Below are 144,179 nucleotides of genomic sequence, written 5' to 3' on the forward strand. Positions count from 1 at the left end.
GAATGAAAACAAGCATGATGTCACTCGACAATTTATGGACGCAGAACATTGACGTCATGGACACGGTCGCTCCCCTTTAATAGCTTAGCCGCCACCTAGCATACAACTAGCTAGCGACATACAGTCGTGTTACAATTGAAAGGGGCATTTGTGCAACTGATTCACAAACATACTCGCACCAATCACGACAACCGTCTTATATTAAAACCCTGTGCGATCATCTAGCTACCGTGCATCTCACGTGAAGCCCACAGAGCATCCTCATCAGACCGTTTTAGCCTAGCCGCCAAAGCTAACGGTAGCTACATACCTTCCGCAACATCTTCATCTATGGCTCCTTTCACTTGAGAGAAACACCACTGAAAATCATTTCCTCCTGCAACTCCTGTAAAATAACAACATAGCGTTAGTGTGTATCTGATTCGTATCAAGTGTGGGGATAAAATGACCTGACAGTGTTTGACAACTAGCAACTTTAGCTCGCCAGCGCTAACTTGCAGATTCAGGCCATCACACACACCAGAGTGAGGTGGGTCCTTTTCCTTCCCTTTCAAAAGTAGCTTACCCGCCATTGCTTCATGTAGCAGCTCTTGCTGTACACGGCTTCCAAAGACCTAATCAACCAATGCGGCTTGCTCGGGGGAAATAAGATAGCATCCACAATCAGTGTGAAGACTCGGGTCCAGATCTGTCAAGACCACGGAAATTATCCGTGATTTTTTTTTTCTTCCAAAATGGCGCACAGTACATGGAGAGATGACGTCATGCACACATGCCACATCCTGGATCCATCAATCCATCCTCCCTGAGCATCATATTATTAAATGGGGCACACGGCCTTTATTTTTGTATGCATTCAATTCTATTTTGTAACTTAAAATACAAGACACAAAAGAAGTTCACTATGCAAAAATTAAAAAATAGAATTAGCAAAATAAAAAAATACTCTTAAACAAATACTGTCTGAAAGGGAGTAGGAAGAAGCAAAATGCTTTTCGTTCCTACCCCTTTTTGAAATGTCCATACGTCTCTCTCATCTCTCATTCTCTCTCATCTTCATCCGCTTATCCGGGGTCGGGTCGCGGGGGCAGCAGCTTTAGCAGGGGACCCCAAACTTCCCTTTCCCGGGCCACATTAACCAGCTCTAACTGGGGGATCCCGAGGCGTTCCCAGGCCAGTGTGGAGATATAATCTCTCCACCTAGTCCTGGGTCTTCCCCGAGGCCTCCTCCCAGCTGGACGTGCCTGGAACACCTCCCTAGGGAGGCGCCCAGGGGGCATCCTTACTAGATGCCCGAACCACCTCAACTGGCTCCTTTCAACGCTAAGGAGCAGCGGCTCTACTCCGAGTTCCTCACGGATGGCTGAACTTCTCACCCTATCTCTAAGGGAGACTCCAGCCACCCTCCTGAGAAAACCCATTTCGGCCGCTTGTACTCGCGACCTCGTTCTTTCGGTCATGACCCAACTTTCATGACCATAGGTGAGGGTAGGAACGAAGATTGACCGGTAGATCGAGAGCTTTGCCTTCCGGCTCAGCTCTCTTTTCGTCACAACGGTGCGGTAGAGCGACTGCAACACCGCCCCCGCTGCTCCGATTCTCCGGCCAAACTCACGCTCCATCGTCCCCTCACTCGTGAACATGATCCCGAGGTACTTGAACTCCTTCACTTGGGGTCTTTAAATACAAAGTAATCCCTATCAAAGTGTTTTCAATCTATCGTTTTTCAATAAACATTCATACAAACCATACAACATACAACATACAACACATACAACGTTGCACATTAATACATGCACAGCCAATTCAGCTGACTTCTGATGGAAAGGACACATTACATTTACACATCAGAATGTAAGTAGTTTGATTAAAGTTGAAGCAGACAAAGTAAAATGAGTAAAAAATAGTCAGCATAAACAGTATCAACGTTTTTCTAGTCTTATATTTATTGGTGAGTTATTATAACATGAATTTGAACAATATAGCCCAAGTAATTGCTTAAGTGCTTGCAGAGATACAAGCGAAACACAAACTTATATCAACAACTTTATACTATTCATGATCAAACTTTGTTATTACTCAGGTGTTGTTGGTGATGTTAGATATGAAGTGTGTCATAAGTCAAAATTGTATGCCACCTTACTCTGGCTCGTATTGTATGGTCAGTGGGTGACATCTAGTGGGGAGATGATAAAACTTCAGTTCATCTTTGTTGAGCATGGGTGATAAACTGAATGCATATACTTCCCAGTCCCCATGTTACAGACAGAGGGCTTTTGTATTTTTCTAGTCCATCATTACTTCATCTTTAAAACTAACAAAAGTCATCTCAGTGACAGAGTTTTAATTTTTGACCTGTAAAAATAAGGAGTCGTTTTCTGAAAAGGCCCTGACTTGTATAGGCTTGAACTCAACAGCATTTCCTATAAACCTATAGGTCGTATGTCTGCAACAGAGATGCCATGCATATATATAATATGCTATAACAGTGGTTACAGGAAAGTTTGTGATTTTGCAAAACTCAGAAAAACATTTTTGTTTCTCCTTGAGGGAGTCGGGGTGGACAGTGTGATTTTAATCCTGTAATATGTATATGTCTGTCTATCTGTCTGTTTGTCTGTCTATGATTCTTTCCACATAGTTGATTCAGACTGTCAACTAAGCTCTTTCATTGCATGCCATCACTTATTATGTATAATTTTTATTGAAATGGATATTACACTAGGGAACAAACTTTTCAAATTCTGCTCAGAATCCGATAAAAAGTATTACACATATCTTTTGTGAACATATGCCCAAAATCACAGTGCAAAATATGCATACAAAAATAGTGTTAGAGCTGTGGTAGTTGTTTTTAGTTTTGTTTTTCTGTAAACAGTGCTCTCTGAAGAATTGAGGGTGTCAAGAATTGGGAGGAGAACGATAGCCCATAGGGGCTGATTGTGCAATAAAAATAAACTTTCAAAAAATAAAAAATAGGCAAGTATGAGAATATGTAATATCTGGGCCACATTTCAGTGGATAGAATAAACACAGATATGTTCTTATTAGTACACCCGTTGATAGAAACGCACTATTGTGATATAAAATAATTTTAATAATTCCGCTTAAATAAGATAGGGAAAAGGGAGATCAATTCCTCTGTTTGCCCTGTTGCTAATATGTTCTTGTATTACTCTTAATCTTAATTTTAAAATAGCATACTGACCCGAAAGTGATCAAATCTGTTTTTGAATTGACTTTAAACAGCTGTGATTATGGGTTCTGTGTTGGTTTTGTTGCTTTTAAACTTTTTGGTTTGCAGAATCTGCAGATTGTCCTGGAGGTGGCAAGTGAACAAATAGGGATGCACCCAGAAAGACCTGGACCAAATCTCACCAAAACCTTCTCCCCGGCATCTCCCAAGCTCCACATCCCTCTCATCACTCACACAGCGTCCCTTGGGCAGGAGCAGAGCAGAGGCCTGGAGGTTAGGAATACTATATCTATATACCTTTCTCTCTATACAAAGGTGAACCAATTTTTACCTACAATACAAGTACAAGTTGGATGGTCTAAGAATATTCATGAGCATAGAAATAACACAATGTGACATTATACAAGCTTACAAAGCACACATTTTAATTTGTGTAATTAGTGTAAATTATATATTAAGTGATGTTCTCTAAAATGCTGCTGAATAGTGCCCTTTAAACATAATTAAGCCCAGTAAACATGTAATTCCTCCTTGCCAGTGTTTTGTAAAACCATCATTATAAGAACCACTTAAAGCTCTAAAACATGACTTCTACATGAGGAGCTCTGTAGTTCCACTAAGCACCAAATGGGTTTGTAGTTTTCTTTACTTTGATACCTTCTACCTCAGACTGAATGGAGCAAACAGTGTAGCTGTCTGCTGAGGCAGTACAGGCATTATTTGTTGGATACAGTAAGTATGAACACTTGATTTGAAGGCATAATTTCGTGTGCGTATACGTAGATATTTTATTGATGGTCAGAATAAGTGACACTTAAAATAATAAATCTCAGAAATTACTGAAATAAATGTTTCTGAATAAGTTGCAATCTAAAACATGTCTTTACTATTTATTATACTTGCAAACTAGAGTGAAAAAATAGCTGCCTTGACTAATACTACACTATTAAATATGCTTGTTTTCACCATCGGGGCGAAGGAGAAACATTTGATTTAAGCCTAATTTGTGATTTAATAAACCGTACAGCTTAATTGTTGTGTACATTCGATTTTTCACATTTTTACAAGTTGTGGCTGTAACTGTGTGTATGTGTGTGTGTGAGTGTGTGCTGCCGTGCTGTACTGTAGCTTCATCAGGTATAAGGAGAGGTGTTGACTTTATTCCGAGCCTCCAGTAACACCACTGACTCTGATAGTTCCCCATCCCTGTGGGAATTCATTATAAGACAGCTAGAGGCTGCTTGTGGATGGTTACTGTGCTGCCCGTATGTTAACTTGTCGCTATCGCGCAAGGCAAACATGTGGTGCAGCTGCTTTCTCTGGCTGTGGGCAACCTGGAGAGATTGATTGGTGAGCCTTCTGTTTTATCCAGGATCAGGGCCACATTCAGTAGACATGGTGCCTCCGGAGAAGCAGCCATTTTCCCCAGAAAATATGGCTCATTACCAGCACAGACAAAATGAAGGTATATTGACTTTTTAACATCTTACAACATACCTATTCCTGAGCCGTTTACCAACGACCATTCTCTTGGAAATCTCGACTTCATTTTATTAACATGTAACTGAATACATAAACAGTCCTGATTTTAACATGATCTCATCAAGTCTATAGACAATTAATTAAACACTGCTCCTCTCCTCGTCTGTTTCAGTTTGAATTTCCACTCAAAGGCATGCACGTAAATACCCATACACATGAGTTTGCACCCCGCACACACAAACATACCCTTCCCCCCACATTTGGTCCATCAGACAGATTTTAACACAAACCATTGGCCAGTGGATGTGTCTGCTCTGCTCAGGGGCATACGCTCTGTCCAGGCCCTCAGTCTTAACTCTCCCTCTCTCTCTTACACACACACACACAAACACACACACATACACACACACACACACACACACACACACACACACACACACACACACACACACACACACACACACACACACACACACACACACCCACACACACACACACACACACACACACACACACACACACACACACACACACACAGCAAAGACAAACACAATCAATTATTCAAGACTCTTGTTTTGGCTCATGTGTTTTTTCTTATTATTTCTGTTCTGTTGTTTCTATAGCATCCTCTGGCAACCTAACAGCCAGGAGGCCCGATGAGTGAGATACGAGGCCTGATGACTTGAGGTTTGTGTATGTCTTTGTAATTTAGATGGCAGAGTATAATTTGCATGCACAGCCTTCAACATTGTTTCATTGTCTGAAGGAGATTATCCTTGTGGCGTTCCGCAACTGAGGGTTGTCAAAGACTTGGCTTGGAAGACAAACCTTTGTCTCCTTGTTTATTTCCCCCATGAGTGGAAATTTTCAGTGTGGTCATTCAATATAGTTAACCCTCGCATTGAGGCACACAAGCCATCAGTGTAAATAGTACCTTTACTCTGTATTATTTCTCCATCAGTTGTACCTCTTTGGTAAGGCTGTGTATGTAAGATACGGTGTATATTTATTCTTCAGTGTGCAAATTTGTGCACTAGATGGCACTATGGCACTTATTATTCAATGCCAATAGATAATTTCCATTTTGGAGGATAAGTGTGCTGCTGACACAAGTGATGATCACAAAACTGCTTGTTTCCCCCGAGCTGATGTTGATTCTGTCATGATTTACTCCATAGCCACTCACATTTATTAATTAACAGTTTTGACCTTTAAGCACAAAGCAATTGCTTTGACTTTGACTTGCCTTAGGTTAACGTGAAATATATAATATTCAATTGGAGCAGCGTGGACGGCTAAAGTTTTCAGCTTGTCTCCAAGTCTACTCTAACTTAACAGATTTAGAGATTTATTTTGTTTTTCTTTTAAAGGATCAAGTGAACGTCAAACAAAATACTCTCCCGAATCAATGAAAACAGAAAAGAATCACATTGAGGGGATATATTAAATGTGAATCCTTGCAGCAATGATGTCCTTGTAACAGATCATATTGTAAATAAGATGGGTTAAATTGCACTTGTAGCTTTCCTTCAAACAGTCAGGCTATTCTCCTGGGGGGACAACAGAGTGCTGCAGACTCTTCCTCTAATAACGCAAGACAATGAGATCCCAGCTCATAACATAGGCCTCCACTATATAGAACAAGTATTGGGGGCTTAGCAGCTAATAAAGTGGCAAGTCTTCAAATCCATGTCAGAAGAGCAGAGTGCCACAGGGACCTTTCATAACACTTGTATGTGCAGGTTCAACTGCAGTGTAAAGGTTACACATCCACATTGCACTGATCTAACCTGATGAGTTGCCTTAAGCCACACAAATTTCAAGGCTATGTTTCTTATTTAAAGAAGCAGAACTGAATAATTGTCTGACTCTCTACAGGATGACAGGCGAAGACAGGCGTGCGGAATGAATGTTTGAGATGCGATACAAAATGTGCTGCGTATCCTCTTCATAATTACATGCGCATGAAGCAGTGACAACATTTGTTTTATATCTAATAAGCTTGTTTTACCATGTTCTGCAAGTAGGGTAATTTTATTTTTCCAAAAAGCGCCAAACAATTATATCTATCAATTCTGTTAATTGAATCATGCTGCCCTTTGAGTTCACAAAACACAGTCTCGGTAATTAGCCTTGATTGGTTGGTCTGTGTTTCATAAATGGACTCTCTCGCTTTCTCTCTAGTAAACCTGTCCTTCACTTGAGCACAGACACTCCTCCAGCATTTCCACCCACTTTGTTTGTGAGTCTTTGATCCACAGTATTCCAGTTAAAGTTACACCCATGTGCTGCAAGTTGAAACTTTCAGCATTGTTGCACAGGGGAACCTTATACCCGTGGCGCCTTCTGCTTTTGTCCTTCCCTTTAGCAATAGAACTCTCCTATGGTCCCGGACAAAAGACTACTCACGACACCATTTTATGATCTCTGTGATGATACCGTTTCCTTCTCCTGCTCGCATGTTACCTTGGTCTGCTCATCTAATCCGAAATGTTAATGTCAAAAAACATCATTAGGGGTTCTCCCTTGAGACAGTTGTTGATTTGGAGCAAAGGATGACAAAGTGAGAAGATTTTAACTGCAAACAAGAAAACCAATTTAAATCATTACTTTTTTTCTATATGGTGCACAATAACATATAAGTGTAAGAACAGATGCCACCAAGGCGCAGATTGAATCATAAAACCAAAACTCTAATTTGAGTTTTTTGTTTTTCAATTAAAATAATGTGCACTATCAGCCGGACCACACTCATAATGCTCATTGAGTTCAGCGGATGATTATGTTTGTGCACACAATATTCATAACGTGCTTGTATGCGTATTTGCATGTGTGTTAGTATGTGCTAGAATTACACACGCATGTTAAGCGTAATTGAAGCAACAATTATAACCATTTTCTCCGACAACAATATAATCTGGTGTATAAAACACTTAAAGACAAGGACAACAAATGCGGTATATTAAAGTAGAGTGTAATGTGCTGCAATGTCTTGCCTCTCCAGTCTGTCTAATCACTATGTGAGTGAAACATTCATGGTACACTAGATCAGTTCAATATTTAATTTCTCAACAAAGACTACATGATGGAACAGATGCTCAAACTTTGTATGTTTCTCAGGAGAGCAAAACTCACTTTCATGGAAGCTATTGAGTACAGACATTGTGATTGTGTACAAGCTTTGTGTTGACTTCTTTGGGCTCTTCACCTATGCACTAAACGTACAAGTCGTGGATAAAAAGATGTTCAAACATACTAAGTGTGCATAGTGAGTCAGTTCTCAAACCGCGGACTGAATACATCAATTGTTTACATCCAGGGGCACTAAAAACTCATGTGTGGAACCGCATTAGTGATGCGCCAAGGTTGGCCTTTGCCTCCATGTCACATTTCAAGTGAAAATTTGACTTGGCATGTTTACATAGGATTTCTTCATCTCCCTTTTAAACCCCTATGGGCAAACTGAAGGTGAGGGGAACTAAGATTATTATCCCCCTGTTTCTCTGAGGAGCTTTTCTTTATGCACACCCTCGCAGATGTCGACATTTGGTTAGGCGGTGTACATAGAAGCCCCAGATTATCTAGTGCTTCAGGAAGTCTGTTTTCGCTAAAGTTAGGAGTAGTTACTTTCCCTGCACCTTCGTAATTTACCCTTGCGGTTTCTAACCTGGAGTCCCCTCGTGCTCAGTCATACATCTGTGTTAAAGAGTGTGTCAAAGAAAAAATATTGAATATTCCTTTTTTCCATTAAAAACCATAGGTCTTAGTTTTAATGATGTGTCCATCAATAGGCTCGTCTTGTACAGACTAGACCTAGTCACAGGAAGTGTAACAGATGGTGTACTATATGTCATAATGCTATAAAATCCAACAGGAATTGACAATTGAAATCCCACCCTGGAGTTTGCCTCTTTTAGCTTTGGCATAATCTTCTCAGGATTTCAATTGCAAAGTCAAAGAGAATAGTCTAGCACATGGGGACTAGTTATCTGGGGCAAATGCGGTCTAAGGTTGACAATGCAAAGGCTATGTTTATGTGCATCACACTTGCTATACTGAATGTTTCCCAGAGTGCAAGAACATCCTCCCCTGAATTCTATTCCTCTTCCCACGTCCCAGTGCTGCCGTGGAAAGTAGGCCAAGTGAGCACCAGGGCGTTGCTTTTTTAAGATGATCAGTTTGTCAGTGTGTTTTTGTGTGTGCTCAGGACGGCTATTCATGTGGCTTGACTCTGTAGAACAAAGACCAGCATTATACAATTTGCAGCACTTCCAATAGCAAGGGAAAGGGAGAGGTTGGAAAATAGGGACAGGACAAGTGTGGATGAAACAAAGACAAAAACTGGCTTGTACTCTAATTCATTTACTTCCTCTTTTCCACCTCTTTGTTGCAGCAAAAAGGTCCCTTGCCAGTAACACTCCTCTGCAGGATCCTACTGTACTCTAGCTGGCATGGATTATTTTTAGCTATTGCTGTGCAGCTTTCACCTTGACTCTCTCCGTCTTGACATCATAATTAACATTTCTGTTAATAGTAACGCAGTTCAACATTAATAAGGATCTCTGACTAAAATCAAAATCCAGTTGTGTGGCGTGATAATGAATTGTACCGCAATGCTCATATATGAGACACCTTGCCAATCACCATTACATTTGTATCACTTTAAGGATGGTAATCCCCAGAGTAAATTAGAGGTGCTGATGCAACATGTAGAAAAATATGCATTTTGATGGGTGTGACTTGAGAATTATTGAACTCCTGCAGGAGGGGCAGTATCATTATAAGTTGGCCATAGCTCCATCACGGGTCAATGGGCAAATGGAAGTTCTCTTGAGCATTGAGGGAAAGTCTGCTTTTTGTGTGGCACATGTGCTCTTAAAAAACAAAACAAGGTTAAAGCTGATGCCTCTCGCTTTGGAGGCCACGTTGCCCGATGCAACATGTGCCATATCTTCCTTACTGATGAGATTTAAAATGACCTTTAAAGTCAGATTTTTGCACAGTGTCACAGTGCGTTTGGTATTAGGGCGCCTATATTATAAGTTAATATGGTCCGATTTAGAGCTGAATAATCACATTTACCTCGCTCCCATCAGTGCCACTGAGAAATGTGAGGCGGCGTGATAACTTTTTTTTGAAGAAAGGATTTTAGACAGCTGATGGACGCAATCAAGTCGGGGCTGCGTAACAGCGAAGGTATGCTGGGTATTTGGTCATGTGTATTTTGGTCTAAATTTCCAGGGGATATTTTAGATGTTAATAGCCCTGAAGTGGTCTCGGTTTCTTATTTAATTTCTCTCGCCTTCTTTAAATGTAATTCGCCCACAGACTGCGCCGCGAGGCTCTAAACCGCGCAGAAACGCTCTCATCATTTCCACAGCAGAATGGAAATGCAAATTGTGCGCACGGGCAATGCCCTTGACAGAACTCACCACTGCACACAATTAACATGAGCACTCTGACAGAAGTTAGTGACGAAATGTGAGGTCACAGCAGCCGTGTGTCAGATTATGTGCGTGTGTTTATTTGACACACCTATATTAAACGTATATATAAAAAAGATGCACACGTGGATTGTACCGCTACTAATAAGCCATTAAGGATAATAACAATAATACAAATAATATGGCTTATGTGACAGTTTAATTGTAAGACGACATCAAGACACACCAGTAACGCGTTCTGCTCTCCTTAACGGTTTGGCTCTATAATATATTTTAATCATATTTGTTTATGCTTGTGTCTGCTGGTCAGCACATTTTTAAAGGATGCTCTCGCGAACTTTCCCTATATTATTTGAGATATATTGTCCTGAACATAAGCAGCCATGCTTTGCCACTCGGGGGGGCCGGGGAGCGGGGTGTTAGATAAACCTATGTTGAGATTTAGCTATCTTGTCACTGAGGAACACAGCTGCCTCATATCGACACAATGATCTCAAGTGTAACCAACGAGGGGCGCTGTCCGTCTATCAGCTATAATACTTGACAAGAATAGCCTACATGATTGATCTCATCACTCTTGGCCATTTGTGTTTTACCCCTATAATTAAAAATAACGTTCAAACTGTATTTTAATATGATATTTGAATATGTCAAAGCGAATGTCGCGAGCACATTTATTAGGCCTGTAACATTAATAGCTTCTTTAAACAAAGTTTGCAAGGAGGCTGTCATTGTAATGGCGTATTAAGCGTTTTACTCATTTCATTTAGAAAAATCCAATAATTATAAGGTCAATAGTGTCGGATTCCCCACACTTGCGAGAAAACTGACAATACACAAGTGTAAAAGTTGAACTTTAAAATATTTACGTTATATTTAAAACAAAGGCTGTAGCCTACACTTCACAGTAAATGTGAAAATGTTTTTTTTTGTCCGGTAGCACATGTCACACACACATACATAAAATAAATAAATAGCCAAAGTAAATAAATAACCATTAAGTTCAACCATATACACAAAATGTCTAAACAATGGAATAATAAATAGGCTAGTTGAGTTGTAAACAATATGTGGGCTGGCTGCCTATTTGTTCCATATGGAGTTTAGAGTGATGCGTAACTGTAGGCGTATTTGATTAATATTTAATCGAAAAAAGATCACTTTAAAACAACCTCTGTGATAAAGCCGTGAGCGAACTTGCTTGGTGAGTGCTAATAAGATTTCTTTTCTCCCTCTTTTTTTTTTGCCAATCAATTCATTAGGAAACAATGCAGGTGAGCATAATGAAAGTGTTGTCCCAATAAAGTGCATCGATGGACAGCTGGGCAGCGGCCGGCTGATTGACTTTGCCTTGACATCTGGGAGGCCCGCTGGCCCCTGGCACGCGTATAGGCTGATGTCGCCATTTACATGCAAATTTAAGGAGATCATGAGGGCCTCGCCCCGTAAATTCACACAAAAAAGAAGACGTCACCCTCAATACGGAGGAGGCTCGTCCCGTCGAGACGGGAGGTCTTCGAAGTCACCGTGTACATTTTTATTGGGAGCCACGCGTCCCTTGCAGTTTTCTTTTATATCAGTGGTCAGGCCCAAATCTTTAGGGGTTCATTCATTGTGGCCACTGAATAGAAGAATGAGATAACAGCCCCCCGTGTCATCAGCCGGTCGTTTAGACGGGCATTCAGCCTGCTTCAATGCGGCCAAGATGCAGAGATGAGGCAAACAGTTTGCACTTGTTTCCCTGTTCGTCACCCACCACTTACCTCCAGCGTGCGGTTGAGAAACAAGTTTTTTTTTTTCTTCCAATTTTGTGAGAAATGAGAAAATGTGACTAAAATCCTCTAAATCCAGGCCCATGCAAAGTTGCTCATGCACGCAGCCGCTAAAACAAACGGGGATCAACGTTTCTTTTATTTTGATGCTAACATTTCACCTAATGATGGAGAGCGCATTTTCCACGGTGTAAGCCCACCACGCAGATGATCCCACAGAATGAGCTGAGACGGATTCAGGCTCCGCGCCTCAGTGTGTGGAGCAGCTGACTCCCTCTCTCCACGTCCAGATGGCTCCTGCACACAGATTTGCATTCATTTTCCTCTAATATCTTCTGAAATAGCGGGGCAGCTGCATTTGTTGTCAAATACGGTTTAAAACTCCCTTTCAGGACAGCATCGTTACCTACGTGACGGGTGTGGAGATCCATTTTCCTTCTCCAGTCAACAGTATCAGATCTAAGAGGATTTGTCTCAAAGTCTCCTAATTTGATAATCACATTTAAATCGCCTCGGCGCGTGTAATCAGGGGTTAACTTCTAATAAGCGACTTGAAACTGCGAAAAAAAGCAGAGTGAGTTCTGCAAATAATATATTTCCAATCTCGGTAGAAAAAGCAAAAACATTTATAACATGCGTCTCGGTTTGTTTCGTCTAAGAATAAAACGATAACTTTTTTATTTTTTATTTTTTTTTACAAAGGCCCCCTTTGGAGTTTTTCCTAAAATTTTTGTTCACAAATTGAAACTTGGATTTCTCTTCAATAATACAAAGAGTCAAAAATCCACACCCTCATTTTGTGACTGGGCAATTTGGCAATAGATTGTGTAGAGGTGAAAGCAACAGCTTATAATTCACTTATCTTTGGCAGCAGCTATTAACCCTCAGCACCAGCTAGATAGATTGCTCAGGATATAGCACACATCTCTCTTCCTCGCACCCTCCCCTCTCTCCCTCCATCCTCTCCTCCTTTTCACCACTAATGAACCGAATTGCCTGCTTGCCCCTCTCGGACAGAGTCGGACATGTAGGCAGTTAGCTCTTTAAAAATGATTAAGATGTTTCTGATTATTACCGATTTTACAGCACGTGCATGAAATAAAGAAGACACAGAACCATGGATTTCCTGAAGTTTGTTTAATGTCATGAGACACTGTGGCTCTGATTCTTAGCCCATAAAAAGAGGTCAGAAGATCTCCTGTAAATGGCACAGCGATGTGATTGACTTGCTTTCACTCTACTGAGAGGGATACTGAGAAACTGATTTTTTAACTCTGTTCATATCTCGTGCACTAAATAAAGAAATCCTCTGCTCTGAGACACACAGCACAACAATTGAAAGTCAATCATCTGTTGTTGAAAAAAAAACCTCAATGAAATGTTAATGTTAATTAATAGATGTATAAGCATGTCTAATTCTCTGAAATCAGCGTTACATTAATTACATTTTAATTACACTAAAATAACCTACAGCGTAGTTGAAAATGCACAATAGAAATGTGTCCGTTCTGTGAAGAAACGTGATCTGCCATTATTGAAATATGATTTATGGCCTGTATTCACACAACTATTGAGATGCTTTCGAAACATTAGTGAACAGACAATCTCATCAAGTCAATTTGTAATAATAATAACACATTTAATCGAATAAATATGTCAAATGCTATTCATTTGAATCCGCTATAATAAAACCAATCACGTCAATTGGAATCATTAGGGCATCTAAAAAAAAATAATAATAAGCAATGAATCCGGAAATTTCGGATTGTTATTATTTATTTATTTTTATTTTTATTTGTGATGGTTACACCCGTTTGTAATTTTCCATATCATTAAAAAAGTCAAACTCACCACATATAGGGCCTAAGCAAGAGGAAAAGTGGAGCGAATGAGTGTTCTCAGGCTGCTGCACTATAGGGCTGTACCCGTACAGAGGAGCGCCACTGCCTGACAGGAAGCGTCAGAGCTCCATATTTGGACAAAGCCCCGCCCCTTCAGCGTCATATTCTGACAGCGCCTCTCCCGTGGGTTTAGAGTTTTGGCTCCCGGGAAAGATTTCAGTCCTCGGGGAAAGAGGGCTTAGTTTTGCATGTTCCCATCCATCCTGCACGACGCGAAAGGGCCCCTTATCCACCTCTCCTGTGTACTAGGAACACCTCCACTGGTGATCAGCCTTTGCCTGTGTTTGTCTTGTGGAGAAGCAGCAGCACCTTTTTCAGGAGTGGGTTTTTTATTCAACAAGAAGTCCTGAAGGTTTTGGATGCGGTGCTTCAGGGATGTGGGCACTTTGAGAGCAGCATCACCCACAAACACAAACAACTGCCATCGATTTTTCTGTGAATAGCACAAAAAAAAAGAAAAGAAAAAAAAACAAAGAGGAACAATTGAAACACAAAAAAAATCGCGTCTATTGAACAATTCACTTTTCCAGTCTGTGGATACCGCTCTAACTAAGTACGGCACTTTGAGAATTGTTCACATCGGACGGACTGAAGAGGGAGGCAAGACCTGTGGACCGGGTTTTCCCTCGCAAGTCTGAATCGGCTCTATCGCTACTTATCCCGTGCAGCAACAAAAAACAAGCAACCCTAAAGGATAACACGCTTGGACGTTTATTTATCTAATTTCGCAGGAGGCTCTTTTCACGCAAATTGTCCTAAATGTTTGGAATTCAGGAAACTATACCGCGGGGTGGGACGACGATGAAGGAGGAACCGCTCGGTGGACTGAACTCGGTCCGCTCCTGGATGCACACAGCTGGGGTGGTGGATGCAAACACAGCCGCCCAAAGGTACGCATGCCAAAAGCATCTGATTTTTCTCACGCATTCCCTCCTCATCATATCGACCCCTCAATCCCCTGAATACTCTGTATCAATTACGGTCTCCCAATAAATGCCCCCCCTTCGGCTTTCCCTTCTTTCATTACATCAGATTACCCATTATTGTGACAAATCAAGAAATCTCCCCCGTACTCAAGCGTGCTACTGCATCTCCAATGTTTCCATCAGCTTCTCCATCATCTAGTATCCCCGGTGTCCGGTGCTTAACCGAGATGGTCTCTTGTTTTCTCCCCGCAGCGGTGTCGGCTTGGCACGGGCACATTATGAAAAGCAGCCCCCTTCCAACCTCAGAAAATCCAATTTTTTCCATTTCGTCCTGGCGCTGTATGACAGACAGGGTCAGCCCGTGGAGATCGAAAGGACAGCTTTTGTGGACTTTGTGGAGAAAGAAAAAGTAAGCGGGGTATTTAAGACAAAAATACATAACGTGCAACCCTGTACACAATCAGCACATGTATCGAAATTACGTTCTGTGAACTGGCATTGGGTTACTAAGGGGAAGTCACGTGTAATATTGATTGTTTTTAAAAAACTCAATTCGTTGTTGACAGAGAGTCGTTTTGAACTAAAGCTGTTTCTCTTCTTTACATATTTTTGTCAACACACAGACATGTGGTGGCGGTGATGGGCACTTGTGCGTGTTGATGTTGCATTTTTAACAAACTGTTGTCTTCTGCAGGAACCAACCAGTGAAAAAACTAACAATGGGATACATTACAAACTACAGTTATTGTACAGCAATGGTGAGTTAAACTGCCAGGAAAAATGTGTGCAAACACGTGTGGTCAAAAGTTTGTATAGCATAGGCTGTAATAATGGTAATAATAAAAAAAATGTTGTATTTTTTTAAATAAATGTAATCACTGAACTGTTTATATTTATATGTTTATTACACGTTACTAAACTTTATTTGCAAGCCTTTCTTTGTTTAAAAAAAAATGCGTTGCCCATAATTCCTGAAAACTCACAAGTGGTGTTCTTTTTCTCTCCCCAGGCGTCAGAACAGAACAGGATCTTTACATACGGTTAATCGATTCCATGACGAAGCAGGTACGCTGCTGTTACACTTGTTTCCACACACACAGTGCAAAACCCTGCTCACATCAATGGTTCACTCTTTCTTTTTTTGCAAAACCTTAACGCGCCGTGCAAATCGTCACCCCTGAGGTACATGCACCACATGATTTAGAAAAAAATAATAAATCGGCTTGCAAAATGGACGTTGTGGCACAGAATAAAATCAAATTACCTGTGTAACGAGAAGAGACAGCTTCCATTATGACTGTTTACGTTTGCTCATATCACATTGCAAGACTCTATAAAGACAATTTCACTCTGCCTGCTTCTTTGTAGGCTCCCATTCAAATTCAAACACTTCGCCTGCTTCACATGATTAGATTTGACTTCCCCTGCTAAGAGTCAGAGGTGACGCTCTAAACACGTTAAAAAAATGCATCAAGTATTATATTTATAAAATATAAATATTTTTCCTCATGTGCGTTTCGCTTATCTCCCCCACAAACATGTGAATGACTTTTAACCCAGAGCCCCACGCGCAAATCTCCTTATTAAGTCTTAATTCACATTGCAAGGCAACGCCACGATCTGTAAAGTTAATTATAATTTGGGGAATAAAATCAGACACCCTTAGTCCAGCTCTCCACCTCGTGTTTTGGTGTTAAATAGAGGGTTTAGGGTAGAACCTTCAGAATAGAGCCGCGAAGCCTGAGCTGAGCCACCGGTCACAGGCAACATTCCTGTGCGAATGATCCGAGTCAATGACGCAGAACAAGCAATTTATGGATTTCTGTTTCTACAGCTGCAAACAGCGACATAAATCAAACCAATATAGATAATCGCCCAGTTCCTAAGGAAAAAAAAAAAAAGAAAAAAGGAAAAAAAAAAATCCATCAGGTCAAGTAGGACAGCTTTTAAAAAAGCGAGAGAGTGATGCGACCTGGTTCAGATATGTCACTTTTTTCAAAGTCACTCTAATATTGGGCTCACGCGTGCTAAATAAAAAAAACACCCCAAAAAACATTACAAAAAAATATGAATCGCATCAAAACATAAAATAAATATCACTGTTTATTTTACTGGATATTTTTTTAATTTTTAAAAAATATATATATTGACAATAACGTGGTGCTTTGCCTGCGTTTGCACTTGGTGCCGGTTCAGTATACGAGGGAGTGAAGTGTCTATCCTTAGAAATGGAAGAAGGAGGGAGGGATCGAGGGAGGGAGAGAAGAGCGGCAGAACTGATAGCTCCACGCCATCTGTTTCAGCCAATGCTCAAAAATTACTCAACCGTACCGCCAGACACCGCTTTTTATCCACAGAAAGATCATTGTTAGCGGCTCAAAATAAACAACAGATTGCCCATTAACACTTTCCCCCAAATATCCCCAGATTATAAGCATATTGATGACACTTCCATTGGATCTCTCCTTATGAAAATCTCCCTCTCCCTCTCATTCTCTGTCTGTCTCCCTGAGCCACAGGATATTATCTAGATTAATTAAAAAAATACAATTTATTATTATTATCATCATAATCATAACCATTAATTTTATAACATGCTTTTTTTTATTATTACTGCCACTTGACATTGTTGTTAGTGTTAATGATATTAGTCTTAGTTTTTTTATTATTCTTTATTTAGGTTGATTTTATCGATGTTTATACATATTTATATTATTTATGACACTAGGATATTGATGTGATTATCTTAAGCATATTTCTCATCTTGCACTCTTCTAATATATTCTGCTGTCCTAAGACCGTGTGTATTCATGCCCTAATTTATTTTATGAAGTGCAAAATAGCAGATATGTGTGTCTAATTTTTGGCAATTTTATGTCAATGAATATGTGTTTAAGAGATGACTGCGTTTTCACTTTATTTCCATCTCATTTCCTTTCAAAAGGCCATCATTTATGAGGGCCAGGACAAGAATCCAGAAATGTGCAGAGTTCTCCTTACCCATGAAATTATGTGCAGGTAAGCATTATTATTTGCTCTGTGTATTTTTTGCAGATCCACGCAAAAAGTAATTCCCTCCCATTCAATAAGTTTTGACACTCATGATGTGATGCAGCAATTCAGACTGTCCTGTGGTCCTTCAGCAAACCACAGAGAGAGAGAGCTGCTGTCATTTCTAACTTTGATATGATGTGATTCAACTTTGGTACGATATAAAAGGACAGGGAAAATGAACTGAGGGGAGACTGTGCGTATAATAAACAATCAGTGACACAGTGCATACGTTTTTTTTTAAAATATCTGGTTTATTTATTTTTACATTCTACGAATTGTATGTCATCACTGAAGCCTGCCGGAGACAATGTGTTTTCTGTTAAGTTATGCATAGAGGTTGCATGCCATGTATCAGTTTTTTTTCTTCTTTTTAGCACAGAGTCAGTTCTCGGTTGATCCCACCTGTCAACAATGATCAGCGAGCCTTTTAGCGTCATTTAACCACATAAATCTCAACCTCTCATATTGCGCTGCTATTCAGCGGTGTCATTGATACTAAAAGGAAAAACGCCTTTTGTTGTTATTGTTGAGCTCAGCATGAGCTTTGTGAACATTGAATTCGGATACTGTCGGTTAACCTCCCCTTTGTTGCACCGATGCATTGTTCAAGTTACTGGTTACTGGAGAGCAAGTGCAGCATGAGAGCTGAGAATGATTTGTCTTTTTCCATGCATAAACTCATCACTCACGCTCAATTTATACATACATCCATCACTTATTTGTGACACATTGAATATGCTCGTGCTCTAGAGGTAATATTTTTTTTGTCAAGAGGAAGTGCGTTTTGCTGCTGAATAGAGAACTACTTTAACCGCTGCCTATTATCAGATCAGAAGATATACATAATAAGAACAGTTGTAATAAGAATAATCTTGTGGTATGTTATCTTATTATATCTTGTTTTTTAGGCATGTAATACATCTAGTTTTTGAATTATATTTTAGCTCTAATACACTGCGGCGGCTTAGCTATAAAACACATCTTTATTACTGCTGCTAGAAAGTCGTGTAAATCAGACATATTTAAATAACGTGTGGTTGACTGACAGTAGCTTTGCACAAAATCTTTGTTTTTCTTTCTGCGCCATATGGCATAAATCAATCTTCTTCACATATGTTTATATGTTTTCATTTCAAATGGAAGCTAGGATGATGTATTTGTTTATTTTTGCAGTTTTGATTCAAGTCCCAAATCAAAGATGTGAAAGGCAGCTAGCTATAGGCTTAGGGAGGAGATGGCTGAAACATGTGGTGGAAGATAGATTAGTGCTTTTGAGGCCATAATTGATAAATGCCCTGCAGAAATATTGGTTGAGGGTGGCACCTTGCATCTCCCTCAGAAATAGCAGCTTGGCAATTAGAGGTAAACAAAAGCTGAAGCTGTGAAAAGTGACTCCCCTGCCTCCTGGCCCAATCCCCACTCCCCTCCCCTCCAACACTAAGCCAAACAACACAACATGTTGTTTTCACCATTTTTATCAGCCATCAGCATCAATGGAATGGGTAGATTGAGTGAAGGAAATCTCATTGCAATTTTTTTCCCGATATCAAAAAGACTCCAAGGAACGTAATAAATGTATGTGGTTTTGTGTGCATTATTTACAAATTTTTTCATTTATTTAGCAAAGTATTGCTTGTTCTGTAACACGCTGTCTGTGTTCCTATAGCCGATGCTGTGACAAGAAAAGCTGTGGAAACAGGAACGAGACTCCATCAGACCCTGTGATCATTGACAGGTAGGCTGTGTGCACCTTCTTCTGTGTTTGTGGACAGAGAATGAGTAAGTGAATGAGTGAGTGTCTGAGTGACTAAATGGATGAGTGACTGAGTGGAAGAGCAGGCACATGGATGAGCTTGTGAACAAATGAGTTCCCTCCCAGTGTGCCAGACGGCCCAGTTGGGCTGACTTGCATCTTATAGCCCACAGTGTGGGAACTGTGGGTGATTCTGTGTGAGTGGCTGAGGGGCCTCTTTCCCAGGTACCTGTGCACCGAGGGGCGGTCACCACCTGGATAGGGTTTGTTCAATCACAGGTGGTTCAATCACTAGAGGATCATGCTGGGAATACACCTAATTAGCTTAGGCAACTTCACATTTATTTGGATGGCTTCCCTTCTTTGTTTACGGCAGTGATGCTGACACTGTCAATAGTTGTTTTTCATTGACTGTTTCCTTCTCTCAAGTTAGCTGTGAGCTCCATGCCATTAAAGTTTCGTTTTAGAAGGGATAAACATTTTATGTCTGCTGTATTGTTCTGCACCTTCAGGGAAGTTACATCTGCCACATTTATATTACCTTCATCACCTTCTAAAGAGGGAGAATAAATGGTCTTCTTTCAGGCATTGACATTTTTCTCACACTGTAAAACTATACGTTCTGGTCAGTGTGAATATGTTTAGGTAGTTAAGTGTGCGTGTGTGTGTGTGTGGTGGATATAGGGGTGAGGTAGGGGGTGTAGTTTGAGCGTCGATCTCAATGTGTAACTCTCACCACGTAGTAGGGAGAGACAGCAATGCTAATGTTTGACTAGCCGGAATCACTGTTTGCTTAGTGGAGAATGCCCGGTATCTGACAGAGGGGACAACTCTCTTATTAGTAATCAAATAGGGCTGAGCAGTTGTTGCTGCCACTCCACTCCAGCAGCTTCTCATGCATCAGGAAGTAGGAGCTGGCTGCCCTGGGAGCCTGGATGGATTACCAGAGCTACTGCTGTCTGAACTCAAACTCACACAGACGCACGTAAATGCACACACACAGACGAGGACACAAACATGACACCCACACACAAGCATGCGCATCCTCATACGCACACATGCTGCTTGTATGTTGTTTATGCTTTTATGCTTTACAGTCACTGTGCATACATACATAAAAAAAGTACTGAGGTGTTTAGGATAATGTCAGGCATATTTTTTGCTTTAACTGGTACCAAGCGGACCGCTTAATTTATTAGTCAAGTGTATTTGCTAGTGTAGGGACAATAGTGCGAACATTAACATATAACTTGAGACATCTACTTTGCTTAATTTCCGCTGCTTTCATGTTTGCTTTCTGTCGCTCTGTTTCCTTTTAGTGCTTAGAGTTTCGCACGCCATTGTTCTTCAATCTGCGGGACAAAACATGTAACATAAGTACAATAAGCAAAATGAATGCATGGAGAATTAAAGTCAAGAAAGAGGGGTGGGAAAAAAAAGAACAGGGAAAAAAGAAGCGGATGGATATTGTAAGCTCAACTGGCTCAGGGAGAGCTCGGATTTTCATTGTGACGAGTCTGAATAGGAGAAGAGTATCCCTTTCCTTGCACAATGAGCGGCTCTGTTGAAACACAAAAGCATATGTTCCTCATTAGACCCTCCCATTGTCTCCATGTCGTAACTATGAGCCCGTCAGCTCACCCTAACAGACCCACACAGGTTCCCAGTGACTGAAGCAGGCTTGCAGAGAGGGGTGCTTGTGAAAGGTTCCAGGGTTTAACAAGAGTTACGGACGTGGCCAGAGCACACTGTAGGCTTGCTACGCACCACTATTTACCGCAATTACTTGACTTTTCCCGCTGTTCATATGGGTAAGCTTTTAGTTAAAGCTTCCATGTTTTACAGCCATTTGTGTTACATCTGTCATTTTCTCATGCACATCATTACAGGCACCTGTGCTGCGGTCGCTGCTGGCAGAAACTGATTATTTCCAATTGAGTAGAACATAGTTGAGGGACATAAATGTAGAGGAGAGGTTTGATTGTTGAATCAGGCATGTCTCATCTGTCTACAATTACAGAATGAAAACCAGCGAGCACTGCCACAGTTCCTAGAGAAACAGTAGCATGGCCGAACCTTAAGAAACAGATTTGGAGTGAATCATTGATGGCGTTCATTCGCTGTAACATTTTCCCAGATGGTAAGAGGGGAAAGCGCACACAGCTAGCTGGCATCTAGCAAGACATTAACTGGCGTTCCCATGGATCTGGCATATCCAACGGAGTTTGGGAAACTTATCATTCCAAATGTGTCCTATTTTCCTGCGGTCAAGCCAGACATCTGTTTACCCTATTTTCTCTCAGAGTTTTGATACAGATTTTCACTCAGATTTTTGAAGAGGAAGGATTCTCTTAAAAAAAAGTTGGTTAGATATAGGCCCAACAGCTGTCACAAAGTTTCAGCACTGCTTGGTCTTTAAATATTTCAGCACTTACATTTGATGCCCTTGCATTATTCATGCTCCTTTTTGGATGAAGAAAGGCCCTATTTTTGTTGCATTATGGTGTTTTTTTAATGGGTTGTGACTCAAATTTCAACATCATTTGGGAAAGTCAGTACATATTTTGCTCTACATAAAAAAAAACTTTTGTCTTTCAATAGCGTGAGTATACTTTTTGAAGAAAAAAAAAATCAAAGTCAGTTGGTGCTTACGTTAAATAAAAGGAACAGTAAATTTATCTTGTGACTAATTGTAGCACTTTTGCTATGACCGCATCCCTTCGCAGTTCGGTATAATCATCTCTCCCCTTAATAAATCCAGCAATGCTACAGATGTCACATTTATAAGTTAATGGTGCCTTAAAGTAAGTGGGGGTGTAGGTTTATTCAGTCAGTAATTTGAGTCTTTAGAATTATAGTGATGAGGTACCCAATATCTGATTAGATGGTTTTCCCATTTACAGTGCATGTAGTGTATAGCCAAACATAACTCAATTTGCGATGACTCTCCTGGTCTGGTATCTGCCTTCACTCTCTTGCATATTGACTTTGTCTTCTCTTGTGTGAAAGATTAGATACATTGTTCAGGCTTACACATGGATTTTGTAATAAGACAGCACATGTTGTTGAAAGAGGAGAGAAAATGACTCATTCTTCGTGTCAGGGTTCAAAGGTTACATTTTACTCTGGAGCAAAATGGAGCAATTTATGCGAGTAGAATTGAGCCCAACAGAGACAGAATGTGTTATCAATGTGTATTCTACCCATATATGAATTTTGAATTTAATGTATGTTCATACAGTTTAACATCTTGTGTCAATTTACGCTGCCATTTACAAACGGATTCTGGACCAGATTTAAACATGTCAGCTCCATTTATTCCAGCAGCTACGGTACTCCCTTTCACTTCCTGTCACAAAGGTCAAAGAGCACTGACCTTTGGAGTGCAGCCCAGCCACTGAATAATTCATGACATTGACTTGTTTTTTGCCTTATTTTTCCCCTTGTCTCTTTTTTGGTCAGCACACATGGTTGTGCTGTGGGAGGCTTTTATTCATTTAGCTCATTTATAAAGGCCTCGCCGCACCTGTTCGTGTGTTAATGCGATTAAATTTTGGCCTAATGTAAATTTTGCTTAGCTTTCCGTTATGTCCCTCATTAGTGAGCCTGTTTTTTTCCAAATGACTTTGCGTTATCGTTCATTTGTGGAACACCTACGAGGTCATTTCCCAGAGTGCACTTGACTTGTTGTCAAGTTGTTTACCAGAAACAAAAGACTGCAGCCTTAGAACGTCTCACATGTGGTTCCCTCGGCCTTCTTAGAAACAAATCGGAAAATTTGTGTGCTCCCATCTGGTTTTTGCAAAACCGTGATTACCTCCAAAAGCTGAACAAATGCCAGTATTTATAAGGTCAGCCCTTTATGTGGAAATGTGATGTAAATGAGAATCAGCGAAAGGGGACATTAAACAAAATTAAATTCATTGTCTCCTTTAATGTCATTTACATTTTTGGCTAAGCCCCGGACTGTCAAAGAGGATTTCTAAAACCATTTTAATTGCACATCAGCATTGGAAAAGAGGGTGTGTTTTCACTCAGCGGCTGTCTTGATATCCTGCAAAGAGAAGTCTGTTTATGGAGTACCTAAATGACATGTTTTCACTGCATCTGTAGAGGGGCAATTAAGATGGCACTTGGTAGGTAGTGTTAATCTAGCATTGTGCTCCCACCATCCATAATGAAAATGATGCAGTGGATGGGGTCACTGTTGTTGTGATACAGAGCTGATTGCTGCAGGTGTTCAGTCGGGATTTTTTATATTATACCACTGAGCCATGGGACCTGTGCTGCAATGTTTTTTTAGGCTTCACAGTGAGTCATTTAAAGCTGTTAACTTGTATAGGAAATGCTCTCTTTCTATGTTTACACACGCATGCAAACACCTGCACACACCTCTTTATTTGTGGCTTTACAATATATCCTCAGCGTTTTATTCATGGCTGTGTTTGGTGTAATTCATGTGACAGATGTGAGTTTTTGATGCCCATTGAGAAATTGGAGAATAAACTGGCCACCCCTGCCTGAGTCTACGTGATGTTTGAGTGAAGCCTGTCTCCTCCCGAGCCAGAGTAGGAAGAGCAGGAAGTGTTGAGAGCGAAAGCTGTACTTGGCAGCTTTCCCTTGGCTTGCACTTGCCGAAAAATGAAACCCAGACCCTCTCTGCAGCCCCAGAGCCAGAACCTTCTTCCCAGTGCTCCAACATCCTGGATTGGGTAATACTGTTCACTAAGCAAAACATTACCTCAAATTATTCTCGCCCTGTTTTCTATTCCCACCTCCCTCATGTCGGTTTTATCGCAGTTTGTAAATGTCAAGACGCGTACAAAGACGCACAGTATAAATGATATTTTCCAAATTATGCTCACATGTTTGGGTTCACATGAGTGGCGGCTGAACGTAACGTGGTGCCTGATGTTCCCGAGGGAGACCCACCTCACTAGGGTAGGATTCCCCAGTGGCATCAGCTAATGGCAAGACTTGACAACAGCAGAGAAGCCGGGGGTGTTGTGTTTTACTAGCGCTGAGCAGGGGTGATGACTTTAACATGTGTGCAGAGAAAGACTGAGATGTTTGTATGGTGTGTGCGCGTGTTTTGCGCGCGTCCCCGTGTGCATGCATGTGTGTGTGTGTGCTGTGCTAAAGAGAGAGGTGTGCAGTGCGAAAGAGTGGCGCGGGCCAACAGAGCGACGGATTCGGCTCCAGCTTGACGGCAGTGAAAGACGAAACATGGTTCCACATGTGTTGAGAAAGAGCAGTCCATCTGTCCATGGAGACACCCCCTCCCCCCTTCACCACCCCCTTCCCTTTCCCTCTTTCCTTCTCCTCTTCTCCTTCTCTTGCTCTCTTCTCCCCCACTCTCTACTCCCCTGGTTCTTTGCTGACAGAAACAAGGCAAGAGCTGGGGTGATGGGATGAATGCTGGGCCAAGAGCAACAGTGGACGTTGTATATACACACAGTTGCACACACACACGCACACACACACACACACACACACACACACACACACCCACAGACACACACACACACACACGCCGAAGAGAAATAAGAAAAGGTTATCAAATATATTTTTTTGGCATGTATGTTGTTAAAGTTTTTCAGTTGCATTCACTGACTTCGCTGAGATAATGTGATTTAAATATGGATGTGGAGCAATGGAAGTGATTTATTTTGACATTATGAAAGAAAATGATCCATTAAGATTTACTCACTTTTCCCAGACACTCTGCTGCAATAAGCCACCATGGTGAAAATCTTACATTATTGAAATTAAATCTGAAGTAAATAAAACATGCCACTCTTTCTCAAATATTTAACAGCTCTCCTTTATAATTAAACTTTGTAGCTGTTTTGAAGACGTTTGGTTTCTGAAAGCATTAATGACACAAGAGCTTTGTCAAATGCTCCTGATTCTGTGATTCACATTTAGGTCACTCAGACCAGTATTTTTTTAAAGCTATTTTTTCTTCTGAAAAAGGGTCTCCTTTCTTTGTCTTGGCATGTTCTTACTCCCATTCAATCCTTATTAGGTTTCCCCTAATTGTCAAACAAACTGTTGGGTCAACCTCAGTCGTATCTGGCCGTAAAACAGCACATTAGGCCCTGGTGAGGGATATATGTGGTATTTCATCGGAGACGCAGTAATGCTGGGGTTTTATGGTTAAGTACCAGTTCACGCCCACGCCATTTGTTTCGCATTAGAGTGGAGGTTTTGTAAATCAGATCAATATGTTCGCTGAGATGTGATTCCTTGTCGGGATCTCCCGAGTCGTTCTTTCCTCAAGTATTTTTCTTAGGGGACTGGTTGTCGATGCACACTCCTCCGCTCCCCCTCCCCTCCCATCCATCCCTTTTTCCCTACCTCTGTCAGTCCCTCCCTCCATCTCCACCTCAATCTATTTCCATTTTCTGAATGTAGCAATTTGTAGTGTGACACAGGCAAGATTAGGATGGGAAGCAGTCTGAAGATTTCATCGGACATGGTCCTGCTCCCGCTGGTGTGAGGTCACAGGACAAAGATGGGGGAATTCAGGGATAGGGTCATCAGTTACCTCGGGGAAACGAGCTGGTCTGCTGGCTGCTCTGTTGGCCCCAGGGGTGCCTGGGATGTATCGGAGGAGAAGCCCCAGAGAAAGAGCCCTGAACCAGTGTCATTTATTAAAAGTGACAAGTTATTTCTAACTATAGCTCTGTTTTTATTGTTTTACAATGCTGTCATTTGGAACACTGCCCCTCCTTCAGGAATCACAAACAAGTGATGAATGAACGAGGTGACCTGCTTTTTAAACATATACACACATGCTCGATGCACTCTGGCCACACGTGTGCCGTGAAATTATTATGTTATGTATTTTGTTGCGGTGCTTAAATTAAACAAATGTGCAAGTTTAACAAAGATCAACCGTGCGATAAGTGTAATGAAAATATTTTCACCATTCACCAGTTTTCTCCAGGACATTTGTTCAGTAAATTAATAACAGCTTACAGTATGAATCTCAAGCTGACCTCTGCATAATCAGTACCAGAAGTTCCACAGAACATGACCACACTGTGGTGAGTGTGCAGAGAAAGTAGAGCTCCAGCGTCTATTTTAGTGTTGACTTAAGTTTCTTTATTAAAAAAAAAACACAACATTCATTCTAATAATGGAGTATTTTTTAAATGTTTGACCAGAGCTCTTCATTTAGGGTCACTGAGGTACTTGGCTCCCCCTCTTTTTTTTTTACGGCCTGCCCCAACTGCGTTAATGATATATGACAGAAATTTCCTTGAGCTGGTTCAGTGGCAAGAAAGGTCCTGGCTAGTCTATATCAATCCATCTGACTTATGTTCCCATGTCTTGAATTACCGCTTGATGGAAACCTGCTGTGGGCTTCTCTTGCCAATTGAAATCAGATCTCCTCCACAGCCTGGTGTGATATTGATCCATATTCAACACCCAGGCAGCCGATCGATCAGTATTGATTTACAATAAAAAACACTCCTCTGCTTGTTCAGCACTGCGATCGATACTTTAAAGCAAAGGGGGAAAAAATATTTAAAAAGAAGAAAAACAGGATTGTGTTTCTTACCATGTGGTGACCAGCTGTAATATAAAAAAAATGTGAGGAGATGTTTCATTTTTCATTAGAAGTGTTCGGGTTTAAGTGGCCAAACCTTGACCACACCGGCAACCACATCCGCAGTGAACAAAGATCCTCTCCCGCCATGTGAGACAAACCTATAAAAATGGTTTAACGGTATGACACTTCTATAAGGACTCATTTATTGAAGTAGGTGTGTCTGTTTCTGAATTAGTGGCACATCTGCACTGCAATGGGGAGTGCTAAAACTGTCATATCAAATCTATCTGAAAATTGAAACGGAATGCTAAAAGTGGTGGATCAAGCCCGAGCACTTTAGCTTGATTTCGGCGTGTTAACAGGATGACATGATTTCCTGTGGTTTTGACATTAATTTGTCTCATTCTCTACCCCGCCTGCAAATGCACACGCACGCACGCATGCACGCACGCACGCACACACACACACACACACACACACACACACACACACACACACACACACACACACACACACACACACACACACACACACACACACAAACACACACACACACACACACACACACACACACACACACACGCACGCACGCACGCACGCACACACACACACACACACACACACACGCACACACACACAGGCAGGGTTTCTACCTCCCACACGGCCATCATTAGGGCTCGGTACAATTCCGAACACATTGGAACAGACTTAGGCGACCCACTCAGCTCCAGTCCAGATCCACTTTTCTCCCTGTCACATCTTAGTCCTAATCTCTCGGACTTCCTCCCCTCTGCCAAATAACCGTTCCCATCCAGCAGGTCCCAGCATTGGCCCGGGCTGCCAACATCTGAAAGTTATTATCCCCAATCTCTGACATCCAGGAGTTTACAGTTATATAATGATGGGGAAAACCACATGTCCCCAGAGGCAGAGAACATTTTTGAGATGCCTCCCCATCTGTTTTGGGGGAGCTGCCCATTTTGGGCCGAACTCAGAATGGCAGATTTTTTTGTTATTTTTTTGTAAATTTTATTTTCTACCACTGGAACAGGCCAGTCTGGGAATCATTATATGGGGTGATAAAGCAAATCCAATTGGGTCAGGTTCCCCTCCACACAGTGCTGGTGGCACCAGCTCTCCCTGCCTCACTGCTCTTCCCTGACTGTGTAAGTGGTGGTTGTTTGTTTGTCCTAGAGAGGCTGGGCTGGGGGGACTAATGCAAGCCCGGGGGCCAGCCAGGTCGGAGGCGACGGTAAACCCGAGCTGCCTGGTGTAGCAGTGCTCCCTCGCTGCTGGCTTGGCCTTGTTTGGACTGCAGCTCCGGTTTGCTTTCTTAGAGGGAAGCTGAGCCTCCGTAATCATTGAGCCTTTCGCTCGGGTGGGGAGCACAGCCGAGACCAGAGGGAGTGATGACATAGGTCCGCAGAGGCCTGGCCCGGTCCACCCCTGCTGCTCTTAGCATATTTATTTTCTCTTCTCATTGTATGGTTTAAGTCACACCATATTATGTTCGGACCTTATGCACGTGCATAGGCACTCAGATGTGATGAGGTGCATGGCGTAAAGCTGTAGGCTTTGTTTTTACTAATAACGTCGGGGATTAGTGACTTGCTGACCTCAGTGTAATCTTTATTAGTCTATCAACCATATACTCAAGTTATGAAGCAACCCTAACTGATGTGAGAGCAGTGACAGAGACATGAAGTTCAGGACAAAACAAATGGGGAAACTAACCAAATTACATGCTATTATTAAATAAATATGTAACCGATTATGGTATGTGTAGATGGATATATGTTTCTGCCAAAGTGTTGCAAAATCCTACAGATTTAGATAATTTAAGAACCCCATATTGCCCCCTGGGCACTCCTCAAAAATGTTTTATTCAACATCAGCACTCTGTTCTGTTTTGTTACGTTATTGAAATGGGTTGTCGATTCGAATAGAGTCAACCTGGTGGGCCAATCTCATTGTAGCCAGTGGAGAGTGAAAGCCATCTCTGCAGCATAACCTCAACAGAACACACACAGAGATTGGACGAGGGGGGCAGTGAGAGCGAGAGTGCCTTCTCCAGATGGAGATCCCAGATATGGGGGAAAATGTCCGGGCCATTTTCCAGTGTTTCCATAATGGGAATCTACCCCTTGCTTGCTTATTAAGTTGTGCACACAAGGAGGAGTGAGGAGAGAGATGGAGAGGAGAGGAGATAAGGGCAGGCGAGGCGAGAGATGGACAACCTGCACGCCGTCACCTCTCTGTTGTAAGTGTCAAGCAGACCCTGTCGGAGAAATCACAGGTCATGTGGATAGATGATTGTCAAAGCACCACATTGATATAAGGGCTTTCTCTTTTTTCTTTGAGCCACGGAGGCGCATGATAAGATTTGTTTTTGTTTTCTGTTGGAGAGAGAGAAAGTATGACGTTCAGGTCAGGAAGGTCGACTCGGGGGGGTCAAAGGGTCACAGCCTTTTTGGTACCTGAATAACCTCACATGGCTAAGCCATTTCTCAGGCTCCCTGAAATGATGATGGGGTGTTGGGGGAGGGGGGAGGTTGAAGGGGTGGGCAGGAGAGTGATCTATCAGCGGCAGCAGCAGACATGCAGACAGAATGGCAGCTTCTGCAGCTAAACAGAGTGAGACAGATAGGCAGAAGTCTCTCATATGTAACACCAGGAGCTTTAAGACGACAGCGCTGAGTGTTATGGATGCTTGACATTGACCTCTTATACAGACATGGAGTATTTATCAAGGTTGTGGGACAATAGTGTATTTGTAAATTATTTAGTTCACTGGGTGAGATGCTACTCTCCTCATGTAACACTTTTGTAAGATAAGAACAATCTGTTTCCATTCTCCCTTTTGTGCACCTTGTTAGATGTTTTCGACAAGACTTAGAATTTAGGTGATCATATTTTGAAGAGTGTCAGTTCTATCAATTTAAATCTACTTTAAAAGAGAAGAGGAAAAAAGCTCTGAAGCTTACATTCCTCTGGAAGAGAAATATTTGTGTACAGATAGGCCTGTCATTCTGTGAAACAACATTCATGATTCTTTTATTGGTACTCAGCCATCACCCCCTCTCTTCCTCTGTGGAAAAAAGGGCTAGTCTACAAAGTGGCTTTTTGCCGTTTGAGAGAAGTAAACTTCATCAGGTCGACGGCGAGGTGTGCTTCACATGTCACTCAGTCGAGCTCCCTCCTAATGAAATGCTGCATACAGATTTCTGCCTGCGGGCTCAGGGGGATAAGACCGTGGTAACAGAATGAAACAAACCCCTTCCCATTCCCTTCACTCACACACACACACACTGACACAAACACGCACATGCAAAAACATACACAGACAAACAGACATTCATACAGCCGAATCCATACACATGCACCCACACACGCACGCACGCGCACACACACACTCTTGCTGGAGAGCATCCATGTGAGGAGATCCAAATCTGCAATTTATTCAAATATTGATATTTCTACTTGTCAGGAGAAAGGTGCCTTGAAATTTCCTCTGAGTACTCCTGTCAAAAAAATAGCAGGAAATATGTCAGATAATTCATAAATGGAGTTCAGCGCTGCAAAGTCAGTTGGGAACAGCAAAAAATATATATGCTTGTCAATGAAGAATAGGAGCAATATTACAGAGCCTGCTGCTCATTCTTCCATCATGTCAAGCAAACAGCTTTCACAGGCCCATAAGTGTATGTTTCAGTCTGTGTGTGTATTTGTGTATATGCATGTATATTTGTATATGTCCCTGTATGTACATGTGTATGTATATTTATGCATGTGAATGTATGTGTGCTTTGGCTATGTTGTGACTCCTACTTAGATGTGTTTGTTATCTTTTTCCATCAAGACACCCCATTTCCCATCTTGAAGCAGCCAATGGGAATGCGTCCTTTTTTTTTTTTGCAGAGGTCCGTAACCGGACGCTGGCCTCCATGTGGTTTGAATTAGGGCCCCTGAAACTGTGAAGGACGCCTCGAATGACGTGAGGCACTTGCAGACCAAATTCCATTCTGCTGAATGGTGGAGAAAAGAGCTCTTCGGAATCCTCCGAGATTTTTTGGCTCAGGCCCGCCAGCGATTAAAACAGGGCGGAAACCAATAACTCAATGAATCATGGGGCAACGTCCCATGAAATCTCTCACAGCTCTGTCACACCCTCATGCAGACCCAAATCAACTTGAACTCTGCTGATTAGTCTTTTTTCCAAAGTGAAGAAAAAAAGAAATCGGACAAAAGTCATTTCTCCTGTTTATTGAACAGAACTTTCAACGCTTGGAGCAGAAAAGGCACTTTCTCCCCTGCCTCCTCCCCCTGTTAGTTACCTCCATTTTGACAAAGTGCGGGCTTCCTGGTGATGCATCGCTTGACCATGTTGTGCCAAGGCAAGACAGAATAGGACTCCACATATCTCCTGCGGTCATGTGATGCCATAGTTCATAGCAGTTGATGAGATGCAGTTTGGCACAGCTTGGGACCCATCTGGGAGATGCAGATACGCAGACAGGAGAAGTATTTTACAGCAATGCATCTGCGCGCTTGAAGAGCTATTTAGCATATGCTGCTATACTAGAGAATTTGCCTTGCTGTTGCCAGCTGCAGATTAGTCTTCATTTCTCCAAAATCCGACAGAACAGCTGATCCATAGTCGTAGACTGCTAGCATTGACCAAAAAAATGTTTTATGTTAATGTAGCATGTTATTTCATATTTTACTAAATTACTTCTGCATTATGTTGAATTATTCTGTTAAAATGACACACGGAAAACCAAGTCTTTTTCCAATTTTTCTTGTATCAACAATAACAATGTCGAGCAGTGTGGTAATGCTGCTGCCAACACTGGCCGGTTTGTTTCTGTTAGCTCTAGCAGAAGTCAAAGCCCATGCTGCTGCTCTAACTCAAGTGGCTGATATGTTAGGCCATCTAGGGCATGGCAGGCGGTTGACAGTCCATGCAGCCTGTCTACCCACAGGACATCTCCACATAGTGTGTCCACAGTGGGCCAGTGCTGTCATCTGGGCCCACTATGGACCACTGCTCTGCTGACAGTGAGAGGGTAAACGTTTACCACCTCAATCCCCCATTAACTCGGTGAAGGCGCTTCGATCCTCTGTGAAAATAATGATATTGATTGGAGCTTGGCTCTACAAACGAAATGGTTGCAACTAAAAGAGGGATGGGCCCTTGCATTAGAATATGGGATTTTCGAGGATAAAAGAGTGTTTGGATCTTGTTATATTTTTCCTCTCCTCCATCTCCCTCTAGCTTTCCCCCACCTCCTTGTCTCCTCTCCTTCTGCATTTTTATGTGTGCGCATGTAGTGTGAGAGCCTGCATGTCTCCTAAGATTACCCTCCGCTATCCCCGCAATCAAACAACAAATGACAACATCATTGCTCAGGCCTTTCAAAATACAACACAAAAACAGTGTTGTAGCTACATTAACTTGCAACAACCCCCTAATAGACCCTTGTGGGTTTTGTATCACTCCCCCTTTCTCTCCTCTCTTCTCTCTGCTAGGCTGTCACATCCACCCCCCTCACAGTGCGAGCCTCCGAGCCTCGGTGGAGATCAGGAGCTCCCTGTCGGAGGTGCTTTGTCACGTAGCCCAGGGAGCGTGGAACTCACCCAGAGCTGTTGAACAAACACAAGCACAGGGGCTGTCAATAGCAGCTCCGCAAACTAATTGCCTGTCAAATGAACCACCCTCGTTAAGCTGCCCTCACACGCACACACACGAACACACACACACACACACACACACACACACACACACACACACACACACACACACACACACACACACACACACACACACACACACACACACACACACACACACAAGCACACACTCGTGCGTGCACTGTGACATTCATACGCTCACACACACACATGCACACCCACCCACACACAGAGCCGGTTTGATTCAAAGAGTAGTGATACCTTGTTAGAAGAAAAGACACACGAGTGGCACTTCTCTGTTTGCTGCCTTGTTTCTGCAATCGTTACTGGCGTGTGTAGTGCAGTCACCGTGAGATTGCCGTTTTGTTATTATTAAAGGGAGCATAGTATAGTATAGTTGATGTAATCCAAACACATCCCACACACTACAGTATATCAGCTACCGTAATATTTCAGTTTTTAAAAGCACTCATTAGATGGTAGCAGAGCTCCATACGCCAAATGTTATTGTTTTTGTGTTTGTTTTGCTTTTTTTACTGTAGTCATTAGGCGGTAGCAGTGGAGTGCCCAGCGCCTTGTCTGGGTGCCTGTAACAGTGCTGTCGGATTGACACAGCTGGGGAGAGCAGCTTGAGGCTGCACGCTCAGGAATACACAGGGGTGTTCAAAGCCCCTCTCTGAATCCTGATCAGAGCGCTGCCCCGGCCAACTGATGGCCTATTAAATATACATGCGCAGAGGTCAGAGCTGGAGGTCCCGGCTTCCTCCCAGCCATGTGCACTTAAGCGGAAGGGCTGGGCAACAATAAAACCTCCTCTCGCTCCAGCGAGCTCTCCCCTGACACCCTCACCTCCAGTGTGTACGTCAAGTACAGTGCTCACCTACCGCTATATTACAACTGCCTTTGTGAAAAGGCCAAATGATGCATTTTTTACATGGTTATTATATATTTATATTCAATAACACCAAGGACCACTCTTGCGTCTGTCTGTCTCTCGCTATTTTTCTATTGTCACTGATAAATAGCCTTGCTCGACACAAGGGTACACAGAGTTTGAAGTGAGTCCACATTCCTCGTCTTTGTAGTTCAGCAGGGATTGAGACAAGAAGGTAGAAGGGAAGAGCCCCATAATGGCCAGTCATGATTAACATATTCAGAGTGACACTCTCTCTGTGTTCGTTCGTTAAGCCCGGTCTGTCTGACTAATGAAGTGGAGCGGCAGTTTATCAATTAACCCAGCACTGAGCCATTTGTGTTGGGATAACACTCGCGCTGGGTGTCACGGTGATCCAGTTTGGTGCCCTTTAACCTCTGTGAGTGTCCAACAAGGGAGGACTGTGTGACAATGACAGCAAGACACACAAGTCCACAACTGGAGATCCACTAAACAGGATTTGTGCCTGCTGTTCACTGGCGAAATGCAGAGAAAAGGGTGTGGATAGATTGGGTAATAGGATCATGAAAAAAGATCTCTGCAAACTAACATTGGGGGTTTTCAGCATTCTCAGACTTCGCATAGATCATAGCAAACAACTTAGTGCTGTCTCTATTAAAACAAGCCCTCCCCTGCCATTATCTTTCCCCCCACTGCTCCTTCCTCCATTTCACATTGTTTGTGTTCATTAAGACATGGGCGACCTGCCTTATCCACACATCAGACCTGGCTCTCAAGAGTAATTGCGATGGTCTCGCAGAGGATAATGTGGTTTAAACTCAGTATAGCCTGTCTATTAGGAGAGACATGATGGCAACCACAAATAATAAAGAACTATTTATTCCTCTCTCTGTGACGCTAACTAGGTAACATATCAAGCCGGCACCGCTAAGGGTCTCTCTTACTGTCAGATATGGCACCCTTCATCCATTCCCAATGGCCCTTGCCTCGACATCTCTGCTCTTCATTTGCTACATGAGCTTGGTCATAAATGCACACACACCTCATATATATTTGATAGTTAATATTTATCCTCGCTAGGGAAGTGCACTTTACATGTGGTAACATACGATTACCTGCAATTCTTATAGCAAAGAAACAAAATCGATATGGATATATAATTCATGACGGAGGGGCTATCAGTTTTTATGGCTCTCTATCCAGGCTCATTAAAGTTTTATCGTAATTGACTGCAAGCAAGAGTTTTTAAGGCATGTTTCTCCCTCACTTTCTACCTTTAATAATTAAGTAAAGTTTAATTGGTTGTATTTTGAAGCACCTAGTGGATGATAGGAGTCTCCCAAATTCAGAACCATGAATTATAGAGCGATATGTTATGCATTAACCTGTCAGGTTGTTCATTTGTTAAGGCAGAAAAGTATGGTCCCAACCCCCCAAATCACATCCAGAAATCGAATAACTGGCGGGGGCTCTTCAAAAAATTCCTTTTTATGTCTTTCATTGCTGTGTTAATGTAGTGACATGACGCTGTCAATCAGAATGCTCCCATCAACCTGGAGCCCCGAATCGACTCCGCTGATTGGTGGTCAACTTGTTCTCTTGAAGGGAGATTGACAGACGGAAAATTGCACTCTCAGATTTCACCCTTCATTCGTTGCAGTTGTTCTTCCACTCGTCAACTCTCCGCCATGCCTGAGACAGACAGAGGCTTTATCCATTAGCTGTTGGCTTGGCGGGTGGGTGGGCAGATTGAGGCGGGATGGAGGAGGAAATGGGGGTAGGAAGACAATCCTACATTTGAGCACTCTGAGGGAAAATCAATCATGTCATCATAAGTGAGAAGTATGGATGAATTTCATCAGCTGGTTCCTGTCCTGTTCACGCCGCTGGCTTTCTGACTGGCCTGTCCCTCTGATTGGCATCCTCAATGACCCTTAAATCCGAAACGGGGGAAGATTTTGAAAACACTTTAATAAGAGAAATCGGACAGTATTTTCAGGGTCACAATTTTCCACTTTTCCTGCTGCTACACTGTGGGAAACCTCAAGTGGTTTCTCTTGACAAAGTGGTAATAGATTTACCATATGATTTTGAGCCAAACCCACATTAGGCAGTTTTGTAAGAAAATGTTTCTCAACAATTTTCCATCCACAGCAGATATGATGAAGTGTTATAAAGGGCAGCAGCACTCTGCCACTGAACATTTATTTTATAATTTTCCCCATCATCTCACAAGGTCACAGATGAGCACTAAAAGCATCATAGGTATAGGGTGTGAAGCAATCAAAAATGGATGAAAGTGAAGACATGGAAATCACAGATGAGAAATTGACAGCCGTTTACAGCCTTGTTGATGTGAGTGACAGAGCAAGGGAGAAAGTGAGAGGGAACGAGTGAGGAGAAGGAAAAAGGCAGAGTTAAAGTGGTGATAAATTTAATGGAAAAATCAAATACAAAACAAATTCATTCCTCTAAACTTGATGCTTCAGTCGTTCTTTTCTTGGCCTGTGCTAAGCCTTAGAATAAACTGTCACTCCTTATCGATCGCATCTGAATTGTTACCGAGATTTCTGAAAAGTAGTCTTGACACCACCCCGCGAATAGTAATCTTGGGAGATGAGAACATCCAGACTGAACAGCTAACACCCCTGACTTAAAATAAAAGAGGCTTTTCTTTTCTCCCTTTTTCAAATCCAAGCTAATACACTTTGGCGAATTACAAATTCAGTGATAAATATGCTACGGTGAAAGATGTGCCCTTGTTGGATTTTACTGTCTGTGCTGGTAACTGAATGAATGGGTGGTGGGGGTTGGGAGGGGGCTTAGTATTTTGTCTTGGGGAATGTTTATAAACAGCAACTGAGCATGAGATATTTGTACTCGATTTGTTTGCCATTTGTGATGTAGATGACATGATCAAAAAATCAATTCACTTCACATTTGATTTCCAGCATGCGGTTAAATGACTGCTGTCGACAGCATCCACTGAAATTCATGTATCATGGTATGGTTCATTATATTCCAATGGTGTATTAATTATGGCTATAGATAGAGAGCTCTGCTGTGAGCGGTAGCCTAGCTGCTGTGTGCCAGGGGGAGCTAGCCTGAGGAGGAAAGCTCTGCTTGTATCCACTCATCCCTCAGCTGACAGGCTTGCTCCAGGAGAAAAGGATTTCTCCGGATTGAGTGCCATTTTCTCTTCTTTAACAAGGAAATTAGTGTGTAAAGGAGATCTGTCAGGATAAAGTGCAGCTTGACTGCTGCTGCCCTCCCCTCCTCTCTGTCTTTCTTTCCCGCCCTTCCCTCTCTTCCTCATCCTGTAACTCGCTCTCCACCTCTCTCTTGCTTTTTCTCCCTCTATCTGCCTCCCTCTTTCCTCTCTCTTTCTTTCCCTTCTCCCCCACTCAATGGCTCCCTCAGGGGATCTTCCTTGAGCATTAGCAGAACACATCCAATGTCCCAGCTACATGATTTCATGATATGATTTGTACCGGGGATTTGCAATAATCCGCAAATAAAGTTGAAAGTGAATGACTCTCAATAAGAGACGCAGACAAGCACAACCAAACCTTTTAAGACTTTCTTTATCTTAAATGGCATGAAAAATGAATTTGTTTTGCATTAGATCACAACAATTTAGCAATGGCCTGAGCATGTTGTTTTGTCTTTGGCTTTTATGATCATGATTAATTCCTGCACAGGAACCTCAGTGATATACATAATGCATCATTCGCTCATTTAAATGTTCAGTTCCTCTGCAGTTGCAGAGAGCTTGGTAGCTCATTACACATTACCCATGTGTGCCTGGGAGTTGGAGTGTGCCTGCTACTCACTTGTAGTCAAAGATACAGTATCTGCTGCTTTAGCAGGATGTCACAAATTGACAATGGGATTAAACTCAGGTGTCATCGCTCCAGTTTCATTCACCTCGTGTTATTTTGTTCCGACATTAGCAAGAACTAACTTTTCACCTCAAGTAGACAGACAGGGATGAGACCCACTGGCACATTTTAATAAGTCTGCTTCAAAGGTATAGGGTGAGGGGGAAAAAATCAAAACATCCTGGGTTAATTTAAAATGTACTCTGCATCTGTGATGGGAAACCGCCTCACAGGTAAGTAAGGGAGACAATTAGGGAATATCCGTAAGTGCAGGAGCTGCATACTAAAAAACGCAAATCACTATTTCCCCATCTGGCCCCTACTGTGCCGAGAACTGCAGCTGAGGTCCGATTTCACCCGTCAATCACAGCCGCTTTGCTGTGGGGTGTGTGTCCTGGTGAGAGAGCCTACCCCCAAGTCATTAGCACACACAGTCAAACTGTACTGAGAACTGCCCTGCGCCGCTCTGCTCTGCACCACGGTTTAAATATCCCCAGCCTGTGACAGGATCAGTTTAGCGATCTGTAGGATTGATCTCCTCTTTAAAGTTTTGCCTGAGGCGACTCTAATTGGGAACGAGGCTGCCTCCCACTCCCCTCACTCCCTTAACTGTCAGTCTTGGCTTTGTTTACTGAGGACATGCCCAAACCTATTTACTCAATAATGAGGAGACGTGGTGGGGATGCTGCTGATCACATTGAGGCCCCCAGCGGGACTTCTGCATGCTGGGTAGGGCGGGAACATCATTTTAGACTTTTTGAGCTGGTGAAAGTTAGCCGTCGCTATAATGTAGAGCACTGAATATTTTTCCTCCTTGTCTTCTCATATGGCTCTCATTCCTTGATTTGCAGAACACTTGTCTACCTCAGGGAATTTATTGTTTTTCTCTGTCATACCATGCAATTAGCTAAAATAGAACAGCATTTAAAAGACAAAGCACATAAGTAGTGCCATTTTACACTTGTGCCCTTTATATGTTTTGTGGCATCTCAAAAAATCAAAGTAGACTGAGAGCCCACTCCAAACATGTGAGGTATCGCCAGCGTCTTGCTGTGGAGTGGACTATTCATGACTGGAGAGCTTTGGCTTATTGGGCCATTTCCTTTTTCTCTCATAGTGAATTCCTCCGATTCTCACTAATTTAGGTTGTTTTCATTTGCGCTGACTGACAAAGCCTTTGGTGTGGATAGCAAGGCTATAGAGTCCATTGATGCCCATTGGGATTATGAATGATGAAGTGGAGAAGCTGCTGCTATCAGAGGGACACAACACTGCTCTTAATAGAAAAGCATTTAGAAAGGCAGCAGGGAGGAGGTGGTGGTGCTGGGGGCTTTCTGACACTCGACTGATAAGAGGCAGCTCTTCAGAGGTGGTAGTGTGTACAATGAAACACGCTGATGGGGATACAATGACACACATGTTGCATCTGACAGTCGGTGATTTAGACGTGAGGTGGGAAAAAAAACTGGACCACACAACAGAGAGTCTCATGATGCAATACTCTTGATACAAAATTTATTTGGGAGGCTGCCTGTGCATGTTTGTACTTATTGGTTTGATTTGTGGGAAAATGCATTGTCATTACTCATATCCGGCCGTGACAGATTGAAGAGAGGCAGGGAAGGGGAGAGAGAGAAAGGAGTTAGTAGTGTAGTGGCACGGGAGTGAAAGAGAGATATGCAGAAAGGGAGAGCTGTCAGTTTGAGGAATGAGCCTGATAAGAGGAAGGGACTCGGCAGATGGGCAGACGAAACCGGCAGCACACTTCTCAATTAAACATGTAAATACCAAAAGCAGGCAGCGATGGAGATGGGAAAGTTAAATAAACACAGCACCGTGCTGTGATTACGAGCTCAAAACACCACCACCTTTGCCACTTTGTTTTAGTTCCTGCAACTCCAAGGAACTCTTTATTCCAGCTCAACTTCTACTTTGACATATTATATATTTCTTTTTTTGTCTTTGTGTTTTCATCATCTCCTGTGGCTAAATTGATTCATGCTGAGTTAGATTCTTTGGGAAGTTGCATGCCCACCAGGAAATCTTGATGTAGATCTAATTGAGCTATTCATCCATTCACTTTGTCCTTTGTTAGAATTTGTCTATTGTAATATTTTTTCTGATAATTGTTGTCCATCATTTTTACATACATGCCCCCCCCCCCCCCCCCCCACCACCACCACCACCACCACCACACACACACACACACACGTGCACCCAGCTGTGAACTACAGGGAGTATCTTAAATACTTCTGTAGGCAGTGTCCCTGACATTAATAACAATGAGCTTGGCATAACCACAGTACATTCTTAGGGAAGATTCACAGTTTGACATTCAGCCCAGATGCTATCACGGAGCCTCAGTGTTTAAGACCGCAGAGAAGACAGACATCTGTCACTTGTTACCTTTGAAGTGAATAAGAGAGGGACGCAGAAAAACACAGTGGACAAAAGGCCATTCTGACCACAGACCCTCAGTGTTTACAAACGGAAAGGGAGAGTGACAGGAGAAACTCAAGATGAATGGATCACTGCTGTTGATCTCCCCTCCTCATTCCATGTGCTAAATTATTCCGTGGCTGCTACCCCAGTGGGGGGTGGAGGGAAACAGGAAGTTGAGAGAGGCAGGCAGAACGCCTCAAGGACTCTGGAGGAGCAGAGCACTGTAGCCTGCATGGGAAAAAAAAAAAACTCCCTTACAACTTAGTGTACACTTCTCTAACCTGAGGTACCAGGCATTACAAATGTGAACATAATACACATTTTAATGAGTAGATGATGCTATATTAAGGCAATATTTGCAATAGTGTTGATTTGCCATGTTGAAATAACAGGATCTGTTGCATTAGCTGTTATTTTTGTGGAGTGTCGATTTAAGACTGTGTGCATTTTGATATAATTATTAGAACAATGGCCTTATTCATTTGTCTCCTGTCATGTCTCCTCAGACCTGTTTCTATTTCAGGTTGCACGTCAAGTGAGAGCAGCTATATCTGGCTGGCAATTAAGCTGGTCCTGCCTCCCCTTGATGCTTGATTAGTCCGATTGATGGAGGAGGCCATATGTGGCGGTGTCAAAACTTGGCAGCCAGGCTCCATCCTCTCAAATGAGAGGCAGGCAATAAAGAGGCAGGCTGCCCAGAGTGGGTGCATGTATGCAAGGCCTGCAGCGCCATGATTTGGGCCCCCTGATATGTTGCATTTTCTCTAGGGGTCTTCGGGGCACTGACCACTCCAGCCAAGTTCTTGTCGGGGCAGAGGTGGCCACCGGCTAGGGGTGTCACTGTACTGAGCCCTCTGGGGCACAAGCTCCAGGCAAGGCGTGGGGAGTGTGTGTGGTGGGGTGGAGTTGTAGATGGGGGGTTGGGAGGTTTAGAAAGCTGAAAGATATGGCCCCCTTCCCAATCTCGCTCGGAGACAACAAAAAGGGAATGCTTGAGAAGGGGAAGCAGCGGGAGGAGAGCACAAAGACAAAGGCGCGGGCAAGGTCAGTCTAGCTAATGGGCCTGAGCCGTAGGCTGCCTGGGGCTAGGCACACTTCTGTTCTCTCTCACACACTGGGCCTTCAAAGACCCTTCAGTCCACCCCTCTCCTTCTCTCCTCTCTTCCTCCATCTCTTACACTCCTCTTTTACTTTTTTCCCCACGTCCACTGGTGACACTTCCTCCCTTCAAAAAGGTTCTGCACAGGTGCCTTTAAAAGCACATTTTCTACAAAACACCTCCCAAATACTCCCTTCCACGTCCATTTTATTAACAATTGTGATGTTAATGGATGGCATTTCTCCAAACAGAAAATTATTCCACACAGCATTTCTAAAATGACGGAGAAGATATTCTTCAGGTTTTTCTGCTGTCATCGACTGTCATTAGGTCCAAGGTGTGCTCCCTGGAAGTGCTAAGAGGAATTGTTGGAAATGAGGAGGAGGTGGAGTGTTGTTGTCAGGTTGGCTGGCTGACGTTGCTTGGCTCCACTCGAGGGCTCCTTTAATGTGCAGCGGAGTAGAATAAGTGAGTGGCTGTGGGCACCAGCTGAGCTCACTCTCGTCTTCGCCTGGTAGCTGAGGGGTGAGCCGCTGCCACCTGACACTGGGCACACGGCTCAGGGCTCCTCTTGGCAGCGTGGCACAGCACACATGTCCCCTCATTTGGATGGAGATTCAGACACAACACACAAAAGCTTTACTCCTCCACCCCCCACCCCCCGGCCCTCCTCCTACTTTCCCTTCCCTCCCTCTCTCACTCAGTCTCTCTTTTTCCCCTCCTGTTTTTTCTCCCCTTCCTTTAGTTTTTGACGGCATCATAATAATCTGGGTATCTTCTTGATCATGCCCCATGTTTTTTTTTTTTTTCTTCCTCATCTTCTTGGAGACGAGTTTGAAATTGCCTGCGTCAGGACTTTGCTAATTAAAGTCATACTTTCAAAAATGCCATAATAACTGTTAATTAGCTTGATGCTATTTTCAGCATAATTTGCTAATTAGTGGAAAACCTGTACAGCGTTTCTCTCTAATTACAGTATGGCTCTGCACGGCGCATCTGTGCCTTGACTCCAAATGATACCATTACAAAGTCCCGTATTACGCATTCTCTCAAAACAGTTAATTGCCTCCACAGATAGTGAGATACTTCAGTCAGCTGATTTTTATGGTAATAAATGGACAGGCACAGACACAAACCTCCCTGGTTCATATTTATGAAATATGAATAAGGAAAACAACCTCCTTATGAGATGCATGGAGTTAGTTTGGAATATAATCTGGTTGGCTCTGTGATGATTTTGTGTGCTCATGCGTTGAGTTGCCGAGACTTGTAATGAAGTTTGATTTATTCTATGTTATAACCTTGTGAGCAAGTAAGCCATTACATTGTAATTAAAGCAAAAGATGTAGACGTGAACGCCATCAACCTTACAAAAAAGGTAAAGGCAAAGATCTGACGGAGTGTACTTTAAGAGGTGGTTGCCATGTAAATACAAGTAGTAACATAATGTGGCCAAGCCACAGCTTATTACTGAGAATGTAACTACCTTGTCGCCCCGCCAGATATTTTCATGTAGTCTAGTAAGGGGAGAGAATTATGGACATGACCACAGGTTGACCCTAATACATGTGTATACTAGACACAAATTATGACTCATTAAGTGTGGTGAGCGGCGTGATTGGCATGACCTCTGACCTGAGGACGTCAGCTGTGCCCATCCTCCTCTCTGCCCTGCTTTTGACAGCCACCAGTCTGACAGGGCTAGCATCGGCTCTAGCTAATTAATGCACCACTTCAGAGACCCTTTCATTTATGGCTTCTGAAAGGCATTATTAAATTAATTAAACCACCAAGAGTTAGTCATTATGAAATCAGGAGGTTTACATGGATGACAGCGTTTATGAATTAAACATCCCCAAAGTTCCTCGCAGGAGATACCCCGAGCTGCGTGTGGGTACCTAGCGCGACAGATGTTTGCCCCCCCTTCCTCAAGCTAACCTGTATTGCAAGCGATTTAGGTCTCATTTGGGGGTTTGAAAACTGAAAGCAGGAGAGAAAGAGGTTCAGGATAGCTAATGAGCAGAGAAAGAGAGGGGAAAAGGAGGTCACTAGCTCTGTTCATCTGTAGACAGTACAGATGGTTCTGTTTTATACAATACAACAATGGCGTACATCAATTTGTTGATCGCTAATAGATAGCTACTCTCAGAAGAATTGCAGACTGGGATCAGTTGTCTGTGGGTTTTAGCTGAGAACTCTACATTTATAGCCTCGAAACATTTAGAAAAGCTGTGTGCTGTTTTTAACTCATCATGTGATGTGAAAACTACAAATGGTTCACAAGATAAATCCCATAAACTTGGGCTTAGCTGGAGAGCAGAGGGCAGAGATGAGTAGCTCACTCAGGAGCCTTGACGATAGACTCCTTTTCATCTGCGGACTGAGATTCACAGATTATCTCAAGAGGCTCTCTATCTCTGTCCTCGTCTCTATTTCTCTTTTTCTGTTTCTCCACCCTCCCTTTCTCGCCCCTCGATTCAGGAAGTTTGCCAGCTACTGTCTTTGTTTACAATGCCAAGGGAAAATGTCAGAGCCGTTGAGAAAAATATCCTTAGAATCTTTTTTTTCATCTTCTTAATCTAACAGTTTACTGAACTTGATAAGTGTCCTATCAACATGCTAATCAAATTACTTCGGAACCAAAATTGACAGTTTTCATTAATTATACAAGATTATTCTAATTGCAATTCAAATTTATTCATTCCGAACAGAAGGTATTCAGTAATATTTTACAAAATTTGCATATTAAATGGAGGGAGTTGTGCATTATGCATGGTAATGTATGCAGAGTTTCTTATTTTTAACTTCATGGCCATATGTGGTGTCGTTGTAGGAGCAGGTGAAAAGTCTAAGTGTGTTTAATTTGCTTGACAAACATTCGGCTGGAGCTTGTCAAGGGGAGTATTGTGAATGCCAATCTTTATTCCCTCTTTATTGATTACCCCAAACTCTAAACATCTGGAGGTAAATGGCACTGAGAGAGATGAACTGAATCATGGGATTAGTACCTTCAATGACTGAATCACTATCAATTACTTCAATAGCATAATTCAAGTGTACTGCATAAAAGCTACAGTACCTTGGTTTGAGCCAGGATTAATATTGCAATTTAACGTAACAATGGAAGCATGGGAATGATATGGATGGCGTCCAACTTTTCACATTGATGTCGTAAAGCTAATACCGTTATCTAAATACGAATATATTTAATTCCTAATTTAGGCTTTGTTTGTAAAATGAAAAGGCTAAACGCATTAGGCATGTGTTTTAAAAGGTAATGGATTCGGTGAGTAAAACAACCTTATTTATTCACTGAGACGCAAAACCCCCAATTTGCTCTTTGTTTTTATTTCCTAGAGCGGGCAGTGAAGTGCAAACAGCTTACTGGGAAGCTGTTTACTACTGTATATGACAAAGGGCGTGCGTGCATGCATGTGCGTGTACGTATGTGTGTGTGTTTACGGGGAAGGGGGCGTCTCTTCCAGCTCCACAGGCAAGGTCTTGTGTTGTAATGTAAGCGTAATAATTATCAAACAGCATCAGGGGCTCCGGGTATGGGCTTTAACAGGGGGAGAGCATGTTTGATATGTAGAATCAGCCCATAGTGCATCCATAGAGGGTGACTAAATCGCACGGTTCATGGATCACATTAGTATTGCTCTGCATCTACCCTCGCACTATAGGTGATTTCCATTTAGACACACATTTCCACATGAAGATAAATATGACTTGAATCGTAATTTCCCTGAAGTAAATATAATACAAATACAACATAATACAGTGTCAGACCAGGCAGGCTAATAGATTACTAGCGTGTTTTCCATTTGTATGGTAAGTGGTGAACCTAGGTGGTGGTCTGGCGAGTAACAAATTGAATGTTTAATCCATCTCAGTGCAGATTGAGGGTATCAGAAAGATCGGTAGTCATACGAGTTCTCTTGTGACTGGTAGTATATTAGATATTTTTACTCTTCAGGGGTTTAGGGAATGTTGTTGGATTAACAAGAGGTGCAAAGTGGTAGATAAATGCAATTTCTTATCTTTTCTGAAGACGACTGTTATTTTCCAAATAGGTATTTGGATTTGACATGCAGTACTTCCAGTCACTCAGTGTTGTTATCTGTGATGTCAGATTACAATAACATCAGTTATTTTTTATTGAGATATTTTATGACTTTTAATTATAGAATTGTATATTGTGTCTTATGTTATTATATTCATTTATTAACTTGACTCTCTTACATATGTGTAAGTCATTACACTCACTTCATTATGTTCTATTATTGTTTCAGAGGCTTCTCCCTTTTATTGTAGAGAGACCATTGTGGAGAAACCGTGACAAATATGCAAAAGATATGCTTCCTTAATGTTACCAAACATTCTCTAAGTACATATTTAATTCTTTAATAAATGTTTGCTCTTGCATTTTGGAGAAGCAAGATTAGCGTCAACTGCACAGCATCTCATATAAAGTGTGACAAATTGATATTTTTATATAGCTTAATCTGTTTACTATGATGTTTATGCGAGGAATTATTACAAACTAATTAAAGAAATCACTTTGATATAATTAGTCAGATTTCAGGAAGCTCATTAGTAGTAATTTGCATGAAAAATAAGCCCTGTAGTGGTGCTTAGACCCAGCTATTCGATCTGTGTTTTATCTGGTTACACATCAACCCCCTTTGTTTGTTGTTTGAGGCTGTCTGAAGTGGCCCACAATATTTTCAGTCATTGCCCTGAGAAACGGTGGGGTATCTTTTAACAAATTCCTCCCCTAAAGCAAGTCAACCTGTATGTGGAACAGACACAAGCCTCTGTGTACATAAGGCAGGAGGAGTGAGCAGCAAAACACTGTCTATTTATCTGTCAGGTTCCTGACAAAGAACTGAGCTGACAAGTAAGGGTTTCCCTCAGCAGAGCAGGGGGGCTTTATTCACCGTACTTACATGCCCAGTCTATGCCCAGAGACTCATGTTATTTGCAAATCACATTCTTTGAAAACTCACAAACGGAGCGAGACATGCCACGCTATGGGTTTGTCAGCTGCCTTCACAACAGCTAGCTGTATCGCTAACAGTGTGCGGTTTGGTAAGGAAGCAGCTTTCTCTTAGCATTTGCCTCGCTGTCACTTTTTCCAACACATGCGATCTGTGTCTTCATGCTTGGGGTCTCTCCTCCCTCAGAGGGTTGCCATCTTCCCTTTGGACTGACAAATAAAACGCCCACACTCCCGCTGAAATAAAAAGAGTAAAAAAAAAAAAAGACACCCCTGGAATTACATCATGCTGAAGCAATTCCTTCCAGAAATGGATTTATAAATTATATTCACGTGATTAGATGAAAGCCATGATCATGATTTAAAATAAAAAAGCTTTTTTTTGTCCAGGATATCCCTGTCTTAGGCAAAGGGGTTCAAAATGCAGGTACAAAAACAGGACCTGTTTATTCTCTATACCCTTTTCCCACCATGGACGAAATCCTTCCCTAAACATCCGGACAGAGAAGCACTTGTGTGGCGCTGATGTCACAGACCTACCTGGCCTCCCTCTCACAAAAGCTAAGGTATCATTAGCTAGGCCCACACAATGGCCATTCAACCAAGCCACTGCGCTCCTCAGGACTAGGGAACAATGTTATTTTTTGTCTCAGAATTATAAAGACAGAGTTTTGCAGGAAACCTGACAGACAAAACCCTTTAGAGGTAAATGCTCCAGGCGGCTTTTGGGTTTAATCTTTTCCCATTAGCATTTTGTTCCCCCCTTTCCCTTCCCTCTTGCTCACACACAAAGACCATATTTACAGGGTCAAAAAGTAAAGGCTCTGAGTCTCTGGAGACTGCTTTTTGAATAGATCTTTTCCATATATTGACAACACTTGCTTTTATTTGTAATTCCTGCAAATGTGTTTTAAATAGGCTACTGAACAGCTCACTAATATCTTACACAAGTATTTATTCCTGGCGGTAAATACTTTTTTTTTTTCCCACAACAGAACAACAAATCTAACACGCTCCATCACCCTTAACTAAATATTGTGAAAAATCACACATGCAAGCATATTAAAAATTATTAACCCACAATGCAGAGGTTTATATAATAAAATAGTTATATTGTCAACAATACAACACAGCTAAGGGTTCATGCGTGGTACGTTTCTGTGTGTGTGTGTGTTTGGGTGCATGTGTGCTTACGTGTGTTGGAGTGCACACATTCACTTATGCTTGTGTGTGCATGTGTGTGTATGTGTGTATGTGTGTGTGACTCCATGTGTGTGATTCATTCCAGGGCAGTTTTAGTCCTTATAAAATATTCATTTTGGTTGTGCAGGGCCCTGTAATTGCCATCTCTCACCCTGAATTATTTATACCTCGCACAGACTGACAAAGCTTTGCCATACGGCCCCAGATGAATCAGAAAGCAGCCATCTCTGCTGCCAACAGCACTGGGCTTTCACACAAATATGGCAGCCACGTCTCTCTGCCTGGCCTCTCTTAATTTGACATTTTCTTTTTCCCCCTGCCTTTGTCCTAGGTGCACAGAAAGGTTACCTGTTAGCTTTAAGCACCGACCTGCTCTCTGTCTTTCTGTCTATACCACCCAACCCCCCCCCCCCCCCCTTTGCCTACATGACAGTCCACAGTGGGTATTTTTTTTTTCTTCTGAGAATGCGTTAATGTGGCGGCAATGTCAGAGTGGCTGCCTCATGTTTTATGATGACTGACCAGTCCTGACAGCCACTTTAGATGTATGTATTATACATTAGTAATAATATGATGTAGAAATACACTCACATACATTTGAGCATGCATGGACAGACACTAAAACCACTGACTCACCGACCTATATATATAACACTCTCACACACACACACACACACACATACACAAACACATGCAAATAAGCCCCCACTTGCCTGCTGGATCCAGCATGGCTGTCAGTAAACGGTCAAAGCCCCCCTGCTGGCCTTGCCAGTACCGCTGCGTTCCTCTACGTCTTGCCTGGGTCTGATCACTCCAAGGTGCCACAGTAGCGAGAAGGCGTGTATGGCTCTCATTGTAGGCTGGCCCTGGGGCCTTCCAGAAACCCCACGTCCAACACCCTAAATACTACTATTCACCCCAGCCAGTTACTCCAACATATGCTTATCTTCCATCTCACAAGCGCAGGGAGGTGCTGACTGGTATTTCCTCAAGGCCCCGAGCTCCAATGCTGACCAGTAATCAAAGCACCATATTTCTCCTCCTGCGCAAAAATAACCTGGAGACACCACTCTGCCGTCCAGCTGGTGAGCAGAGTAAATGTTACCGAGAACTGCATTGTTGATGTACGTGATTATTTTTGTAATGTCAGCAACCTCACGACCAACACCATTGAGACGGTCATAGTCATTATCGGTAATCATCATCACAGGTTTTTTATGGCGCCGGTGACGATTCAATAATATTTATGAATCCCAGTATGCAGATGATGTTGGCTCTATAGCAGCAACCAGTGTTTGATTCGTTGGGGATGCGTAAGACAAAACAACGCAGAATTATTTATGTTTTGTGTCTTATTATATTTTGTTCAAAGTCCTGGTAGAGAAAAGGCATATTCAGAGTAAAACAAAGAACAGCGTGCAACAGTACACAGCCTCAGCAGCATCTTGATGTGAGGGGATGGGAGAGGGAGAGAGAAAGCTCGGGGCTAAACATGCAGTATGTGGCGGGCTGGAGCTAAAAGCTGCATAAAGCACACAGCCTTAGTCCACTGTTAGCAAGTGATGGATAGTTAGCAGGAGCTCCGAGTGTTCGTCTAATCTGTTACAGTAAACCTGTGCCAAAGCCTGAAGGGAATCAGTGGGGGCTTGCTAGGAGTGGGTTTTGACGTGAAACCATTTGTGAAGACGAGCGATTCTCTTAAGTAAGAAACTAACAGTGTCCAGAGAGAGAGAGAGTGAGAGAGAAAGAAAGAGAGAGCGAGAGAGCTAGAGAGCTAGAGAGCTAGAGAGCAAGCAAGACAAGAGGTGAGGAAAATGAGTGAGAGTAGGAGAGAGAGATAGGGAAGAAGAAATACCATAATGAGTCCTGTAGCCATGGAGTAAATGAAGAGGGATTGACAGAGTGAGGGATCCTCAAGTGAAATAATGTCAATGCCACTCTGCCCATTAGAGAGAAAGGGGGATGGTGGAAAAGAGGGTAAAGAGGGATGAATGGAGGGACATAGCTACATCTTAGGGTGCAGAGGAAGCACATAAATTATTTGTGACACCCCCGCAACACACACACCACCAACAAAAATATGAAATATGAAACAACAAAATGAACTGACAATAGCAGCTGAAAAAAAATAAAGAAATAAAAACAAGAAAAGGCCTTGGAAATACCCTATAAATTCTGTGAGACATGTAGTTGGGATATTTGATGTCGAACAATAATAATCACAGTGACATCTGCCTTGCTGCTCTCGGAGGAGATGGGCAGAGCCTGTGAGTGGAAGGGGTTAATCTCCCAAACCCAATAAGGTTGGATAGTGAGGCACTTGTTCCCTGATAAAGAAGTGATAGGATCTGTGGGTCTGGTCCCTCGGCGCTTGTACAGGGGTAGAGCAAATATTGTTAATGTGCTGTGGTTTACTTCAGCTAAGGCGAGAAAAACAGCTCTGCTTGACGAGAGAAGACAGCGGCGAACCAGAATACGGCAGAAATGGCCACGCAGCTTGGCACGGCCTCCCAGGGACTTAACTGGCATATATATCCAAGACCACTCAGTTGCATAAATAAATGCTCGGGGAGATTAAGATCTATAAGTGTCTCTATTTCTTGTTTTACCTGCTCCGCCTTGTCACAACAGGGATCTGAATGCAGTTCAGTGAAGTGCCTAATAACTAGAGCAGTAGGTAGGAAAGGCAGGAGGCTTGACATTAAGACCCTGGCGTTTTGGAAATCCGATACGCTATTGACCCGTGTACTACTATCTCAGCGTAGAGATCTGGTGTCAGCAGATTGTAGTCTGACTCTTACAGATACTGTGGCCATCTGTCAGTGTATTGTGTAACGGCCTAAACAAATAAGGGTATGCTTTTTTGTACAATAAGGTTTACCATTGAATAGAAAAAATATATACTCATTATGTAGCTTAAGTAACGCGCAAGTTAGAAGAATTTCAAATAGCTCAACTTTTTTCTCAAGTCATTAGAAATCATACTAATATGAAGATAAAGATAAATGGATTAAAAAAAAGAATGAAATTGACAGGAGAGCTATCCTCCACTGTCGATGGATGGTTAATAATACAACATTATCCTTATTTGCCCTTTTTTACTCAAATCAAAGGGCTGGACATTTATGCATGAGTGACATCAACCCTGCAATTACTGTAAGTTGGCCATTTAAATGAGAGAAGGCCTTCCTCACCTCGCCTGTTTGTTTTTTTCCCTCTCTCTCTCTTCCTTTTTTCCCTCTTCCCCCTCTGTTTGATGATGGGAGAGGGTGAGCTAGAATTAGGGCGATGGGTCTTCCTTTGAGTGTCAGCCTAAAATGATCAGAGTAAAGATAAGAGGGTCTAGCAGCCCTCAAATCAGTCAAAGTGCCAAAGTCGGCCTTTTTCTCCTCAATTACCGGGTCTGTGAAGCCAGGGAGTGGAAGGCACCGAGCCTGCTGCATTACTAAAGAGACAATCTATTTCCCCTTTGACCAGAGGGAGAGAAATCATTATGGCATGATTAGTAGCTTCGGCAGCGGGCGACCATGGAGGTACTACAGGAGAATCGTATTAATTGCCTTAGACCAAGGCATGAACAGGATTGTTTTAACGTTGATTTGTGGACTTGTATGACTAGCTGTCAGAGATAAAAGCTGATGTCAGGTCTTAGTTATACTGGCAGACTTCTGGAATGCAGACGGAGAGGGTGGATGTCAAAATGAGCTTCCGTGGCTACCCTGGAAGTCTTTCTCTATATGCCTGTCGATGTCTTCCTCTTTGTCTTTCTTCACACTTCATAGTTTTCCTTTACGCCTCCCACTATCCCTCCCTCTACTCCCCCTTCCCTCAGATGGACTACACCCCACCCCTTCCCGCACTCCCTTTCTCTCTCTCCTCCAACTGATAGCTGCCTTGGCCGATTATTTCATCCAGTGCGGTCCACTGAGAGCCTCCTCTCCCGGCTTTGGAAGAGCTTTAATTAGCCATGTTAATATCCCCTTCATTGGCCTTAATATCACTCAACACCTTCCTCCATCTCAGCGGCCACCAGGGTCCCCCTGTCCTGTCAGAACAGCTGATTATTGAGAAGGATAGCTTTAATCAAACCTAATTGCAGTTCATTCATTCTCTCTATCCCCCTTTGCCCTCCATTGCCAACATCTAATGGCAGCGACGACTTGATATCCCATTAAAAAACAATTAAACAACCTCCTTTTGTCTCCGTGCGTGCCAAAACACCAGCACAAACTTCTGTAGATATTTAAGAAGTAAAAGAGAGAGAGAGGGGCCTTGTCTTAATTGCTCTCCTTCTCACCAAGGACCAATTTGCACGGTGCTCATGGAGAATCTTAACCAACTCAAATGTAATGGATGCTATAGCACTGCCACTGCTGTGGACTATGAAAATTAAGCTTATCTTTTTAGCTGAGAAATTGTGCTTAATTGCCTTCATAACAGTAAACATAAAGGAGACACTTTATGATAGCGTGGGCACTCAATTTCCTTGTGTTTATTGTTTCTTAACTTTTGGTTTTGCTATAGTAGAAACAGCATGTAAAGCATTAAAGTATCCAAGAAAATAGTCAAGACTAACTCTGAAAGTAATGTGTTTCTTTTATGAACTCAATGCATTGCCTAGGAAATGTATTCTATCTCTTGCTCTGACATAAATTGTCTACCAACGGGTGATGCATGTACATACACATGCTCACACACGCTCACACACACACACACACACACACACACACACACACACACACACACACACACACGTAGATGTGCACAAACACACGCACTGGCCTTACCCAATCTGTATGAGAGGCGACAGACAAATAAAAGTCGTATTTCAGGTCTGCTTTCCGCAGATGTCTGCTGCTCTACATTATGACTCTTTGGGGAAATAAAAACAGGGTCAGGGAATTAGAGTACATAATGGTCATTTTGATGATCAGCCAACAGATGCAACCCGAAAACACAGTGAGCACAATCAAGCGAAATGCACTAATGACAAGTCAGGTTTTTTATGGCCTCACCACACACCAACAGGCAATCAGCATTCTGGCATGGGTTAAAACGTCTTTTATTGATGTCCAAGCCAAAGCTCCTTGGATGTGGAGTGAAAATATTTTCTCACCTCTCCTCTCCCTCCTGGGCCCTCGCTGAAGAACAAGGTATAGGAGTCTATCGAAGAACGCTTCTAAATGACCAGTGCATGTGTTAATGTGGCCAGGGTTAGAAGGGTCATTTCAGACTCTGATTTATGGTCTGGCGAGGATCCCACTGGGTGAAGGAGAAGTCTTAAGTGTTGTGAAAGCGTCCTCACAGGCCACACAAGCCACTGTATTTAGCGGAATGAAATGGCCAAGCAATCTATGGTGCAATCTATGGTAATCCAATGAGCCACTGTTATTCAGTGAGTCAAGTTGGTATTACAATGAAAACCACAGTATTGCATATAGTAACGCTAGGGCAATGTGATGAAAAATAAAAATCTCGGCACAGTATTTATAATGAATCGGAGAAAGCAGAGGCACAATCAGTCACGATTCTTTGGGGAGAATTTACAAAAACAAGTCAATTTCATTGTTTATTCTGTGTGGTTGTGTAAGATTTGACACAATAGGCTACATCTGAGACATTTTTTCGTATTGGCCCTGCTGTTAATCTTCCTCTTTTTAACTATGTTATGCCTGTGAGGCCACATCTGATATACAGCTCTCACTATAAGGCTTCATCAATACATTGTGCGAGACCTGAGCGAAAGAGAGGAAGGCGGCTTACGAACTAGCCAAGCCCAGATCTCACTCAGACGTGACATTTGTTCAGAGACGATTAGCCAGGTTGTAATTTGTGGCATAATTGCCTCACCCACCCACAAGTGCATGGCTGTGTGTATGAGTTGTGTGTGTGTGTGTGTGTGTGTGTGTGTGTGTGTGTGTGTGTGTGGCATACGGTGGTCCCAGGAGTGTCCGCCTAATTGCCTGACAGGACTATAAGTTTTGTGGCGCGCTCCCACCTTGTTAGGTCCTTTATCCCTGATGCTCTTCAAACAAGACCTGGTCACAGGTGGGCCTCATTTGCTTCCCTATTGAACAGGAGTACTTTAATTGCACAGGGGGTGTCCTGGGATTAAAGAGGTGGGTGGAATATCAAGTGACTTCCTGTATGTTAGTGGCAGATGGGTATTGGGAAAGACCCATGAACTCAGGTGAGGGGATGAGAAAACAAAGAGAGTGATGCTCTTGATTTTGAGTGAATGATTAATACTGAAAGAGTGCAATGTCACATTTACTTCTGATAAACGGATCAGATTTGTAAGTGTTACTTAAATATTCCGCAACTTTGTCTTTTAAGAGGTGTCATTAATGTTTTTTTTTGTTTGTGCTCTTTTTTTCAGATTCTTCCTAAAGTTCTTCCTCAAGTGCAATCAGAACTGTTTGAAGAATGCAGGGAATCCACGAGACATGCGCAGATTCCAGGTGACTGAAGTCTAAAATTTAACGCATCATCCTCTGTCTATTTCTGTCTGGATTTCTTTATGCAGACACACAGGTGTACTACACTACACTAAGTCACATCGACACACATATGAATGCAATTCTATTATTGGCACTGAAGGAGGCAAAACCCAGGGAAAGAGAGCGAGGGATTTCGTGTCCTGTGCGCTCTGGACAGAATATTTATTAGGGAATACCATCTGACACAAATAAGGATATAGGATTTAAGAGTGCCATCAATTGTGTTCCTGACAGCTTTCTGAGCCTCAGCGCAGAGGGGAGGACGATCCAACCACATGTAACAACAGTGTTAACTCAGGATCTGTCTGGCAGCGGAAACGCATACCTTCTTATACACACATATGCGCAAGCACGCAGACACACTCACGAACACACATATGGATTGATGCCCATACAAGCTAGGAGTGCATATATTTGCTTTCTCTACATCCCTCTCTCATTCTTACCCACATATGCATACACTTAAACTCACACATATGCAGTTCACTGTATAGCCAATGAAAACCATCTTAAGCCATCTGAAAACCATCATTATTGCGGGCTGACAAAACGCTGCGATTTACACTAAAAGGACATGACCGCTGAGCACTTTTACTGCTTCTTTAACCCTCTCGCTTCTAAATGTGTCAAGTAGTTGAGCCTTGAAATTATTGACCCCCCCTGCTGATCCATGTATCCAACCATTCATCCATTCTACCCAGACACTTTCACCACAAGCAGCCTCCTTAGGTCAAGGTGAGAGTGAGAGTTTAGTGTGATTTGTCCTATCAGGATAGTGACAAACTACAGGAGGGCGTCCGTCACTGAGAGCACTGTTCTCTGATAGACACACAAGCCAGCATCCTCCAGGAGGAAGCCCAGACATGAAACACACAGGACAGGGTGTCCCCTCCTGATGTCACCACCATCAGACCTCCTCAAATCTTCCCTCAGGGTGAATGTGGACTGATGCGTGACAGCCACCAAGGGCTTTCACCTCTCACTCCTGCGTGTCAAAAAAGAATGCAAGAACTACATTGTAGCATTTCTTTTTTTGTGAAACTAAAACATGTACATGAAGTCTACAAAAATGTAGTTTTTTTTTTCAATGATGATCATCCCTTGTCTTGTGTCCAACAGTTAGTATGCCATTTTCCACCAAATAGATTTCCCAGATGCTCCGCCATAGGTGTTTCTCTGGCCAAAGCTATGTATTCTGCATGCCTTCCACTCCACTTATTACCCCCAAAAACCAGCTGGAGGCCAGAGAGGGCCCAATCCATCATCCTCAGCTTGGCCCAGCTCTGAACCTGCTCACAAGAATGGAGCTCTTTCACTTCCCCTTCTCTCCCCCTCATCCCCCTTACACCCCCACCCTTCCCAGACCAACCAAAAAAAGCGCCCCCTAAATTCCACTGCTACGCCGAGGTCACTTACCGGCGAGGCAAACCTGAGAGGGGCTCTCTGTTTCCGGCTCAGAAACACTTTGGCTATTCACATGCAGCTCACTGTTTGGAGATGTGGTAGCCAAAAAACAACAACAAAAATAAGCATTATGAAATATGGAGTGTGGCTTGGAATCCGATCCTCGTAAAATGTTTGTTGAGTGATGGGATGGAGTACGGTTCAGTTGCTAATGACTCCAGTAATATTTTAAAAGGGAGGCCTTCCATCCTCAAATAGATGGACAAGCTGATCAATAATTCTGAGCTTCGGCTATGATGACAGTAAACGGAAATGGTATTTTAGTGATTGAAAAGTCAATTAGCTGTACACAAATGCAAGGCACTAAAAAGCAAATCAAAATGGCTGAGAAGCAGGGTAACTGTAATGCGATATGTCCAAAGAGAACAACAGCTTCAAGAGGTTTGACAACAGTAATCAATAGCATGCAGGCATGTACCTGGATACAGCAGAGTTTCCAAAGTATACATGTATCCCATGTTCCTCAGAGCATTAATGAGAATGTCTGCAAAACTATATTTCTCAGTCTTAATTTTTCTCTTACAATGTATTAAATCGCATGTTTCACCTTCACTCCTGTTGCAGGTTGTCGTATCGACGACAGTCAATGTGGACGGCCATGTCTTGGCTGTCTCTGACAACATGTTCGTACACAACAATTCCAAGCATGGGAGAAGGGCTCGCAGACTCGACCCTTCAGAAGGTACGCCTCCTTATCTGGAGAATGGTAGGCACATTTTTACATCCTATTATTTGCCACGCTCCTTTTTCCTCTTAGTTTCTTTCAGGCATCCACCCATTTTCAAATCGCCCACCTAGTTGCTTCTAGTTCCTTAGAAACTTTTGCTCCTCCATCACTTTACTTTTTTCACTTTTTAAGTTGCTTTGTCCCACCATCATACCTTTTGTTGTGTCTTGACTGGAAATATGCATTACTCCGTGTATATCATGTCGATATCACTAATGATGAGGATAATACTCAGGCTAATTCACAATTTTAAAATATTATAGTACTTCCAGTCTCCTAATGCACCTACATTTGTCCTAAAAGCCCATGTGAAACATGATCAAATTGCTTAAGAATTTGGCTGAGGTCAATTTCCTGTCATTGGGTTCTGCAGATTTAGCTGTGAGTGAGCTGAAACAGGGGGAGGAAGGAGAAAGAGAGAACGGGGTGGGGGGTGGGTTGACAGTGTGTGTGTGTGTGTGTGTGTGTGTGTGTGTGTGGAGGGGGGGGGGGGTTATGAGAAAAACAGAACTTACTGTTTTTCTTCCAACTGATTCCATATGATAGACTGATTGCCTGCTCAGCCAAAAAAGAGAAAAGAAGGACCACCAAACCATGGGAAATCCAAAAAGTAAAATGCACTGAACATAACCTTATGACCCTCATGGCCTCCATTCACAGTTGGGAGCACACGCAGCTGAAAGATTGTAAGAAAGAAAAAAAGGAGAGACCTGACTTAGGCCAATTGTGCAAATTGCTTATCTTCAGATTTCAAGAGCCAATTATGGCTGGGCAAACAGTTTATATACACCACTGACTAAAACAAGCTTCTCTACACATTAATGGGCATTAATGGTTCTATCACCAAAAGCAAATGTAATGTTTAATACAACAACGACTAATAAAAAAAAGACTAGACAATTAATATATCTCAGTGCTCTCCAGTCCTAGTGGGGGGAAAAGCTAATCTATTTGTTTTTGTCTTTATTAATGACTCCTCTACTGGAGAACAAAATCAAATAATTAAAGTCCTGCCCGGAGCACCAAAGTCATTATGTTCGCTGACGTTCTGTTTGTGTGTTTCACGTTTATGACACGATAGGTGTGGATCGCCTAGCAACCAGTTTCTTAATGAGGGGAGCAATTAAAGAGGTTGAGCCCTCGCCTCCATGTTCCCCCTCTCCCATGGGATCCCGTGTGTTTTGTGTGTCTATGTATGTATGTGTGTGTGTGTGTGTGTGTGTGTGTGTGCGCGCTTGTGTTCCTTACAGGTTACCCCAACCCATCCCTTTCTTCCTCTCTTCACCACACTCTTCAAAGCAGCAGAGTGACGCCCCGTAAAGCAAGAAAAGACGCTATTGTCAACCGCCCAGTTGAACATGTCTTTGTCTAATAACTTTAATACACCTTCCCTCTGCTTAGCCGCGTGCGCTCTCACAAGTTGAGATCTTTTTTCTCTCTTTTTTTTTTCTCCCTCATAGGCTCAGCTCCATAACAAACTCATTTAACATGCATCAACAACGATTGCTGGCTTTGTTTCAGTCACCTTCAACAAACAAGAGATGTGAGAAAAGTAGACTCGGTCGTAAAATGTAATTCCAGCCATGTCCTCCATAGTGCCCTGACAACTAGCGAGCAGACAGACAGCGTGCTTTAAATTAGCAACACATTCTTCTTCGAGAGTTCACTGGGCGAGAAGCCTCAGATATGTGGCTGTCTGACTGCCTGTGTGGCTGAAACAGAGAGGCATCTTCCCTCTCAGCTCACACTGCACTTGTACTGACTTGCTCGCATTGATCAAGAGGTGCTGCCCCCTATTGGCGCAGAGACGGGATAGCCTGTGGATGACAGACTGAATCTCACCATGTGACATTTTTGTTCACTTGTGTGTACTGTCACACAACAAGCATATTATGCATTCAGACACGAATGTGCTTTGTGGCTGCCTGTCACTCAAACATGTATAGATTCAGGCTCAAAGGTGCATAAACATGCTCACAAATAGCAGAGTCTTTCACACACAGCATCACCCCCCACACATGCAGACACGCACGAGCATCGCAGCACCTACACACACAGACTCTTTCTCTTACTCACACACACACGTTCCTTAGCTCAGTTCCACCATTATAGAGCCCCAGACAATATAGGAGACTCAGCACAGAGCCTGCAGCGCCTGCCTCATTTGCATGCCAAGTGGCTGTAATGCTGTTAGGGTTTATGCAATAAAGACAAGTGAATCCAGACTGCTGGGCCTAAGAGGAAGAAAGAGAGGGAGAAAAGAAGGAAGGGGGGGAAAGGAGAGGAGGAAAGGAGAAAGAGAAGGAGAGAGTATGAGAGAGAGAGAGAGTATAAGAGTGAGTGATAGGCAGAGGGAGAGAGAGAAAGAGAGAGAGAGAGAGTCAAAGGGAACAGATGGCCCAGGGAGAGGTAAAAGGTATAATCCCATCAGCTGCACTATCAACCGACCATCTGGACATCCCACAGCACAATTACAACACATTTCAGCAGGCAGAACAAAGGACGGCTTCGCAGGGCCACATCAGACCTGTTTGAGTGTCACAATACTAGAGCTGGGACCTCTTCTGCTCAGATCTGGGATCAGTTTTGACGTCTTCTACGGCTAGCCCTAACCACTGAGGGGGGTCATTTCACAGTAAAGTGGATCTCAAAATGGACAGGGTAACAATTCAGCAGACAAAATCCCTCAAAATAAGCTATGACAAAATAAAATCAAGTGAATTTCCTCTACTGTAGCCCAAAGTTTGCAAAGACTAAGTGATGCAACACTCAGACCGGCAAGCCGGCTCTTTGCATCCTCATCCGTCCGCTCCTCATGATGCCTATCATCTGCTGAGGGGGCATTGTGCGTGTCTGTCATCAGATCGCCTGCGCTGAGTGTGTAATCCACTTCGCCACGGTCCCCATTCAGCACATGCTCCCCTCTCTGTCTGTGCATTGAGACATATGCAAATTTTCAGGCAGAAGGGTGGACGGCTTAGGGCCTCAGTCGCTGCCTCTCCATGGGTCCTTCTGTGTGTGGGAGGGGGCACTGGGATTTCCGAGGTGGTGCGTCTGTGTTTGTGTGTGTGTGTATATATGTGTGTGTGAGTGTGTGTTTGTGTCTGTGTGTGTGCGTGCGTGCGTGCATGCGTGTGTGTGTGTGTGTGTGTGTGTGTGTGTGTGTGTGTGTGTGTGTGTGTGTGTGTGTGTGTGTGTGTGTGTGTGTGTGTGTGTGTGTGTGTGTGTGTGTGTGTGTGCGTGTATGCCCCTCGTAGGTCTAAGGCTGCAGCTGCCCCCCAACAGTCACCGTCATCATCAGGCCCTCTTCTTGCCTCCTCCTCCTTCCTGCCCCCCTCTCTCTCATCCCCAAAGTCAATTTGTTTACAGTAATTTTGAAGGGTGAATTATTTGCTGTAATCGTCCGCACTGATGAAGGTCAGGCCCTTAGAGGGGGCCCAGCATGCCCATAGAGGGTTGGTCCTCTTTCAGACGCTCCGCTTCGCAATTAAGGAAAGCAAATGTCACTCCTCCAGGCCTCACAAATGAAAATCTGTACGAGGTGATTAGCATGAAGTCAACAGCGCCTGTTAAAGTCAGATTCCCTGTAGTACCAATGTGCGTGTGTGCACTTTATGGGCAGGGAGAGAGAGCAAACATGACCTGAACAGACCCAACAGCAAGGCAAACAAAGGGAGATGTCTTGTCAGAGGTGATCCATACAACAATGGCCGACTGTGATTTACTTACTGGATGGAAAGGATAATAGAGGTTTAGAACTGAGCTTGTAAAGAAAAAAGGAACTTGCTGAAATAGTTGCTCACATTTTGAGGAGTAGGAAAAACATGCACAATTCATAGTGTATTAAAAGATATTGATGGAAATAGATTAAATTTGATATTGCTATTTTATGGCTGGCTGTCATGCTATTTCTGTTGTAAACACGGTGTTGTGCTGAACACCATATTAAGGTAATGCATCAAATGACAGTGAATGTGAGGCACCAGATCACTCAAATTAGATTATAATAACAACCCAGACTGTTGATGAATGGCAGAGCTACATAGCAGAAGTCATGCTAGATGAAAAGCATTGTAATAAACAATATGAAATGGATTGAATCGATCACAAAAAGAAAAAAAAAACCCTTAGTCTGAATAATTCATGAGTGCATTTCACGTTATGAAACCTGAAACTATACTCAATGTGCCTGCACTGTGCTGCATATGCAGAACAAAGGTAATGAAATAACATGAACCAGCAAAGCTTTAGCTTGTCATTTCCACTTTTACAGCCCGTATTCTTGACTCATTTAAGATGTGTTCAACTTTGAAATTTTACTGTACATGTGGGTGCATTCTTAATCAATTCCGATAGCTACATTTGCCCTGACACATAATTTGCTCCATCAAATCATTTTCCTGGCGAGCCCGGCGTTTAGCCTTTGTGAAGTGGACCATTTGAAGGGTCTGCTTAACTACACCACTCCAGCGCGCTGATAAATGATTTTGATTCTCATGCCTTAAAGGACAAATCCATCATTTTTTTTCCTGGGGCAATTTCCATGATACGTCTTTGTGAGAGAGACATGGAGGTGATGCAGTAATGTGTCTATGTGGAAAGAGACATGGGCCTGAATGTTGAAGCTTAGATGCTGAATTCGCTCTTCTCTTTTGTCTTGGATAAGCAGCCACCCCGTGCATCAAGGCTATCAGCCCAAGTGAGGGATGGACCACTGGAGGAGCCACTGTCATCATCATAGGGGACAACTTCTTTGATGGCCTACAAGTCGTGTTCGGCACCATGCTCGTATGGAGTGAGGTATGATGTAGAGTTTTTAGAGTTATAGATTTGACTAAAATTCTGTTTCATTAAACTTTCTAGCCGACAATGTTAACAGCACACAGACTTTGTAGTTTGTTATTACCCAGCGCTCATTATTTCTTTTCTTTTCCTCTGTTATATAGCTGATAACTCCCCACGCCATCCGTGTCCAGACTCCACCTCGGCACATCCCCGGTGTTGTGGAAGTCACGCTGTCCTACAAGTCCAAGCAGTTCTGCAAAGGTGCCCCTGGGAGATTTGTCTATACTGGTGAGTCAAAACCTTCTCTTCCTCTCCCCCTTTCTACAGACTTCTCTTGTGCCCACCCCACCCTCCCTCTCCCCCTGTCTGGATGGAGCCCTCAGCCCAAAGCCCAGGCGCTAATAATGAACTAACCAGGGCTCTGCTTGCTGAATGTTAAAAACTGTGAGATCTGCACTGCTGACGAAAAGGTGTGTCGCGGAGGGGCTCCTACAAGTGCAACTCGATCCCCCTCTAACCTGCCATCATACAAGGGCGCTGCCAAGCTCTGTTAAACTCAAGCTGTCAGGATAACTCATTCTGCCAATTCTCTTTATCTGCCCTGTTGCGAGACAGATAATGCTTTCTGCTAATTTGCTGATTTTGTAAAGCAAAACGTAGTTTCATATTTTATGAATCAGATTAGAAAAGCAGCATCCAGGTTAAGTGTATCAGGGTGTCTGAAGTTACTCTTACGTGTGTTCAAATATGAATTAATGGGAGAGAAAGCGACGAGAGAGAGACGTGTATGTGAGAGAGAAAGGGTGTGCAAGTAAGGGATCTGATTATCTTGGCTAACAGAAGGAAGTGGTGGTCTTATCTGTCATCATTGGTGAGGAGACAGAGGTTGCGAAGGTCAAAGCCTGTCTGACCTGGAAGCCTCTGTCTGTTCTAACTCTGATGGGCAGAATGAAACGGGGTCGCGTCAAAGCACTCTCACTTCCCCCAGCACCTCCAGGCCTCCGGTACAGCCCTGGCCTTGAGCGCTGCAGAATTGCAAAGTGGGGCTGGATAACCCCCCCTCTGAAACCCCCCATCCAGACCCCTCCATCCTAGGGCAGCTGTTTCTCATCAAGTCCCCCCTCTCTCGCTCCCCAAACCACCACTACCACCACAGCTACCACCCCCAACCATCCGTCCCCTTCTCCTCCAACCGTGCAGTCTGGCCCAGCTCTCCTGCATTTAACCTCCCTAGCAGGAGCGGAGCAGAGGCCAACAAGGCACCAGGATAATGAAACAGGAGTGTAGTGTGCCTGCGTATATGTGTGTCTGTTTGTGTGAGAGCGAGTGAGAGGGGAAAAAGTGTGTGTGTGTGTGTGCGTGTGTGTGTACATGTGTTACTGCACAGCCCTGAGAAGGTGTATAAGTTAAGACATTAATGGCTTCTATAGCACCCTGGTGAAAGTGCCAGGTCCCTTAAGAACAGACCCCATTAGTCACAGAGGCTAAGCGGATTGGGATGATTACCATCAGGTTTTACTGGGGAAACGTGTCCCCTTCTCTCTATCTTTGTTGATTTTTCACCCCCCACCCCCTAGTCTTCCTCTCTGTCTTCCCTTGGTTCCTACTCACTTCCAGTTAGTATAAAGATACAATTACCCCTGGAGGCAACGGTGGTACAATTGATTAGTGCGCTGAATTAAAAGAGAAAGTCACGAATAGACAGGTCCGGCTCCTCTGCTCTGCTATTCCCTGTGTGGCTCACCCTGATTGTACAAGGGTTGACGCTTGAGAGAATGAAACCGTTAAAGAGAGCAGAATGCATAACGCCACAATTAGGCACCACTGATTCCATACAGTATGTACTGTAATTGCTAGGTGAAAGGATGTTAGCTACTTCTCTCAGACATTAAAATGTGAATGGGCACTGAGCGCAGAAGAGTGGATCATGTATTTAAGAGCGAAACAGATCATTTCAAACCGTAGCTTTTCCTTCTGTTATTCCACTTGAAAAAAAATTGCACTATGCCAGGAAATAGGTTTGAAATGACCTTGAGATACAATAGCAAATTACTTGGACTGAAAAGGGCATGTAGTGACACTGCGCTGTCTAAAAGGCACAGAGTATTCCGGTGTCATATTGGAGAGCAACATGTGCATATCAAAGGTCTGGTTATCAAAGCATATGGCTTCAAGTGTGACTTGAGAGCACAGCTTGAGAGGAGGGCCTTTTTAGACTTTTTTTTCATGTTGACTCTTCTTGCACCACCACCCTAATTGTGGAGATTTAACTCGCTCAATTTAAGAAATTATCACAAATTACCAAGAGTCAACACAGAGGAGACTGCAGCCAATTCGAACAGCAGAGGGACACGTCCTCACTCGGGTTAGTACCCTGGAACGGCTCCAAAACTCACAATCCATTCTGAGAAAGAGAGCACCCTGTAATGTATGTCAAATAATCCTGTTGGCATTGACTATTGAATGTTTAAAACACTAATGAGACAAACAGACATACTATATAAAACTTTAGTAGGCTGTAGTTTACTGACTGCTTCAAGTAGCTTATATCTGTACTTTAATTAGCACACTTTTAAAGGAGAGACATGTTAGCTATTTTACAGTCTATACATTTTGCCTTCTAACAAAATGTTGTCCCTTGGAGCTTGCTCGCTTGTCCTCTGACTAATCCATGTATTGGTTATCCATTGGTCCAACTGTCAGCAAGGTTGTAGAAAATCAAAAGGAGAAACTCCTGGCTGTACCTGAGGTCAATACTTTATTATACTTTACACTTTATTAAGCACTGCAAACAAGACATGCTGCTTTGATTAGATGATTTAAAAATACATTTTCAGCCTAATTTGCAGCTTCTTGACCTTTTTACTGCATTATTACAGTGTTCTTTGAAAGAGTAAATCATAAATAAAAACTTTGACCGTACAATTCATCCAATTTAAGCTCCTAATTGCATCAGAGCTTTTGGTTTTCTATCTTGGCCAAGTTTCCATGAGAGCGCCCCTCCAGGGGCAACGATGCAGGCCCTTGGTAATATGGTTCTGCAAGCAGTCCTAACACACTCAGCCACTATTTATCCTAATCAGTGACATCCACATAACCAGGATTGCTTAAAATGAACCCCTTCCGCGCCCCAGAAAACGCACATTTACCAGGACCCCATTTGTCATGGGTAAATTGAGGGTCAGTAAACTTCGCCTGTATCCTCCAGTGGGGATCCAGGACATGCATCATAACGTTAGGAGAGAATGATTGGCGAAGGCGAGCTGTCACACATTTGTCAGGGGGAAGGGAACATTATTTGCTAATTTCCCAAGCTGGGTACTGACAGGGTGCTTCGTCTTCAGACCTTTGGTGACCAGCATGGCTTCTCAGCTATTAGTACAAGTCAAGTGTTTTTTCCTTTTTTTTTTTCTCCTCACTGTAAAGCGGCAGTAATAAGAGCCATTCGTTCGACCTCACAAGATCGCAGCACAGTGGGTGAAGGATTTTGGATGGAGTAGATGCCCCATACAGTGAGCTGCTCTTGCCAGGCCTTAGTTGAGGCCAGACAGCCTTGAGGGCTGATGGATCACAAACTTTCCTCGTCAAGGTGACGCTATCGACTTCACTGCACCAAAATCTGACAAAATGGGTATGAGGCAGTCATTCATCAACATAAGGACAAAGGGGTCATATGTGCTTCACTCAATACCGGTGGAGATCAAGAAATGTCAGCCCTGTAAGGGATAGAAAAGGAAGATGTTAGTTTAGATTCAACTACGAATTCTCACTTAATTAAAAATATCTTAATTTCTATGTCTTTACATGCATGTAATATATGGATAGCAAATCAGACATATAAATAGTGATATCCAGTTTGCAAATCCAAAACTAAACACACTTCCTGGTCCACTTGGACCCTCCTCTCCCCCCAAAAATTAAATAAACAAACAATGACGTCTTTATCGGACCACATCAGATAGAGCCCTGTGCTGTTCGGCCTGCAAATCGGGCCTATCCTTACGTCGCCCCTCCACCCTACTGTCACTTTGAAGTCCCAGACTCGGAAGCTGATCAGATAGAGAGCTTCCTTTTCATTTCCTGTCCTGTAGGGTTGGGTTTGGTACTGAGTTGGTTACTGGTCCTTGATGGGGTGTGGCCTACAGCAAAGATATGCTATAATCAAAGGCATTCAAAGAGGTATGTAAACAGATCGGAATTAGTGGAGGACTTGCAAACACACACCAAAAGCTTCTTATAAGCATTGTATATTTAACATTCCGAAATCTGCTATAGTCTGAGACGTTTTTTTAAATTTATCTGCAGATTCTTTTTCTTTTGCAAATTCACCCTGCAGTATGAGCTGCTCCAAGTAAGGATGAAATAGGCTTTTATGAATGTCATCGCCACAGTTAAGTGGGTTGTAACCAGTTGGCACAACAGTTTTAGCATGTGTCAAAGCATGTTATCCACTAGCCGTATCCCCATACCTGCCTGTCTCATTACAACTCTGGTATTTAGCACCAGCTCCACAGGAGTGGAGCAGACACTCGTTGCCAAGTTAGATGGGCCTGGTTTGAAGGCCTTGTGAGCTTGTGTGGAGCGCGACAAGGTTCCACAGAGGAAGGTCCTTGTGTCCAATTAGAGGGCTGACGTGACACGTGCTCGCACTCCCCCACTGTCAGGCAGCTTGTCAGGTAGGCTTTGAGAAGCACACTGTGGCATTATTCCATAGCGTGTTATCAGCAAGTGACCTGTGAAATCCAGCTCCAGGAAATTGATTGAAATAAGTACTTGCAGTTGAGCATGTATTTCCCCCATTACACCTCTATGTGGAATGTATTGTGGGTATCTTTTCAAGAGAAAAATGAAACTATGGCGGTGTGTGTTTTTTCCCCCTCCCAGTAAGGATGGTATTCATTGATTTAATTTTAATTGGACCCACTTTTTGTCCCACAGTATCGTTAGAGGTCTGTTTTGTAATGGCTCTTAAAATGGATTGTCCTCAGTAAGTCACAGCATCAGTCCTCTGCCACAGGAAAGATAGACGTTGGAGGCAGGGAGGGGGGCTCTTGATAGACGAGGATCTTTCCCCTCCTCCTCCTATTTCTACCTCCTCTTCTTGCCCCATTTTCAGTATGATCCACACCCAACGGGCTTTAAAAGAACCCCCCCCCCCCCCCCCCCCACTGCCGCATTTTGATTGAAATTCATCGGCAAGTTTATTGAGAAATGAATGAGGGAGGCAGCACGGTATTGACTTTGAGAGGAAAACACAACTCATCTTGAATGAGGGGGAAAATGCGGCCGTAATTTAGCTGTCATCGATCTGTGCACCGTCCATGTATTGATCTTCATTTTACAATATTAATTTGCGCTTGCAATCAGCTGTGAAGGGAACCCATTTGATTTCTGTTGGCCGGTAATGTGCGAAAGTCCGCCGGCGTCCTTAGAGAAGTGGCACACATACTTTAGATGTCATCTAAGAGGATTGAACAGGTGTCTTTGGCCCTTTCTAATAATACAGCCGATATGAAGGGAGTCTGAAATTATGGATGTGCAATCTGTAACATTGCTCCCTTTTAACCGTGTTAATTACATTTTATCTGTTGCAGGAGCAATATCAGCTGGAGACTGTAACTGTCTAGTTTTTTCATCTGTATTGGCTCAAAGTTCATGAAATTTCAATGAACATTGATCTGTCTCCATTGATTTATCCTAACTGCAGATCTTTGAAATTTTAATTTCCTGTTCATCTTGAGACTGCTGGAGATGGAATCACTCAGTGGTAACTGACTGCAGTGGATGGAGATGATATGGTCAGTGGTAAAACAGATGAGGTTTGCTTTGCGTGAGTTTGCTGTGAAAATTCCAATTTGGCGTGGTTTGGGTTTTTTTTTTAAAGGTGGTCTCTACATCTGCATGCATGTTTTCTATTCTCTCAACACTGGAATATATCTACTGAGCAGCAGCATGAGTTCTGCGTTCTACCTATGCACTGTATGCACAATTTTCATTTTAACTCCTTACAGTAACACTGAGAAGATATTCACTCTTTAAATATCTCCGGTAGATCCTGCTGAAAGTCAATGAGACAAGGTCATTACGTGTGCTGATGCTGTTCTAAATTGCATCCATCTAACAGACTGCAGGTGCCTCGAAGACTTCAGTTAGACTGTTTGACAAGTCACAAATGCAATAACACTTGACTGAACTTCTGCCTCTGCTGTTTATCTGTCTCCCCCGTTCCAACTCCCACTCCACCTCTAATTTGTGTTAAGGGGAAAGAAAAAAATAACTGCTCAATGGTGTAGGAGGAGTGGAGATAAGCTCGAAGCAGTTAAGTATAATTAGCGAAAGTAATAGCTGGCAAATGGCAACAAGGCTAGGTTTTTATCTCCTGGAAAGATAGAGTTATCGTAATAAGCTGTAATGGCTGGCAGGAATGCTAGTACTCTGTGCAAGCTTCCATTCAGGCTCATAGACTTAACAAGGAACAATTTCCCTTAAATTTACTGCTTTGCTCAAACATTTCCCCATGTTTATACCCAGATACTGTAAGTCAATACATGTGTTCAATCCACTTCCATATAGACCGAGGGCACACAGTAGTGTATTGCCATGTAAGCACTTCTGGCTGCCAACGTCGGCCATGTTACACTGTTCCTGTAGAGCGGTTACTCATGTCCTATTTCTAGAGAACATGGAGAAGGAGCAGCAGACCACACTCAGATGCCATGTACACTCCATCCACTCTACATTTTAAGTGAAGTGGCTAGCTGGGGCGGCTAAAAGAGCTCTCAGAGAAAATGTGTTTTAGAAGCATGAAAGGACGGGTAGATTAAGGTGTCAGATCAAAATAAGATTGGGAAGTGCACATTCCAGGCAGAGGAATTCCACTGAAGCCCTGCCATGAGCGCTCGTGCGCATGCGTGATATTCAAAATTGGAAATGATATGGTCACAGCTGCACACCGAGTCATGCATTCCATTTCTTCATATTCTGAAACATGATCATTTACTCTCTAGAGTGAGAAAATTATTGAAACATTCATAAGAAAAATGTCTCTCAAACCTTCATGTGGAGGAAGCAATTTTCTTTCTTTCAGTTACCCTGTTCCTTTCAATAATTATGTTAGCTATCAGCCATTAAATTCAAAACATATTTGCTGTCGCTCTGTTGTTGCGTTACTTTTATTCTCTGAACTAAAGCCGTGGGAAAAAATCTACAAACAATTACATCTCTGCACATGTCTAATTCTGAACAGAAAATGAGAGAAAATGAAAATTCTATCAGTCCATAATGTTCCCTCGCCCCCCCCTTCCCATGTGCTCTTCATCTCCTCTGCAAAGTATTCAAATGCAAGCCCTGCCTTACCTCCCCGTGTCTCTTTTTCTCTAATTATCCATGAGGTCAGTAAGCAAAATGGGGAAGAAGCCAGGAGATCAATACAAATTATCCCTGAGCAAACCAGTGCTGACAGTTTGAATTGCAGCATATGTTTACCCAAAATCAGGCAATTTATCTTAATATCAGGCGAGTAATGCAGCAGGGGTGAGAGGTCACACAATCTCTCCACCTCATAATTACCCGCCTCTAAAACAGGAAAGTGGTATTGATTGGCCGCGAGCCGGGAAGCGGGCGTGACTGGAACGTGCCAGCGAATCCCCCCCTCACCAACCGCTACCCCCAACCTTCCTCGGCCCCTCCTCCCCTCGGCTAGACTCCCCACCCAGTGCAGGATTTATGGGATGTGTGTGGAGGGTTTCATGTTTCCTTGCAGCGAGTGAGACCCCTTACAGGAGGGGTGGGGTGTGGTGGTTGTAATGGGGGGGGGTGAACACACTCCTTCCACGCCTCACCCCCACCCTCTTTCACCATATTGTGTTGGAAGGACAAGGAGGGCCAAACTAATTTTGGCATGCATGGAGTCGTGCAAGAGCATCACCGAGTAGCTAGATTTGCTTGTTATATCTTCAGAAGAGAGTAAAGTTTACGACAGAGTGTGAAGTTGGAACATAATGATGTGCTAAGGATTAAAAAAGACATGAAAGGGTGAAGAGGTGGTAGTGAAAGGGGTTAGGAGAGGCTGCTGTCAATGTGTGTGGTGTGAGAAAAAGTAAGGAGAGCAGTCCCAATGACTCTTGTAAAAGCTCAGCAGATGAAAGAAAATCTTTGCCCGGAAGAAAAAATGCGCGGAGCGGTGCAATGAATAAACACATAACACATTTATTGTCTGGATTGAATATAAGTGCTCAGTATATATCATAAGCAGCTCTTACAGGATTATTGACATTGTCTGTCTGCACCAGTGTACATGCTATGACTACAAAACTGTCAACTCATCAACTGACAGCACCGTTTAGCACTAATGCAAGTCTCCATCAGCTGTCAAAAGCATTTGCATGAAATCAATAGCAGATGGCGGTCTGTGTCACCAATTTCATTACACCGGGGTTGTTACAAAGATCATCTCCATGATAGATGAGATGGCGACATGTCGACATGTGGAGATCATGCCTGACGCTCGGACTGTGTCTGCAGAACATTGAGCAGTTAAACTCACACTAAGATAAGTTTAAATTTATTTTTTGTTATTCCACCTTAGGAAGGCATTTAATACCGTGTATAAACTGTAAAAAAACACTGATGTAATTCAGTTTGAAGTGTTCTTAAAGGGTACAGCATACCCTACCCTCCAAATCCAATTCATCACAATTCTTAGGTCCGCATTTACAGTGGGGCATCATTATCATTGGAAAGGCATATCAAACAGAACACCTCTCCCAACCTAGGTCTCGTCCTGTACTGTATGTCTCTCAGGCTGTGTTCCCAGCATGCCTGGCGGGTTGTGTAGGCCCCAGCTGAGGCAGAGGACAGGAGAGCGTGATGTATCACCATGAGAGAGCCCACTGACAGCCTCTGATGATGGATGGCCTGATTATGGAGTGCTTTTTACACATACACAATTTACATCACACTGAACAGCGGGGTCTGGAAGGGCTGCCGTGCACATACACTCTTTCAGCGGGCACATGCACTCAAACACACAAACACAAACATACACACACACACACACACGCACACACACACACACACACACACACACACACACACACACACACACACACACACACACACACACACACACACACACACACACACACACACTCACACACGCACGCACGCACGCATGCTCGTGTACACATGTATGGGACTTCCAGAGTGCATAGATAAGAAAAGAGGTGGAAATAACAAAAGAAAGGGGGCAAATTCCTTGCTACAGCCTTGTCATGTACGATCAATACGGCAGATCAATCCTTTATTAAGGAGAAGATGGCGTTTTCGCACATTCCGAAGCAGACCTTTGTCGTTTCGGGATGCATGATGACATGTCAAATCAAATTTCCAACAGTGTATGTTGTTGTGGCGTCGGGTTTATTCAGGTGTGCGCGGCCAGTAGGGCTGAATACCCCTGTATTTGCAAGCTAGATCCTTGCTATCGATTAGCATCTCACATTGTCCATGCTTGAACACATAATTGCTCCATTTGATCACGGTCGAGCTGGCAATTACTGTATTCAGGTTTTGGCAGAAGGGGTGCATGTGTTCGATCGTGTGTATGTGTGTTAGTAGTACATGACTGCTGTATATATGCGTGAGTAGGTACAGTATGTATATGTGTGTGTGTGTGTGTATGTGTGAGCATGTGTATTTAGATGAGAGGGAACAAAAGAAAGAGTGAGACTCATGAATGTTCGTTTTCCTGCCGTGACTCCCCGGCTCCTGCTTCAGTGGCCCTGCCTGACTGCCTGTGTGTGTGTGTGTGTGTGTGTGTGTGTGTGTGTGTGTGTGTGTGTGTGTGTGTGTGTTTGTGTGTGTGTGTGGGGGGGTTTACTTGCTTTCACATTCTCTGGTGTTCAGCAGGTTCAGCGAGCTGTGCGGTGTTAATGCTGAAATTACATGCTGAGTAATGAGTGATGGGCCAAATTACAGGCTGAACAATGAATAGAGGCAGGCAGCTCTTATTAGTCTCCATAGAAAGCCATTGATTTATGAAGCGCCTTGCTCGGCGGAGTTACTCTCCTGAAAATGATATCTACATTGAGAAGTGATGTTCTCTATTAAGTCGTTCCTTCCCCCTTTACACTGCTCTCCTCCTTTCCTCCCCTGCTTCTCTCCTCTGCCCTCCCTCCCTCGCCTTGTCCTGCCTATGAGTGTGCACATGATTGTTTAGAATCAGGCAGAGCTGTAAGGAAGCCTTCAATTACCCATTAGGACTGTCAGACATAAAACGCCCTGCTCTCACCAAAGTCTGGGTTATGATTCATTTACTTTGTGCCTCTGATTCATCGCCCAATATGCCTCATGCCCCAGATTACTATTTGAGGGGTGGGAGAGATTAATGGCTCCATGGGATCTGCTGCCGTATTTCACGGGACCAGTGTTGCAGCACAGTTGGTGCAGAAGGGTGAAATGACAGCAACTTACACTAGATCAATGTGTGGACAGCCTTTCACAGATTATTAAAGCTCGGTTAGATTAAAAGACCCCCGCTATGTAGTTTGCTGTAGTCAATATTCTGAAGCAGACAAAAAGAGGAAGGGTCCCTCTGAAGGATTCTCAGACTGATGTAGGTCATCACGGCTGTTAATGGAATAACACTTGGTGACACAAGTGTCAGAGGAACCCGTGTCAGTTTCCATCACTTGCCCCCCTGGATGTTTCATAAAACATTGTCTCACCCCAGAGGTCTCTTTGAAATTAGGCATTCTGAAATGACTTTTGTTCTGTAAACTCCAACAGATTTCTCAGTTAGTTTATTCCTGTCTCTAGGAAAAAAAGGCCCTGAAATTATTCTAATTTTCATCTTCCTTTCCCCTTTTCTTTCTTTCAGCCCTGAATGAGCCAACCATCGACTATGGTTTCCAGAGGCTGCAGAAGGTCATCCCCAGACACCCCGGTGATCCTGAGAGGTTACCAAAGGTCAGTAAAGTGTCTCCGCGGCACAGGACAGCAATGAGACAGAGCTGTCTGGGTTATAATACCACTCTGAATGTGACAAATAAACAAAACAACATAACCATCAAGGCAGAGCACCGTGACCCAAAACCGTAACAGCTTTGCTTCACATATGTGGCTTACCCACTAACCAGTGTGGTAATGGTATTGGTTTTGTGTGTGGAGAGAAGCGTAAACTCTCTGTGTGGTAAAATAGCTCAATCAGGCGTTTTCCTCTCCAGTAGTCTGTGGAGATGGTAATCTGGTCAGAAACGACGTCTGCACCCTCATTACCCTACTCATGTTTTCCTTTCATTTTCTGCAGCTCGATTTGGTTTAATCTTTTGTTTACAGAACCCTGTGCCGTAAACCCCCTAGTCTTACTACAGCTAATAGACAAAGACTGCATGTTATTATGCTTTGGCTTTCTTATTGTTTTCTTTTGAACCTGGGTGAAGGAGTTGAAAGCCACATCACCGGTGTGGCAGATAAATAGGCTGCCATATTGAAAGACCTGTGCATGAAAACTAAGGTGCAGGTTTTTTTTTTCTTTGTTATTTCCCTCCCCTGCAGAAACTCTTTGAGTCTTGTACTCTTTTCATTCCCTTTGATTCTCTCACCCTCTCTATTTCCTATTGATAAAATCTATCTGTGTGTTTTCACTAATTGCCACCCTGCCAGTAACCATTTCGGTGACTGACGTTCCAGATGTGTCAAGTGTAATAATATAACTGATTAGTACATTCAAAACCTCTTGGCATGTGGTAAAGTGGTGGCCACCTCAGAGTTTTAATAATACTGTAAAACCTTTAAAGACCTTATCTATTAAATCCCAGCATGCAACACAGCAATATCATTAACGTCCAACGGACAATTTAATAAAGAACAGACTGTGTGGTAGCTATAGACGTTTGACCAAGGCAATGTGGAGAAATGGAACATCACAGCTAGTCCCTGGTTCAGTATATGAAGTGTTTCAATTAGACACAGTCCCTGTGGAGACAGGAAACAACACCTAGACATGAAATGTTACTCTAATTTCAACTGTAAACGTAGACCAAAAGGTAAAGTACACTTCCCTTTGATATCCGCATGGTTTTCTCTATCTCCGCAGGCATCAGTGCTCAATCTAGCTACACTGTTTCAATTTTATAAAGTCACAGTGTCTTTTTCGAAATCCGCATCTTTAGAACAAAGAGAGCAACAATGTTAAATACAACATTATTACAGAGAAAACCTTGCTTCTTTACCTTGAATACAAAGCATTCTTGGCTGTGAGACAGATTTTGACGCTGAAACCAAGATTAGTTTCCTGGGTGTGCATATACTTAATATAGCACGGTCTCCCGGCCTTTGCATGAAACAATCACAGAGTGAGATGAAACCCTGCACTTCCAATAAACAACATAAATATTTGATTTGCTCTCTAATGGACCCAAATATGGGGTTCAGGGGGCATGTAAATGATCCCACCAAGTGATTCGTCATTGTTAAGCTTGCCATCTGAGGGTCAGCTCACGGGGTCAAAAGCACATTCCCAATAAAACAGCCCGCGGCGGGCTGGCGCTTGCATGTACATTTGGAATGAGAACAGAAACAGCATATAGAGAACAGCCATTATAGGGTGCAGGTGAGGTAGGGAGACTCTATAAAAAGAAGATAAAGCTGGAGGACGCACGGTGTGCATTAGCAGAAAGGCAAATCGACACCAAGTACACTCACCGCCTCTACCCCCCCCACCCCCCCACACCACCATGACTTCACCCTCCAGTTGATAATATTACTGCGCTATATTGATTTCCACCAGCCTTCTCCCTGGGACCAGTAAGACACGTGGTAATTGTAAGGAGACAGAAAGCCAATATGGGAGTGCTCATGGATAGCAAGGGATGCACGCTAATATTGTTGCTACACAGAGAAAAATAGGGGGAAGCTGCCTCTGATTGAAGTTTACCTCGTAATTCTAAGACAACATCGTAGATGACAGTCTGACCCTGTGGGAGGAGTGGAGATATAAAAATTCAATGCAAAGTCCAGGGTGAATATGAAAGTAATAAGTGTGAGCAGTCAAGTGATGAGAAAGGAGATTGGTTTGCGGGCATTGCGTTAAGTGAAGAGAGACTTTGGAATTCACCCTCCTTTTTAAGATCTTGTTATAAAACAATTTTCTATTCATAATATAAAAAAGACAATTTATAATACCATTTTGTGCCCTCTGGCAGTAATGGACAAATAGACTGGATATCACATTATATCACACTCAATTTCTCTCTTCTGTAACAAATTAGATTCATTATGAAATTAAAAGTGGAAACTCAATATTGTTTTATTATTAAGCTGATTGCTTTGGATTCCTTTCTTTCCTCCCAAAATGAGCATAAGCCCATTCTTTTCCAATTCTTTGTGTAATCCACAAGGAGAAAATATTACAAATGTGTTCATGTCAAGCAATTACCCATGTATTTAAATGAATCTCTCTTCCTGTGCTCTTTGAAGTACCTTCATCTAATGGCCCTATGCTTCTAAATGCATTCATTACCTCAGGCTAGAGCTAACAGAGTAATTGCCTTACAGTTTTATAATGGCATTAGCACTCGAAGCTACATAACCTAGGCCCTCTTTTATTAACTGTGATAATATAAATACAACATCCATGTTAATCTAGTGCTTGAAGAATCACATGCGGGCCATTTTAGACCGCCTCCCCTTATTGTTAGATATTCTTTATAAACATCATTTGTTATGGCTTCCTCTCATTTTTTTTTCACGCCAATAAAAATAAAAAAGGCCTCTAAATCTGAAGTGATTTGTCATCTGAGCAGCTCCATTTAAACAGTTGTTGAACACGAGACCTTTATGCAAAGCAAGGCAAACAATAGCAGAAATCTGTCACACATTTGTCACAGAACAACAGAAATCATTTGAGGCCGTTAATTGTTTCAATTTAACATGGTGTGTTCTGATATGTCTCCATGACAAGAAAGCCAATTACACTTATGCTGGAGTAGTATTGAGATTTACATGGAAATGCCCTCAGAACACTATTCCCTGTTAATGGTATTCACAGCGTGAGCTGATATGCATGAAAGCGTCTCGTCAGAAGACAACAAACTTCTTCCTTGATTGGGTGCAGCACTTCTCATCATCCTCGGATATGACTAGGCTGCACTTAAGCATAGCCTTGCGAGTCAGCTTGGTTAGTTAAGACACCACGCGGTAAACGACAGATTAAGGATGAGAGGCAATATCGTTTTCTCTCCTCCTTTTTCCAAGCTGTCCTTATGTCACTGCTGCAAAGTACCATATGGACAAGGAGGGTGAGGACGTTTTCCAGAGAATGAAACATGGCTTGCAAATGCGACAGTCTTAATTGCTTTAATTGTTGTTTAAAATTGAGAGCCATGTAGGAGATCTTGAAATATGATAGAATAGATTATTGGTAATTATTAACTGCAGACAAAAAGAAAGAAAACCACTTTATCTCACTCAGCAAGAGAGAGAGAAATCTGTTCTGCCTGATGAGAACACATCAAGACAGCTGGTCCTCTCATTTAGTCTACCTGCCTCACGACAACCATAATTCTTTATTTGTATGCAAACTAGATGCATGCAACGTTGAGCATACACACCAATTTCAGAGGTAAATGCCCATTCTAAGAGCCACCCATCCGGTAGCTAGGGGTGGATTAAGCGATATGTTTCTATAAGAGAGCATGGCATTCGCTGGAAGTGGCTTCTACAGTGATTCATCTTGATAAATCAAGCACTGTGGTAGATATGCTCCTCAGGATGAAAGGGGCCCATACACACACTCCGTACACACTACATACGCTGTGCCTTGGAAATGCAGGCCAAGTCTTGGAGGCCGCTGTTTGAAGGCGCGAAGGCTGTGTTTACATTCATTTACGGCAGCTGCCGTCTTAATCCCACACTGCTATTGCCAAGTGATGGAACACTTCAGACAAATTACAGAGGCCCGCAAAAGAAAACACAGCGAATGTGGGAAGAAAACAAGCGCCATCTGAGATGTTTCTGGTGACAGATTTGCATTGCTTTTAACCAGGGTTCTAACAGCACAGTTGACAAATCTCTGCTCTACAGCAGGTGACAACAAGCGAGCATTTTAAAAAAACACACGCAACAGTCATGTCTGCAACTTGCCTTTGTCAGATTAAATGCACTCTAAAAGGAGAAGAGGGTTTTCATGGAGCATATTGCCTTCTGTATTATAGAAAACAAAGAGAGCAGTCTGGTTGCTTGAGAGGGATTTAATTGTAAGTGCTGAATTCAAAGAGCAGATAAAGACACACGAACGGGCCAAACCCCACCTAGCTGGAAGCCCGAAACAGAGTGGGGGGAACAGGATCTGGGGCCAACTCATTTTCAGTGTTAAGAGCCAAAGCAACACAGCTAATCCGCATTGTCAAGCGGGGGCAAGCATGCAGACATGGATAAGACCACATCCTGAGCATCCGTGTCCCCAAGGCACAAGCACCCAGCTCTTGCTGGATGGGAAGTCATTTGTGAAGTCCTTTGCAACAGCCAGTCAAAGAGGTTAATTGAAAAATTCCTTAATGTCATTACAACAGAACTAGATTAACCCAGAGCTAATTCACTTTATTGTTCTGAAGAGAGGGGACTCAGCGCTGAACTCCAGAGCAAACGTGAAGCCCAGAATCAGGGTGAGGTGTTGTTTTTAAAGGACTATGCCAGTTTAATTAAGATAGGGAACATTATTCACTGCTCTGCATGGTTGGAAGGAGCAAAGTGGTAGCGCTGTATAAATGCATCACCGGTGCCTCTTAAATCAGGGTGGCTTTTACTTAGGTTCTTGAATATGTAAACATTTCTAAAGCTCTCCGAGACCCTGCTGTTGTTTTTGATATTGTTTGTTACCGTACGGACCACTGGGGTCTCAAACATAATCTGTTTGGGTCTTAACATTTACTCTTCTTGTTTTCCTCATCAGGAGGTGCTACTGAAGAGGGCGGCTGATCTCGTTGAAGCTCTGTATGGAATGCCCCACAACAATCAGGTCTGTATCCACACAGCTGCTTAGACCTCTGCTAAATAAGGAACCATTGTAAATTTCCTGATAGTACCACCAAAGGGTATTTTCATCACTATATCTGGAACAATGTAGGCTACATGCGTTGTGAGTTAACTATATAGCCATGAACCGTGCATCAAAGCAACAGCAGAGCTATAAAAAAACACCATAAATAACAAAACCTCTGCCTTCTCTGCGCTTTTCAGGAGATCATTCTGAAGAGGGCAGCTGACATCGCCGAGGCCCTGTACAGCGTTCCCCGCAACCACAACCAGATCCCCTCTCTCGCTAACACAGCCTCCCACGGCATGATGGGAGTCAACTCCTTCAGCAGCCAGCTAGCAGTCAATGTGTCTGAGTCACAAGGGAATGACCAAGGTATGGCTCCATAATTCGGTGGTTCTCAAAAGTGGGGTCCAGGGACCTTCTGGGGTCCTTTAGGGGATTCCAGGGGGTTTGCAGCAAAATGACAAGTAGTTAAATTTCACTGTTTTTTTCACTCATTAAAATGCAAAAAATTATAGAAATTATGTTTTTGAACAGCGGGTTCAGTACCCTCATCCTCACCTATAATATAGGCAATTCAAAGGGTCCAATTAAGTGCCAAATTCCTTTCTTATTAAACTGGCATCTGCAGTATGTGCTGATATAAAATTGTTTGATTGCAGCAGTAAATCCCCATTATCATTTACTGTAATCAGTGCACATTTCCCTGGCAAAAACTGTACCAAAGGGAAGAAATGAAATGAATGAATTTCCCTTTTCTCTCTCACGCATGTTTTTCAGTGGGCTACAGCCGGAACACCAGCAGTGTGTCCCCCCGGGGCTACATCTCCAGCAGCACCCCGCAGCAGTCGAGCTACAACTCCGTCAGCAATAGCATGAATGGCTACGGCAATGCCGGTATGAACCTGGGAGTGCCAAGCTCCCCTGGGTTCCTCAACGGATCCTCTGCCAACTCCCCATATGGAAGTGAGTAGCTTGCCACTATCGCACGCTGTAGTAGCACTAAGCTGCTGCTGATTTAATTCCAGCTCCCACATTCGTTTTCACGTCTATGAATCACTTCTGACAGGGTTATAACATTATTGATGGTGATAATATATTACTATTCATTCACAGTGGCTTGTTTAGTTTCAGTACTTCGGAGAACACACATGTAGCTCAGAGTAGCAGGAATATTCATTTTTACGTGTATTTCGCCATATGCCACCTGTATTTGTTCAACCGGACAAGATGTTGATGGTAGGGGCCTGTGAGTACTGATCGTGTATCCCCCCTGGCAGTAATACTATCCTAGCCTTACCTTAACTGCCCTCTCCCTCTCCGGCACTACTCACAGCACGTTCTCACTCTCACCCCTCCCTCGTTCCTCTTCCCTCCCTATCGTCTCTGCAGTTAAACAAAAGAGCGCCTTCGCCCCTGTGGTCCGACCCCAGGCCTCCCCACCCCCCTCCTGCACCAGCGCCAACGGCAACGGACTGCAAGGTGAGCCCCCCTCACCCCCTCATCCCTTCCCTACGGACTACTGGTCAGATACCGCTGCTCAGGCCTCTGTCCGGTTCGGTGAGGGATTAATCATTACAAATATATGCATTTTGACAGGCCAATTTACACCTTTCAGTTCACACACACTCACACAGAGCATGCCTTTGCACACACACGCGCAAGTACAGGACTGCAAGCGTCGTCTCGCGTCTGTGCAACGTAAACATACATCCTTGTTGCCCTTTCATACAAATGATCCGCTCTGATGTCGCAGGAAAAGACCTTCCCCGAATTGTTTTAGTAATTATGTTTATTAGGTTTTGTGCATGTGTCATGACCAACATGATTACTTTGAAAACAAGCTTAGCCGTAGTGTGTGCCCCAAGATTAATAACATTGGGCTTAATGAAGTGGGAAATTAAAGTTCATCTTGCTACACGTTCATACTTATTAATACATGTTGTGCAGAAATTAATGAGCAATGCCTTGCCATCATCTGCGCTGGCAAACTTAAAAGCATTTCAACCATGACTCTACAAATATACTCACAGCAATATAATAATATGTCATCCCAACACTTCACTAGTCCCCTAATTGTTAAAACGTGTGAAAGTACTGAATATATAAACTCTCAGGGTGAGGTACAGTTGCTAATGATATCCTAAGCAGATGGTCCCGGTAAAATAACGGAAGCTACCTTTGATCTTGCCTAATCTCTCTTAGATAATGACGCAGAATGTGGAAATGTAGGACTAATACGCTGTGCAGTGCTGGAGAGTGAAGGATAAAGAGACATGGGGAGGAAAGGAAGTGATAGAAGGAATCTGAGGGGAGTCTGAGGAGTGTCTAGTACTGTAGCTTTGTGGCATTGTGGGAAGTGACCGTGTTGTTGCTTTGCCGTCACCACGGCCGCATCTCCTGGGAGTCTGGGCCACTGTTTGCCATTACCCCAACGCCAGGAGAAATATCACACATAGCAAGACTGGCATGCTGGGGGCTGAAATGTCAGAGCAGGAGGGAGGTTTTCAAACTCTCCACGTTAGGAGGACGTGCAGCAGCAGGCTGGCGGACACGGCAAATACTCACAGGCACATACGCAAACAGGCACATTAAGGCATACACTCACGCACTTGTGCAGTCAGATGGCTAGGCACACACACACACACATGCACATATTACACACATGCATGCATGCGCACACATACACTTAATTACAAAATGTTAATAAATGTTTAATATTTATATCCATACCTGTTTTAGGCAAATAAACTAACCTGTTTTTTCCTTTTTTTCACCCTCCAGCCATGTCCGGCCTGGTTGTCCCTCCAATGTAAATGCACTTTGATCATCTCAAGCACCAGTCTACACATTACCACTTCACAGGAGCACACAGCAAAAAATGCTGGTGTAATGTATAGTCCACCGCTTGTTCTGTTTTTAAAGATGAAGAATTAAAAAAGAAAAGAAATGATTTTTTTTCTTTTAAATGACTTTCGCAAACCTGCAGAAAAGAAGGATTTCAAGAGGAACAATATTTTTTTTTTTCTGTGGGATTTTTTTCGTCTGTTTATTTTTTTCCCACCATTTTATCACCCTTGAAGAGGACACGGGATGATGAAGGGTTTATTTTGTATACCTGTCCGGTTGTGCTTCGGCCTTGGATATGTCCAATCAACCACACATTCAATACTGGAAGGGACTCTGTGGACTCACCATCTGGTTGTAAAGTAAAAACACTGATGTACAGTACATTTGCCAATGAACTTCAGAAATTGTTTTTTCTGTTTCAACTCTCTTTTAATAGATTCACAACAGTTGTGTGTCTTTATAATGTGACTTTTTGTATTTTTATGTGTGAGAAAAATACACAGGGGCCAAGACAGTTTGAATTTCAACTGGAAAATATATGAGATATATAATGTAGAAAATCGATCATAAAAGTACAACAAATACGAGTAAAATGGGTGGGGCTGGGTGGGTAAGGTTGTATCATGTTTCATTCCTGCATTTTAACTTAAATTTTGTAATTTATTGTAGCTAGAAATCATCTTCAAAAGTTAAAAAAAAAATCCTCTTTGATTCAACAAGCACACTGATGTGTACAAAACACTGCTCTGTTGATGAATATGATGTACTTCCATGTCTAGAGCTTCCTTTTAAGCAAGTGTGTTTTGCCATGTTTTTCAACTTTTTTGCTAGCACTGTATATTAATGCATTCCTAGGCTACTGTGAAGTCTGTTTCTTGTTGATGAGGAGCAGTCTCCCCCTTCTAGCTCCAACTCCCTTATGTGTTTTATATGTGGTTAAAAAATTGTAGACTATTGTGATATTGCCAAACTTGTGCTAAATATTTATACATCTGTCTTTTTCATGTTCTTTTAGATCAACAAAAAAACGTTTAAAAAATTAAAATCCATTGAGAATGTAGGAGTATAGTAGTTCATCGTCATATTTCTGTTCAAACACACACTTGCGCTCACTGAGGGAAATTTTGTAACATATCAACTATAAATAATGTATTTATCTCTGAAATTTTGTATATTGCTTTTCATTATGTATGTATTAATCGTCATGCCCTTAATATAGTGATGCAGCACAGATAATTCAGCCAAGAACTGTTGCCTTCATTTGTTTTCTTTTTGTATTTGATGAAATGCAATGTAATTTCACGTGTATCCTCAAAAATTTGTGTTACTCCGTCAAGACTCTCTGTCCATTTTTTTTAAAGGGGAAGTCAAACTTCATTGTTTATTTTTATATTGATTTTAAATTATCTATACAGACCATTTTGGAGAAAACTTTGTTGGTTGTATTGTCAAATAAATTGTTTGTGACCCATATGATAGTTGTTAAGATCCAATAGAGACTAATGTGCATGAGGGACAACCTTGGAGATAAAAGAAACACTCCATTTGTGGTTGTATTTTTTTCTGTTTTGTAGAATGTATAGAAGTCATTTTTACTCACCACTTATGACTCTGCCACATAGCTTACATGTGTTTACAGGGAAGAAAATTTAAAAATGTCAACATTTGGAATGGAAACAGAAATGAATAAGTGATGTTTTATTAAAATTTTCAGTAAAAACACAATAGCTCCTCAACTGTGGACTTCTTCAGCTTAAAGTACAGTTTGGCTGGCAGACAAACTGACAATCAGAACAAAGAAAAAAAAGACAATAGAAACTTCTGAAGACAAACCTGTGATTCGTCTGTAAGTTGTAGTGTTTAGACTTTGCCATAGAGATAACTGTAAACCTGTGGAAAAGTGTAACATACATAAAATATGAAAACTGCTCTTTACTCATAATTCTTTCAGCAAAGCACTCTGACATTGTGACATATTCCTACTGGTCTTTGTATCAGCATATCGTGCATCTGTGGTGCTTCAAAGGTTCATTGAAGTCATTCATAAACAGTGCAAGCTTTTTATTCAAAGCAGCCCAAATGGGGCTCATTCAAATCCCTCATTTCATTGCATTAAGCCACCTAGTTAATAAAGAATCAATACATTGAAAGAGCAAGGTTATCCTTTGTCTATAAGGGCTGGTATCGTTTTGAACCTCTTATAGTTTGAGCGCTGAAAGGGGGGCCACTGTGAAATCTATACTCATCAAGTGGGTCAAACAGAAAGATAGAAGTGTTTGAGGGAAGAATGGTGGTGCTCCTTAAAAACAACTGAGCATCTTATCTGGCATCCTGAGTGGTCGCTGAGAGCAGGTCAAAAAATGTCAATTTCTCATCAAGGCAACATTGTCCGAGGCCACCTCTGCCTTTAATGCACAATTAAAAGACGGCAAACCGGAGTGGCAATCAGCATATCACAGCTTATTATGTCAGCAAGCATGCACGGATCTCACGGCATACGGGAGATAGTCCAAGAGCTGCTGATAGTGCAAAGGACAGATGCACTCAAAAGAGCGATTTAATTTACAGCTGCGATCGCCTTGTGCTTCAAATCATTCCCTCGATAATCCAATGTGTCTGATAACAATTGCTACACATCTGCTTCCTGACACTGCATTATCTGTTTCAGATACACATGCTCAGGTTTGGATCTATCGCCTTGTTCACTGCTGTCTCTGTTATTCAGTGACCAAATATTGCACAAACTGTATATTTATTTGTTCTTAACTGGCCAATGCATGAAACCCTGGGAACTGTCTCGCCCCCAGAAACACCAGCCAACAGAGAAAAAAAAAGACACAAAAAGAAAAATGTTGAGGGTACACGTACAATAAAAAAACTACAAGTTTGCTCAGTTGCTGCCACTTTTAAGAGCTCTGGAGCCTGGCAGGCAGGCTCGAGGTACAGTATATTGTCTCAGCAGGTTTCTCTGTACCCAACGACCAGCCACTAGCTCTGCCACACCACTCAATCATTGTGAGAGCCTCTTTATTGGAGAACTCTAATGGCCACCCTCCACCATGATCTTAATGTGTGCATTAAATATTTATAAATCCTGGGTCAATAATGCCCCATAACCAGAGCCTGACAGACCCCCACCGTACCATGTGGCTGCCTCCCTCTCAAACACAGGCTAAGGTCAAGGGGTCATGCAATCAAAAGAGAACGAGGCTTGCCACATCCATATGTTGCCCCTCTTATCAAGACTTTCCTCAGTACTGGTTATCTGTCAAAGGAAAGAAATATTGAAAGCAATATCGATCTTAACTAGCCTTGTGTTGCCGAGGGCCACGCTTCAAACATCTGCTTGTGCATTGTTATATTTCAAAAAAACCTCCTCTCAATAATATAAGCCCGAGCGGTAATATTGAACATCTCTGTCTGACGCAGGCTGCCTGAGCATGACTAATAACCGCGTCATTAACAAGCATCACCGGAGATTTTTTTAAAGTTTATATACAGGACCGAACATTTCTTAATTAGTGCTGGGTTAATTGTGCAGCCTGGCATCTACATGGGTGACTCAGTGGCTTTATGTGACCACATCCAGGCTGCACTCCTGTGCTGTTCAGGTGAAAGATTGTGCTCCGGTGATAGCACACACAAAAGAGCGGCCGGACAATGAACCAGTCAATGGAGAGCTCCAGTTGAAAGCGCCACAATGGCCGTGCATGCTGGGAATTGGGCTGGATGATATAAAGGAATGAAACCTTCATTGAGCCCATGGAGGACAAGCATTCAGAAAAAAGGTTTTGTTTGCTCTTTATCAATCTGCCGTTTCCCATGAGAAAAAACAATTCAAACTGACCTTAAAAAGAGAATATTATGTTACGCATCCACTCCCTATGTAACTCTTATTGAGGGAGTTTATACATTCACTTTTAATGGATGTTGATGTGATAATACCTTTATGCCAATATGTGTACAGTCTCAAGACGGGCCGTGAAACTAAAAGGTTGACGATAGTTTATCTGCTCGGCAGTGCTGAGAAGTACTTTTTAAGGATTTGCTCCTGGACAGACTGGATTTGTGTTACCGCTGAGTGAAGTGTTTTGTGAACGGGGGAGGCTGCAACTCTAGTGAAGTTTATACATGAGTGGGATACTGCCGCTGTGACTCGTAAAAGCTGCACAACTAGAGATCATAACTTTGAGATGACAATGAATCAGAACAGTTCAATTCCACATTTGAATCAAAACAGGGAATCCAACCTTTTTTTTTTTTTAAAACAGTCCCACATTAGCGCAGTCTCCTGTCTGTGAATTGCTACATCAGATAAGAAGCTTCTCCCCTGCTACTATACACTGGGAGTCAGCTTTGCAAGGAAAACTCTAGATCCCCGCAAAGATTTCCACTTCACTCGCTGCAGTCAAGGAGGATGAGCAAAGTATCCCAGTGCTTCAAAATCCATTAAACTTGTATTTGGGTGTCATTTGATACGTCATCAATGTTTCAGTGCATTTCAAATCCAGAAATGCAGGATTTACTGCTAGTAGAACTACAGCATTCACTATATTTTCCTTCTATGAACTTAACTTTGTTCAAAAATTACACTGTAAAGATTGCCTGGTCAGGGAGTGTAAGGCTACGGTGATAAAATAATATCACTTGAACTGTATTTTCTGCCACAGTCTCCACCACATAGAGCTCCTTTCATAGTACCCCTCTGTAGTGCTTTGTCCAGTAGTTCTGGATATGATATCATCTATTAATAATGTATTGGCAATGGATTACATAAAAAGGGAGCAGAAATAACATCCAATATTCATGCCCCCTGAGCTTGACTGTGTCCAATCCGTTTGGCCCATAAAACCTTAGCCCCATTTCCATATCCGCTGTGGGTCACGACAGGTCTGCCGCACAAAGGCTCACAGAGCAGCTAAACTCAGGAAAAGGGCAGTAAAAATCGGGTGGATTTCTGAACCCTTATGAAAAGCCCCCCCCTCCCCCTTTTAAAAAAAAAAGAAAAAAAAAAGTGAAAAAGCCCTTTTCCGATTTCAGCGCCTGTGAAAAACCTGGTACTGTATTTCCCTCTTTAATTGTGCCACTTGAGAAATTGACGTGCCTCTGAAACATGGCATGAATCTCACAGTTATTGCAGTCCCCTTGGCAGGGAATGTTGATACAACATCTGCATGCTATAGAAAGTAATGGAAGTAGCAGAGGTGGCAGCTGCAACTCTACAGGAAGTGTGCCATTTTCAGGCAGTGCTGCTGTGAGAACCACTAACTGCCAGCCTGGTCTTGCAGGCGGCTCTGATTGCCAGGACACTATGACAAACACGCAGGGGCTGGGAGTGTTGCATCCTGGGGGATGACAGCTTCTGTTTGATTGTCAATAAGGCTCATTAGCAGAAAAAATGGAGAATGCGAAAAGAGATTAAATGGCTTGAGACAGGGTCCCCCTCATGTTTCATTATGGAGGATTTATCAGAGCTTTTATTTCGTCAAAAAAATGATTGCTTCTTCCCAAAAAGTGAAATTTATATTTGTAAAAATCTATAAATTCCAGATATTGTAATGAACCACAAGGTGCTTCATTAAAACAGACCCAACAAGTGCTAATCAAGCCCTTTAAACATCATCCACACCTTACATACGGCTCTGTCCTCCCGCTCTGAGCGACTCTCATCTTAAGAACAGTGGCGGATGTTTCCCTCCATCTTAGGGAGGAACGGCCAACAAAGCAGCGTGTAAGGGCCTTTCCCTGAAGAGTCCTTGTCACACCGCGCCAAACCTCTGTGATTATCGTTGTTTTTGCAGAGAGTGTCCATGCCTGCCAATACCGCTGTTCCATAAATGAATTTGGCCCCTCGTCAACGAATTACCTAACACGCAGAACTGTGTATGTGTCACATCCAATTCCAACTCACCGGCTTTGGTGGTGTGTGTCAGCTGGAGGACTTAATCATCAATCGTCAATCATAATAAGCGAAGCACATTGATAGGGCTCCTTTTTTTTTTTTTTTTTTTTTTCTCCGTTCCAACACAGTTAAATAAAGTGTAAAGGCAGAAGTTAAAACTGACCTTGTTAAATTGGGACCACAATTTATATTCCTAATTTAGTGTATGGATTAATTAGTCTTGTGTGTGTGTGTGTATCAGTTTCCATGTGGCGGAGCTTAGGAGCTATATCCACTTCATCAAATCACTGCTCACTTTCATAAGGAAACTCTGGAATGATATCTGTCAGTCTAATCTTGATGTTTTTGCTCACAACGGGCTTTGCATATTTTTAGCTGCATACTTTTAATTAATGCTTAATTGGATGATTTATAGAGAGGACTTTTCCAACATTGGTCGCTAATCAATAACCCCTATCTCACATCATACAAAATTAATCACTATGACCTGTTATCAGGCCTTAATGCAACCGCACACACACATACACACATTACATAGTAACTGGCAAAGCATGCATTTTGCACAAGGCTGAGGAATCTGGCTCATATTTTCCCTCTCCCTGATCCAATCCACTCCTCTCCCCCGTCATATAGATCGGAGTCTGCGGGGGCCAGAGGCGCTGACAGAGCCCAGATGCTCCCAGTCTGTCTGGGGGACTGGGGAGACTGGTGCCATGGGGTCCTGGAGCCTCTGAAGTGCCGCCCCTCCGTCAACATGACCAAGGCTAGACCTGCACTTTCTCCAGGCTGAGACACTCTCCTGACCACGCTGACAACCATGCTGCATAGTCACAGATTGATACATGCAGGGATATGCGTTCACAGGCACCCGCTCTCACGTAATGTATGGTCGTTCATCAGCCGTTCCTAATTAGAGACCCCCAGACCAACACTTGAGTTCATAAGGTTACAATGACACACTGATACAAGGTTAGTAACACACACACGCACACCCACACGCGCACACACACACACACACACACACACACACACACACACACACACACACACACACACACACACACACACACACACACACACACACACACACACACACACACACACACACACACACACACACACACACACACACACACCTACACAAACCTCTCATGATTTACTCTTTCATTTATTCCTGCTCTATCTATCTCATCACCACTGTCCTAAACTTGCTCATATGGAAGGGGGTCTCTTTGTTTTAAACAAAAAAAAAAAAAAAGGCACCATACGAATCCTCCCGCTTTCCCTCTCAAAACACAAAGATCATTACAAGAGCATCAAAGTATGCCATGTTTGAGATGATATTTCTCTTTGTAGTTGGGGCGTAGCATGGAGTGTGTTGGTATTAGATGCTGCTGTGGCAGCTGTCGTGGCTGGCTGCGTGGTGCCTCGATGTCAGGGCCTCCGAGGCCAGGCTGTCCCGGCAGACAGACAGAGGGGGAGGAAACCTGATAGTGCAGCCAAGCCCCAGTCTAATGTCTGTCTATCCAGCTATCTATCCCTGTGTCTATCTATCTGACTGACTGTTGGACACTGCCTATCTGCATGCCGGATACTCCTCTGGCTTCCAAGCAGCAGTGCACTGCTTGCAGCTGAGTTAATATGTTCCAAAAAGTTTCCCTCTTATTTTTTTTAAAGCATACAAACTTCTCAGGGAAAAATAAAAGCAGCTATTTATGAATCACGGTTGCGATGTGGCTGCGGGATTCGCTTCTGCAGGGTCCCCACTAAGCCTGCGACTCGTACCAAGGGGTGCAGGCTGTGATTACATTAGAATTATGAGCCGACATGTATGAAGAGCAAGAGATGGAAGCAAAGAGTGTGTTTGTATTTGATGTGGGGGCAGAAAATTGCTCTATAATGAGGAGGGGTGCCAGGATATGAGATGGGAAGCGGGGAGTTGGAGACAGGATATAAGTTATGAGAAGGAAACTAATGTTAGGAAATGCAGAGGTTGTTGTTGTTGTGGCTGTATAAGCTAAAATGTATCATACTACTATCGGCCATGATTAATACAGCAAAGCCAGGTCAAAACCCTGCACTAACGCTACGGATGCCACCAACCATATCCTTGCTGTTTCTGGGGCTCAAATGAGTGTGTGTCGTACAGTACATGAGGGTGTGTGTGTGTGTGTGAGAGAGGGGGTTAATAAATGTTGAATCAAACGCCGCACGAGACACTCACACTCCTTAAGGGTTGCCCATTAGCGGTGTGTGGGTGCATGGGGAGTTTATCAGTGTCTGGGTGATTTATGAAGTCAGACTCAATATCATCCACTTCACCCACACACATATGGACATACACATGTGCACACACCAACACACATGGCCACATGCTCACACACACACACACACACACACACACACACACACACACACACACACACACACACACACACACACACACACACACACACACACACACACACACACACACACACACACACACACACACACACACACACACACACACACACACACACGCACACGCACTTAGAACCTTTCTCTGAAATGGAGGCAGATATTAGGCCAAAATTAAAGGTTTCACAGAGATTAACAGTGCGGATGATGAGATCGTCTCAGCCTCTTTTAATCTAATTCCTTTTTATCTCCCAGCCAGCATGAGACGGAAATGGCACACATCCACCACAAAATAATGCAGACATAATAATAACAATAATAATAATAACACTGCAACTAATGCTGATGAATACTAAAATACCATGAAAATGTAAAAATGGAGAAAATAAAAAGGTGTGAAATATTTTAAAGAGATTCCTTGGGTACCTAAGCAATTACATGGCCAATTACTGGCCGCATGTTTGAAGCTTTTGATGCTTTTTGATGCGTTTTTTAACATCAGCCACAGACCTCTACAGACATCAGTATCTGTGGTTGCTAAATTCATAGCATTCCATAGAATTTACTTAGCCACAAGCAAAAAAAGGAGGGTGCTTACAGTGCACTTCAGAGTGCGCCTGGCTTAAATGGGACCCCTTGTGGCTGTGTCACAGCTCCCTTCGTTAGGGGGCTGACTGTAGCCTGTAGTCACCACAGGCATCATTAGCCCTCTGTGAAACCACAGACTGAGTCTCATTCTTCATCTGCCTGTCTGCTGCCTCAACATCTACGCTGCGATGGTGCTCCAACGGCAGAGTAAGTGAGTCCAGCAGCACGGCAAGACAGCCACACGGAGCTGATCGGATAAGAAATTCAAAAATGCAGCAAAGTTCAAATGTATTCAGCAAGCAGGCCACTTGAATTGGTTCTGTAAAGGTTAGAGCCGAGGTTATTTTTGGAGGGTGGATTATTAGGCTACCTGGGCTGAACAGAAGAGAATAACTATGGGCAAGTAAGGGTCACTCTGGGGCTGACTGTTCGGAGAATCAAGAACTTAGGGGAGAAAAAGACTAAAACTGTCAATGTTACAACCGATCATCGTGAGGAAATGTAGAAAATAAAAGTACAGGATATATCCAATTAAAGCAACTGCTATTTCTAAACGCACACCACCACTGCTGCCCTCTCCATATGGTCTTTTTAAGAGAGAATAATTCATCCCAAAGGGATTAAACTGGGCTGTGATGAAAATAAAATAACATATAAACATTTAAGTTACAGATGAAATGTGCAGGATAAATTCAAGGTTGAAATGTTGATTTCTGTTTCCCGTTCTGTACTGCCCTCTAATGGAAAACCCTACTCAGGAATAAAGAAAAGGAGCTCTGACAACCAGAGTTGCAGCGAGGAGAGAAGACATACAGCATAATTAATTATGAGCTGAACTGAGTGAACGCTACATGAAATCAATTTTTAAATTACATACAATTAAAATGATGAAAAGGCAGGATTTGTCATTTTGAAATGTATTTATTTAAACATGTCTAATGTTACAAAAGTACAGTATATAATGCATAAGACATCTCAGCTCTAGGTGAATTATAAGGCGAGAGCAAACAATGAGATCTAAATGAAGACAAAACAAATGCTTCACTACAAAGCTTTGTAGCAGTAAAATTCAGAGCCTTTATCACTGGATGTTGAACAAAGCATTCACTTGGCAGGAAATTAAAAAACCAACGAGAGGTACAAAGACTAATTCTGCTTATGAAAAAAAACAACAACAACAACAACAATGCAAGAGACATATTTTTAAGGGAATAATAATTCTTTAGAAAAACCAATCCAGCACTATCTGGCAAACGCAACGGAGACCCACGGGAGCATATGTTTGTAATTCCTACTGTTCTCTGTTTAAGTTATTTTTGTACATTCTAATTCTGCAACAACTCTGTATCACATTAACAATGCAGCATCTCTATTCTTAGATTTAAAAAAAGAAGAAGAAACTGAATATCTACAAGCAGCTCCAGTTGTTCCACGGAGTGTGCCAAGCACGCTAAACTTTATGGCCCTGTTTTGTATTCTTGAAAAAAAAAAAAGCCCGGCCGGTGTGTGTGTGTGTATGTGTGTGTGTGTGTGTGTGCACTGAATGAAGGACAGTTGGCCTGTCATGCTTTAGCCTTCCCTCCTCTGCCTCTCATGGGTGAGCAGCCATTGTTTGAGATGGTCGCCCTTGCCGCTCATGTACGGCCCACTCTGTCCACTGCTAGAAATGACTCGGTGGCAGGGGATGAGGAGAGGAACCTGGCACACACACACACACACAGGGAGAGAAAATTCATTTCTGAGGAAATAAACATGTTGAAGTTCTCCGAATGTTACGCAAGAATAGTTTTAACATTTAGACACTTAAAATGTTTGCTTGTCTTTTCTTTCAATATTTTTTTTTTCTAATTTATAAATCAATATATTTCAGTAAGGATACCGCAAAAAGTATATTTTCAGTTTTAAACTTGAAAAATGTAAATTACATGAAGGATCAGTACCACAAAACTATGATGTGTTAGTTCAAAACAGAATTTACTGCTTTCTTATTCTCAGGTTAACGTTTATTGTTGCAGCAACACAACAGTTGGAGGTGTTGATAGTAGATATGTATTATGTATGAAAGAATCTGATTTACCACATAAACGGTGCAACTTAAAAGTAACCAACGCACAAAAAATATGAATCTGCAGTTTTCTGTTCCTTTTTTTGGGGGGCTTTTTATGTTCATGCACTGCATGAAAACAAAGTGTCACACCAGAAGTGTCTGGTTTGATCCTGCACAAATCCACATTCAGGGTGATGGTTCAGTCTTTGGGTATAAATGTTTTTTACTCTTTAATAGTGTAAAGCAAAGAAGCAATCAAAAATTAATGGGCAAAAACACCAGCAGGATGAATATTCAATCGAGAGGGTGTCAACATTAAGATCTGATAACCCTGTGATCATTAAAAAGAGGAAGTCGGTGGAGCGTTTACTCTTGTTGCAGACGACTGCCAGGGGGGTCCCGAGTTCTTTGTAAACTAAATGGCTGGAGAAAAATTAAACAAGCAAGCCTAAAACACTTCGATCATTGTGAATTCAGAACAAGACAAGTGGCAATGATTGGAATGAATCACAGAAATGATTCCTTTTAAAATATTCTTAATGTTGCCCTCATTTTCCTCTAGTTATACTACATACAAAAACATCCCGACTGCTGCTGCATTGTTACTATATTTCTCCAATTTAACCTCCAGCCTTTTATATAAAAGTTGGACATGCAGTGTGTTTCAGTTCAAATCATCATTAAACCTGCTCCCATATCAACAGCAATAAAACTTTCCGAGCCCCAGATTAACCTTGCAGACAGAGAAATACTGCTCGAGTATTCGGATCAATACTGTTCCCCGGGTTTGGAGGGAGAGCAAGGTACCCTCAAGGCCTACGGATCTGCCTCTTCACTTGGGGGGAAAAGAGCACTACACCAGGCTTATCAATACTCAAATCCTGGTGAAGAAGAAGTGCCACAGAGAGGCAAGGATCGATTGAGCACACTGAGCTTTTCACAGTTGAAGCCTGAGTGGAGCAGCGCTACTGACAAGTAATTGACACTGACAATCTGACTCTGGATCTGTATCAGGAGCTGAGGGCTCAGGCTCCCAGCCTCCCTGACAGAAGGAAGAAAATGTCTGTAAAACATGAGACTGAGAGGTATTATACAGCCATTCAAAAGCAATGCCATTGGCTAATGTAATATATAAAGTATATCAAGAAAACTAGCGCATACTATTTAAACATATAAATGATATTTTTGTGGTTTATTTGCACTTAACTTTAATAACAAAAAACAGTGTCAGAGGAAAAACACAAGATGAGGATGTACCCGAGATATTTCACTGCACATATGAGAGAGGAAGCATCTTGCTGGCTGCATTTCTGTACAAGAAGTGTTCTCTGCCTCACAGAGCTCACCGGTGGTGCCCACAGCACTACACGGGCAGAGCTAAACGGGCTTTGATCAAAGGGTTTGATCAAAAGAAGACACACCACTTGCCCTCTAGCCCTCCATTTTGTACACAGTGGATTCATGGGCGAAATGATGCGGGCCAGGTTTCTTACAAGAAGCGGAGATTTGCAGCGAACATCTACAGTAAAGACTTGAGAGAACAGGAACAAAAGGTGTGGGCTTAAAATTGTGCTGGAGGTAGACTTTCACTTCTCCGCCGCTCTCAAAGGGAGGCGTTTGTTTCGCAATTGCACATATTGGAAGTTTAGATTACATATCCTGCATAACAAAGATTTTTAGAAACTGTTTTTATTGGAAAACTAAAGTTTAGTACACAAGTACTTTGTTGTAGGTAGTGCTTTATGTAAATGTACTCACAAAATATATTATATGCATTTATTCATGAATTTGTTAATTATTGATGTAAAATCTTTAAAACTATTGCAACTGACATAATCTAAATAACATTTAAGAATATCTAATTGGAGCAATATCGATTCATCTGCTGATTATCTTCATAAATAATGGTTAAGCCTATAAAACATATCCATTCAAAATATCCATCACAGTTTGAAAGGTGACAATTTCAAATGTCGACCAATAGTCACCAAACCAAAATATTTTGTTTACAAACATATAAAACAAAAAAAGGTGAAAATATTCACATTTTAGAAGCTTTGACCAGAGAATGCTTCAAATGATGACTGAAAAAGTTGAAAAGTTGAGGATCAATTTATTGTCAATTGACTAATTGTTGCAGCTCTATAATTAATACTGGAAGTGGTGTCAAGGTGTCTCCAGTGCTACTTCCTTTATTTCCTCAACTTAATTTAACACCCTTATAAAAATGAACTTTTGACTTTAGTCAGTTTTACCGTTTGTCCACACACAACATGCAAGTTCAGATGTACTGGTCATGGAATATTAATCTAAATAAAGAGATTACTTTACCATCTGACTAAATAAAGTAAGTAAGAGAGAAGACTGTCAATCATTGTCAGCCACACTCACCGGGTTCCTCCTCATAGCGCCTCCCACCGCCCGCACCGCTCTGGGGTTTCCCGCCATCTCAGCGAGACGTTTGTACGAGACCGTCTCTCCAAACTTCACATCCTTCAGAAGTACCTGCAACACGCGGCTGGTGAACGCGTCTTCAACACAAAGCAGAGGGACAGAGAGGAAGAGCGAGAGACAGAAGGAGAGAACAGAGGAAGAGAGAGTTCCTTGTTCAGTCAGACTGAGAGGCCGATGACAATAAGACAACGCGTCGGTACAGCATTGACTTTACTCCTTTGAAATAAACTGGTGTTTTGAATATATATATCAAAAGTTCCACTACATTTTGATCCACTTCATAGTTTTTCCATCATGTCCAACCACGTGTTTGAGGCCCAGTTCTTCTTCCAAAGGGCTCTGTATGACTCCCTCTTCTTTCTTTACAATACTCATTAAACAACTAAATACATAGAAGTTCCTCAATTTGACCTTAGAACTAGTATTAGCATGCTACAGAAGCTGACGTGAGAAAATTATTTCCATGGCAGAAAAATCTAGGTTATGCTTTGAAAGGTCACAGCTAAAATTAAAAAAGTTCGCTCCTTCATTTAAAAGGATTAAGAGAGGCCAAAAAGACTGCAAATCTGCTCCAGATTTTTAATAATAATAATTTGAATGTTGCATACCATTTGTGGCAGTGGGATGACTTTGAGGTTAATCAGACCAATTTGTCCTTTTAATTGCTTTCTATTCAGAGTAGATTCATTATATCATCTTCACTTAAATGGCGGAATTCTTCAAATCATCCGCAGCTTAACCGACCACATTAACGGCTTTGATTTCATTAGCACTTTAGCAGTAGCATTATCTTTTTTTTCTGGCTTACCAGGCAGTGACTGAGAGGCATGTTTGTCTAGCTCTGAGAAAAAGAAAAAAGGGAAATGTATTTGAAGCATCTTGGACCCTTAAGACATTGATGCAGTGAGCTTGTGGAGCAAGTGAACAACACTTTTTTTTGCACAGAGAACAAGATGGGGAACAATAGTCTCGTTATCAAGAGGGGGTGAAATTCTTCTAGTACATACATGTACTCAGTCATGAAAATTCAATTAGTGATCTCCCATTCTCTCTCATTTATATGGTCTAAGAGAGCACATGACAAGTGATCTATGAGAAATCCCTCTAAATTGGCATTGTGTGAAAACATGTCACACCCCTGTCTCTCTTCTACAGAGTGAACATCCTTTGCTCCCCAGGCTCCCTCGCTACCTTATAGTCACTCTCCGCTACACAAAGCCACGTGAACAAGGCAATTTGCCTAAACTGGGGGGAATAAGTGTAAAACCTAAAGGGGATATATTTGATTGATGCGCACCCATGTGAGTTCTTTGTCTTGAACAAGGCCCGTAGGTACTGTTTAATAATTTTTCAGGTAATAATCACGCTGTCAACGAGATGATGGGTTCTTACGCAGACAGACTTAATGTTATGAGGAGATAAGATACACCCCTGAAATGTCTTTTATGCATTATTCTCCCTCATAAAGCCGGGATTTGGCCACATGATGTGCGTGGTACATATTGATATCGCTTTGTCACCAGTGGGTAGATGACAACTTGTCCAGACTATGGCTATGACAAATCCCTGTTGATGCAAACGTTATTGACAAACAACCAAAGTCAATGTCACGCAAGCAGACACTGCTGAGCACCTTCGCCTACGAGCAGACCGAGCAACAAACTATGGGGCTGTTTACACCAACTTTATAAATCCTGAGCAGCTGTTTCTCCTCAAAGGTTTCATATCTCCAACATTTCTGGACCAAAACAAGTGTCAGTGCTTTTATCTGCTGGTGCACAGGTTAAATAACTTTGCCCTCATCAGTGTTTGTGACAGAGACTTCATGCGGGTCACTCGAGGTGACCAGCAATGATTTGGAGAGCAGTCCCCTAGCCCCATACTTCATAAAGAGCCTAATACGGTGTGTCTGGGGTCAGGACCCTCTTTAGATCGGGGTGCAGTGATGTCAATTGTTTAAATAAAAGTTGAGAGGAACCACTTACATGTTTACAGACATCCCATAATTATGTCACAGGTCATTACCTACCATGAGGCCAGGTGATAGGGCCATTGCAGAGGCAGAGACAGATTGACCCAGAGTAAAATCGAACCGATCTAGTGATTATGAAGGTATTGACATATGTGATTGATTTGTTTATAATTTTGTATATGAGAGCAATTTGAAATAATAAGAAAAAAATACAATAAAGTGAATTCCATTAGCCCAGATGATGATAGATTTGGGGAGATGACTTCCAGGTGACAGTCACCTCATACATGGCTCTGACAATAAAAAAGACAATAGTGGAAATGCAGCTACCTCATTATCCTTTGTGTCTAATGGGAGGGAAGACTTTGACTCCCAGTCAAAGTGTCTCTTGAGTCTTGAGGGATCCATACTTTTGAAGGCTGACGGGGTGCTGATGATTCTCTGATTATTCGATATTCTGAAAACGTTCATTTCCCTAATTCCTCTCCACATCACAGGGGCGAGTCCTGGTGAGTGTCTCATCTCGCCCTGTGCTGTGCACAGGGGGAGGTTCAGCCTCCTGCAGGAACACAGTCATTTGGGCTTTGAAGAGCGCCCTTCCCCCCTTTTGCCTGGCCCCCTCCCTGCATATTCCCTGTGCCGCTTACCGAGACTAAGATCCTCTCGTCTGTTACATATGGATGTATAATTAATGAGATAAGAATATGCATCGCTTTAAGAACTCATGATGGTGTCTGTGTTTTTCTGACGAGTGCCCGCACACACAAACATACACAAGCTCACTGAGCACGACACATGCAAGCTCTCGCCATTCCTCTACCTCCGACGACCAAACTTGTGTATGATGTTGCACATGACAGTCAGTCAGACAGTATAGAAAACTGCACCTCTTGTCTCCTTTCATGTCACCTCTGTTGCTCAGGTATATCGTGACAGCTAATATGAAAAGTGGCTTGTTTTGTCAGAAATGTGTAAATAAACATGGCAACGCTTCAAGTGAAGGTCACAACTCAATATTACATGACAAGTGCTGGGAGAGTGCTGTCGCGTTCAGGTTCTCCCACAAGATAACTGAGCAAACAAAAGTTGGTTGTCACAGATTGTAATGACCTGATTAAACTTGTATTTTTTTTCCCAGGCAGGCAGCGGCTGCATGACTAGTTCGAGTAGGAATTTGTACAGCAGGCAAAAACGAATCCTTAATATTTGTGAATCAACAAGCAAGAAAAAAAAAGAAAGAAGCTTTCTATTTTCCTCCCTCAAAAGACAAATACTCTTGATGCACACATTTAACATTTTTATACTGGCATGGCCTATGGTTCTGACTACTGAGAGCAATCCAAGCCTAAACCCTGTATTTACTGAGCCCCAAAACAACAGGCGAGGGAGAGAGGTGGAACACAGCACAATCACCTATTCAGATCAGGTACTAATGAAGAATTCCATCTATCCTGAAATTTAATTAAAACCCCAAAGACTTCAGATGAGATGCGATTTGAAAGAGCCTGGGGCTGGTACACAAGCACTTGGTGGCGAAGGGAATCACACTGAAAGTTGATATCGTAATTGGTCCTGATGTATTTCTGCATTGCCTTTGCGGGAGCGTGGGACTCATAGCTGTATACAGGGTCTCGATGGAGTACCTGCTCATTGAAAATGCCATCACTCAAGCACTGCAGATCTGCATGAAATTAGAGAGCAACTAAGGCCTGATTGCAGGGGAAGAGAGGCACAATTGTTAAATGCATATATTAAGAGTTATTTTTCTCCCTGTGTAGGTGTGCTTCTGGGTCTAAATGAGCACTTCTGAAAATCTTTGAGTTAAAATGCAATGAGCGTCTGAGTGTGACAAAGAAATAGCCTGTAATTGTTTTGAAAACAGCACAAGCGCGATAAGTTTATGATTTCGAAAGTGAGTTGTCAGGCTGCGAGTACGGTTTGTTTCCTCGAAACAAAAGCGCCAGGGATAATTAATTCCTAATTTTTTTCCTCAGCGCTTTTCGATCATTCACTCTGCAGTCACAACTACCAGTTGAAAAGACACTAATTGTCCATTTTTGGGGCGCTTTCATTTTATTCGCCCTAGGTGACTGGTCAAGCCAACAATAGGCTCATTCAAACTTTACCACCATTCACATGTTGTCATTGAAAAAAAAAAAAAAAAACGCTTCCTGTCTGAAAATGTCAAGAGTGGAATTCGATCAGTTTCAAAGAATGTGCCAAGAATCATGGAAAAGCTTGCCAAGACTAACACGCGTGGTAAGAGCTGCCACAGATTACTGAACCAAGTTACAGCTCTGTGTTCTGTTCTCTCTCCTTTCGCTCACCCACTCACTCGCTTTCCCTCTGCTCTCGCTCTCTCTCTCTCTCTCTCAGCCATAAAATACTTCATTATAACACAGTGAGCCAGTGAGTGTAAGTGATGTAACTGACAATTAAGAGTGAAAGCCTGATCCCAGTCATGGCTCTGCAAATATTTATCCATGACAGACCTCCTTGCAGGGCGGGGTGGTGAAAGGCAGGGAGCGGGAGACTCCCAGTGGTCTGCGGCTCACTGAAGTACGCCTGGAGCCATTCAACACAGCGCAGCAACTCAGGGCTCGTTTCTGCCGGGCTATCGTTGACCACACAGCTCATGGGGGCCTCGCTGCTCCTGAGAGGGATATAAGGCAGGATGGGGAGTTGAGGTGGGGATCAGAGGAGCAATCATAATACCCAATTCTTGGTTGAATGGTGCTAAAATATGTCACGAGAGTGTAATAACATGCCACGGGTGACACAGATGCAAGATGGCATAATTTGCTGAGTGAAACTACAGTTGTTAATAAAAAAGACGTGTTTAAAATCTAAAGTTCGGCATTTTGGCGTTGCTCCTGTCAGTGGGCTGTGACAAATATCAGAGCTGTGAAAGACGAAAAGAAGCTCAAAAAACTAAAAAGACAGTAATCCAGGCATTTGTTACAGTAGATATATATTTATATGAAGTGCAACATGATAGAGTATGAAAGAAAACATTGTCGGGTCATAAGGAACAGCGCTAACAGTTTATTTCAAACAAATTTAAGGAAGCAGAACCAATTTCTGGGAAAAAAGAGAGTTTTCAAAAGTCTTGCAGCTGTTACGGAAAAAAGTTTAGAGCACAGCGTTAACAACAGTTTCAACTCTGCTTGGGTCTAGTTTATAGTTCATGACAAGAATAAATGGATTTTTTGGCCAGAGCGGTGCTGGCCAGCAAAGCACTACACTTGGACGTGCATCTTAGCATGAGTAGATGCTTGGAGGAATTTGCCGATGGTTGAGTTGGCATCACTTAACAGCTGAATTTCTCTCCGCTGCTGACCACCCCCCAGGTCATTGCAAGCAGACTGACCCATATTTGACACTTAAAGACCCTACTGGGAAGGTCCTCTCTTAGCATGTGCATTACTGCAAAGTGGACCTCAAGCTGTGTTGTGGATCTAAAGCAGGCCGCCAATTCCATTAACTGGTGTACAGGACTTATAAATAAATAATATCACCATTTAAGTGCCCCTTTTTCAAAATTGGCTTATGCTGTATGGTATTAATAATAGACATTTACTTTGTTAAACACACAGACCGTCTCTCTCCTGCCCGCCGTAACAACGCAGCCCTAAAGTGTTTTTACACTTCTGCAGGTCACAGTTTGAGCAACGTTTTATATTGGACATGTGAAACTGAGGTTTACTGGAGTGTTATGACTGAGCAGGTCAGTTTTCAGGGAACCGCTCTGCCTGCTAGTTTGTGGCCGTGTGATGAAAATCTCCTGGGTGCCGTTTAACAGTGGGTGTAAATACAGTAAAAGGTGTAAATACTCTCATTTCTAAATAAACCACACAGCAGTTTATAGTTGAGTGGTGAAAACTCGGAAACCCACTGGCGGGTCCTGTGCTGAGACCCACTCAAACAATGGCCATGGCTCATGGCAATCTCTGTCGGCATGGGTGAGTGCCCAGCCAGCCCCTACTTGTCATTGTCTCTCCTTTCTATCCCTCCCTCCCCTTCCTCCCCCCAGCTCTCCCTCCTCATTTCCCCCTCTCTATTTCTCTATCCTCCCACTCCAGCTCTTTTGGCTCCCCACCACCTACACCCCCCAGACACACACCCACCATCCCCCCACCTCTCTTTCTCTCTGCAAGGATCTTCAGGCCACTGTTCCCTCTCTACAACCCTCCCCTTCCCCACCACCCTCAGCTCGCCTCCTCCCACAACCACCACCACCACCACCTCCTCCTCCTCCTCTACCCCTCCGCAGCCCCTCTTTCTCTCTGAGAGGATGTTCCAGCCGCTGCACACTGACAGCTCTGGGATATTGTGTGTGGAAATGTTCCTGTTGGACCCGTAGGCCCTTACAATCTACCGGACAAAGGCTAGAGCACCTTTGCTTAAGGCTTGGCACCTTTGACCCCCAGCTCACACTTCAGAGTTGTCACCGTGGCTAATTTTTGTCTCCCCTCAGCCCTCCGTTATGGATGTGCCGGCTTCAAAGGTGTTTTGAGTGAAACAACATTGACAGTAGTAAAAGTTAATGCAATGCAGTACATGTTATGGCCGGTAAACAACACCAAAATAAATAAATAAAAGTGGAACAACATCAGTCGAGCTGAAGTCTGTCACCTCTAGGTGCAATGGGGGATTGTTTTTAAAGAGCATGTGGACAGTGGAGATGTAGCTCCTGCACTGGCAACATTTCCAGTTGCTTCGATGAATTACAAATCAAGCAGCATCATATGATCTTTACAGTGTCCAGACTGGCACATTAGAAGCTCTGCCCTTTAAATGAGAGATTACAGATGTGCGATAAATGTTGAGTTTATTACAAAGAAACTCTCCAAGGAAGAGCAATCTTTATATTGTCTTAAAGTACCTGCCATCCTCTGTATTAAAAAAAAAACAACAACCAATAATTATAATTAGTAGTGATCATAAACAGTAGTTCAACAACTGTGTTTAAGTTTGAATAAACAAATCAAATTTGGTTAAAGCAAAATTGTTATTTATTATCTTTTGACTAGATAAAACATTTTTTTCAATGTCCTTCGGGCGTTTACTATTTCATCACAGGTAAGGAAATAAGAAACTAATTCCAAACTAGCCAGGATCTGCTGCACTAAAAAGAATATTTCCCTTGATAGAAGATTGTGATTTGAGAAAATTTCTAATATTGTGCTCCTGTCACAATCAATTTCCAATTACCATAAATCATTGCTGCGTAAAGTGGGAGTCATTTGGAGTTCTACCTATTTTCCAACTCCAATATAAAGAATGAATTGAGCATTTATATAATGTTGGAGGTTATTTCATTCATCCTGGAGGAAACAATCAAAGGAGACAAAGGACCATAAAAAAAAGAATGGCTGAAATTAAATTTGTCAATTTTCCTTTGGCATATTCTATATCTCTAGTTGTACAAGTCTTCAGTAAGACTTTTTCTATCAGCTGCAGACGTTAGAATGAAACAGGTTAACCACAGGATCTAATTGAAAGAAATCTGGCGAAGGGTGTAATGGTATATTGCACAAAAAGGGGAAAAACTCAGAACTCATGCCTCCATCCTGTGAAGCGTGATGGCGCTCATCCTGACTCGATCGGCTGTCACTTTTGACACAGCCTGCCAGAGTTCTCCTTCACCGATCATGGGTAACATGGCGGGTCAGAGGATGAAATAGAAAAGGCCAAGAGCAGTCCAATATTTTCCTCAGCCTTATAGCTGCAGATACTTAACTCAGAGACGTCAAAGACTCAAGAGAGCATGAAAAAAGCCTAAAATGACTGTCTAAAAAGGGAAAGAAAATACAGCATGTCTCTATGAATGTCAAGATCCTGATGGTCTCTGAGCCAAGGGCTGTGATACAATTGTAAGCCACTTGCTCAATGCAGCTCGTTCAACCATTTGAAGATCATTCAGATGCCTATCTAGTTACTGCAGCACTAAAGTCGAGAGCTTTTGGAGTGGTAAGCTGTAAGAAATGCTTCCCATTCTGCTCTGGGGCGCACGTTTTGTGCTCCGCTGTTTCAAAATAAAAACAACTCGGCCGGATAAACTGCTCTCTAGATATCCAACAACTCTTATTAGCGAATGTCCACCAAAGAGGCTGCAACACTCAATCCAATGCATAAAGGTGGTGTTAAAATACTGCAGAGTAGGCAACAAAGCATACAACAATTAGGTCTTCTCCCAACTGGCCACAGGAGTCAGTGAAGGCATGTATTACCAGAGCCTTAACTCTTACTCCATTATGTAGTGTATCCACACCCCAAAGCAGCAATGTTTATCTACAACAGACTACTGAGCAGTCTCAAATAGTGTTTTTAGCCTCTATTCTCAAGTGCCATAGTAAGAGATTCCAATTACCCGAATGGTAAGGAGCCAGTGAGGGAGGCATAAAGTACATTAGGGATCCCCTGTAACTGCAGGGACCTTTTAGAGCCTCAACTGAAGAGGGCCGGGAGACTGGAGGGACAGTGACCCTGCATGGATAGCCTCTGTCAAAATTTGACCACGTCAAGCACAAAGGCATTATGGGAATCCAGTGTCACCAAGTCCTAATTACTGTCTGTGTTCAGAGCAAATTACTGCCTTGTTCCTCTGATTAGCGAGGAGGCTAATCTTCACCTGTGTACGCCAGCACTGCTGAGGGCCCTTGAGTGTTAGCGCTTCGTCTTCTGTAATTTATTTTTAAATCAGTGCCCGCTCCCAGGAGTTTTGAGTGTTTTGTTGTGAACCGCTTACCATGATCCCCACCACCGCCCCTCACCCCTAAATCCTTGACTAAATCCTTGTTTGGTGCCGCAGGAAGATAAGCAAGAACAACACTTGGGCATAATTGACTCGTACTCCTCTCCAAGATGTCAGAGCGGAATCATCTCTCTGCATATTGCCTCAGTATGTCACACACTGTACACTTCTGCATGTTGCAGATATAGAATCCAATCAAGTTCTAAAACAAACTAGCACAACCCTCGTGCTGGAAAAACTTCCCGGTCGACAGCAGGGAGAAAGGAAAAAAACAGCGGGAGCTGCTTTTAGCTGCATCTCCACAGTGAAGGGTAACTCTCGCTTAGGTCCTGTCCTCACCCTGGAGGTTCTGCTTTAGAAACCACAACATTTGCAGATTTTCATCCGAGTGAATGTCAGTGTCTCGTCTGTGTGGGCGGTTTACAGGTAGTGTGTTACACAGGTGTTGGTTTACACAGGAAATGGCACATGCAGCCTGATTGGGATGGTCCCAAGAGATGGAGGCATAAACATAGAGCACAGATGGGTCCAAGGGCCAGTGGGAGCAGCACCTTAATGAATACGCAGCTGAGTACTACACTTCACAACATGCAAAACATTATTCTAAGGCCATAGTAAAAAATAGAACAAAAATCTTCTGAATATCATTACGCAATGAATTATTCATACCATTTCTAAAGGGACTACGTCAAAAAGTCTTCCCCCTGCTTATTGATGATTTCATTCAGTATCTCAGCAGATCACTGTTTGTATGACAAGGCATTTTAGTTACAAATGTAAGCAGTTTATTCAGCACACAGTTGTGTCCATATATCAAGCTTAACAGTAATTTAAATTGATTAAAATTATGTGTTAGACTAAATATGAGAGAGAGAAAGAGAGACGGAGAGGAGGAGAGAGATTATAGTGGAAAAAATAAACAAGTTGTTGATGTGGTTCCCGGAGTGTGAGCACATCATGTAAACAGGCCCCAAACAGGGAACACATTTACCATACTGCTATTCAGTGTGAACCAGGACATTGATTCACAACACTACATGAGTGTGAGAAAAACGATAAATGCATCACCTCAGATATTTCACACTAGCGTCGGTAGTGTGTAAAAGCTGTTGTGACAGCTTGGGTATTAGGGCTAGATAGATGGAAAATGTCTGGCTGCTTATGAATGCCAATGTGACCGGGGTGACGGGTTTGACACAAAAACACTCCACCTCAGAACAATTAGGCTGTTCTCAGGCCCCATCCAGTGTTGTCAGTGATAATGGAAAGCTGTGAGGATAACTGGTGATAAATAGACTTTAACACCCTCCTCCTTAAGACCAATGCAGTCCTGCAGTCCTCTCATATGCTTAACTAATCATGAGCATGGCCGGCAAAATTCATACAAAAGACTAATTACTGTTGTACTTCACTTCAGTCTCAAAGGCCTCTTATATAAGGACTTGGGGGTTCTCGTGCCTCTTTTCTCCTCTTGATGGGTATTTTTTTACAAGTAGGCCTCATGCTAGACAAAAGCATTTAAAAATTGGTGATTGCTTTCATCCGCTTTAATTACATTCAGAAATGGCATTTCTGCCACATAATACACCCCTATTGTTTCAGAATTATCTGGCTTGGGGAGTAAAATCTACAATATTTGACGATGCTCCCGAGCTAAATCGGCTCTTGAAATTGAAATATGCAGCTGAAATACAAAATAAAAAGCCAGCCTTTGCTGCTGATATACTGGAAGCTCCTTGGCTTTCTGCAGAATGCTATTATTATGCATATCCAGGTAGAAAGTTAATTAACCCAAAGCTTAAGCTAATTATGGTAGCAGAATGCTATCAACCAAACGCTTTCAGTCAGACAGCTGTCCAGAATTTCATTTGCTAATCATTTGTCTTTTGCCGGAGCATATGGTACATTTCCCCACTATCACAGCAACAACAAACAGATGAAAATCATTAACTAAAAACAATGTGCAATGTGAAAAATCAGACACAGATTTATAAGGCTTTGTGTCAGAGAAAAAAAGGGGGATTTATGGCCCGGGAAATATAATGATAATTTTTGGTTTTAGCCACTTAGGATTTTAGGCACACCACGTGACTCAAGTGTGCTGGGAATTCAGATGCACAAATATATTGTTTATATCTATATGCAAATGAGCCTCAGAATGAGAATGTTTATCCGTGTAAAATTAATTACAATTTTCTATAGCAGCATATGCAAAGAGCTTGTTCTTAACAATTTTTAGCTTCTAGCACATTTTGTGCATGTTTTTTCCAACACAATATTTTTATGTTGTTAAAAGTAGAAATCCCTCAGCTCAGAATTAAATCAATTATTTTCCAAGAAATGCTTCATGCATTTTTTTTTCTTTTCATAAAAACACATCATACTGGCTGTTAAAGGGTGATTGATATCAGCATTGCCTTGCGACATTATCAGGCAATAAAGGCTACTCAGGTTCTAATGCAACATGTCATACACAGCCTCCTGTAGTACATTTCTATTGAGGACCTCACAAGCTAAATTGCTTTTTTCCTGCTCCCCCACATCTCAGCCAGCTTGACAGACAAATTGATCAAAGCATTGTAAAATAATATGCTCACAAAATGTCTCGGGGCAGGAGTCCAGCCTTTTTTTCATTTTTCACCCTAATAAAAAAGTACTCTATGATTTCCTCAGTATTATGTGTCTGTGCTCTGTGTGAATGAGCCAAGAAGCATCATATTTCAGATAATAGTAATCTCCTGTAAACAAAATGCGTATCATTTTTCTGTGAACGCTGAGGCCATGCAAAAAACTAAAGGGGGGAAAAGCTGGTTAACAGGGAAGCTGGTGCGTAGGGCCCCAACAGGGGTTGTTGAGATGTAATGAATTTGTTCATCTGATGGTGCCTTCAGGGCTGTCGTTAGACTGGCAGAGGAGGTTGATTTTAGGAAATGTTCCTAAGATCAGTTAGGAAGCAAAAGGGGCTTGAGACGTTTCTATTAGAAAGAGCTGACGGTCATGGTGTGTAAGCAATACTTCAAGGGCGTTTATGTAGCTATAATGGCATTTATCAATAACTATCTATCAATGCCACAAATGCTTTTGCTGCTGCACTGGCTGTTCAACACCAACCAATAGTAAATTCAGAAGAAAAAAAACAGAAAGCAAACAGTGGAATAAGCCTGCAAATCTTTGACTCGATCACAAACATACTACTGTAGGTCTTCTTTTATGTTATGCATAGATGCTATCCATTTCCTTTATCCAAAATATGCTCTTAGAGATCATTTATCACACTGACTTCCTAAGCCTGCAACACACCACATCCAAAGCTGGAAAGAGCCTTGTTTAGTATGTCATAAATAAATCAATGGAAATGGCTGATTTGAACTATTACTGCTATAGGCAGGCTTTTGTGAGATCTACATGTAAAGCCGGTTGCAAAGATAAGCCTATATTTTGTCACTTTATCTTGCCTCCCTTAATGCCTGTTTACATTGCGTTACTCCATATATCTGAGGAGGCTCTAGTTCCCCCTGTCCTATGACAAAAACATTGTATTCAACTGGTCGTGATAAAATCTAAACATTTAGTTTAATGATTTCTTGCTCACACCTTTGAGAACATACAGACAGCGATGTGATGGAGGCGTCGCTTATGACCGACATAGCAAATGATATTAAACTGAGAAATGATCTAGTGATGCGAATCATTAAATTCATTTGCATATTCCTACTGAACCTGAACACACAAATTAAACCCTGTTCACAAGGAGACGGAGAAAGGTGCTTGCGCATGGTTACAGGACATCTTCCATAATCAAAATTCCATATTATTAATTTTCTCACCTCAACTCATTAACAACAAGTGGAATGTTTTTACTGCTTGATGAATTTTAGGAAATAGCAGACAGTCGAGGAGGAAACACATGTTGAGGTATAATATACAAGGTCATTAATGGGTTTCCATAAATTAGAATTTGAATATACATTTTCAAAAGGATAACTTCCTATCCGGGTGCATTTGAAAATGGTTTAATTTCCCAAACCATTCAAGTTTATCAAATGCGAATCTGCGATACATGGATATTTAATTTCAATCTAATCAAAACTAATCTCAGCTGTAGGATGTGGACCTGTAAAAATAAGGAGAAAGTACTTATTAACGCTGAGTTTAATCAGTTCCAGTCGCTTCAGTAAGACTGTCAACATTCTAACAATTTTGAGGGATGGGTAGGGCATGAAATGCAATCACATATTACATTTCTGAGTGTCGGTTGACACTCAGAACTACTGCATATAACTTGGAGGGAACATAAATAAACAGGAGTGAACAGTCCATGCTCCCCATGGCCTTTGCTGACCCTACAGACATCAGCTCTAATCAACTCCCTTGTGAGTAATAAACAAGTTATTTTTCTGAAATTTCAAATATACTGCAGGAAGAATCACAACCACATGCCATCAGAAATCTAATTTCAAGCCCAACTGTATTCTAGTGCCCCTCATATTTCTAGTGCCTGCTCATATTTGCCCAACTTTCTCCAGGATATTTCTTGTGGGATCTACAAAAATGCCCTGCTTCCAATGAGGAATGGTGGCACTCCATCACAGGAGTGGATTCTGTCCGCCTGTAAATTTCACACCTTTGTTTATCACGTCACCAGCCCGGCTGTTGTACAGTACCTTTCAGCAGGTGCGACATCCATTAGGATCTGGATGGTGTGCACACCATTCTCACATCCACTGACTTGGATCGTCCCCAGGGGGCTCAGCAATGAGATGGTCTTCTGAGTGCACTGGCTCTCCTGCTTCTTCATCTTGCTGCCCTGCTAAGGAAGCACAAATTACACTCCGTTCATTGACATATTCATGTGGCAACTTTCACAATTTCCCACACATATTTGCATTGAATGATCTATTGAAAACCTAGCGGGCCACCAACGGATGATGACTTACATATTTGAACACCTAGCCTCCAAACAATGTCATGATGTGACTTGATCCCTACATTACTATCCAATATTTCTTTTGTGCATGGAAAAGAATACGCCTATCTAACCAATAAATCGCCCATTTTTCCCCCTCTTTCTGTTCTATATATCACATAAATGAGAAAAACAATGCAGTCTGTTCCCTTGTCTGGTGGGGGATTCCCAAGATAGCTCGACATTATTTTCAATCCGTCATTTTTGGTTGATGGTCGGGATGTTTTTCTAGCATTAAATTTGTTCCTTAGGGTGCAACTCCGATGGGATTCTGGTTTCCAGCCCTTAACAACAGCAAAAACGTGCAGCTTTTCTGACGACTGAGATGGATACTGGCAATAACCAGACAGCAGTTCCTTTTTTATTTTTACTTTGAGGGAAGGAGAGATGATTGACTATGTTATATGTGAGTTTTTGAGAGATGGGGGTTATAATAAATAAAGGTCACATTGATTGTAAGAGTTTCAACCAAGGAAACCTTTCCTTCCTGGAACCTTGATCTGAAAAGTGTCTAAAGGGCACAACTACAATATTTCTCTCTTTTTCATTTTTAATAGTGCATGAAATCCACATTCAAACATTTCAAGTCACATTTGTTGTGTGATGTGCCACAACTAACGATTATTATCATTAAAGATTATTCTGCTGATTATTTTCACGATTAATCAACTAATTCTTTGTCCATAAAATGTCAGAAAATAGTGAAAAATGTTCAGCAGAGATTCCAAGGTGACATTACGTATGTATTGTTTTCTCCAACAAACAGTCCAAAACCAAAATATACTTAGTTTACAACGATGTTAAACAGAGAAACTTAGCACAATTGAGACCAGAGAATAAATGCAGTTACAAAATGAACTTTGAACTTCTAACACTCATGCGATGCCGTCTTGGACACTAGTCACTTAATCAAGCAACCAAAAAACAAAACAAACAACAGCTGAAACAACTAACCAAGAATCTCAACTGGCAAGTATTCTGTTCATCAATTAATCCTTTTATGTATTTATTCTAGGGAAATATCCCTAGTTCCAGCTTCTTAAATGTGTTTTCTTTGTCCTATGTGATGTTAAAGTGAATTTTTGGGGAGATTTGGGCTCTTAGTCAAATAAAAAAGGAGCAAATTGAGCTTTAGAAAATCATGATGGGCATATTTAGCTATTTTCTGACATACACCAATCTGTTGCAGCCCTAAAACAAAGAATATAAAACTCACGCAGCATGTACTTTTAATTTAAGAATGGATGCATATACCTTTAGATTAAACAAAGGGTATGTGATAAAAAAAAGCACTCATGTATTTACACTATTTCATTTAGACTTTCAGTTGCCCCCCTCCCCTCCTCTTCACATACACACACCACCACATCTGTCATGGTACGCGATCACAAATGCGTCTGCTTCAACTTTCTTGTTTCTACTCTTGCAGCTCTCACTGTATTCATCGGGGGTTTGCCTGAACTGACAATAAAGGCGAGAAATTTTCTGAGCCAAACAATGGTACAGTGCACTTTGGATAAGCGCTGAACACACTGCCTGCCATTTAGCAAGCTGGTAATAGACTCATAGATAGAATAATGGACTTTGGCAATAATGGCCTTGGCTAATAGTCTACGCTGATTAAAAATAATGCTATCATGTTTGTTTTGTGCCGTTTTTCGGTGCAGTACACTGGTCTAAGTGACTACTTGAACGTCTGGATGTTTACCCAGCTCTTCACGGTGAGGAACAACAAACAAAAAGCAGCTTGTGGTTTTTTTTTTGTAAACACTGGCAGTATCCTCGTGCTCTTCAATCATCTGACTCGTTTCTCACAGCTGGTCAAACCTGCTTAATTAATTACATTGAGCAGAAAGTGCGCTGTTGACTGCGCAAATCCAACATGTGTGGTTACTGTGCGGCGCGGTGTCGAAACGCACACGAAGGATTGCCACAATACTTCCAAAGTGTCTTAACAGTAATTGAAACACGCATAGTAAAATATCTAAGACTCGTATCTGAAGTCCTACACGAACTGGCTCAAAAGATAGCCCTCGCTAGCATTACAGTAAAGCGGTAGTTTCAAACTTAGTTAGCTCCATAACTTAGCCGTGTAGCTTACAATGAAGCTTTTTGCATCCGCACGGTGTCTGAACGATGGCCGTTTCCCCTCTCAGTACAACACAAACGTTACAGAAAGTCTCTTCCTGTTTCTCCAGACTGCGTGGTCGAGCTGGCCAATCACAAGAGGCAAAAGTCAGCTCTCGCTCTGTAATTGGCCGATATAAAGTCCCCGCTCCTCCCCCCTGCCAGGGACAGACACAGAAGGCTTGTCTAATGGGTCTCAAATTGGGATTTGAGGTCCTTCAGGGGGGTCCCCACTACACCAAAGACTATAGTAATGGTTGTGATTTAGATATTTGATTTGCCTGATAGTTTTACAGAGGGAAAATATGATATGCATATGTGCATATTTTGAACATTCATTTCAAACACTGTTATCTCTCTGCTTATTGTCTAGCTGAGACATTTATCCATGTATCTCCAGTGATAGTGAGGTCTTCTGGGTCCCAAGCATAGGCCTGATTTTTTGTGGATAAAAAAACACCTATGTGACACCGACAACCAATAACATATTATGTATTACCAACTAATAAAGTCAGCATGTTATTATGAACAACACATGGGGCAATGCGCAATCCTTTTATTAGAGTTGGGTGCAGTTTTAAAGGAAGGGAGTTGCTTTATGTTGCCTGGAGCAGTCATAGATTTAACTGAAGCATTTATTTTAGTCATTATGACCAAGTGTGTGGCATCAGTCATGTATTGTTTAAAAGTGTCTGTTGTCCTCTGCAGCTTTATTTTTTATTTCTTTGGTGCCTTCAGCTCTCTGCATGCCTCCGTTTGGAATGTGTAGGCCGGTGTGGGCCACAGGCCCACACCCCATCTCAGCGGTGAGGGTGGGAGCGGGGGAGAAAACGCCACCCCTGCAGAGACCATTTTGAAATCTGTGAGGATTTCCGTGCCATCTGGACCCGCTGCCAGTCTGCCCCAGATAGTAAGGGTTGGCAACGGTACCCGACGGTGCAATATGGCTCTCTCTTTAATGAACTACTAACTGTCCCCCGTTTTAATTGATGTGACATTTGAGCCATTTATCTCTGACATTTCAATGAAGGATGATTCTCAGCCTTGCCATTTACTTTTTTGTGCTATTTTCTAAGAGTCATTTGCATTTCTGCTCTAAACCTGCTTTTTGTCTCTCATTAGCTAATTAGAGAGCAACATGCACAATTAATAAAAATGAACATAACCTAGTTTGATATAGGCTTGATGAGGGATAATCAGAAAATCAGTGTTTTCTTAATATCCATCAAAAATGATGTGAAGGGCTACCTGTGGTAAAAGGTGACTTCGATAAAGCCTTGTAACCTTTACCCACATACCAACATGTAGCCTACAGTGTGGGACAACTTATGTTCGCAGCATGGGGAGAATCAAGCTCAATTAATCAGCATATGATTGCAGTAAGCAGCCCCCTCTGCTGGATCTTCTGAGCCATACTGTTTAAAATCATTTTAATGCTGCATTCAGTGGCCAGACAATTATCATATGTGGCAGTCAGGCTGGGTGTTTATGCATTTGCTTTATTACTTTTATAGAAAAAAAAAATCTCAAATGTGCTAATTTAAAATGATTTAAAGACAACTTTTGATCTCTATCATCCTATATTTATTGTGTATTAATTTTAATTACTGCTGGCACATCAAAGTAGTATTGCACATTTTATATTTAGTTTGTACAGTCATATATATTTATTCAGATAAGTATAAATAATTTATTTGAAAAACAGGAAATACTTTAGCCATGGTGTATTGAAATGAGCAGACCGAAGTGCGTGTGAGTGACATAACCTGGTATACTAAAGGTTTCAGCCTCAATTGTTTCCATAATGACACACATTTTCAATCTTTTAAGATATCCTTTAAAAACACGGCTGCACTGATGACGACTGTTCCTTTGATTGTGAGCGGCATCATTGCCAAGGTGTGGTGCCCTGTCTGTGTTGGCAGCCGGGCTGATATCTTTTGTTTGAGACTCAAAGAGCTCTTTTTCCTGTTCAGTTTCCCTCACTATTTTTGTTTGTGTGAGGTGTTGATAGACTTATATGTTGCACAGTTTCCTTTTAGTGTACAGCACCAGATGTTTGTGAGAATAACAACCCTAACCTTTTTGTCATAATGACAGAAATTGTTTATTAGCAGTTTTGTCCATCCGGTAATGTATGATTGTCATAGCTCAGTCGTATGCCTGTCTCTGTCTTGCTCTCTTTTCCTGTGTTCGCAAGCTCACTCTCATGTTGGCGTGGGAGGAGTTGAAGTCATTTATGATATCAGATATTCTCTCGGAGAGCAGGAAAGTCCTGACAGACTGATCAACCACCATCCTCTCACACAGTGGTGTGTGTGAGTGTGCATTTTAAGCAGGAGAAATGGCTCTGTGGGCCTCACATTGCACATTGAGGAGGTCTGGGTGTTCTTAATGTGTATACCCAGTGTACAGTAGATGTTATGTCTGTTCCTCTAAATCAAACCATGGAGCAGGCATGAAAAAGCAAACCTGTTATTTTGTTCTTTTTACTTTGACACTTTGTTATTCTACTCCTCTCAAAAGAATTAGCCTGATCATCATATAAGCAATGCAGCAATCACAAAGATGTGACAAAATTTCTCTGTTCCCTCTAGTGCCCACTTATTTAGTGTGCCTGTGTGCCTCTGTCCCTCCATCTCTGATATGATCTGGCTTCTCTATTTTACTGTTGACATAGTGCTATGCATGTCTGAGCACTTTGCAAATGAAGAGGCTTGAACTCCTGACAGGCAGTGTCGCCAGCACCATGACACACTGGCCCGCACATGCTGTGCGGCATAATGATGACATTAGGATCCAGTGATAATATCAGGACGCACTTCAGATAAATGACTGATAAACCAGGGGTTGTGCCTCTCGTATTACACGCTTGACAGAGCAGCTAATCAGTGTCCAAGTGACTGCTATTACATAAATCATGAGCTCGACTTTGATGCATATTCCATCAGTGTTCCCTATTCATCACGTCATCTGGGGGAGACTCTCTGGATGACTGGCTGCCGGGCCAACACACATTTTAAGAGCACATTATGTTTTCATTAGAATTTGATATGATCCATTCCAGTGTTGATTTGATTTTACGTGCTCAGGTCATTTGATAGGAAACTACCAAGGAGAGGGAGTGTATTGTTACTCCGTGTAAGCTGTTTGGAGTGTCATTTTACTCTCACTGGCCACATTTACAGTAAAGATGACCGTTGATAAACAGTATTGTTTCTTCATGTAATAATCACATGTGATTGAACTTGTCAAAATTATATTTGGGTTTTTATTTAATTAGACTAAATCCACTTTCTTGGTTAATTTACAGAGCTGTCTTAAAATAGCAATAAAATCAAACACATTCAGAGATGAAGTTGGAAGGGAGATTGTGGGGTGTTGAAGTGAGTCACCATGTATGTTTTATTCTCCAGTATTGGGGTCAGAGGATGTGAAGGTGGGGGTGTTAATTTAATCCCCATTCTTACCCAGAGCATGGCCACACTCTCTAAGGAGCTTTATCTCTGACAACTGTGTCAAATTAGAGAGGCCACGAGCCCCTCATAAAGAATATGTCTGTCAGACTACATTGTTCCTGGCCTCTGAAATATACGGCAGAGAGAGAGAGAGACAAAAATAGAAGATAACACCGTAGTCCCACAGTTGGACTTGAACATGATGAAATAATTTTCAAGCCATGTGATCCTGTCAGTGAGACAAACCGCTAATAAAACTGACGTCCACATATTATTCTGTACCGCTGGTGCTCTGCTATTGATAGATTTCAATAAGCATTGTTACATTCACAAAGCCTATACCTGTTCTGGCATTATTACTGCTATTTGTGTGGTCTAATTGAATCTTTTATGCTTATAAAATGTGTGAACAGAGTTATTTAGAAAACTTTATTGGACATTAATTCATTGTAATTCAGCTGGGCTGTGTGTAATTGATGGGGGTGTTACATTCCATTAGCCATGGTACATAACTCTAGGTCAGTCCAGTCTGATAAGTGCCCATCATTTATCTCCCTGGTATCATCGCTGTCCCACAGTCAAACATGTAAAACAACTCTTAATGTTCTCCCTAGTCCCCTATGGGTGTTTCTCCCTGTTATCATCATTGCCTCTATTCTAGGGGGACTTCCTCTGGAGACAACATTTTCAGAGACCTTTGACCTAAACCATATTTTCCATTTGAATGGTCTGACTAGTGAATATTTACAAGCATGTTTAATGTATAATAGATCTCATCTGTGAGTATCAGGAGCCATTTTCTGCTCAGTCAGGTTCTGGTGTTAGCCTTGGCCCCTTGCTTGAGGTAATATTGACCCCTCTTAAAAACAAAATGACCTGTGCCTCATTTAGGCCAAGTAGTATGCATACATATTGTACAAGTCCTAAGGGCATACATGTTTATAACAAGGAAAGCTGGCGGTCTCGAATGTAAACATCTTAGCACTGTAATATTATTGTATCAGTAAAGTCCCAGAAGGTGGTAGATTTAATAATGTGGGTGGATTATATAAGAGAGAGAAATAAAGCAGTAATTTGAAATTGTTTGGGGACCTTTTGTGTCAATGGTTATGGAGGCTAAGGGACAATTTCATTCCCTCAGGCCACTGTTAAAAAGGCAATGACTTTTCTTGTACATGCACAGCATTTTGGGATCTACATGCGTTACTAGCACCACAGGCTTTTATCATGTGATTAGTAATACATAATACATTTGATTCTATTATCATGCATGGGAAAAAAAGAGAATGAAGATGGTAAAGGGAAGAACACGTTGATGATGAATAACGTCTGCAGCGAAGTGCTTGAATATACATCTAATAGTGAAACAGATCTCGGTTTGCTTCTTGGGTGCTTATACAACCACAGGGCTTTTAATCTCTTTCTTGCCGATGAAAGTCCCAGTAATTGCTATATTTTCCTTTTTGTTTCAAGGACCTTTGATGATCCCTTGGCTTGCATCAGAGGGCAAAGTCATTAGTGGAGAAATGAGCTCAAGTGAAGAGAAAGAGATTGCGGGGCTCCCAGCATGATTGGAAACTTTGCCTCACATTGCATCCTAATTTGAATTCAATTTTCAACATATATGTGATAGATAAGGACAATTAGAAAATATGTACTTAAAAAAATTGGTAACCCCACTATTTTGCGTTAATAAGCAGTGTATAAACATGCAATAAATGATTATTAACATACTATTACATGGTTGAAAGCAGATATATGTACATGTTTTATATTTATCTATGAACAGTACTTGTCAACGATTATAACGTTTTCTATGAAGACATATTTTCTATAATTACAAATGTGTGCTTATGGGTGCCCACGACTATATTAATAAACATGTATATCTGCTTAAGTCTACATTGTAGTGTGTAATAGACCATTACTTAAATGTTTATATACAGCAAATACATACAGTATTTAAAAAATATAACTCCTTAAGTGGATGAACACATAATGAATGACAACAATGTAAAACACATTTGTAATAATATAAAATATGTCTTCATAGAGGGAATTATAATTGTTGACAAATACAGTTAATTAATCAACCATTAAGAAAATGTCCTCATAGCAGCTTACGACTACATTGTAGCATGTTATAAATCATTTATTGAATTTTATATACTGCTTGTAGGGAGAGAATATTTTCATTATCTTTTCTTACATTTTTTATTTAAAAGCACACTAACTGTTAATTATTTATATTCAATTTTAGATTTGACATACAGTAACAGACTAACAATTCCAGCCATGTGACATTTTAAATATATATAGAGGAGTTACATTTCACAGTAGCTAAACCAGCAATATGTTCTATGTTATAATGCTGCAATCATCATCAAGTTGTTCAGGGAGGGAGTAGGGGGGTGCAGGGACATGTGAAATACGAAATGCTGTCAATCAAACTGTGGTATACAACACACTGTTGCGGTTGGGTGACAGTGGTTCTTTCATGTAAATCACAGACATTAGAAATAAAAGACAGGCCTGTTGACTTGTTTCATGCTGGGAATCGGTGGCCCAGCATGTGTTGCTCTGTCTGTGCTTCACTCTCCTGTGGAACCGCTGTCCCCTGGGTCCTAGCACTGCTCCCTGGGGTGCACTGCATATAATTACCCACAATCCACCCTGAAACAGCTCTCATTTACAGTAATCAACAGTCTGCACTTCAAAGGATTCATGTGGCATCAGACACCAAGAGCCAGTGTGTGTTATTACAAATTGTTATTATTGCCTCACAGTTACCTTTATATACTGAAGCTGACGACTGTGGTAACTAAGGAGAGTATGAGATTCCTTCATGTTATTATTATCATTATAATCATTTATTTGGCTCATTAAGGGCTGATGAGGGCAAAGATGATATCATATATGCTGTTAACAACTTCAAAAGCAGCCTCAGTTCAATATCAGGTCTGAACAACAGCAGCAAAATCATCAGATGTCTAATATTATACAGGAGGGTGTGAGGAGGAATAGGGGGTTAGCTTCATCAAGGGCTTATATTTACATGACTAACGAAGTCAGACTGCAAGTAAGAAATGCAAGATCATTTGATCATTTGGTAGACATGATGGTGGTCTGTGTGATAATGGTCATTATCATAAACCGGAGCCATCATTAGGGTTGATTTCAGCTAATGGTCAGTGTGGAAACCATTTTATACAAAGAAAAGCCTCTCCCCATTAAAGACATATTAAGTGAATTAACTCACATCATGGGTAGGGAACCACTGAGTGGTATTGCCTGCAACATAATGTGCTTATAATGTGAAGTGATTTCTCCTGACTGGAGACAAGTCAGCCAGTTTACATTCATAATAATTTTCTTTAACTCTGAAGCATTTAGCTCTTTCACTACAGGCAAAAAAAATGTTTTCATTTTTGTAGCCATATAAATCTATGAGAATATATATATATATATATATATATATATATATATATATATATATGTTGCAATATATAATGTATGATTTATATGATTTGTAAAACATGTAAATTGTTTATGCACATGTCCATGCCATTTTCAGATACTAGCCTACTAAAAATGTTGTACATCATACATTAGCCTTCCATATTATGTCTTGTATAAAAAATATATTTGTTATTGTTATTTGTGGTTGTGCTTATTTTACATAAAGTAAATTGCGTCCATTTTATCCTGTATGAAATCAGTATAATATTGGTCATATTCATGCAAAACAAAATATGTAAACATTACATGTTTGTAAAAGCAGTTTGTACCGGTACGGTATATAATAACATAATATATGATTCTTGCAGGTTTTGTTTTTGATTTGGATATCTAAGTGCATGTGCAAATATACAGTACATACCTCAGTAAATCAGTAATTCAGTAATTCAGTAATTCATAGATACGTCTTCCATTTACCTCTTGGCAAAATGGCTGCTGTATCCAGAGAGACCACCTTCAGACATGACATCCTCGGCTCTCTAGTGGGAAGAGAAGCGTCCTCCACAGAAGCTGCCTCTGACCCTCTGGCACTGCTGGGCCTCATCATTGCCGGTCCATTAGGGATGCTGAAGCAGGTCTCCAAACGGGCCTGGCTGCACCACATTACTCCTACCCCTCACTGCTGGCAGCTCCCCTAGGGGCCAGGTCATGTCATGGCATGGGTGCCCTGTGAGTGAGCTTGTACCAGGTCTGCCCTTGACATGCCCCCCCTCCCTCCACTCCTCCTCCTCCTTCTCCTCCATGGAGAAAGGAGAGCAGACCGTCCGGATGGGGCACTGGGGGTGCCAGCTGGTGCCAGCTGCGAGGGGAGATATCCAAGGTGGCGGACACCTGTCCTAACTCGCGCCCCCCAGCTCCCACAATGCATCTGGTGCGGCCCCGCAGACCCATCGTGGGGAAATGAGGCGCTAACCTTGAGGAGAAATGCTCTCAGCGTCGCATTAAGAGAGGCCCTAATTGCCGAACGCTAGCACTGCCAAATGACATTAGGATGTGCTGTCGTTTACTTTAACATAATGGCTCAGCGTGTTTTTTGGCTAAACTTCCTTTCCTTCTCTGAGGTGTTTCACCACAGTGGCCATTTTGGTCCTGTCATGACCAATGAGCGGAGGACTTGAGGATATTTGCGATTCTCGAGGACAATCATTCTAAAGACATTGGAGAGTTGGGCATTCAGATGTAAGATTGAGCTCTACGGTGGGAAAAAAACAGTGTATATGGCCACATGACTACTCCATACTATGAATGCACTATAACTTTACCATGTAAATGAGTTTGTGAAATAGCAAGTGCATTAACTGTACTAACTGGGTGATAGATTATTCATCCCCCTTTTTTTAATCAAACCACATCCTTGTATGGCTTTGTCGTTTCAAAGAAATACTAACACAGTCCACTCAGTGTGATTAAATTACACAAGCATGCTCATTACATTATGCATACTGTAATAAGAATAGCCCTGACCGGTCTGTAGCAGTATAGCAGGCTCCACAGAGAATGATCACATGTTTCGCTGCTGTACTAGATTTTTGGGGCACCCATTAGCAGAACAAAAATCACCTTTGATTTAATGAAAGGTCCTCATTTGCTTACCGGCTCCCCTCACTTACGGGCACATGGTTAAATTAAGCACCCCACCCCCACCACCCCCCTACATCCCCCCCATCATTGCCTCCATTCGAAGGAGACACCGTCCCCTCTCCTGCAGTATAATGCTGTGATGATTCTATGATCTGGTGTTTCAAGTCTGCGGGAGTGTCAGAAATCCACTGCAAGGTGCTTCTAATTGCAGATACACCTCAGCACTTGAAAGTAATGAATGTGAGCATGGTGAAACCTCCAAGGATCAAACGCTAGTAATACATCATCAGTTTTGAAAAGGGTAATTCGTTTCCCTTCGCCAAGCAAAATATTAGAAGTTCAGATAGGGTTTTTATTATTAATTTATTCTTCCACCAATACATGATTTTGTAATTGAAGTGCTATGAATAAAGTAACCCATATATCTTAGCGAGCCACTATGCATCCGTTGACTAGACGTGGGATTTGAGTGTGTAAATATTGTCTGTAGCGTGTCGCAACAAGGATGATTCTTCCTCAAACACACTTTGGTGATATGTTTGATTGGATTTTGAGCCATGTATTTCCCAAGATCATAACAAATCATACTTTATTGTGTCTCATCTTAGATCTATAGTGTTATTTACTGTACTTCTAGCAAGCTTAACTCCATGATTTTGTTTGAAGTTTTGTTCAGATAAAGGCTCCTACTGTCGCCAAGTCTTTTTTAAGTCTTAAAGTCTTAAATTGAACAGATCTTTTTTCAATTCAAGAAAGTATTCGTAGCGTCTTCCATTCCCATACACTCAGCAATGTGTATGCAAACAATCCAAATGTTATTTCTAAACTTTGCTTCACCTGATCCGTCCGAAGAGTATCACCTCAGATCGCCACAGGGTAATCGTGCCACAGGGAACCCGTCAAAACAAGTCCGCCAGTTCACTAGTAGATGGCCTCTTATGCTGGTTGACCCTTGTGGCCACCAAGCTGTTGACCCCGGGAACACAGGGGTAAGAAGTTCAAAGCCCAGCTGTCCGTGCGTGATCTCTACGTCTAGGCCGCGGTCGTGCGCCGCGGGGCCACTTCCCCCGCTGCCTGAAACTGGTCTTCACTCAAACAAAATCAGGATATGCTATGCTCCTTCAATGGTGCTCTAAACTGCCGAAACTCAGTTGAGCGCAGAGTGTTTGTGTGTTCGCGGGATGTAATTTACGGCCTTGTGTCGAATGCGAGCTACCAACCTTGTGCAGGGACCAGTGTTGCGGCTGCTCACGGCATCTGCTCACACGGCCACTGAGGAACAAGCATAACAATGTGCCATTCACGGGCCAGATGATATCCAACTGCGAAGAAGAAGCTTGGACAGGAAGGGTAGGAGAAGGGCAAAAGAGACAGGAGAGGTTGATGGACTTTACAAGAAAAATAAAAAAAAAACACTAAAATCACAGAAAAAGAAGCTGGACATGAGAAATCACTGTAACATGAGTGCAAAATCATTTTAGGACATATTTATTGCATACTTACTGCTGTACAGCCTGTCACTCGATTACTTACATAATCAATTAATTTTTATTTCAAGAGAGAGAGACAAATCAGAGTTGTGGTTTGCAGTTAAAGCCAGGTCTCAGCGACCTGTCATGTGTGGTGTACAGTTAGGAGGTGGCTAACCCCTAGGGGGAGGAGAGAAAGTGCTGGGGGGTCTGAGGTGTAAAAACCCAGGAATTTCAGGGGCTGATAAATGAGGCTCTTCCTAACTGCATATGGTATGTGTTTTAAACTGACTCCCCCTCGGCCCTCCTCGTAGCCAGTCATCCTTCATGAGGAGTGCAGGGGCCCTCTGCTGTACATTGGGGCCCTGTTTTGTTGCCAGGACAGCCCCCCTGCATAGGCTGCATATGGGACTATATGACGTCTGGCTTGGCCGGCTTTCATGGATTGCTATGGTGGTGTTATGATGGCTTCACATTGGGTCATAGTTAATTTACACTGACTTTGTAAGCTATTAGTTTTACAAAGAAAACGGTTTGTCACTCAGGATATACACCTGCTACCTGAGAATAACAGAAGTAAGATTGCAATATTTCTAAAATGAAAACAGCCAAAAGGCGCAGAATAAAATGACATCTGTCTGACAGTTTCTTAATGTGATTGTGAAGTAAGAAGAAAACAGCTTTAACACCATCATCCTTTAATAGAGTCCACATATCAAGTATGTAGCCACACTCTAGGGCAGTATATGAACATGACACTGTGATGTTTCACAACATCAACAGCAGCACTCGTAAATTGTAACTAGTGACAATATCGTGACCTTTTTGTTGCAATGAACACTTAGTATAGGTGATTTCTGCATGTTATAGCCGTCTGTTGGTCACGGTGGTTGCTTATTGTCCTGTTCAGTAGTCTTTTAACCAGCCAGCCGGACACATATGCCCCCCGGTTATTCCGCTGGACCTTTACCTCCTCTCTTATAATAGCACCCCACTCTCTCAGTCTTTCCAATGTATTCTACTCATTGTTTACTGTACATGCGGGTCCAGAGTAATAATAAATAAGGAGCGTGTGTGCCGTGCCAACATGATTGATTACGACAGGGAGGCAAGGTCAGGATGGAGGAACAGGCTAGGGCTGTCCGACTCATTGAGTTAACACTGTATCCGTATTGTATGAATGTCACCAGCGATCCTGTGATTTATTACTACAGCCACTGCTCAATTCTCCTTTTCTACCTCCCCCCTTCTTTTGGTACCTGACCGAGATACAGGATATGAAGAGAAGTGTAGACAAAATCGAGCATGTCAGTGAGCAGGTTACATCTGTATTGGAAATATTTTAGTTGTTTTCTATTTAAATAATTTTTTGAATTAAAATAAAAAACATTTATGGAAAATTAGGCGGAAAAAAGAAAGAACTTTGGATTTTTAAAATAGATGTTAGTTTATATTTTTCAAATGTTTATTGCAGTATTTATACCTTGGTAATTCCCCTTGATGTGCCATATATATATATATATATATATATATATATGTAGATATAAACAAGAGATAAACTTTCACATAAACATACACACATACATTATATCTGCACACGTCACCTCTGCACAATAACAACAACAAGAAAAAAAATCTGAAAGGACTGACTGAATTGTTTATTTGCTTGAATAACACACCAAAAAAAAAAAAGTCATTGTCACTTTCAACAATATATACTGAACTACTCTTTCCTTTCAGAGGATCTAACCTTTCGTCTTGGACTGAATACACAATGCCCCTCTGGACCTCCGGACTGCTCACTCTTTAGTGCATGTCAAGAAGACACCAGTCTGGACTATTTCCTCTGGGAGGTGGGTAAGCAAGCGCTACGCTCTGTCAGTTAGCGTAAAATGTTTCAGACTGAAGATGGATGGAGACGACGTGTCACTACGGCTCAACCGGGCTTTCACTGCTGCCATGGCCATGTCCTGGTCACATCAACCCAAGCGACCGAATCGCTAGGACCTGTCCTTCCTTTTGAGTTAGCATATACACTACATGACAGAGCTTGTGGCCTTCACTCACTCACGGCAGCAAGAAAAAAAGAAAAAGATTTTGGTACGACAGGTCGTCTGGATGAAATAAAATACTTTCTCTGATTTGTTTTGTTTTGATAGCAACAGAAATACTGTAGCATGATTTCCCATCGCAGAGCACTACAATTAAAACAAACCAGCAGAACTAGAAAAACTTGAAGGGTTCTGCAGAGAGAGGACATTGACATGGAAAGTCTTGGAGTGCTGACCTCTGCGTTTGACCTCTCCAAATATGTTTCCACAGGCAATTCCATAACTCTCCAGCCAACATTTAAATGCTTCCTGTTTGACAGGAAGTTCCACATCACTCTGTGGGACCAGGACTAGTGCTCAACTGCGCGAAACGGCAACGTGCAGAACCCAAAGTTAATTTATATCATGTCTCATCACCTTTTTGTGGAAGACTGCACCCACACATGTACACAATCAGGCGGAGACAAACATTTGAGTGTGGGGCTTTTTGGTCATGCGTGCTTGTGTGCGAACACACACACACACACACACACACACACACACACACACACACACACACACACACACACACACACACACACACACACACACACACACACACACACACACACACACACATACACAGACTCTCTCTGGACTGGTAATGTACCCCCCATTTGAGTCCAAGGTACAGTATGTAGTGGCCATACACACTTGCTGAAGTAAAAGTCTCTGTATGACAAGATATTTTTCTCACACTTTTACTCTCTCCCTCCATCTCTTTCTCTCTCTCTCTCACTCTCTCTCTGTGTCTCTTTCTCACTCGCTCACTATTTCACAGTGTTGTTATTGGAATGTGTGTGTGTGCTGGTGCGGACTGTGAAACTGATGAATGACCAGCCATGGCAGATTCATAGTCCGGATCCTGGTGCAGCTGGAGAGGAAACTAATGGCAAGCTGGGACTACGGAGGTCTCAGAGCTAATACCTGTCTCTTCCATCAGGAGACCTGGGGGCATTTTTTTACACCCAGCCAAATAAGAGCCACCCCCCCCACCACCACCAGCACTCCTTCTTTTAACACCTTCCAACTCCTCGCCGCCGCCCCCTCAACATAAACCCCCTCTCTCATGCACATACATACACATGTATGCACGCGGCACGCTTGCACGCACATGCAAGCAGTCAAGCACACAAGTATGCAGCCACACACAGATGGACACACACCCCTGCTGAGCCCCCAAACTGTCCGAACTGTGGGGTGCTGGGGGAAGAGTTTAATAGTGAATGGGTGGCCTTACAGGTACTGGGCATCAGCTGTCTGAGAGTAAATGTGCGGCAAAAAGACAAGGATGGGCACTTTACTGGACATTGGCTTTTGCTCCCTGATGATCAGCCACACTATGAAACACTGCTCTTCCTTTGTACAGGAGGTTCAGTCATGCAGCTTGAAGTTGTACCCATGGATATGTTGTGGATGTACCCATTTCTCCAGCAACCAGGTTTAATATTGAACCCATGTCTCAATACATATATTAATGTTTGCAGTCGTACGCCTCCCAATGTTGTCCTCATTAGTGTCCTATACTATGTTCATCCTGAGAGCAGGCTGTGAAATAGAATCAGAGCACTAGTGGAAGTCATTAGTCAGTTTTGAGTGTGCATATGTTCAATTGACCTGCAGTATGTAAATTCCTGCAATGCTGGCCTTGCATATGGGCCGAGTGCCTCACTGGAGGCCCGTCCAGCATGGTGCCTCATTACAGAGCGGCTTTCCAGAGTCCTCTCTGTTAATTAGAGAGCCTTTGTCCGTCACGTGACTCCGCTGCTCTGACACACTGAGGTCACAGTAAGGACTTATGGATCTTCCTCCTGAAACATCGGTTTGTCTATCTGTCTACTTGCACTACTTTACGAATGTGTTCGCGTTCACATTTTTCATTTTTCATTTTTTGGTGTGTATGTTGGACAGTTCTTCGATTGAATGTTGAACTCATCCATCAACTTTCATGGTCAAAGGCTTAAAATAATTCTGAAACTTCCAAAGTCAATGCCTTGTTTAATTAAGTCTGTATTTATTTAATCCACTGTGAAAAAGAGCCAGGCCAGTTTATTATTTCCCATCTGCGAAAATGTCACCGTTTTTCTGTTTTCTACCTTTTCACCTGCTTGTCAGACTTGCAAAGCACTCAGTGAAATTATCTCCAGGGCAACAACAAAGCACTGTCAAGATACCCAGCATCCTGCGGCTTAATTGTTATTAATTTACTGCAATTAAAATGTGTCTCTCTGTCTGTTTTTTTTCATGCCTTGACAAGCATGGATATTGTTTACACGCAAAGAGAAACTGTTGAAGAACATTTCCAAGCAATGTCACTGTCTATGCATAGCTCTAAGCAATTCCGGCACACATCGCGATAAAGCCCATATTTGAATAGGAGCGGATATCAAACACATTCATTAGGTTACATGCTTCACTTGATTAATTATATCTGAAGAAAATTGCGGGCACTTCGGATCTTAGTCTGGTAGTATCGCCATGTGCCACGGATCCCTAATTTCCAAAAGAAAAGGGAGGGGGGCTGAAGGGGATTTTTTTTTCTCCCAGTCTATCCCGGACAGCCTGCCTCTATCCCTAAGGAAATGAACGTATTCAAATGTATCTCCATCAATGAGCACAGTAATTATGAATTCAGCACTAATTAGTAGATACACTACTTTCCTTGCATATTTGATTTCCACTGTGAGATGTTAATAAGGGAAGTGCCCATTTTTGTCCTATCTCATAAAAATTCCAGTGTTGGAGAGGGGGGTGGCAGGGGAGGGGGAAGGGGGTAGGAGGGTAGGGTGAGGGAGGGAGGGAGCGAGGGAGGGAGGGAGGGAGGGCGTGGGGGGAGGTGGGGGGGGGGGGGGGGGGGCAGATGGCGAGAGGGAAACAGGGGATGCATTAAGTATGCATGGAAGTCGAAAAAAATAAGTTTACAGATAATTGGCGTGGTTACTGAGGGGCTAAAACAACACTGCTTACCTTAGTTAACATTCTGCTGGCTAAACATGCCTTTTAAAAGACATACATGCATTGTATTACACTTCTCTCGTTTACAAGACAAATAAAGGCTTTCCACCAGGAAAAAAAGGACCCCAAATACAATAATAGTGTGTTGAATTACTAATGTCACACCCTTTTCAGGGAGTACACATTAGCATATGAATAACAGACAACCGATGACTTTTTTCCCCAAAATTTTATATCTTTGTTCAAATGTCATGAAAAAGTAAAACCCGAAACAGTTTTGCTCTCGTACAACGCCAAGGGGTAATTACAATATTTTCCCTAAGAAAGAGAAATAAGAGAAACCCTCCCCTTCTTTGATAATGTTGCTGAAACATATTTACAGTGCACCACTGCTTGTGATTTATTAATATTAGAAGACAGCTTTTGTTGCAATGTTTTCATAGCCAGTGATTAGCACAGCGAGCTACACTGAATAAAATCACAAGTGGATTAAATTATCAAAGTGGAATAAATCTAATAATATAAATGTTTATGGGAAGTGAATGACTTCATATTTCCAGCGCTGTCAGATTAGAGAGCAGATGGTCACCCTTATGCCAGCGTTACTGTGTGAACGCTCATGTCAGAGGCCATACCTTTACCAATAACATGAACATATTTCTGGACAACACACAATTGCATTGGATACAGTGGATTTATCTAATTAATCCAATCATCTCTTTTGAATGGGGATTTCTGTGCCCATTGGTCTCCTCCTTTTTGACTGAGATTGGCGTCTTTGTGCCAGGCTGCCAGGCTGCCAGCTTTAGAGGCTGGTCCCCTTCTCAAGGAGACTGTTATGACCATGTGGTATTCGTGCCAACCTCTGGCTGTGGCAGCGAGATAGGGAGCGTGCAGAAAAAAAAAGAAAAAGAAAGAAAAACACACACAGAAGCACACATTAAACACATTAAACACAGGCATAACAACAATATACACATACACTCAAACATTGATGTATACACAGATATAAATACTCTTTCAGACACACACACACACACACACACACACACACACACACACACACACACACACACACACACACACACACACACACACACACACACACACACACACACACACACACACACACACACACAGACACACATAGACTCAGGGGTGGACAGGCCTGCCACTCTAAAATCTACTTAATCTGTGATCAGATAAACTACAATAAAGGCAAGCCTGGCAAAAAAGGGCATGGGCTATTATGAATGATCTGTATGTTGCTCAACAGCACGCAAACACACACACACACACACACACACACACACATACACATACACATAGTAACAAACATGAGGACAGCCATACAAACACACACACACACACACAAAGGCAGCCCCCTCACACTCTTATTTGACTTTGTGTGTGCTTCGCTGGGTTTATTATGACAGGCTGAGCGGCGGGGAGGGAATTAAACTGTTAAGCAGACATCAGAGGCAGTCTAATGTTTAATGCAGGAGCCGGGGCATGTGCTGACTGATAATGAATACAAACAGGCCAACGTCTTATTTGTTGTGCTTTTCATTGGGAACGACTGGGGTGCTTGACATCCACAGCTAATGTACTGTACGGGGCTATTGTTCTAACCTCCCTCTCATCCTTCCTCCATATCTCTCTCTGTCTCACTCTCTTTTTTTCATTTCACTTGTCTTCTTTTATTGCGCTGATTCTTCAAAGCTGTGCTGTCACTGCCATCACACAACAAGCCCGTCTTGGGCTGGATGTGACAGGATAATGTTGTAATTCTGGTGGAATCACAATCTCCATCATGATAATGTGTTGATGGGATGTGGTAATAGTTGTTAAAAGGTCACCCAGTGTGCTGTAATTGGCTCTTTCATACTTCACTACGTTTACTACGACAGAAGGCATGACCTCGCTGGCAGAGACGGTAAATATGCCATCTTGAGAGTGTAATTATACAAGCCAAGCCTTCTTGGATCTCTTTCTCCCGCCTCCTTTGCCCTGTCTTGCCACTCGTTTCCTTACAGTCTCACTTTAGATGTCCAAATGTAACTGTAAGTTGGCATGATAGATGAAGCAAATCTGCAGTACAATATTGTACGTATGCCATGATTGGCAACTGTACCGCATTGTTAGGAATGGGTGATTGTATTTGAAGAGACATCCATTTCAAAATATATATATTCAGATTTATCATCTTGCTGAAAAGCTTAACCCACTTTATACAGTATATACTCTATGTAAACAAATTATGCACTGACAAAAAAAACAATCTAAACATTATATTACTAAAACTGATATCTTCATCATTAAAAAATATATAAATGTATACTTAAGTATGTACACACAGTTTAATCACATTAGGATTCCATCGTGACAGCCCAGGGAATAAATAATAAATAACAATCCTACGCATTTATTTTTCAAAGACAGCAGCTTCAGCTCTGCTCTTAATTAGTTCAAACACACAATTAGGTGAGAAAATATGATTTATGTTTTTTGGGCATTAGGTGTTAAACTGAATCAATACCGAAATGAATACAGTGATACAATGGGGGACTACACGTAAAAGGTATAATTGCTGTAATCACACAGAGACAGTAAACACATGCATAAGAGAGAAAGGGGATCTTACAGCTAACTTATATTTAGGAGCTTTTCTGAGGTAGAGTATTTTCATGTAAACATTTTGTCAACACAAACATTTTTATGTGTACATTCATATTTTGTTAATAATATTTAGTAATGAATCATATCTTTTAAAAACCTTATATACAATTATTGTCTTTGCCCACAGTCCTTTCAAACTAACCTTTCACCATTCTTGTTCAACTCAGTGCAGAGCTGACGGGTGAACTTTCATATATTTTATTTAAGAGTGTCACCACCTTTTCTTGTAGACATTTAATTTCTCATACAATTAACATGTTTTGATACAACATAAAATATGAAAATAATGAATTTATAAACAGTAGTGTTCCAGATTCTGTTATGTTGTCATTGGTCAATCCCTTCGTATATATATTTTTTAAAATCTAAAATTTTAGCTTTCAAATAAACATCTTAAAATATTCTATATTGTTACAATAATAAAGAGAATACAGTGAATTGTGATAATGCTTTAATTAATATGTCCAGCTTTTATTGTAGTTATTTCACATTATTTGGGCTGACATAAAAGACCCCTTCGTTTTGCTTTTACTTCACTATTGGAATTTTACAATATAGATTGGAAGTTTTTTCCTTTTTTTTAATCCTTCTAATATTTTCCTGTTTTATATGGAATTAGTGTTATTGTTCAGCGAGTGCAACTGAATGTGGAAGGTAAAACTGATCTTGCAGATGCTGAAACATTTGGTAATTCATGCATTACTAAAGCACATGAGCTGCATGTAATAGGGGATACAGATCCATAGCACCTCCCTGTGGTGCTGACCATCTTATTGTGTGTGGTGTGAATTTCTTCCCCTCTCGATATCTTATCTTACATCTCTTCCACTTATAGTCACCTTTATCTACCTAGTGAGGATTTCCTTTCCATTTTATGATTACTCTGTTAAATTACAACATCATAAAACATTAAAAAAAAAAGAGTGCTTCTTTTAGAGAACCTATCATCCGGTCTGACAATATGCTTCATTCAGTTTAGGCGGCTATTGAAAACTGCTGCCATCATTGTAACATTATTACGGTAACTGCTTGAGTGAAGTCACCAAATCTTATTGTAAGATCTCCTACAATATCATAATAACACTTGGAAGCGGGGGCAGCAGAGTTTGACAATAATATATCTGTGGAAATCTTTCCCCCTCTCTCCAGATCCTCAGTGAGAGGCACATCAGAGGAGACATTTGCGCTTTATGAAGTGCATTCATTTGGCCATTTGCCATGTTTCCTCACCAGAGGACTGCTATGATGAATGAGAGAAGAGAAGAAGCAGATTTTCTCTCCCACCTCTCGGCTCTCCCCTGTGATTACTAATACAGAGCCCTGCAACCTCCCACACCATATGAAAACTGTAGGCTTGCTCTCATATCCTGGGTAATCCTCAATTTCCCAGAATCATTAAACTGAGACTAGCATCTCTGATGGCTGGAGATACTTGACATATTATGATTATTACCATATGAATACCTTGTTGTTACCTAGGAAGTGGCGAGGTTGCCTTAAAATCGATGTGGAAGACTGGCATAATAGCCTTTCTAGGTTGTTGCATTTGAGAATAAAAGTCCCTTTCTTTTATTTGTATTAGAAATCACTGGGAATTCAGTCCTAAGCCGTTGCTATAATGGACAACACAAACATCCAGAGTTTGATGTAAAAATTGAAAAGTTTTATCTTCAGAGGCAAACTTCTAAGCACCAGTTTTACCGTAACAATTAAATTTTATTGCCATTCAATTTGCCAAATGTCACAGTTAGTTTCACAGGCTTGTCCATGAAACCACCAGAAATTTAAGCCGGTTTCTCTGACCATAACTATCCGGAGGTGGATACTCCCCAACTAGCAGAGCCACCCCGGGCTTGTGGTATGGAAACACTAAAACTTTCAAATGCATCATTTACTGTATAAAAACATATAAACTCACATTTCTGATTATAAATGCTACCCTTAGGGTGAAATGGATGAAATTTATAAAGTCGAATTGCTGAATCCAGAGAATTAAAGTCAGCTGCGACTATGTTGAGGGGGGATACTCTGCTGTGAAGGGCGGACCAGGGAAATTTATGTGGGAGAAAAATGTATGTTCAGCGGATCGGCTCCAAACCAAACATATTATCTTCTGGTTTGCCCTCCTCTTCATAGCCTCAATCAGTTGTTCACAGTGTGTAATTCGCTGACATGTTCACCATGCAGAGACTTAGGAGAACATGCTCTCTCTCTACCTCTGAGGGGAAGGATACAGAGCTGATTCTGAGGCTAACCTGGCAGCTCTTCAAAGATTCAACACAGTTTACTCGTGGAAGAGGATTGTTTTTTAAAGGTAACAAAAATGCTAGAATCAAAAACTGAGTTGTGTTTTGTGTTTCCCTTCATACCCACCTGGTGCACAATGTACAGACTGGAAGGTTTTTAAGACTTAAGGCACTGTCCTCTGCAAGTTAATGACTAAAAATGTCCAGGAGCATTCAAAAAGTGGAAGTGAGTGAGAAAAACAGTGTAGCCCCTGAGGGTTAGATTAGCAGATCTCTGCTCTGTCTTCTGCATGAGTTCTAGTGACAATTTTGGAGGATGGGTCAGATGAAAGACAACAGAAGGAAAGCAGGATCAAAAGCCACATGCTTTCCTGTATCCCTGCTTGTTCTAAGGGGCATACATAGTGCATTGGATTCATATCAAGGTCTTTGTACAGGGAGAGTCGGCCAACATGCAGTGGCCTTATTATTCTTTACTTCAATAACAAACCCACGTCTTCCCCTCTTGCCATCAAAGGCACAGCTCTCCAGAAGTGAAAATACACATCATATATGAGTCATTCATCTTCCTTGAAATTTAAATAACTCCTTTGAACATTGTCTCTGGTAAGTTGTGGCCAAATATGTAATTCCGCATTCGCTGCAATGTATAACATTCGTGGAAGACAATGCGGTGGCTGCCAGACTCCCCCGTCATTGTGAACACAGTGTAAGAAATGTGGCTTACTTTTCCTCACACTGTGAAACTACACCACATAACTTTTCATGCCTTTCAATCGACTCCCATTCGCTACCCAGTAACGACATTCACTCCTTCGCCCTGAGTGACAATAACTAAGTTGTCCACATCCATTCCACGCAGTTATCCGCCCGTAGCCTATAAAACAGAAATAACGTGGAGGTTTACTCACAGTGAGGGGTTACTCTCAGACCGGACCTGGGCAGCCATTTGAAGTGACAGGGCCGCCCATCATGCGCCTCTAACGGGGTCAGGGGGCCTTATGGGGACTTGATCCAGAGCGAGGCCAAGGGGACGGGGCCTTTAGAGAGGATGGATGGAGCTGTGGTAAGAAGGAAGGACGGGCTGATTACATCATTTTTCAGACCCACCAAAAGGCCCTGTAAGGACCTTTGGGCAGCTGGATTGACAGTTGGCCTCTCTGCTAATACATTTTGGAGTGATTTGTCAAAATGAAGAAATTGTTCTTGCTGACCTATCTCGCTCAGCTGTGAGTGACTCAGTTGGTGAGACTTGACGAGATGAGCGACATATTTCTCATGTTGAATATATGAAAGCCGAAGTCATAACAAAACATTCATCATCATGAAAAACTCTAACTTACTTTAAAAAAAAAAAGAAAAAAAGAAGAAAATCTTTCAAGTCTGAGGAAATGACATTAGGGGAAACATGTCAGGAGCGGAGTTAATCACTTTCTCAGTCTGTCTTGTACTGTAGGTGGCGTCTGCTTCTGTCGGAGGGAAATGTTTTGTGTTTGTGCATTTCCTGAATATCTACAAATATTCCCTGAAGGCACGCTGCAATGCGATGTTGCGCCACCTGTTTTCAAGGCAAAGTCGTTCCCTGGGGCCCATCAACAAATCATCTTCCTTGTTTCTCCTGCGGGGGAAAGAGACACCGTCACTCCTGGGTTTTGGGTGTCATATCATGCTGAAAGATGCTAGAGCAAATTCGACATTTCCGTCTGTCCCAACAGGTAAAGTGAGAATCAAAAAGGCAAGAGATTGGGAAATTAAAGGAGGTTGGAAATTCTTAGCAGGAGGTTTCCTTTTAGAAATCCATCAGGTTAAAATGTGGCAACTCTCTTTCTTCTACATTTTTTTGGTTTCTTTTTACACGGCCTTAATCTAAGAGGGAACAAAGGGGCTTGTATTCTTTCTTTCCCTCGTTTCCCTTTAATGCATAAAACGGCGTCACCACACCCTCAGCTTAGTCCTGCATCTAAGTCTCAGCAGTGTAGACATAATGACTGACCTGGATTCATACTACTGTTTTCAATCACCATCTCCCTCCAAGGTTATTGGCCAAAATCCAAAGGTTGTTCTGGGATTCCACTTTATCAGAGGCAGAGGCAGAGCAGCATGCGGAGTTAATAATAATTTGGTCTGTGTTTTACAGCTGTTACACAATGGACACTGTGTAAACCTCTTACGACAACGGGGCCTCGGAGCTACCCATTTTAGAACTATATCTGTCTCTGTAAGAAAGTCAATGACGGACAAATAACAGAAAGATATTAAAGCAAAGACAAGAACAAGACAAAGCAATTGGTGGCAGTTATCTATAATGCAAACAATGTGTTACATTGTGCTCTTTTTGATGCTGTATTCAGGAGGCAGCGACTGTGAAGAACTATTCCCTTAATAGCACTAGTGTGAAACTTTCTATAGATTTTCATTACACTCTCCTCATGTGGTGTGAGTTAGGACGGCAGCAAGTAGGTGCTGCCACACTGAACATCTGCTTCCTCCATTACAAGCCGAGCTAGAGAGCACATTAAAAGCTACAGGTAAGCGTTAATGCACTTCTCCTCGGCGAAGCCAGTGTTGTTGTAAGCTTGCACATTCAATATAGATTATGCCAACATTATGATAGCTAGGTTCATCCAGGCAGCAAACATTGTTAAAAATTAAAATTTTTGAAGTTTCTTGCAGAAAATAAAAGGAGTTTACTTATTTACTGCTTGACTCGGAACACTTCTAATGATGAAACTGACGTCTGTCAACAATGCCTTTTTTGAGGAATAATGAATATATTTACAGTGTAATTCAGAACTCCAGTTGCCTCTAGACAGTTGAGTTTCCCCTTCATGCACCTCTGTATTTTATTCAAAGCAGAACCTCACCAAAGGAAAATCTTCTATTATCCAGCCTAACACTGCAGCCTGAGGAGAAACACTGGGTAAAACAGTGACTTAATATTTCATATTGGTTAGATTATTCATCCACACAAAGACATTTCCCTTTTTTCCTCCCTCACATTGCAACGTCCTCATTAAAAATGGGACACTGCACATTGAAACTTTTTAAAAATTCAAATATTTTCTTTCAATCTTTAAAGAGCTTATATCTAATGAACTAAGATTTAATTTGGCATGGCTTAACATCCATTTGCACTGTTCATAATTAGGAATGCAGACCTCGGTATTAAAATGAAGGGGCAAAGCCCTCAGTAAGTTCCCAAGTGAAACAAGAATTGGTTCCACTTTAAGTATTAATTGATTGGCTTTGCAGTATCCCTTACAGCAGAGGAGTGCAAACACACACACACACACACACACCCACACACACACACACACACACACACACACACACACCCACACACACACACACACACACACACACACACACACACACACACACACACACACACACACACACACACACACACACACACACACACACACACACACACACACACACACACAATTTACAGAACACTCATTTCTCATCAATCTGGTGCTGCTTCATTTGCCTGTCTCTCAGTCCCCCAGAGAGGGACAACCTATCTGCTAGCGGAGCTTAGCATTTGATCATGAGTGTCAATATCAAACTGCAAAGCAGGATTACACACTGCTGTCGTCAATAGGCGTAATGGTTTTACATGTGTTAAGGTTAACTCAGCCATTTAATGTGCATAGTACCTCTGAGATAATCACTCAAAAAGGACTTAAAAATGTCACACAAACCTCAACAGACCTGGGCTTCTGCGATGATCACACACTATACTCAGAGGGTCTTGTTGCATTTTTCTCTTTTCTAAGATTTGACAGCTTATGACTATGGAGTAGACCATTTCTACTGTATGAAACTAGTCTTCAAGGTATTTGATTCAAATTTCTTGCAAAGAATATCTTCTGTGATGTATGATCAGACTGTCTGCTGAGTCACCAGAGATACTATTATTGATCATAGGCCGACCTAATATAAATTCTGTTAACTGTTTATTAAGGAAGTCCTTTAGTCCTGCACAAAGAGTATTCATTGTTGATCGTTTTATTTCACTGTGGACCATACTTCTGATGACTTTAGAAACATGAATCATTTCTGTTCTTACTTTTGCTCTTTGCAGTTCAAAATTTAACAAAATGTCTGCCTTCACTTTCATGATTCTATATGTGTGAGTGTTTGAGCGTATGTGTGTCCACGTGTAGCCAAGCGCAGAAGACTCTGATATTTATTTTCACAAAACATAACACTCTCCCACTGTAAACCTCTGCCGGCGCAAGTGACAGCTAAAAAAAAATCCCCCACAATGCTGTGAATTAGGAAGCGGTCTATTAGACACATGATCACATGACGTGGGATTAGTGGACTGGAGTCTTCAAAGCTGCTATTACAACTCCTGAGATGTGATACAGGCTCCCCCACTGCTCTCTGCAGGGGCGTGTGGCTCTTCCTCAGAGAATTACCTGACACCGTCGTGTCTGCGCTCTGGGAGACAAGTGCTGTGGCTCGGAGTGGAACAGCCAACATCAGTCGGAAATGCTCCCTCCATGCTGCGCTGAGCCAACAAACCCTGCATTTAATCCCATGTGTGAGCTGCCGTGATGGCTACATGAGTTGACATCAGAGAAAAGGAGTTAGGGTGCTAAGGCTGGAATGATGGGTGATAAAGTGGATTACAGATGGGGAAATGCCATCATGCTTGAATAGTAAGTCAGACTCAAAATGTTAATGATAGTGATTCACTATTTGGTGATCGCCCTCGTATAATCTGGAGATAGTGTTGTTAGAATTAGAGGTGGAGATATTTCACATTTCATTTGGTAGATCATTTAATGTAAAATGTAATGTAAAACTTTGGAGAGGTAAATTCCATGAAGAAAATAATATAATTTTAATCGATGTAAAGTAATAACAAAATACAGATAAGACATCTGGCTAAGGCATGTCCAGAAGGAAGGATTTTATGATTGCTCTGCATGCAAGAATTTGATCTTGAACAAGTTTATAGTGTCATTATCACTGTATATAGATACTATATCACAACAAAGAACAAAAATGGAAGAAATAAAAGTGTAAAAAACACAATTTGCTGAAGAAAAAAATGTGGTTGCATTCTGAACTTCAAGTTACCTTTTCTAAAGCTGAACACTGGGAATTTGGACCTCCCAGCGCAAACATTAACGGGCTGAAATGCAGCTCTGGATGTAACAAAGGAAACAATACCAGGGAAGAGAGCCAAGAAGGCAGAGCTGGCACGCCTGTTCCTGGGACCATGGGAATTTGGCTCCCAGAAATAATGGGGTTGAACAGGGCCCAGCACCGCTGCTACTGTAGCTGGGAAAATGGTGCACCGCAAGCCAGGCTCCATCCAGGGAGACTTAAAACAGGGGAGGGAGGGAAAAAAAAGAAATGAAATATACAGTATGGGTTGCACCTCACAGTGTGAAGTGAGATGAGTAAAATAATGGAGGAAGGGGAAGCCTGTCTTATGTTTGTCCCGAGAAAAGTGATTGTAAATCAAAAACACTGCCCAGCTTAGTTGCTGGATGTGAGCTAACATAATACACTGTGTGGTCAAACTGCTACCTGGGCAAAAAGGGGAAATAAAATAAAATAATAATAAATCCCAGAAAATAAAGGGTCTTTCATGCAAGTGTTACACTGTGTGGTCAAAAGTTGAGGTAAACTATATTGCTATGTATATATATGTTTGTATAATATTGGTAATGTTAATGCTAGCAGCCCCTCTCCAGCCTAATTAGGACAATAAAGGGTTATGGGCTAATGTATGACTGCCATGCCAAAGCTAATGAATGCCTGGTATACCTTGTTTCCTCCCAAGCGTCCTTGGACTGTCATCTCCAACCTTTTGATGTTGTATCTGATTATCCAGGCAGCGATTAATCATGATTAAGTAAGCACCAAGTCTCCGAGTGAGAAAGCAAAAGCAAAGAGGGTGGGTGGACAGCAGGAAAGTTGCCCAGGTTCAAGCCTTAATTCTGGGCAGAACAGACTCCTGCTTCTGCCAAGTGGACACTGGTAATGAGACAGCAAAGTAGAAATCATGGTGCTTTTTAAAAGTGTTGTTAAAGGAAAGATTCATTACCCAAGCCAGGCTTTATCCAAGCCATAGTTGAAGCTTCCAAAGAAACGCCTCTTGCCTTCTGTGGTAACCATCAAGTTGGACACGACTGCAGGTTTTCACATGCCCTGTGCTATTTGACAGCCATTTTTGCATGTTTTGTTGATACACAGACATTTCAATATACCTCTCCGCTCGTCGCTTTTCCCCCTCTCCAAAAACATTTTCCTGCTTTGATATCAGTTGATGGAATATAAATGGGTTGGAGCAGACCTTAGGTAACCACCTATTGGCCTTCATGCATTTCTAATGTAACCTGTTCTACCCATGCTCACAGAGTAGGGCTGGCTTCATTACTCTAAGGTGCTGAGTCTTTTGCCAGAACCCTGCCTTTTCAGCGAATAGATCACCCTTGTGACCAGGGTCTCTGATACTGCATGCACCACCTGAAAGCTGTAGCTGTTTGCCCAGGTGCCAAAATAATCAAGTTCAGCTCGCATGGCAGGTTATGAAAGAATATTAACTGTGGGAATAACCCAGCTTGACATGCGTCGCCCGCATGCATGATCAAACGAGAGCCCTCTCAGAAAAGGAGTTTTCCAGGTAGGCCTACTGGCAGGGAAGTCTGGGCCTGTGATGACACCAACTCAATCATTGTTACTTTGAAGTCATAGGGGTCAGTGTTGTAATGGGTTTGGACAAAGGTACAGTGATTCTCTCTTTTTACTTTCCGACCTTTTTCTGTTAATCCATTTAGCATTCTGTGTCTGTAATGGATTTCCCAGCAAAGAGGGAGAGTGGAAGCCGTGCTGCAACACGTTTAATGACGTACCGAAGGACGTAGAGCAGAGGTCTGCGTTATTGCCACTATCAATAATACGACTGTTTAAGTGGTCCACTTGGAATATAGGCAAATAATACTTCCCTTTCTACCACCCTGCTGCCTCTCACTGTGAAGCGTATTTTATCCAATGAGGTCCGATGTGAAGGAATTTGTTTTGAGTGCTCGTTCTGCAAACCGCACTACTTTGTCATGACTTTCCTGTCAGAGTTTGTTTCTGTTAAATAGACCTAAAATTTGATTTTACTTAGAGGATTTAGGGTTTCCACCTTCATGTTTTTTTCTTCACTGCTTTCCATCAATCTTTCTGTTTTCCTCCCTCAATCAGTATTTCAAAGTTAAATAATGGCAAATGATGTATGTTTGGGGTGTTGTGAAGGAAAACAAAATAACCCCTGATGACTGTACTGTAACTTAACATCTCCCTCATGGCCTAATGTTTAAGTGGAAAACTTCCCGACCGTGAAGGCATAAATCAGCCTCAGTCTCCTGTATGTTTCATTACAGAAATGTTAAAATCATATTTCAGAGCCTATATGGAAACATGGAAAAATAAGGAGGCATGAAGTTATGTATCTTGTTCCCATCAAACAGAGAAATCGAGGAGATCACCATATAATTGGTTAGAGTATGTGTACACATGTCTCCCTCCAGTTCCAGCACAGTCCTCCAGTTCAACACAGGCTTTGAAATGTGGATTCAAAGCTAGCGGACTTCCCTGAATCACTGAAAACCCTCAGGACATGGTTTGGCCTTTGCGGAGGTGGAAGCCAAATATGAGTCTGAGAAGATGAAGCACCCTGGCCTATCGTCTGTTCCTGGTAGGTGTTCACTCCCGATAAATATTTCATTTTGGTACAAAACAAATAACTTGACATAATTCCTCCCCCTCTCTTCCGAGTAGAATGACAGAGTGGCTGATTTACGCATGGTGAGAGGTGTAAAAAGCATGGAGGCATGCTGCTTTTCTCTATCCACCATCTAATGGATGCAACCCGACGGGCTAACAACTGTTTGCCTTTTTTCAGACAACTGTGAAGTGAGGACGCATTTGGATTCATATGAATTGTTGACTGTGATTTGTGAAGAGCTTTCTGACACCATAACAGTTGGCTAACTGCAGTATGTTGCCCTGAATATATCTTGGCTAGTATGAAAATAGTAATAAAAACCTCTTACGTTTTAAACACAGAAATGACAAAAGTGTTAATTACTCCTGCAGAGGCCTTTTAGTGTGTTCCTTCAAGAGGAGACAGGGGCTAAATAGTCTGACCCTAGCCAAAGTTACATTTGAGACATGAAAGGACAAGCAATTTAAACTTTAAATCCACTGTGAAAGTGCATTAACCACTTAACTATTCTCTCATTTCTTTCTTCTTGAATGCTTGAGGCTGTCTCTGCTTTGTTGCATTTGTCAATCACTGTAATTTGGGCTCCATTTCCAAAAATAATTATCAGGTGAGTGGCAGCCCTTTGCCTGGAGTGCCAACTTGGAAGCGACGTGCCCAAGAGTATTAATTATGCCGCTCAAAATATGAAGTCTTTTAATAGAGAGGCTGACGTGACATCATTGTTTAGAGTCTTTCTTCCCCTACAAACATGACAATCACGGCTGTCCCTCTGGTCATCAGCAAAGATGAGGAGGAATTGTCAGAGGAAGTTATTAACAAGCTGTGTACCATGTGATAAAGTCAGTCAGACTCTCCCTGGTACCATGTCTGTTGATTCGCATAGAGGAAAAGAGGAGCGCGCACGAGGAGGAAATCAACAACTTCAGTACAGCCATGAGAGATACAGAGGGAGGAGGAAATATGCAGAGCAACGGCTGAGGGGGGAGGTTTATGTGCAAAAAGCCTCAAATCTTTCAAATCCACGTATTAAAATTATTGCTGAATGTAACTGTTGACGTTGTACTCAGAGGACCATCCAGTTTCAGTCGCCAGCTCTCTCTCTGTCTCTCTGTCTCTCTCTATCTTTCTCTCTCTCTCTCTCTCTCTCTCTCTCTCTCCCTCTCTCTCTCTCTCTCTCTCTCTCTCTGCCAATCAAATGCTCACAAACAGTATTGCACTGTAGTTGTGGTTCACATTCAGCCGTTGCTTCTGTGAAACCCTAAGAGGGAGAGACAGCTTCCAGGTCTCATTAGCATCCAGTAGCGGCTAATGCTGCCTCCCTATTACTGTCTGAGGAGCTGAAATTCAGTTGGAGATGAGCACAGCCCAGGGGGCTTAGGGTTGCCAGTTTAATTAGTGCCTGATAATTTCAATAATGAGTGACAATTCATTGGGGCTTTTTAGGTTGGCCCACTGTTTGAGTGCAAATCGATAATCCTCTGTTTCTTCCCCCACTCTCACGAGCAGATAAAGGGCGAGCGTGGGGGTGGGGGGGCTCTATCCCTTCGCAGGAATTAAATGAAAAGAATCAACTTAGAGAATGTCCCTTTGAAACCAAGAAAGGGAAGCCTATGTGATTTGATTTGCTGTTATTGGATGAGCAAGTGGGTCTTTAGTTGCTGTCGTGGGGTCCAGAATAAAAACAATTTGCCTGGAGTGATACGGGGTAAGTGAGTGGAGGGTGAGAGGTTTACACTTGTTGTTTTCCCCTTATCCAAATCACGCTTTCATGTTTAACTCAAAGAGGAGAAAAATGACTCATACCTGTGGACACATTTATTGAGGTAATCTAGAAACACCCCCCTCTAGAGCAAAAGATCTATGAGAGAAAGGAACCTATATTTTCTACATATTTTTTCATCAGGCACAGCTGTTTAACATACAGTATACCAGTATAATGAAATGATGAGGAATGGTAATTCATTCAATTGCCCTCAGGCATAAAAAACATGTTTACCTTGGTTACTTGAGAAAGGTGTTTGAACCCTCTGTAATTCAGTGACAGGCAACACAATCCTGTTGATGCATTGCCAGAATTTCTCTGTTTTGTTCTGGAAGCTATTTCACAGCTCTACATGCAGAAGAATAGGTGACGGTGAATAAAGTTTAAGAGGCACTTTTCATATTCACAGGAATAATTATGCAAGATAACACGCTGTTTTACTGTGTTATTGAAAACGAAGAATCAATTTTCAGTGTTGCAGGTAGTGCATTAAAATACCAATTAACCACATAACACCCAACCTCTACCTGACACTTGCATCATAATGATTGTGGAAAGAGGAAGTGGGATCACATTATCCCCTAATACATTTCTTCCGTCTTGAAAAGAAAATGCCTGATGTATGCAAAACAAATTATCACTAAAAATTCAGTGAAGAAAAATGGAAGTTGACAAAACACACAAAAGCAGCAGATTGGCACCGTGCCTGACAATATGGAGTGCAGTGCTCTCAACCTGTGCAGCAATGATAACGGTATAGCTTTATTGCCCTTTGCGACGTGTCTGCATTTGACACGGTATATGTTCCACAATATCCTGATACAATACTGAGTCAGCACACTAGCTGCCTCTATATCCAGTCCTCGCTATACAGCGATAGAGTGAAAGTGCAGTGAGAGCATGCAGCATTTCCTCAGCCAGTTAGCCTGACATATTGTGAAGGACAGTAGCCTAATTATTCCTTGGCAGTGGCACAGACCTGCCAGTCCCTTCAGATTGAGTTGAACCACAGAGGCGGTAGTTTGATTCCTGAGTGCCTGCTATGTTTTGAGTCAGATAGGATCTTGTCCATCTGAGATTTAATTTGGACATTCAGTGGTGTGAACCTGACCCTTATTACTTTATCCCCCTCATCACACGACCTGTAGTCTTCCTCTATTACAGGCCCAAGAAAAACAGCAATCATCACGTTAATTCGGAGAACATCAAGAGACTATTGATTGTGGTTACTTGCCGAATATTCCCTCCATGACATGCGGTTCAGTGCCCCCTTCGTGCTCGTCTGTGGCAGTCTTTTTAAATATTCATGACAAGGTTGCCTTATGGTTCTGCAGCTGAATTTCTAATTGGGCCGTCAAAAGAGATACAACATGCCCTTAAGCAGGACCGTAACAGCGGTCAGCTCAAACAGAAATTGTGTGATTCAGCCACAGGGCTAATTAGCAATTAGCATTCACTGTTTACAAGGGTTTTTACCTGTGGGCCAGGGGATGGCTGAATTGAGCTTAAATCACTCCATCCTGCCTTTGAAGCTTCAAGAGCTGCCTGTCCATATCATAATGACTGGGAGGAGAGAGGGAAGTGCTTCTACTGTGTAACAACATAATCATCAATTAAGGCAGGGAAATGGCAAGAAGTGGGGATTTTAGCTCATTAAAAAAAGCCCAGAAGAAAAAGTAACTCTGGATTTATATATATTTTCACACTGTCTCTCTTCTGTCAATGTCTGCCATCTTTAGAATTCAAATGATTTTGTCTTTCAAGATGAGTGGAAGTCCTGAAAATGTAATTCAGAGACTCTGAAGCAGACATTCCTAATAAGGGTTAAAATATGAATGACATTTGCTCCAAGAAGAGGATGGATGGAAATGGAATTGCCACTGATTTAGTCCCTCTTATTAGTTTCAGCTTTTTCTAAATTATGCTTAATGTATTTTATAACCATTATAACCAAAATGAATGCCCCATAATAGCAACTAGATTCCTCATTTTCAAAATGGACATTGATGAAATTATTGTGGTTATTGCCAACTTATAACTAAATTATCTCTATCACTACATATTGCTTAGCCTCAAGTCATAGTTGCTACAGTGTGAATATGGAATCCATACAGGAGTATATCTGTGATATGGCCTGCATATTGTAGGTGTAGCCAGTTTTTCTTACCCCAGTGTTGCACAGTACGAGTCAAGGCCACCTTGTTGTTTTTAAATGAAAATGTAAAATATCTGGGACAAATCCCACCATGTGATGCTATGGTTTAGTTGCTAACAAGCTGATAATGCCACATTTTGTCTACTGCACCCTTAAGCAATGACAATGAGCATTTATTTAGTCCAATATGTCACATATATGTGATATTTGGGGATACTCGGTGGCTAACTTGGACCCATGTATCATCAGGATGGAACCACTACAAGGACATACAGTAGCTCATGTCTTCAACAGCTTTCCAGACATTAAAAAGAATATCAGATTCCCCCAACTTCTTTGAGGATGTACTGCCTTTGAGAGAGGACTTCTTTTGAGCATATCCAAACGTTTTCATCTCTCTCATTTTTTTAAATCTATTTTTGCCATAAAGTAGGGACTCAACACAAACTAATTCAGGGTGATAAAACTGCTAGAGTGAATTTCCTGCCTAACAAAGTACAAAGATGGCTGATAAAGGGCTTATTAGAGAACCATCATTATGCCCACTTTGGATTGAAAACGTTGACTGAGAAGCACCATTATGTCCGGATTTTTTCGCTGATGTGGCTACAAGCTGAGGTGATGCCGAGGCTTTTCCCTATACTGTCTGAGGGTTAGTTGGGCGAACCTGTCAATGATGATATCCAGAGAGCAGGAACAGTGCAAACTCAGGGATAAGAGTCAACAGTAATTAGAATCTATCTGGGGAGGTGGGAACACACACACACACACACACACACACACACACACACACACACACACACACACACACACACACACACACACACACACACACACACACACACACACACACACACACACAAACTGCATATCATGATGGACTCATGTGTACAAACATCACTCATGCTCAAGAAGATAAATTTGCGTTACATTAAAAACTGTAAATATTTCACATATGCAAAAAACAAGTGCGCGCACACACACACACACACACACACTCATCAAAGACATATCCTTTAGTATGGAGATTCTAACTCCCCTTTTTCCTTAATTGCTCATTAATGAGATGGAAATATATTTCTGCCACAAAGTTTGAAAAAAAAGATGCACTCATTGAGAAAGCCATAAATCTAAACATTTGAAAAAGATATAGTAACGGGAGCCCCCCATTCCTGTTCTCTGAAAAATTAATGCAGTGCATGTTATATTTATTACAAGGCCGACTGTCATTCATTTTACCCGAACTAACAGAAATTAAAAGTGACAGCAACCTCATCAAGAATGAATGCCATTGTATTCTACATGGAACAGAAAAGACAGGGAAAAAAATCAGATAATAAAACAGAGGCATCCACAGTGCATCTGTAACAGGGAAAAGCAAAGCTCAGAGAAATACTGTGAATGAAAGAATGAGGGCAAAATTAATCATAAAATACGGAGCAAAATGCAGCTTTATAAGTTTTATTTCACTTTTTATTTCTACTGCAATTTTGGAAGTTAAACCATGATTAAGAATCTGACAAAAAAAATCATAGTAATTGACGAGCACACAAAGAAGAATAAACAAAATATACTGGCATACTAACAGTGACCTGTATACGGAAATATTTTCCACGGCTACTTCGTTTCTGCTTTCAAATATTTTCCAAGATGTGTATAATTACCAGCTTCACTCATTAAAGGAGAGGGGTTCTGATCTGAGTTTGCTGCAGCTAAATGGTCAGGTTCCCATGTGAGGGAAATAAATGAAATATTAGTTTATTACATATTTAAATTTCTCTCCCCAGGCTGTCTTCCACTCTTTTTTCCTGGGTTGGTTTGCATTATAATGTTCACCAAACAGTTTCCCCAACTAATGGCTTGTAACAACGTGGTCCTGCTTTTCCCTTCTGCTTTTGGTCGAGATTTTCATAACAAATTACTGTTGTACGCCAAGGGAAGGGGGGAGGCTCTAACTTCCTGAAGAGGCAAAAGGGAAAAATGTATCTTTAAGCGATACAAAGTTGAGCATTGCCTGCAGAACGTTTTCACAGTGTGTGTCCGTTAAACATTGAGTAGACAGTCAACTGCGGATAATAAGTCAACGTTGTCAGGAAGATGACAGCAGCATTTGGAAATAGAAAATCCATATTGCATGCGACTTCTTGAGAAACGCTTTTTCACCAAAGTGTGCAGGATTTTGATACACTTTTCTCTGACGAACAATGGTTTTATTAGTCTTATTTGCATGTTAGGTCCAAGGTCACGTTTAAAATTCCCGACTGCTTTGTAAGTTCATAATCTAAGTCCTATCCATCAAAATGCTGATGTATCAAAACAAACAGAGGGCTGTGAGCAGAGATACTGCATGGGATGGGCTCTCTGAATAATCGTTAAGGGCAGCCCCCTCGCTCTCCCTATCTCAGGTGTGTGATTAAAATCAATTAAATCACTCCTCTAGTGTCAACCGCCCCAAATCTCCTGACAAATGAAACGCTGCTTTAGGAAGACGAGGATGTTCCTGGTCCTGTCGTGGCTCGGCTCATATTCACAAATGAGATTAAGATTGGGCTGCTGAGGGATTTCAAAGGCCTGTTTTCCATAAGAGCATGAAACAGCCTGTGAAGCCCGTGTAGGCTACATTAAGTAGACTTGAAAGTGTCTGGAGCAGAGATCAGCTCCCAGCCCACAGTGAGAGTAACTAGCTGGAAAAAAAGGGGAAATTATTTACCTGCATCTACAGTATAAGACTTTCATGGAGGGAAGTTGGGTCTGTATTACAGTGCTGTTCAGAAAAATAATCCAATATTCCATAAATTCTTAAAAGCCCTCAATCTATTTATGATTATGATTTGTCTGATGCATCCATTAATGAGTTGTTCATCTAATATTAATGCGTATTAAATCATGTGTTTTGAGTCAATACAGTTTTCACCACAGGACTGCCTTTGCTGTGTCTTCAGACAAATTAAGCCATTTACAGAGCATCAATATGGAATCATTAAATGCCCTTTGTGTATTGTTCACTATGGTCTACGGACCACCCCTCTTTCCCTCTCTCTCTGTCTTTCACTCACTCACTCACTCGCACACACACATACACTCTTGCTTGGCTCGTGCATCAGATGTGAGCCGAGGTTTGAGCCCTCCGCAGGCTTCTTTATGACGACAGTCGGTGAGATCTGCTGATCCCATCTCCAGTGGGCCTCTGTAACCCCCCTTGTAACATTAGGCAAAAGCGCTAAATCAAAGTGTGGAGTCAGCCCAGTGTGTGTGTTTAACGTCCCCCTGCTCTTGTCACCAATGACCAGGGGCGGGCCGCCACGTGTCCTTGCCCTATCCCCCGGTGTCCTATCACTCCTTTATCTGTCCACAAGGCATGGCCGCTCTCCCAAAGACAACCACACATGCATGCTCAAGAAGGACCTTTTTTATTCATCTCAACACCCACAGAGAAAATCAGACGTCCAAAATTGTTCCCCTACAGCAGTTGTTTTATTCATTGTTGCATTTGAACCCCCCCACCACCACCCACACACACACACACACCCACCCACACACACACACACACCTTTATGCTTTAACGTATATCTATAACAATTATCATTATTTACATCAAGCAGGGTGATTTTTTAAAATCCGGTTTGTGTAAAGAAATACAGTGTAAACGC

The 144,179-nt window shown here is 42.1% G+C and overlaps 3 protein-coding genes across 8 annotated transcripts in view; 1 reads left to right on the top strand and 2 right to left on the bottom strand.

The window, feature by feature from the left end:
* LOC310954103 (serine/threonine-protein phosphatase 2A 55 kDa regulatory subunit B delta isoform) overlaps positions 1 to 724 on the bottom strand; it is a 4,853-nt gene extending 4,129 nt beyond the window's left edge. The window contains exons 1-2 of the mRNA XM_083923414.1: positions 566 to 724; positions 311 to 385 (exon numbers count right to left, since the gene is read on the bottom strand). Of these exons, the coding sequence (XP_083779540.1) occupies positions 311 to 385; positions 566 to 572 (82 nt within the window). The 5' untranslated portion in view covers positions 573 to 724. The remainder of the gene's footprint in view (positions 1 to 310; positions 386 to 565) is intronic.
* A 13,251-nt stretch (positions 725 to 13,975) lies between these two features.
* Positions 13,976 to 80,243, top strand: LOC310953831 (transcription factor COE3). 6 transcript variants are annotated; one of them, XM_083923057.1, is made up of 16 exons: positions 13,976 to 14,685; positions 14,974 to 15,130; positions 15,416 to 15,479; positions 15,731 to 15,786; positions 17,666 to 17,739; positions 19,442 to 19,510; positions 53,679 to 53,760; positions 55,828 to 55,969; positions 60,657 to 60,790; positions 60,937 to 61,063; positions 71,652 to 71,740; positions 76,725 to 76,790; positions 77,012 to 77,183; positions 77,592 to 77,777; positions 78,204 to 78,371; positions 79,596 to 80,243. In XM_083923057.1, the coding sequence occupies exons 1-16, from the start codon at positions 14,555 to 14,557 to the stop codon at positions 79,625 to 79,627; spliced, it is 1,749 nt and encodes a 582-aa protein (XP_083779183.1). In that variant the 5' UTR covers positions 13,976 to 14,554; the 3' UTR covers positions 79,628 to 80,243. The 6 variants fall into 6 exon arrangements, with proteins under 6 accessions (XP_083779183.1, XP_083779186.1, XP_083779184.1 ...); XM_083923060.1 differs by having other exon boundaries at positions 78,204 to 78,293; XM_083923058.1 differs by having other exon boundaries at positions 55,828 to 55,945.
* Positions 80,244 to 89,531: 9,288 nt separating this feature from the next.
* LOC310953832 (methylated-DNA--protein-cysteine methyltransferase-like) lies at positions 89,532 to 108,891 on the bottom strand. The gene is made up of 5 exons (XM_083923063.1): positions 108,849 to 108,891; positions 106,446 to 106,591; positions 97,517 to 97,677; positions 92,990 to 93,129; positions 89,532 to 90,249 (listed from the first exon to the last, which is right to left on the bottom strand). Exons 2-5 carry the CDS (start codon positions 106,577 to 106,579, stop codon positions 90,121 to 90,123), a joined length of 564 nt encoding a protein of 187 aa, XP_083779189.1. The 5' UTR covers positions 106,580 to 106,591; positions 108,849 to 108,891; the 3' UTR covers positions 89,532 to 90,120.
* Between the last annotated feature and the right edge of the window lie 35,288 nt (positions 108,892 to 144,179).

This window comes from Echiichthys vipera (genome assembly GCF_963691815.1).
Source record: "Echiichthys vipera genome assembly, chromosome: 11".
Classification (NCBI taxonomy): domain Eukaryota; kingdom Metazoa; phylum Chordata; class Actinopteri; order Perciformes; family Trachinidae; genus Echiichthys; species Echiichthys vipera.

Coding starts and splice junctions, on each gene's coding strand:
- LOC310953831 (XM_083923057.1), top strand. CDS start 14,555: ATGTTTGGAATTCAGGAAACTATACCGCGGGGTGGGACGACGATGAAG. Junction 19,511..53,678: donor GACCCTGTGATCATTGACAG/GTAGGCTGTGTG, acceptor TCTTTTTTTCAG/ATTCTTCCTAAAGTTCTTCC. Junction 60,791..60,936: donor CCATGCTCGTATGGAGTGAG/GTATGATGTAGA, acceptor TCTGTTATATAG/CTGATAACTCCCCACGCCAT.
- LOC310953832 (XM_083923063.1), bottom strand. CDS start 106,579: ATGAAGAAGCAGGAGAGCCAGTGCACTCAGAAGACCATCTCATTGCTG. Junction 97,678..106,445: donor GATGTCGCACCTGCTGAAAG/GTACTGTACAAC, acceptor TATCCCTCTCAG/GAGCAGCGAGGCCCCCATGA. Junction 90,250..92,989: donor GCGCTATGAGGAGGAACCCG/GTGAGTGTGGCT, acceptor TGTGTGTGCCAG/GTTCCTCTCCTCATCCCCTG.